At 42.5% G+C, this 144179-nt stretch overlaps 3 protein-coding genes and 2 non-coding genes across 17 annotated transcripts; 4 read left to right on the forward strand and 1 right to left on the reverse strand.

Annotated features, from left to right (window-relative positions):
* The first annotated feature begins 1970 nt into the window (after positions 1–1970).
* MOSPD1 (motile sperm domain containing 1) lies at positions 1971–37697 on the forward strand. 3 transcript variants are annotated; one of them, XR_005226826.2, is made up of 7 exons: positions 2104–2249; positions 8464–8721; positions 8915–8990; positions 14373–14596; positions 19987–20148; positions 32579–32799; positions 34634–37697. XR_005226826.2 is itself a non-coding variant. In XM_037909223.2 (6 exons), the coding sequence occupies exons 2-6, from the start codon at positions 8568–8570 to the stop codon at positions 29025–29027; spliced, it is 648 nt and encodes a 215-aa protein (XP_037765151.1). In that variant the 5' UTR covers positions 1971–2249; positions 8464–8567; the 3' UTR covers positions 29028–29395. The 3 variants fall into 3 exon arrangements, 2 of the variants coding, with proteins under 2 accessions (XP_037765151.1, XP_037765152.1); XM_037909223.2 differs by lacking the exons at positions 32579–32799; positions 34634–37697 and adding an exon at positions 28996–29395 and having other exon boundaries at positions 1971–2249; XM_037909224.2 differs by having other exon boundaries at positions 32579–37697.
* A 5381-nt stretch (positions 37698–43078) lies between these two features.
* On the reverse strand, positions 43079–71810 carry LOC102937554 (P2R1A-PPP2R2A-interacting phosphatase regulator 1). Of its 4 annotated transcripts, none has more exons than XM_037909219.2 (10): positions 71341–71810; positions 61717–61795; positions 53933–53989; positions 51587–51630; positions 51449–51503; positions 50799–50891; positions 50048–50136; positions 48670–48734; positions 46878–46974; positions 43079–45191 (listed from the first exon to the last, which is right to left on the reverse strand). In XM_037909219.2, exons 1-10 carry the CDS (start codon positions 71793–71795, stop codon positions 45032–45034), a joined length of 1194 nt encoding a protein of 397 aa, XP_037765147.1. In that variant the 5' UTR covers positions 71796–71810; the 3' UTR covers positions 43079–45031. The 4 variants fall into 4 exon arrangements, with proteins under 4 accessions (XP_037765147.1, XP_037765148.1, XP_037765150.1 ...); XM_037909220.2 differs by having other exon boundaries at positions 48670–48731; positions 71341–71800; XM_037909222.2 differs by lacking the exon at positions 50799–50891 and having other exon boundaries at positions 48670–48731; positions 71341–71798.
* A 10082-nt stretch (positions 71811–81892) lies between these two features.
* LOC102944277 (PABIR family member 2) lies at positions 81893–118032 on the forward strand. Of its 8 annotated transcripts, XR_006283916.1 has the most exons (11): positions 81894–82397; positions 83951–84029; positions 85890–85946; positions 86439–86482; positions 86563–86617; positions 86823–86924; positions 87709–87797; positions 89499–89560; positions 92799–92956; positions 94562–94658; positions 95952–95970. XR_006283916.1 is itself a non-coding variant. In XM_037908224.2 (10 exons), exons 1-9 carry the CDS (start codon positions 82282–82284, stop codon positions 117146–117148), a joined length of 765 nt encoding a protein of 254 aa, XP_037764152.1. In that variant the 5' UTR covers positions 81897–82281; the 3' UTR covers positions 117149–117153; positions 117257–118032. The 8 variants fall into 8 exon arrangements, 7 of the variants coding, with proteins under 7 accessions (XP_037764154.1, XP_037764152.1, XP_037764150.1 ...); XM_037908224.2 differs by lacking the exons at positions 92799–92956; positions 94562–94658; positions 95952–95970 and adding exons at positions 116991–117153; positions 117257–118032 and having other exon boundaries at positions 81897–82397; positions 89496–89560; XM_037908225.2 differs by lacking the exon at positions 95952–95970 and having other exon boundaries at positions 81898–82397; positions 89496–89560.
* Positions 92848–92978, forward strand: LOC114018582. Its single transcript, XR_003563874.1, has one exon. It is a non-coding gene; the product is annotated as a small nucleolar RNA U109 (small nucleolar RNA).
* Positions 95713–95861, forward strand: LOC114018581. Its single transcript, XR_003563873.2, has one exon. It is a non-coding gene; the product is annotated as a small nucleolar RNA U109 (small nucleolar RNA).
* Positions 118033–144179: the final 26147 nt, after the last annotated feature.

Raw genomic sequence — 144179 nt, forward strand, 5'->3', positions numbered from 1 at the left:
AAATCCCTTCTTAAAACTCTCCTATACCATGATGCCTACAAAATATTCGAAAATGGTTAGGCAGGTGGGGTGCTGTGACTGCTGCTTATGTAGTCTAACTAGTATCATCTCACGGTTGTCTTGTGCCTACTTTGCAGAGCATACAATTTAATTATAAGATCAGAGAGTAGCCATCTATTCTCTCTCCTTTTATTAGGCTGTAAGTTCTTTGGGGTAGATACTAGGGTCTCTTTGTTATGTTTATACAGCATGATGGGGCTGTGGTCTTTAGGTACTACCACCCTACAAATAAAAAATGAACAGTGAAGTTAGCTGTTCCAGATTTATTTTGTGAAGTTACACTAGCTAGAATAAAGATATATAAGGAGTAAAACCCCGCATCATGCTTCAAGATGTAAGCCAGTCACTAGGGTCCAGATCCGTAATGGAAGTTAGGAGCCTAAATACCTTTGCAGAACTGGGCCTAACTCCCGAGGAGAAAGTTATTGCAGAATTGTCCATTATGTGAGTTTTTTCACTTTTCTCTGAAGCTTCAGGTATTGGCCACAGTCAGAGACAGGATATCAGACTAGACAAACTAGTGGTCTCACCCAGTATGGTAATTCCTGCAACCCAATAGACTCAATACAACATCGGTAAACAAAATAACCTAGTACAAGCAAGCGTCATGGTTGGGAAGACTAGGGAGGAGATCAACACGCATTTCAAATTTGCAGCAGGTAGTCAGTGGAGCCAAATGTTATTCAGTATGTGAGGTGGCCTGGGGAAACGGAAGTTTTATCCTGAAAGAGAAATGAAAAAGAAAACGCATTCTTATAATAATCCAGGTTTTTTTTTTATAAATGAGCTGTATCAGCTTTTGAAGCATGTTCTTGACTACTGCATTAGGGATCTTCTGCTAAGACAGGTTTTCAAACAAAGAAAACATGGTACATTTGATTAGTGCATAATACAAGGGTCCTAGCTTTCCAAAAGTATTCTGACTACTTAAAGTCTGCCAGCATAAATGTTTAACAATAATTCTTCAGCTAATTTTTAACAGAATGAACATTAAACTGTTTTGGCTCACTTAAGTCTCTCAAAGAGAAATATTACGTATTACCAGAATATTTGCCACTATTATACTTTCACTGCATAAATTTTCAGAGATTCTGAAAAGATTTAAATTTGTGCATTAAGAATTAATGATAAACTGAAAAAGCAAATAATATGTGGTTCTAAGATTCCAATTCCTGGTGCAGACATTAGTGACTGTATGACACATAGGAGACATTTGTGAGAGGACGGGTGTTAGCACTATCATCTTGGCTAAGTTTCAGTATAATGCCTTTCTTCCTATTTTAAAATCCCCCTATAATTACAACTGGACAAAAAGTCACTTCCTGTCCTGAACTGTTGCATATTGTTATTGTGAAGTATTAAATGGCTGCGGTGCTCCGCATCAGAGGTGGCCGTATTTCTGTTGTCAGTAGAGTGACGGCCATCATGTAACTTATAAAAGATTCTGGAATCCTGCTGTTTGAAAGGCCAATATAAATCTAAATCATTCAACTGTTTTACTTATACTCATTGGTACTGAAAACAAACGGCCGGGTGTTCATCTGAGCGCCTGGAACGAGCCGGCAGGATTAGGCGCTCGTACGGTAGTGCGTAAGGGCCCAAATCAGACTCAAACACTTGGCGTGCTGGGTACTGCACACGCAGGAAGACGCGGTCCCACCAAAACCAGTTCCATTTGACAAAGCCAAAACACAACAAGGGAAGGCCACAATCCAGAGGGAGGGGTGGGGGAGGGCACAGGGAGGCCCAGGGTAACTGGCAGGCACACAGGTACCTAGACTGTGTGCACCATTTGTTTCCGAGTCACTGAGGTTAGCGTGGGACGAGGTGACATGCTGGCTGTGGCCCATTTATCACCACAGGTCTGTGACCCCCACAGAAAAGGGGTCAGCCCGGCACGCTGACCCGGCCCGGCCAGGGGCGAAGAGGCCCACGGGGGGGGGGAGGCGTGGCACGAGCCCTGCCAACCGCCCGGCTCCGGCCCCGGGGCAAGGCCAACGCTCAGAGACAGCGGCGCGAGCCGCAGGGCGCGCGCGCGGTGGGCGGGCCGTGATGTCACTCGGAGACGGCGAGTCAGCCACGATCCCGGCGGCCATAGCGACGACGCTCCCTGCAGTGTCGGGCGGGGGGGCTGACAAAGGGGCTCCGCACAGGCAGCCGGCGAGCCAGGACCCGGCGGGCCCCGAGGGGTGAGTGCGGGAGCCGGCAGTGGCTGGGCGCGGGAGGGGGGTCCGCGGCTCCCCCGGCCCCAGCAGGGGGGCTCCGGGGCAGGCTCGGGGTCTGAGGCGGCTGCGATCCCCGCTTCTGACAGGCCGGGCGGGGCGGCGGGAACCCCGGCACCCGTGAGTGGGGGCAGGGACGGGGGCTCCCGGCCCGAGGCAGCTCGGATGCGGGCCCATCGTGGGGAAGAGCCGGGCCCTGAGGCGTGTCCTGTTCCCCGCGGCTTGGAGCCGGGCGTAGCCGCGCTCCCGTGGGGTGGCAGCGGCAGCGTCGGGCCTCGCTGGCGGGTGCAGAGGACCGGGACCGCTGGCAGCGCGGGGTCGGGCTCCCGCCGCTCCCCCCCCCCGGCTGTTGACAGGTCCCGGCACATCAACCGTGTCCGGCCGCTGTAAACACGCTCACGTGAGCTGCGCCACGTGGTGCAGCCGCAGAGCCGCCGCGCGGGGGAGCTGCGGAGCCTGGCTGCCCCCGAGCCGGCGCAGGGACCTGCGGCCGGCCCGCCGGGAGCCGTACCCTCCCGGCCACAGGCGCCCAACGGGGTCCTGCGAGCAGCCGCCAAGCTGGGACGGGCCTCACTGCCAGCCGCCGCTTGCCTGGGGTGAAGGAGGAAAGGGCTGGGAGCTCACCCCAGCCTGCCCGCTCATCGTGCAAGGGAGAGGGGCATGGAAACCCTCCTCCTCAACTCGCCCTTCCGCCGCGTTCGCCCCTGTCTAGAAAATCAAAAGCTGCGAAGTAGGGCAGGGCTCGAACTGGGGTGGGGAGCGTCGAGGGGCGAGCTGATCATGACATAACTTTGCTGCTCACGGCTGGAAAATATTTTGAAAAAGTTAGGGTGTGTCAGTGCTTCCCCTTCTCGTGCCCCTCTGAGGCATTACAGTAAGACCAACTCCTTGTCAAGGACAGTGGTACATAAAGGGTTCGCCAAGATGGACTCTCTTTGTCTCATTAGTACATTTAGGAAAAACAGATATTTTTCCCAGCTAGCCGAACTCAAAAGTCAGTTTCCAACAGATGCTTGGATTTCTTTTTTCCTAATGGACAACTTTACCTGACCTGGAGAAAAACAACATACAGTATTAACATACCCAGTTTCCATTTAAAACTATTGTAAGCACCACAAAAATAAGGAAATCCAGATTGAGATTGATTTACATTATTGAAAATTCTGTATTACCTAGCAAACAGAATGGATCAGAAACTGTGCACGAGTGTTACTTAGAATTTCCTTGTTTTTGTCTTTGTGACCTACCTAGTTTTAGCCATGTATAATTTTTGCATTCATTATATAAAATATCTTTCAAGGGAAAGAATTCCTGCAGAAACTTATAAAATTAGACACGATAAATCATGCTTCTTGTATCTCATTAATATGATGTACTAGATAATACAGTACTTTGAAATTATCAGATCTCAAAGCACCTTGCAAGTATTACTTGCATTTCACAGTGCCATGTGAGGTAGGTAAATAGTAGTACAACCATTTTGGCTCCTCTTCTGCAAAATATGCTTCTGAGTACTCCCATAGATTTAAATGGGACAATATACACACTTCAGTACCTTGCTAAATTGAGGCCTTTATAGGCTAACAATCCGAGGCACAGAGAGGTTAACTAATTTGCTCAAGATCACACAGTGAGTCAATGAAAGCTAGAAATAGTAGAACCTAGCTGTCTTGGCTTCTGATTCTGTCTTCTAATCACTAGATAATTCTCTCTCCCAAGTAATTACAGGAAGTTTAACATGTAGATTGCGTACGTATATATTAAGGCCATCTAAAATTACCCTAATAAACAAAAAAAAATTGATTGAGCTGTTGGAATCTCATTCTAATACTTAACTTTAACATCAAACTGTATTGGATTTCTTGACAAATCTGAAGGGACAAGAATTTCTTATTGGTCTTTTAGTCTGTAATGATTCTGAAGGGGACTGTTTCTTACTGTGTGTATATACATAATGAAAACATATCAATATCCTGATCATATTTTGGAACTTGACACACTTTGAGTATACCAATGGGAAAACTTTTACAATATGCATTATTTAGCTATTACAGTGATTTTCAACCTTTTTTCATTTGTGGACTCCTAAAAAATCTTGAATGGAGGTGCGGACACTTTTGAAAATCTTAGACATAGTCTGTGGACCCCGAGGGTTGAAAAACCACTGAGCTAGTAGATGATAGCTCCAGTACAATGCCTTGTACATGTTACATTGTAACAAGACTTCTTAAATCAGAGATGTGCAGTTTAAAATCTCAGAAAAGTAATGTACATGCTAAGGTCTTTTTCAAGATTAGCTCATTGTTCTGAATAGATTGCTTACCCAGTTTCCGCCTTTTAAAAGAAGCCATTTGTAGTCCTGAATACAAAAAAGGAGTATAGACTATGCTCAGAAACCATGGTGATTAGCTGGTTATAAGAACATGAATAGAACAGAATCTTACATTTGAAAACTTCCTGATTTTATTTTCACTTTTTTATTAAACTAAAAAGTATCCCAAAATCAAAATTCTATGCTTGGAGAAATAAGTTACATTTTAGTCTAGCTTTTCTCTGCCAAGTTAAAACCTCTTGTAAAAAGGAGTTTCTAAGGGAAATGCTGGCAAACCAGTGCTATCATGACACAAGCAGCGTACTTTTAGGTACCTTATGGAGGAAGATTCCTTTATTGAGCTGAAAAATCATCACTGTAGAGTAGCTGTCCTACTGTATAGTCTGTTGGCAAAACAGCTAATACTGCTAAGATGATATGAGCTGTGTGCATGTGGATCCCTGCACTTAACAGAATCTCATTGTCATCACTGAGGCTCCATACAGGTGCAGGAGTCCACCTGTGTGGATTAGTTTGCAGGAGGCCTTAGGCCCTGATCCTGCAAAGATTTATGCCCATGCTTAGCTTTGTGTGTTGTTAATAGTCCCTTTGATTCTAATGAGCTTTCCTGTTATAGACCTCTTTTATAAAGCACTTTGAAATCTACTATGAAAAGTGCTATATAAGACATAGGTATTATAGTTACACAGCAGACCCTTCAGTATAGATGTAGTTTATAAAAAGTGCTTTTGCTAGTATAGTTTATAGTGATTCAGCAAACATAATAAGTTATACTGGCAAAAGAACTTTTATGCTGGTATAACTATCATCATAAAGGCTTTTGCCAGTAAAGCATTGTCACAAAAAAAATCACATTCCTAGCTGATGTTGCTATGATGCAAAAGAGTCTAGTGTATGCTATCCTTAGTCCTTCACGTTGGTGAAAACTTACCATTTTCCATTGATACCAGTTTGAATAATAACTTTTTACCCAGCCAATAAATGACAAGTGGAAGCAACCGCATGATACATATGTATATTTAAAAAAAACAAACCAAAAAACATGACATTTGGAGTTGAGGTAGGATCAGGGAATCTGCAATGAATCCAATGGATGTGTTAAAATAACAAGAAACAATAATAAAATGTAATATTGAAGAATAAAGAATCACATTTATTGGAACTTTAGTAATCCAATAAAATATTTCAAAATATCAAAAAATATCTTTTTTGTTAGTTATTCACTAATGTAGTAAGTATGTTTAAAACCAGGGGTGGACAAACTTTTTGGCCTGAGGGCCACATCAGGGTTCCGAAACTGTATGGAGGGCCGGGTAGGGAAGGCTGTGCTTCAAACAGCCTGGCATCCGCCCCCTCCCACTTCCCGCCCCCTGACTGCCCCCCTCTGAACCTCTGACCCGTCCAACCCCCTTACTCCTTGTCCCCTGACCGCCCCCTCCCAGGACCCACTGCCGCGCAGTCTAGAACACCAGGGCAAGCTGGCGGCTCTCGCAGCTGTGCTGCCTGGCAGGAACTCACAGCCCCGCTGCCTACAGTGCTGGTGGCACGGCGAGCTGAGGCTGCAGGGGAGGGGCCGGGGGCTAGCCTTCCCAGCCGGGAGCTCAAGGGCTGGGAAGGACGGTCCCGCAGGCTGGATGTGGCCCGCGGGCTGTAGTTTGTCCACCTCTGTTTAAAACAATCATTAGAAAAAAATCTTTTGTGCAGTTTAGCCAAATGCATATATAGAGATTTTATATTAATGAGAGCTTTTAGTATCTTATTTCTTATGTTCTTGAATTCCTTACGGTATATTGCACTATAATTAACTTTTCCTAGAATTCTCTCTTCTTCTATTGCCTGTAAGAAATAGTTTATTTAAAAACAGTTTTGTATTCCTGTGAGCTGGCATTCTTTCAAGTTAGACCCTGATACTGTTCTTGTATGTTTGAATGAAACAGTGAATATTATTTAGCAATAGCACATTAAGATGCTCAAGTCCTACTAATTAGACTTGCTGTGCAAAATAATTGCAGAGCTTATTCATCTCTTCTGAAACAAAAAGTATTTACCAAAATTCTGAGAAGTGCACAGAATCTAAATTGCCATTTGCTGATATGTAGCCTAGTTAAAAAGTGTTCTGAAAAAAAAATAGAACATCAGTCAGGAATATCATCATCAGGGATTTGTTATCAAAAGAATATAATTAACATTCTAGTCTACTGGAAAGTAATTCTGGATTCTGAAAGGAGATTGGGTTTTAGGAAAAAAGATACTGGAATAAGAATAGTTAGCCCTTGGGAAGGACAATATGCACCTACTCTTGGAGAATTTTAAAAAATAAATTAATATATATCTTTCAAAAAGTGTTTACGTACATCTTGAACCAGAACTAGATTCTGTACATCTGGTAGAGCATGGGCTAGTGGTTTTAGTCCCTTTTGGATGTTTAGGTATCAAAAGCCTAAGTTTTGTGAAAATTAGCTCTGATATAAAATATTGGCACTTTGAAATGTAATGTAATGATTTAAAACAGAAAATTAGGCATTTATTTACCATCCATAGGATTAGGGCTGTGTCTGCGCTAGGGAATTCTAGAAACAGAATTACCGCTGGTGCAACCACCAGTTAGGCTGCATATGAGTAACAGGTTTCGTTGATTTGGTGGTAAAATGCTGGAAACCACTAGGAGCCTCATCTCCGTGGGTGACAGCACAAGTGGGATTTTTTAAAATTAACATTTCCTAGTGTACACCCAGCCTAAGAGTCTCCACTCAGACTCTTGGTGTTCTCCTAGGACTATTAGCCTATAGAAAACATAGTGAAATACTATTTTAGGCCACAATCCTGCAAAGACTTAAACACCTGCATAACATCATGCACTGTGAATAGGCTTGTTCACTACAGTGGAATTACTTAGTGCATAAAGGCAAGCATCTGTATACATATTTGCAGGATTGCGGCTTTATTTTTATCTTATAAATTACATTTGGGAGTGTGATATGAACAGGTTGTGGAGTTTTGTTTTTTGTTTTATTTGGATTGAGATTCCAGAAATGAACCTGAAAAATCTCGGGGGCGGGGGGAGGGGATATTTTGGTTACACACTGGGGAAAACAATCATTCTTAACATCAACTTAAATAACTACAAATTTAGCTTCAGTAAATGTGATGGAAAAATCCAAAACCTACCCTGTACTATTGAATCATGACAAATATACATCCTACTTGATTTTTAATTCACTGCCTTTACACTGAAATCTTATTATGATCAGACTTCAGAGATGCAATTAGACAAAGAATGAAGGTCTTCCTGATTCTTTCGTTCTGAATGTTTGCACTGTGACCTGGCTCATATACAAACATGATATACATAACATATTGTACTGTACCTTGGGATGTTTCAGTTAGGCCACTGGTGTGCTGTCATGCTGACCAATATTGTCTCATTGTTTCCTTGTACCCTCCTGTCTGTCTGTCTTGATCCACCTGTTGTCTCTTATCTTATACTCAGGTTATAGGCTCTTTGCTGCAAGGACTGTCTTTTTGTTCTGTGTTTGTAGAGCTGTTAGCACAGTGGGGTCCTGGTCCATGATTGAGGCATGAGGCACTACAGCAATACAAATAATAATACTAATGAAAGGAAGACATATTCACTTACTTTATTGCAGTTTTTAAAATGAACGAAAACAAAATGTCAAAGATGAGTAAAGTTATGTTAGCTGAAACATTTTTGAAGGCGCTTAAAATAATTATAAAGAAGCTCAAAACCAAATGTCAAGTACTGTATCTATGCATCATCTGCTGTCTGATTAGGTTCTGTGGATTTGTGAAAACAAACACTATCATCATTCCATTTCCTTTCTTCTGCAGAATTGCCAAAATGCGTTGGAATTCTTAAATGACTCAAAACCAGAAATCTGTTTGGGATACAAAATCATAAGAGCAGAAGAAGCAGAAGGAAGGATTCGGTGCCAATGCAGCAACAAAAAAGACAGCCAGAGTTAGTGGAAGGAAATCTTCCTGTTTTTGTGTTTCCTACGGAGCTTATATTTTATGCAGATGACCAGTCAACACACAAACAGGTGTTGACTCTATATAACCCCTATGAGTTTGCCTTAAAATTCAAAGGTGGGTTTCTTAGGTTCAGTTTCATTTAAGGTTTCCTTTATCAGTCTACCTGTAGCTTATATAACAAACATAAGTTATGAAAACTATGGTGTTATGCAAAAATTCAGATTTGTCTTCTACCACAGTCTGTTTATTAAAATTTCTACTACTGCTGGTTTATACCATGTAACCACCAGTGTCCTTTTCATTTCAGTTCTTTGTACAACTCCAAATAAATATGTTGTTGTCGATGCTGCAGGTGCAGTGAAGCCTCAGTGTTGTGTTGATATGTAAGTAAAAATAGCTCAGTTCTCCTTAACTGTTAAAGATTTGAATAACTACATCAGCTAATTGTATGTCTAAACCTCAGCTAATATTTAAAAGGCATATTTTAAACTACACTACAGAAAATGTTAACCTCTAGTCCCACTTCATCATTCACATTTTATTGAACATTAAAATATCGTAGTGCTTACGCAAGTTGCTTAGTAATTCTGAATTAGCCAGAGAAAATTAAATACTTGAATATATAAAGTGAGTTCCTGATTTAGTCTGGTCGAACCTCAAAGTTATATTAATGAGCAGAAACACATTGTATGGTGCTAAACTTTATGAATTAGCAAGAAAAGTAAACAAACAATGAATCGAGGACAATGAATCACAAACTGTATGTTGTAAAATTATTTTGGTAAGTGTACAGTACTCATTTAACAAGATCATAGTTCTGGGTTCTACTGGCTCTTTCCCCCTCTTTTTTTGTAATTTATGGCAGGAGCATTGGATAGGTGCCCCTTTTTACTTGTGTAAATATGAATAAACAATAGTAGAGTGCTAATACATAGATCCTGTGGTATAGTTTTAAAAGTAAGTCTTTCTGATATGAACCACACTAGAATACTTTGCTGTAATATAAGGTTTTTTGCTAAAATGGGTGAGATCACCAGGCTTGGGTGAGAATTATTTGCAGATTGGCAAAGTGAGAATCTGTAAAATTCTAATATGAATGCTTTCCATGGACCATGTAACATAGCGAGTATACTTCTGCTGTCCTGTTCAGTGAAGATACTCTTGCCTACCATTTTTTAAAAAAAAATCTCTCTTCTCCTTCCTTGACCCCAACTCACTCACAGAGAAGGGCTGATGGCCAGTTAAGTGTTACCTTTGAAATCCCCAAATGTTAAATAAGGCTTCTAGTTTTTTGCTTTAACTGTGATTTATCAGTATTGTCTGCTGTAATTCAGAGCAGAACAAATTGGTAAATATTCATTTAATTCAAAATAGCATGATATGTTTCAGCTTCTGTATGTTAGCTTCATGCTGATCTACATGACTTCAAGGCTGCAGTGTGTGCTTCATGAGCATGAAGTATCCAAAATAAATAAATAAAAATAAAAAGGAAATTGGGTTTTCTGATTAAACATTTATTTACTCCAAAAAGCATTATTTATATTTTCTGGCAAATACATGCCATTAGCAAAAGACCTACTTTTAATGAACTCTTGGTTCTCTGCAAAGCAGATGACACTACTCTGTTATGAGGAGCCCATCTGGTACTGTGGCATTGGCCTCATCAGGACTGATTGGGAATTTCAAGGGCGTAACCAACTAGCACTTCCCATAAAAAGCATAAGTGGGTAGGAACAGCAATATTGTTAAAAGCACAGAAATGATCAACACATACCAGTGCACAGAAAGTTTATATTACTGTAATTCAGTGACAGGTTTCAGAGTAGCAGCCGTGTTAGTCTTATCGCAAAAAGAACAGGAGGACTTGTGGCACCTTAGAGACTAATTTCAGAGACTACGAATTTATTAGAGCATAAGCTTTCGTGGGCTACAGCCCATTTCATTGGATGCGTAGAATGGAACATATAGTAAGAAGATTATACATGCAGATAAGTTGGACGTTGCCATACAAACTGTGAGAGGCTAATTAGTTAAGATGAGCTATTATCAGCAGGAGGAAAAAAACTTTTGCAGTGATAATCAAGATGGCCCATTTAGACAGTTGACAAGAAGGTGTGAGGATACTTAACTTAGGGAAATAGATTCAATATGTGTAATGACCCAGCCATTACCAGTCTCTATTCAAACCCAGGCTAATGGTATTTAGTTTGCATATTAATTCAAGCTCAGCAGTTTCTCCTTGGAGTCTGTTTTTGAAGCTTTTCTGTTGCAAAATTGCCACCCTTAAATCTTTTACTGAATGGCCAGAGAGGTTGAAGTGTTCTCCTACCGGTTTTTGAATATTATGATTCCTGATGTCAGATTTGTGTCCATTTATTCTGTTGCATAGAAACTGTCCGGTTTGGCCAATGTACATGGCAGAGGGGCATTGCTGGCACATGATGGCATATATCACATTGGTAGATGTGCCGGGGAACGAGCCCCTGATGGCGTGGCTAATGTGATTAGGTCCTATGATTAGGTCACTTGAATAAATATGTGGACAGAGTTGGCATCAGTGAGTCATTCTGGTCTCTAGCTGATCTTTATGGAATTTTGATTGATTATCTTTGGGTCCATCTCAGAAAATATTAATTTCTTTAGTTAGGTCTTCAAGAATATTTTTTTCAGCAGCCAATACCCGACCCTGTTTTGGCGGATAGTAGTCTCAGTATGGGTAACAGATATCAGAGTAGCAGCCGTGTTAGTCTGTATTTGCAAAAAGAAAAGGAGTACTTGTGGCACCTTAGAGACTAACAAATTTATTAGAGCATAAGCTTTCATGAGCTACAGCTCACTTCATTGGATGCATTCAGTGGAAAATACAGTGGGGAGATTTATAAACATAGAGAACATGAAACAATGGGTGTTACCATACACACTGTAACGAGAGTGATCACTTAAGGTGAGCTATTACCAGCAGGAGAGCGGGGAGCTGGGGGGAAGCCTTTTGTAGTGATAATCAAGGTGGGCCATTTCCAGCAGTTGACAAGAATGTCTGAGGAATGAGGGGGAGGGGGGAGGAAATAAATATGGGGAAATAGTTTTACTTTGTGTAATGACACATCCAGTCTCTATTCAAGCCTAAGTTAATTGTATCCAGTTTGCAAATTAATTCCAATTCAGCGGTCTCTCGTTGGAGTCTGTTTTTGAAGTTTTTTTGTTGAAGAATTGCCACTTTTAGGTCTGTAATCGAGTGACCAAAGAGATTGAAGTGTTCTCCGGCTGGTTTTTGAATGTTATAATTCTTGATGTCTGATTTGTGTCCATTTATTCTTTTATGTAGAGACTGTCCAGTTTGACCAATGTACATGGCAGAGGGGCATTGCTGGCACATGATGGCATATATCACATTGGTAGATGTGCAGGTGAATGAGCCTCTGATAGTGTGGCTGATGTGATTAGGCCCTATGATGGTGTCCCCTGAGTAGATATGTGGACACAGTTGGCAACGGCCTTTGTTCCTGGGTTAGTGGTTCTGATGTGTGGTGTGTGGTTGGTGGTGAGTATTTGCTTCAGGTTGGGGGGGCTGTCTCCCAAGATCTGTGAGAGTGATGGGTTGTCCTATCCTGAAGGATAGATCCTTGATGATGTGTTGGAGAGGTTTTAGATGGAGGCTGAAGGTGATGGCTAGTGGCATTCTGTTATTTTCTTTGTTGGGCCTGTCCTGTAGTAGGTGACTTCTGGGTACTCTTCTGGCTCTGTCAATCTGTTTCTTCACTTCAGCAGGTGGGTATTGTAGTTGTAAGAATGCTTGATAGAGATCTTGTAGGTGTTTGTCTCTGTCTGAGGGGTTGGAGCAAATGTAGTTGTATTGTAGAACTTGGCTGTAGACAATGGATCAGGTGGTGTGGTCTGGATGAAAGCTGGAGGCATGTAGGTAGGCATAGCGGTCAGTAGGTTTCCAGTATAGGGTGGTGTTTATGTGACCATCGCTTATTAACACCATAGTGTCCAGGAAGTGGATCTCTTGTGTGGACTGGTCCAGGCCGAGGTTGATGGTGGGATGGAAATTGTTGAAATCATGGTGGAATTCCTCAAGGGCTTCTTTTTCCATGGGTCCAGATGATGAAGATGTCATCAATGAAGCGCAAATAGAGTAGGGGCATTAGGGGACAAGAGCTGAGGAAGCATTATTCTAAGTCAGCCATAAAAATGTTGGCATACTGTGGGGCCATGCGGGTACCCATAGCAGTGCCGCTGATTTGAAGGTATACATGGTCCCCGAATGTGAAATAGTTATGGGTGAGGACAAAGTCACAAAGTTCAGCCACCAGGTTTGCCGTGACGTTATCGGGGATACTGTTCCTGACGGCTTGTAGTCCATCTTTGTGTGGAATGTTGGTGTAGAGGGCTTCTACATCCATAGTGGCCAGGATGGTGTTTTCAGGAAGATCACCGATGGATTGTAGTATGGGTAACATTCTTGGAACTATGTTTATTGCTGTGAGGTTAGATATGAACTGTGCTGTATACGTATGGCCCTTTGCCAGATAAATCGATATTCTACAGAGCTTCTAATTATGCAGTGCTCTCCAGTAAGAAACAGGAGAATGTATCTGTTTATATGGGTCTGTAGAGAAACATCTGTTTGCTTGACAGTAACTGTGTATGCTCAGACAGAAACTTTACATAACACTGTGCTTATGCTGATGCATAGAAGCATGGTACTAACAATAGAAAAGAATTTAAAGCAACACAAGAAATCTTAACATAAAAATCAAAGGCTTGAAGCTGCAGCTCTGACATAAGCAAAAGTGCATGCCTGAGTAAAGACTTCAGGCTCAAACCTTCGTTGCTCAGTGATCTACTCAAGACAGAGCCCACTCTTCACCAAATGGTAGTTGACTTGCTATGGGTGAAATAAATTTACTTGATGAAACTCCATCATGGCCTAACTCATTTGCTTCTGAGGTTACGAAGAAGCTCCTATGTTCAATAAGCATATGGTTTACAGGCTGATGTATTTCAAACCTTTGTCATTCTCTGTTCCCTTTTGAAAGCCCTACTTAAATTACATGTTAATTTTAGGCGTACCCAGTATTTTAATAACAAGCCTTTGTGGGTATCTTAATGTGATCACAAAATCCAGTTTCTTAAAATTCAGTCCAAAATGCAGAAATCATGGGGTTTTTTTTGTGCTGAAGTGATCGGTTTAATGCTGAAGTGATCAGTTTCCTGGAACAATGTTAAAATGACACTACCCAATGCCAGTGTAGTTAGAAACCTTTATTCATAGGAGTTTGCAACTTGCTCTGGACTGAAACTTGTCAGACTACACATTTCCTGAAGCTAACTGGCTTAAATATGGATTTTCTCTTAATATCTCTCAAAAGGTTTTTATGGTCATTCAAGTAAATAATTTGCATTTTGGAAAAAAGCAGTTACAATATCCATTATGGTGGCTAAATATTGTGGGATTTTAAAACTAGGTACACATGCATTTTCATAATTATTTATAACTACAGTGAAGACCCAAGTGAACAAACTACTGTTCATAGAAGAGAGGTACGGAAGAGATTTAGTTAAGCTTTGCTATTTATGGGTCCTGTATGAGACTTGACATGAAGTACTATAGAACTGCATAATTTTGGGTGCTCAGATAGTGGTCTTGGGCATAATATAGGTATCCTGACCCCAACCCTGCAGTTGAAACCATGCAGATGAATCTCTTGAAAGGGGATCTGCATAAAAATGTTGATATATGTATTTTTTTTTATCTGCAGTGTGATTCGTCACAGAGACGTTCGGGCTTGTCACTATGGTGTGATAGACAAATTCCGTCTCCAAGTGTCTGAGCAAAGCCAGAGGAAAGCATTAGGGCGAAAAGAAGTCATTGCTACACTACTTCCATCTGCAAAAGAGCAACAGCAAAAGGAAGAAGAGGAAAAAAGAATAAAAGAACATCTGGCTGAAAGTGTCTTTTTTGAGCAGACTTTGTGTCAACCAGGTAGTTAAAGTCTTACCTAGCCCTCTTCTAGATCAAACAGTTTGGTATAGCTGAAATGACTGGAAAGAGGTTAAACTATAAGAAAGATAGTCTAAATTAACTCCATTTTTACTTTCCTGTAAGAGTACAGTGGTTATTGTTAAGAGTGGTTATGGTGCTCCAAAGCCCATGCTATTGCTGTGTTGCTTATATCCTCTTTAATCAAATGAGAGAGCTATAAACTACCATGTGCCCCTAAAGTTACATTTGCTATCCAGAGTTTTGTTCATTTGAGTAATGGGTCTTTTAAGGGGCCAATCCTTTTACACAAGCAAATTCCCACGACTTCAGCAGGAGATGTGGCTACAAAAGGATTGCAGGACCATGCCCTTGGAGACTAATTTGTTCTATCAAAGTGTGTCTCCAAGTGTATTTTTGTCTGTGTCAGAACTTTAATTCTCCACCTCCTGACCAGCAGCAGATACTTTCAAACACTTTCCACACATGGCACTTCTTTTGTGCCATGTTCCTTTACCTCTGAAATGTACAGAAAAGTGGAGTTACAAATATCTGCTATGCACATGCAGTAGTATAGAGAGTAGCTGATGTACCAACAGCCATGGCTGAAGCATGAGCTCTTGCAAATTAGGGGTGGCAGGGCGAGAAGGCTTAACTCATTAATTGTTTTGTCTTCTAAAACAAAATTCTAATCTTTACTTGCCTGGCTGGAAATGCACCTTCCTCCCCACCACCCCCAATCTCTCTGACAGCTTAATTCCAGAAAAGGCAAGGGGTGGGATACACAAGGGGGACTTAAGTGCTGAAAGTGGCAATTAGGCACCTAAGTCCAACATTTAGGCACCACTGGCTTGCACAAAAGCCCTGCACAGCTGCCACCTAACCCTATAGAGGTGCCTAGAATCCAATGGCTCCTATGTTTCCACTATTAAAGTACTGACACTGCCCAACAGCTGAGTGCCTAATTCACCTAAGTCCCAGCAGGATTCACAAAATAGGCATTCCCCTGCCTCTCTTACCTTCAGGGTCCAATCTGGTAGGTGTGCTTAGGGTAGTGGTTCTCAACCAGGGGTACACGTACTCCTGGGGGTATGCAGAGCTCTTCCAGGGGGTACATCTAGATATGTGCCTAGTTTTACAACAGAATACATAAAAAGCACTAGCGAAGACAGTACAAACTAAAATTTCATACAGACAAAATGAGACAGTAAGCAATTTTTCAGTAGCAGTGTGCTGTGACACTTTTGTATTTTGATGTCTGATTTTGTAAGCAAGTAGTTTAAGTCAGGTGAAACTTGGGGTACACAATACAAATCAGACTCCTAAAAGGGGTCTAGTAGTCTGGAAAGGTTGGGAACCACTGGCTTAGGGCATGTCTAAACCCACACAAAATGGTGAGGCAGTGTCCCCCTTATGACCTTTATCCCAGGGGTTAGAGCACGCAGGGTGTGGGAGACCTGGATTCAAGTTCTCCCCGCATATGGAGCAGGGATTTGAACTTCGGACTCCCACTTTCCAAGAGAATTCCCTAGTCACTCTGCTGTGGAGCAGATTTCTCCTATTGAAGCTGCCCACTTTGTATAAATAATTAACTATACAGTGGCCCAGAGAGAGAATGACGAAGTCCCACTTGTGAATCCCACCCTAGGTAACTTTGCATAGAATTATAGAAGAGTAGGACTGGAAGGGACCTCAACAGGTCATCTAGTCCAGTCCCCTGCACTCATGGCAGGACTAAATATTATCTAGACCATTCCTGACAGGTGTTTGTCTAACCTGTTCTTAAAAATCTCCAGTGATGGAGATTCTACAGCCTCCCGTGGCAATTGGTTCCAGGGCTTAACTTCTCTGACAGGAAGTTTTTCCTAACGTCCAACCTAAACCTCTCTTGTTTCAATTTAAGCCCATTGCTTCTCGTTCTATCTTCCAAGGTTAACGAGAACAATTTTTCACCCTCCTTCTTGCAACAACCTTTTTTGTGCTTAAAAACTATTGTCATGTCTCTCCTCTTCTCCAGACTAAACAAACCCAATTTTTTCAATCTTCTTTATAGTTCATGTTTTCTAGACCTTTAGTAATTTTTGTTGTTCTCCTCTGGATGTTCTCCAGTTTGCACACATCTTTCCTGAAATGTGATGCATGAGAGAATTCCTCTTGTTAAAACATAATAGTGACCAACTGTCTCTACATAATGTAAGTCCCAAATTGGCAGGGGAGTTGTGTTCTTCAGTGGAATGTATCTTGGAACAGTTTTAAAAAAAGATATTGTAACCATGAGTGTTCTCACTTGATAGTGTAAAAAAATATAACAGGTTTAGGGTCTGATCTCAAAACCCAGTGGTGAGTTTCCATTGACTTCAATGGGATTTGAATCAGACACATACGTGATCTCTTATGCCTCTGGTTTTAAATCAACCACTAATTGATGGAGATTGGGAAGAAACTTTGCTGTGGTCAGGCTATTTCATTACAGGGTTCCTTGTACCTTCCTCTGAAGCATCTGGTACAGGCCACTGTTTGAAACAGAATATTAGATTATATGGACCAGTGAGCTGATGCAATATGGCATGCCGGTGCATAAGAATTTAGTTTGTTACCATAGTATATTTGCTGACAAGAATGGAGCAGACAGAGCAGAGGAACAGTATAACAAGTATACAGACATGCAAACTAAGAACATCTGATTGGTAGGGTTAAAATGGGACCAGCATTGCTGGCATCCCTCTGAGAACTGCAAAATCGATTTTGAAAACAGGAGCCATTTTCATGTATGCTTTGAATTCATACTTCAAAAAACTAGGTATAAAACTTGGCTAAATGCTAATGGCTCTAAAGATTCTGTGGGAAGATCTTTCAGACTCCAACATATCAGTAACTCTCTTTTAAAAAAAATGGGGGGGCAGTAATACTAAGTGTTTCTAGAGCCTTTGAACAGTTACCTACTGTACTACAACCAGTGAGGTGTGCTAAGAATGGGGTTCTGTTCTTGTCTGCATTCTCTTTTGGCAACATTGGACCTTGTGTGTTATTAGAAAATGGGCTCTAGTGGCTGAATCACTGTCCCCTACTGGGTTAGTGGTGTTCTATAGCCGTAGTGCAGGTGCAGCTCCATCACGGGAGGAAGACAGTGCTGGGATTTTAGTTTAAAATCCAAACCTTTTATGCAGGGGAGGGGCCTCTTCTACCCTGAGCACTGAAAAGGGATAGTTGTCAGGGATCCTACCCATTTAGGGTTGGGGGGCAGAGATGGGGACGTGCCAATTCTACTTTTCTCCCTTGATTGCAATTGAGAAGGGGGGAACTTTTTTGGCCTAAGGGAGCCTGCTGCCTATCCCTGGCTGAGCTCTGTTTTGGAGCTGTAAATAAAGGGAGATTTCTTCAGGCTGTGCAGCACCTTTAAATATTCTTCCCTTGCTGACTGTCAGCCATGGAAGATCCTGTGCCCTAATAAGCCAGGGAATAGTCAGTGTGCTTGGCACATCCCCAAGCATTGCTGAAACATCCCATTGCCAGGTCGATAGTAATTAGCTGTCAGACTGCACCGCTGGAGAAGGGATGGACCTGGGCAGCTCTGTGAAGCCACATTCCAAGTGTCTGCCTCAGACCAGGGAGCAGCCTCCCCAGCTGCAGAACAGGGGGTGCTCAGGGATTTTTTGCCCTTAGGTACTGTGATGGGGCAAGGCCAGATGGCTATAGAAAAGTAGTGGGAGATAGATATATTTGGTCCAGGCTAAACAAATCCCTGGTGCCACGTTAAGTGAAATGGAAGCTGCTCCAGGTCAATTAAGACACCTGGGGCCAATTAAGAACTTTCCAGAAGGCAGGGAGAATGCTAGGTTGATTGGGACACCTGAAGCCAATCAGGGGCTGGCTGAAACTAGTTAAAAGCCTCCCAGTCAGTCAGGTGGGGGTGCATGTCAGGAGCTGTGGGAGGAAGTTGTGCTGTTGGAGAGGCTGAGTAGTACACACCATATCAGGCACAAGGAAGGAGGCCCTGAAATAAGGGTGAAGCTTGAGGAAGTGAGGGCTGCTGTGGGGGAAGTAGCCCAGGGAATTGTACATGTCATGTTTCTAAAAGGTCAGCTACCATAGCTGATACTATTAGGGTCCCTGGGCTGGAGCCCGGAGTAGAGGGTGGGCCCGGGCTCCCCCCCGCCCCCAACCTTTGCCCCCGATTAATCACTGAGACTGGGAGACAACAGAGACTGTGCAAGGAAGGATAGCTTCTCCTCACCTCCCTTGCTGGCTTATGATGAAAGTGGCTCAGTAAACTGTGACCCTTGTCTCTAGAGAGAGAAGGGTTACGTGGAGGGTCACAGTGAGCCTCTGAGGCTAGCGAAATCCGCCAGGAAACGCGGGACCCATGGAGGCAAGGACAGAGCTTTGTCACAGTACCCTCAACATAGCTGAGCAATCCGTCACAAGAGCAGCAGTAAAATTCAGTATAATCCACCAACAGCAAGCTGGGCAGCTTCCAAGCTCCAATCCTCCCCCACCCTTTTCAGCACTTTCCCACCCAGAAATGCCTGGGGAAAAGATGAGTTTGCAATGTACCCTGAAGGCATTTGATCCAGGACCAAGTGGGGGAGTGAATTCCAATGCTGCAGAGCCCTCGCTGAGAATGTTCGGCCAGCAGACCCCTTCGTTTATACCAGCATGGCTGCAGCTCAAGGGCTTCTCCTGGGGTCAGCTATAGTAGCACACAGAGGGAGGCACTTTCTCAGCTCCTAAAACATTTAGGGCTTTGTAAGTCAATATTAGCACCTTAAACTTCATCCAGAAACCAATAGGCAGCCAGTACAGATCATGGTGTGCTGGTCTAATATGTTTGAAGTAAGGTACTTCACTTACCAAGTGTCTGCTGCATTCTGCGCCAGCTTGCATTTCTGGATGGCTTTAAAGGATCATAAGCAACAACATTTTCTAAAATGTGTCCAAAACAGCTCTTCTGTAAGTCATAATGTTGTGATTACGGTTGATATCCAAATATACCAGTGCTAGAAACAAATGTCTTACATCAGTGGAATGTATGGATTCCCATCTCTCTAGCGATATCATGGGCTATTAGACCATAATCGTGCCATGGGATCAAAGATCCTGCACTTCCCACTAGTGTAACTTGAGCCCTGGAGATAGGGAAAAGAAGGAAACATATTTGTAATTGTAATCCTTTAGGAAAAAGGATGTTTGAAAGTGGGCTGGTGATTTGAAATGTTAAAATTAATCTCAGCAGAGTTGGAGAAATGGGCAGAGTGTAGATGAGGTGACCATAGGGGCATGACAGATGCAACATCTCTCACACATGCGCTATAAACATTTTCCCAGAATGCAAAACATTTACATTTGAAGCGCTGCAGACTTTCATTGCAATGAATGCCATTTTTGTTTTTCAGAAAACAGATCTGCCTCATCGGGACCTAGTTTACTAACGGTATTCCTAGGAATAGTATGCATTGGAGCACTAATGCTACCGACACTGGGGGAAGTGGAATCCGTGGTGCCTCTCTACCTCCATTTAAGTGTGAATCAAAAGCTAGTAGCTGCTTATGTTTTAGGTAAGTGTTTTGAAAAGGATTTTTTAAACAGCTTTTTTCCAGTCTCTACTGGAGTCAAAATGTCGATCAAAGGAACATCTGTAAAATACACTGCTGGCTTGATGAGAAGATATACTTTCATGTCTCAGTGCCAGGGTCAAGACTAATTTCATTCTGTTCCATCTCCACTTGTACTTAACATAGAAGGTCACAGTAGTACTTGACGGAGACGGAAGCCCTCACCATTAGAAATATAAGTGTTCTGGATAAGTGTCTTATTTGACCCTCAAAACAGGAACCTGGCATATAGGCGTCTACTCCACCTCATTTGTCAAAGAAAGCTACTGGAATACATTGCTGTTTCCTACGTATTCTAAGCCAGGACTTCTACACTGTAAAATTGTAGTTCAGTCATCTTATCTGTTGATATTGGAAATTCCTTCTCTTCATCCCCTCTAACCCAGAAGAGATCTAATGTGAAGAGCTGTCTCCTTTTACCCTAGCTTTTAGTCATGAGAAACAGAACTGCACTTAAAGGGTGAATGGACAGGGGCAATACTTGCATCTGATTCCCAAACCTGTGACTTACTCCTTAAAATGAAAGGAGTGAGAAGGCAGCCACTTATCTCATGGAGAGAGCGCCTTGTGTTACTCATGTTGCTCTCTGCTTTCCTATTGCCTGGCTGAGATCAGGACTCAGATGAGGATGAGCAGCCTGAAACTTAGGGTATGTCAACACTACGAAATTAGGTCGAATTTATAGAAGTTCTAGAATTTAGAAATTGTTTTTATATAGTCGATTGTGTGTCCCCACACAAAATGTTCTAAGTGCATTAACTTGGCAGAGTGTTTCCACAGTACCGAGGCTAGCGTCGACTTCCGGAGCGTTGCACTGTGGATAGCTATCCCATGGTTCCCGCAGGCTCCGCCGCCCATTGGAATTCTGGGTTGAGATCCCAATGCCTAATGGGGCAAAAACATTGTCGCAGGTGGTTCTGGGTACATGTCGTCAGGCCCTCCCTCCGTGAAAGCAATGGCAGACAATCGTTTCGCACCTTTTTTCCTGAGTTACCTGTGCAGACGCCATACCACGGCAAGCATGGAGCCCGCTCAGCTCACTGTCACCGTACGTCTCCTGGGTGCTGGCAGACGCAGTACTGAATTGCTACACAGCAGCAGCTCATTGCCTTTTGGCAGCAGACGGTGCAGTAGGCCTGATAACCATCGTCATCATGTCCAAGGTGCTCTTGGCTGCCTCGGTACGGTCGGTCAGGAGCGCCTGGGCAGACATGGGCGCGGGGACAAAAACAGGAGTGACTCGACCAGGTCATTCTCTTTAGTCCTGCCGGCAGTCCTATTGCACTGTCTTCTGGCAGCCAGGAGATGAGGATGGCGAGTAGTCCTATTGCACTGTCTTCTGCTGAGCAGCCAGGAGATGAGGATGGCTTGCAGTCCTACTGCACCGTCTGCTGCCAGCCAAAGATGTAAAAGATAGATGGAGTGGATCAAAACAAGAAATAGACCAGATTTGTTTTGTATTCATTTGCTCCCCCCTCCCTCCCTCCCTGAAATCAACGGCTGACAGTCGTTTCGGTGTGGTCTGTCAGGGTCACCTTGAAAAGTTTAATGGAGATTCAGTCCTGCCTGGAATACCGTGGGGAGGGATAGCTCCATGGGTTGAGCGTTGGTCTGCTAAACCCAGGGTTTTGAGTTCAATCCTTGAGGGGGCCATTCTGTGTGACAGTTGTTTTTGTTTCTCCTTGATGTAAAGCCACCTCCTTTGTTGATTTTAATTCCCTGTAAGCCAACCCTGTAAGCCATGTCGTCAGTCGCCCCTCCCTCCGTCAGAGCAACGGCAGACAATTGTTCCGTGCCTTTTTTCTGTGCAGACACCATACCACAGCAAGCATGGAGCCCGCTCAGATCACTTTGGCAATTAGGAGCACATTAAACACCACGCACATTATCCAGCAGTATATGCAGCACCAGAACCTGCCAAAGCGAAACCGGTCGAGTAGGCAATGTCAGCGCGGTGATGAGAGTGATGAGGACATGGACACAGACTTCTCTCAAACCACAGGCCCTGGCAACGTGGGCATCATGGTACTAATGGGGCAGGTTCATGCCATGGAACGCCGATTCTGGGCCCGGGAAACAAGCACAGACTGGTGGGACCGCATAGTGTTGCAGGTCTGGAATGATTCCCATTGGCTGCGAAACATTCGCATGCATAAGGGCGCTTTCGTGGAACTTTGTGACTTGCATTCCCCTGCCCTGAAGCGCCAGAATACCAAGATGAGAGCAGCCCTCAAAGTTGGGAATCGAGTGGCAATAGCCCTGTGGAAGCTTGCAACACCAGACAGCTACCGGTCAGTCGGGAATCAATTTGGAGTGGGCAAATCGACTGTGGGGGCTGCTGTGATGCAAGTAGCCAAGGCAATCAAAGATCTGCTGATATCAAGGGTAGTGAGTCTGGGAAATGTGCAGGTCATAGTGGATGGCTTTGCTGCAATGGGATTCCCTAACTGTGATGGGGCCATAGACGGAACCCATATCCCTATCTTGGCACTGGAGTACCAAGCCGGCGAGTACATAAACTGTAAGGGGTACTTTTCAATAGTCCTGCAAGCACTGGTGGATCACAAGGGACGTTCCACCAACATCAACGTGGGATGGCCAGGAAAGGTACATGATGCTTGCATCTTCAGGAACTCTGGTCTGTTTCAAAAGCTGCAGCAAGGGACTTTCTTCCCAGACCAGAAAATAACCATTGGGGATGTTGAAATGCCTATAGTTATCCTTGGGGACCCAGCTTACCCCTTAATGCCATGGCTTATGAAGCCATACAGAGGCACCCTGGACAGTAGTCAGGAGCTGTTCAACTACAGGCTGTGCAAGTGCAGAATGGTGGTAGAATGTGCATTTGGATGTTTAAAAGCGCGCAGGCGCAGTTTACTGACTCGCTTAGACCTCAGCGAAACCAATATTTCCACTGTTGTTATTGCTTGCTGTGCGCTCCACAATATCTGTGAGAGTAAGGGGGAGACGTTTATGGCGGGATGGGAGGTTGAGGCAAATCGCCTGGCTGCAGGTTACGTGTAGCCAGACACCAGGGCGGTTAGAAGAGCACAGGAGGGTGCGGTGCGCATCAGAGAAGCTTTGAAAACCAGTTTCATGACTGGCCAGGCTACAGTGTGAAACTTCTGTTTGTTTCTCCTTGATGACCCCCCTCCCCCCCTTGGTTCACTCTACTTCCCTGTAAGCTAACCACCCTCCCCTCCCCCCTTCGATCACCACTTGCAGAGGCAATAAAGTCATTGTTGCTTCACATTCATGCATTCTTTATTCATCACACAAATAGGGGGGTAACTGCCAAGGTAGCCCGGGAGGGGTGGTGGAGGGAAGCACCGGGTGGGGTGGTGGAGGAGGGAAGGACAAGGCCAACAGCACTTTAAAACTTATTGAATGCCAGCCTTCTGTTGCTTGGGCAATCCTCTGGGGTGGAGTGGCTGGGTGGCCGAAGGCCCCCCGACTGCGTTCTTGGGCGTCTGGGTGAGGAGGCTATGGAACTTGGGGAGGAGGGTGGTTGGTTACACAGGGGCTGTAGCAGTGGTCTGTGCTCCAGCTGCCTTTCCTGCAGCTCAACCATATGCTGGAGCATATCAGTTTGATCCTCCAGCAGCCTCATCATTGAATCCTGCCTTCTCTCATCACGCTGCCGTCACCTATCCGCTTCAGCCCTCTCTTCAGCCCGCCACCTCTCCTCCCGGTCATTTTGTGCTTTCCTGAACTCTGACGTCTGCCTCCACGCATTCGTCTGTGCTCTGTCAGTGTGGGAAGACAGCATGAGGTCAGAGAACATTTCATCGCAAGTGCGTTTTTTTTCGCTGTCTAATCTTCGCTAGCCTCGTGAAGGAGAAGATCCTGTGATCCTTGAAACACATGCAGCTGGTGGAGGGGAAAAAAAAGGGACAGTGGTATTTAAAAAGACACATTTCATGGTAAACCTTGCTGTTAACATTACATACATAGCACGTGCTTTCATTACAAGGTCGCATTTTGTCTCCCCCCACCGCGTGGCTAACCCTTTCCCCCTATGGCTAACAGCAGGGAACATCTGTTCAGCCATAGGCAAACAGCCCAGCAGGAACGGACACCTCTGAATGTCCCCTTCAGAAAAGCACCCTATTTCAACCAGGTGACCATGAATGATATCACTTTCCTGAGGATAACACAGAGAGATAAAGAACGGATGTTGTTTGAACGCCAGCAAACATACGCTGCCATGCTTTTTTCTGCAATGATTCCTGACTACGTGCTACTGTCTTGGCGTGGTAAAGCGTCCTATCATGGAGAACGGAATAAGGGTGCCCTCCCCAGAACCCTTTTGATAAGACTTTGGGAGTACATCCAGGAGAGCTTTATGGAGATGTCCCTGGAGGATTTACGCTCCATCCCCAGACACGCTAACAGATTTTTTTCCAGTAGCTGTACTGGCTGCGAATGCCAGGGCAAATCAATCATTAAACACATGCTTTTAAACCATGTATACTATTTAAGAAGGTACACTCACCAGAGGTCCCTTCTCCACTTCGCGGGTCAGGAGGCAGCCTTGGGTGGGTTCGGGGGGTACTGGCTCCAGGTCAAAGGTGAGAAACAGTTCCTGGCTGTCGGGAAAACCGGTTTCTCCGCTTGCTTGCTGTGAGCTATTTACAACCTCATCATCATCATCTTCCTCATCCCCAAAACCTGCTTCCATGTTGCCTTCCTCTCCATTGAAGGAGTCAAAGCACACGGTTGGCTGAACTCCCTAAAATGGCATGTAGCTCATCATAGAAGCAGCATATTTGGGGCTCTGACCCAGAGTGACTGTTTGCCTCTCTGGTTTTCTGATAGGCTTGCCTCAGCTCCTTAAGTTTCACGTGGCACTGCTTTGCGTTCCTGTTATGGCCTCTGTCCTTTATGCCCTGGGAGATTTTGACAAATGTTTTGGCATTTCGAAAACTGGAACAGAGTTCTGATAGCATGGATTCCTCTCCCCATACAGCGATCAGATCCTGTACCTGCCGTTCGGTCCATGCTGGAGCTCTTTTACGATTCTGGGACTCCACCATGGTCACCTCTGCTGATGAGCTCTGCATGGTCACCTCTGCTGATGAGCTCTGTACTCACCTGCAGCTGGCCAAACAGGAATTGAGATTCAAAAGTTCGCGGGCCTTTCCTGTCTACTGGGCCAGTGCATCTGAATTGAGAGTGCTGTCCAGAGCGGTCACAATGGAGCACTCTGGGATAGCTCCCGGAGGCCAATACTGTCGAATTGCATCCACAGTACCCCAAATTTGACCTGGCAAGGCTGATTTCAGCGCTAATCCCCTCGTAGGGGGTGGAGTAAAGAAATCTATTTTAAGAGCCCTTTAAGTTGGAAAAAAAGGGCTTTGTCGTGTGGACAAAGGGTTAAATCGATTTTACGCTGCTAAATTCGACCTCAACTCCTAGTATAGACCAGGGCTTAGGCTAGATCCAATTGAGGTGATGGTAGTGGGATGGTGGGGAACAACTCAATTGTGTGGTGGACCCTGTGCCTTCTGGAGGTGATTTATTCACCCTTTGTCCAAGTCTGTATTGTGGGTGTGCATTTTAACTCACCTGGTGTCAGTAGCCAAAAACATCTTCATATGAGGCTGTGGTGATAGTTTTTCAGATCTGCATCCAGTAATTCTTGACTTTGTAACTTCTGGATGATTGCAATATGCTCTGTTCTTGAAAACCACTCAGAAGCTATAGCAGGTGCAAAATGCAGTGCTAGAAATGGGATAATACATGATTTTTTCAGACAGCTGCATTAGCTTCCTTGCTTCTGGATACAATTTGAGGTGTTTGGTTTTTATGTGGTTTGGGTCCTGGTCTCTTCCCCTCTGTACCATTACAGCAGCTGATCAGATAAGGTGCTTGAGCTAATAATCTCAAGATTTAAAAATCCAACAACTGGGTGTTCTTCCGGGAGTGAAAAGATTCCTAGTCTGGAATGCACTTTGCTTGCTTGTCCAAAGTGCACATCTGTTGACATGGAGAGAGGATGGTGCATCTTCTCTTCTCAGGCTTATACCTGTAGTAATTAGTTGGGTTGGTGGGAAAGAGAAAAGTGTCTTTGCTTTTAGTTCATAGTCACTTTTTTATAGTTAAATGCTTTACATGGTCCCCTGACACATGGCATAAGTGGCCATTATGCACTATTTAATAAACCCAGTATTTGGTGTTGTGAAATGAGTTAGATAAGCTCAGGTTCTCTCCAGTTCTGGTAGTCATAACTTTCTATGCTAGTGCCTGCCAGAGGGTGTGTTTACACTAGAAATGTAAGTTGACCTATATTAGGTTGACTTACAGCCACTAAAGCAATTACCATGGTGGTGCATGTCGACACTATCCTCCTTGCGTCGCTGGCTCACCAGGAGCGCTTCCATGGACATAAGAGGGGCAGTGTGTGGAGCTGAGAGCCTGGTTCCTCAGTTCTGCTGGCAGCTCCTGCTGGGCTCCCGGCGGGATGCCCCCTCCCCCACTGCCCGTTCCACAGCAGGAGCAGGGCGGGAAGCCGCCTGGGGCTCCTCAGGAAGCCGTGAAATTGATAAGGCTGCCCCGCTTCTGGCAGGGAGTGGGCAGGGCATCCTGGGTTCTCGCCCCGGCTTCCAGCTGGGAGTGGGGTCCAGCCACCCAGCTCTCCAGGGGAGTGAGAGTGGAGCTGGATTCTTGTCAATTTCATAGGTCCTGCCAACAGCCTATGTAAGGAACACACAGACACTACGTTGCCATAACTACACCGACATAAGCCCAACGCCTCTCGTGGAGGTGGAGTTATTTTGTTGGTGTAGTAGACCACTTACATCGGCTGGAGCAAGACTGTAGTGTAGACACTGACATCATCAGGTCAACATAAGCTGCCTTATGTCCACCTAACCGTGTAGCGTAGACTAGACCATAGTATGAAGAACAGGTTTAGGTTTGTGAATGGTTGGAATGCTGATCAAAGGGAAAGTACTCCTGCAACTTTGCTCCATGGATTCTCTATCCTGGACCTCTTAAATAGAACCTGCAATTTAGGACATTGAATGGCAGCAGCAGGCCAACACCAGCACATTAATTTTCCATTGTGACCTACCTGCATTGAGGCTGACTTTGGATAGGCTATTACCAGCAGGAGAGTGAGTTTGTGTGTGTGGTTTTTGGAGGGGGGTGAGGGGGTGAGAGAACCTGGATTTCTGCAGGAAATGGCCCACCTTGATTATCATACACATTGTGAAGAGAGTGGTCACTTTGGATGGGCTATTACCAGCAAGAGAGTGAGTTTGTGGGGAGGCGGAGGGTGAGAAAACCTGGATTTGTGCTGGAAATGGCCCTTCTTGATGATCACTTTAGATAAGCTATTACCAGCAGGAGAGTGGGGTGGGAGGAGGTATTGTTTCATGGTGTCTGTGTATATAATAATGATATTCTGCAATTTCCACAGTATGCATCCGATGAAGTGAGCTGTAGCTCACGAAAGCTCATGCTCAAATAAATTGGTTAGTCTCTAAGGTGCCACAAGTCCTCCTTTTCTTTTTGCGAATACAGACTAACACGGCTGTTACTCTGAAACCTCTCAATGGCCAGCAGATTTTCATCTGCCCTGTACAGTAATCTCAGAGTTAACTGTGGACTTCCACTTTAAAGATGTGCTGAGGGAGAGGATATCATGAGCATTCCTGTGGAAGGATATTTTTCGGTTCAGGGAGCACTACTTTACTTGCAGCTCTGTGTTTAGCTGCCTTTGAACTCAGCTCTCTCCACCACCTCTCAGTTACTACGGAACAATTACAGGGTTCACCACAGTGCAGCATTAGGTGCTTCTGCGCTTGCAGGCCTGGACTCTAATATATTATCTGTTTCAGAATCTGGGACAGTCAGAAAATTAGGGTCAAGCAAACCAAGTCAAACACAATCAAGCACTCAATCTGCCCAACAGAGTAGGTTCATTTCAGGTTTAAGTGGAGTGTCAGCAGTTCAGTGTTAATGCTGGGGGCAGGTGAAGGTTGCATGATTAGGGCTAGAGAACTTATTTGTAAAACATCAAGTTTGACACTTCTCTTAAATCTGCTCCCCTGCTGATAGGGGAAGGCCTTTGGCAGTGGAGGCAGCAAGTGGATACAAGAGCAACAGTGCCAAACACCTGTAGGCCCCTCCCCTTTCAGTGTAGCTCTGCTGCTGGTTGCACACTTTGATGGGTGCTGGGGAAGAGTCCGAGGGACCTTCCCACGCTGCGTGAATGATGACAGGAAGTCAAGCTGCCCAACACGACTGTCTATAAATAAAGGTGCTGTTAAATGCACTGAGCTGAAATGAAAACAATGTTTCAGTTACTTAGTTTAGGTGGTGCCAGCAACATTTATATTAGAAAAGCACCTAAAGGCCTCAGCCAAGATCAGTACCTCATTGTGCTAAGTACTGCATGTGCAGAGTAAGACAGTCCCTGCCCAGACTCCAACTAGCAACAATAGGTTAATTTCCAGACAATCTGATCCATAATTGTTCACTGAATGTGCATCGCTTCTGCCACTAAAATCTCTGGATCTGTTCAGACTGGATGATCTAGACATGATTAGTTCTTTAGAACTAACATTTTAAACAATCATTGATTCTGATTAAGCCAAACTTTTGTTGAGCAATATTTGAAAGTTATTCCTATAAAATAATTTAAGTGAAATCTATGTAAATTTTCATTCTGTAAATTTATGCACTCTTATCTTGTTTTCTGGCCTGTGACAGGAAACTGTTAGACCTTTACTTTGAATGCTTTATTCAGTTAAATTAAACTGTTCTTCATTTCTCATCTTCCAGGTCTTATCACCATGGTTATCTTGAGGACATGAGTAATGATTTAATTGGATGTAAAAAAAGAACCCCAACCTTATCTTACTATATATTTACATCATGAATGTGGACTGCCTTTTACTCTCATGTGATGCATTAAGATGCTAGAAAAGCTATTCAGTGATTTAAAATACTTTCAAAAGTGTAATATATATTTTATCTATGTATAACTATAAATAAACAACAAGACTCTTAGGTGCTTCTGTTACAGCTATGGAATGTTTAGTGATATCTGTGAAATTATTTTGAAGAAACTTTTATATCTACATCTACTGTACAAAAGACATATTAAAGCAACATTTGTTATTTTAAATCCATGTTCACATCAGTGTTTGATCGCTATAAAAGCAAACTGTTCATTCTGAAAGGTTCATTTGTTTATTCCATTGCTGTAAGTACAGAGGTTACTACATAACATTTTATGTATAAATACCAGCATGATCAGAGTTTACGTAAGGCTTGTCAGTTAAGATGAAATTTGAAATTCCATCACTAAAAACTATGAAATAAATACATTAAGTTTAGATGGAGAAGTAATTAATTCTCATTTCCTGACATCATTAACAAATATGGGATATAGGGCTCTTCTTAACTGTGGAATCAGTTATAGACATTTTTTTGCATCATAACTGTAAATCATAAAACATTTTTGTAATTTTTTTATAAATACATGTAACGTACAAATGTAGCAAGATATTTAAGTATAGATACATAACATCCAGCAAGAGAAAACTCACATGTCCAGGACTCCCACTTCAAAGTAGTACGGAAATAAACCTTGCCACTACATTGGTAATGATCTGAATACGTGTAGCAACATAGCCAAGGTCCTCTATGTACACGTGTTAGACAAATATACTTGATTTTTGTTTTGTAAGAAACTGAAGTTCAGCATTGATTTTTATAGTTTGGAAGAATTTATACATTTCTGTTTTGTCTCATGCTGGAAAAGAAACAAGTTCTCTTTGACCTCCAAAGTAAGTATCTGTCTACTTTGAAAGACAAGCTGAATGTTCCCTACCTAGGGCCCAGTAAGAATGTGCTTGGTTCTTTCACAAAAATCTTACATTGCTTATTTATGAAAAGCCTATATACCATGCCTTGAGCTGGGTAAAAACATTTTGGAAATTAAACCTTCTTTCCCCTTGCATATAATTGGTTACCTCTCTGTTTATGTATAGAGGGGGCAGGAAAAGACCATGTAGAGATGAAAAGTTATTTAACAGTGATTGCACAAAAGATGGTGAAGTTGAAGTACTTAAATGAGAGCAGCCCTGGATATTAATTTACATAATGAGTCTTTGTAGGAATAGTCAATAATAATGTTATTACTTTAGCTTAACTTCAAGGGGAGCTGAGGGCATGTACCATCCTGGAATAACAGAAATGTAGGACTGGAAGGGACTGCAGTAAGTCATCTAGTCCAGTCCTCTCCACTGATGCATGACTCAATATTATCTACGTCAGTGATACTCAGTGGTTCAGGAGCCAGATTCATAGAATTGTAGAATATCAGGGTTGGAAGGGACCTCAGGAGGTCATCTAGTCCAACCCCCTGCTCAAAGCAGGACCTATCCCCAACTAAATCAGTAATCAACATCACCCGAAAGAGCTACAATAGTGTGAATTCATTGTTTCATTTACTCTAGTACTATACAGTCATACTGAAACAGTCTGACAAGGAAATATTTAGTGTGTATACATAATTCTCACAGTAAAGTGACTGACACAAGTAGTATTTTATCAACTACAATTGGTTAATAACTTAGATTAATAACTAAATCATACAGTGTCTTACTATCATGTGCTGCAAAGAGCAGCAGGAGACAAATTTGTGACTAGAGAGTTTCAGTCTGAGTATCGCTGATCTAGATCGTCTCTGACAGATGTTTGTCTAACCTGCTCTTAATGCTCTCCAATAACAGAGATTCCACAACCTCCCTAGGTAATTTATTCCTGTGCTTAACTGCCCTTACAATTAGGAAGTTTTTCCTAATGTCCAACCTAAACCTCCCTTGCTGCAAGTTAAGCCTATTGCTTCTTGTCCTTTCCTCAGTGGATAAGGAAAACAATTTATCATCTTCCGCTTTATAGCAATCTTTTACATACTTGAAAACTTATCTCTCCCCCCTCCCCCCCGTCTTCTCTCCTCACTAAACAAACCAATTTTTTTAAATCTTTCCTCATAGGTCAATAAGCGCTGGAATAAATTGCCTACGGAGGTTGTGGAATCTCCATCATTGGAGATTTTTAAGAGGTTAGATAAACACCTGTCAGGGATGGTCTAGATACTTAGTCCGCCCACGAGTGCAGGGAACTGGACTAGATGACCTCTTGAGGTCCCTTCCAGTCCTGTGATTCTGTGCTTTCTAGACCTTTAATAATTTTTGTTACTCTCTTCTGGACTCTCTCTCCAATTTGTTCATGTCTTTCCCTAAGTGTGGTACCCAGAACTGGACACAGTATTCCCTTTGACGCCTTCTTACTGCTGAGTCTAGTGGAAGAATTAATTCTCACATCTTGCTTACAACACCACTGCTAATATATCTCAGAATGATCACTCTTTTTTGCACCAGTATTACATTGTTGACCCATATTTATTTTGTGATCCACTACAACTCCCAGACCTTTTTCTACAGTACTCCTTCCTAGACAGTTATTTCCCATGTTGTATTTGTACTCCTAACTGGAGTACTTATCATTTGTCCTTATTTTCATCCTGTTTAATTCAGACCGTTTCTCCAGTTTGTCAAGATCATTTTTAATCCTGTCCTCCAAAGCGCTTACAACCCCTCCTTCCTGTAGCCTTCTTCCTGCCCTTATTCTACATGTCATCCTTTTATTACCAAGCAGCACAAGTTTGGCTCCTTTTTTAATCTACTGCTGTAGTCACCCTTCTTCAGACTCAACATTAACCTCTTCTCAAATCACTTCACTTCTTTCTTCTGATTCTTCTCTGTAACAGAAGGTAGACATGAATAGAGGAGAAAAACAGCACACATACTGTTGTGTATTACCCTGTCCATTTTTATTGTGTGTGAAGACAATCTGTTAAGTTTTGCTACTGTGTGCGTAACCATGGCAGCTCTGACATCAAAGGTGAGATGGTTAATCTTAACACAATCACTGAACTGTACCTTTAATATGATATGTTCATCATTATTTGTACTGCAGTAGCTTCAGAGCTCAAGTCATGGACCAGGAGGATCCCACTGTGCTAAGCATCGTACAAACACAGAACAAAGACTGTCCCTACCCCAAGGAGCTTACCATCATAGAAACCAAGTCTCAGCCCTATCTAATGTTCTCAGTTGTGCATAATTAGTGTATTAACATCTCCAGGATTAGAAATTAACTGAAAATGCAGGACAACAGGAAATTCCAAGGCTCTGAAAAGGAATGTTGGCAGTACAGGTTTCTTCATCAAGGAAATTATAGAGGTGCAATTGTTTTACAAAAATAGGTTGACTCAGAACGAAGCACTGACAAAGGAGGTAATGTTATAGTAATTGACTCTCAGAAATAATAAAGAAAGCATTTCTCTTTCCAGGAGTCACAAGAGAAGGAGCCAGCTAGTACACCGATAAATGGCAAGGTTAAACCGTGTATGCAAGTCCAACATGAAGTGCAGGTGACACACCCTGACTTAAAAGAAATGAGCAGAAAATAAGTGAATCTTTAACTTCATTATATTCAAGAGAGATTCCTGAGGGTTGTACAGTCCACATATATAACTCCAATATTGAAAACAAGACATCAGGAAATTAGCAGGTACTTTGGCATTAGTTGAGGGGAGATTTACAGAAACCGTTTGAAGGGAATGTGGTGGCAGCAAGAGATAAGCAGGATTTTATGTGAGCAGATGGATAGATTCAGAAAGGCAATATAGTATTAGAAGTACCCGAGAAGCCCATCTGGAATAGTGTGTATAGGGCACAAGGGATCCTTCCTGGCTGGCAGAGAGATCTGGACCTTCCCTTTGTTTTAGTGTGCTATGTTCTAGTAATCCAGGCTCAGTGAAGAGCCAAGAAAAACAGAGAATCAAACCCTGCTTGATGTAATTTAACTTCAAAACAGGACAACTGGGCCCGTAAACTTCGTTTCATGAGGAGTGAATCAGAGCATGTAGACTCATCCCTGCCATTTAGAATCTCTAACAGTTGAGTAGCGGTCACTGCATCAGAGCACCTTTGAGTAGCAGGGTCACAGTTCTGGAGGGAATTGTAGGAGACAATGTATTGGTAGCAATCAGTGTAGAATCACAGTGGGAGTCACCCCATAGTTCACTTTAATCACATTTCAGTTAGTCACCAACCCTGTGTGAAATCACTTTATTTAAGAAAATGGGGGCGTGCATTTCCTGATGCAGAGTAGGTGGAAACGAGCTTTTCAATTCAAAATGGAGCTGAGAAAAGAAGGGAATATGTAGGGCATTTAACACCCAGAAATGCAACTTGAGAAAGTGAATACACCCCCCGAAAAAGTGTTTGTGCCATTTCCCATTCCTAGTTCCTGACGCAAACCAGACAGCCTTCTCTTCTGGAAACAGATAAATGCTTTGATCACAGAGCTAGAACTGCTTTAAATGTTTATTAGTAGAGACTGAATCACCCTGTTCTTTCAGCACCTGCTATACGAATATAACTCTCTCACACAATTGTAAGTGAACAATCTTATTGGGTACTAAGTGATGAAATACCTTTATCAATGTTGTCATCACTTAATACCTGATATGGTTGTTAATTTACCACTGGCTGTAAGATCTGCATTACGTGCTTGTGTCTAATCTGGATCAGTGCTCTGGATCAGGAAATGCTTGCAAGCCCCCATTTTCTCTAAAAGTGAATCATAAAATGCGTACGCCTACAATAGAGAAAGTGTAGATACAGTCAGTTAACCAATGTTCCACCCTCAGTAAATCAATGTAAGTTCCACAGTTTGCCTATTGAACACTTAGAACACAACTTGTGATACTGGAACAGATTGCCAGGCCATCTTAGCCCTGTATCCTGCCTCTAGAAATAGCTCATCCCTTGTGTTTCAGAAAAAAACTTCCCACTTGCTCCATATACTAACCCCATGAATCTGTTTATTCAGCAAGAACATTTATTATGTACAATGAACTAAATAATAATAATAAATAAAACAAAAAGCTACCAGGAATCCCAAGAGCATCAAAATGATGCTATCTTGACATTAGCTGCTGGCATGAGTTAGTGTATGATTGTAGATATTTAGTAACAGCTCTCCAGAAACAAATGCAATTTATCTGAGTTGGTGGGTGAGAAGGCCCAAATTTTATAACAGCTGTTCACAATACACACACACAACCTACAGGTTCATAAAAAAACTCAACAGCTCTAATGTAGTTCAACAGTTCTTATCCTCGACTGTGCATTTAGAAATGAATTAGGAGGACAAAATATCCAAAAAATGGAAGAGATGTACCCAAACACCAACTACTAAACACACTGCATTGCCCATGTTAATGGCTTCCTACCTGCCAGTCATCCCGCCATTCAGGATGGTAACTGCTTAGCTTAGAATTTGGTAGCAGAAGTTTTACATACCTAAAAAACCTTTGAAATAATTGACTTACTTCCAGAAGTCCTCTCTGTCTCTGGATTCCCAGCCAGAACATCAGCCACCTGGTATTCAGCAACAGGTAACTGCCATACATTAACTACGCAAACACCAGCACATCATTCACTAAAACGTTATCACAGAACAGGTCCCAGGGAAAATGACCTTCGCATAACATGTGTGACCATCCTTCTGAAAGGGAAGAACAAAGCCATCTCTTGCTCAGAAAGGTACTTAAAGGTCATATTTGTTTCCTCAACTAAATCAAGAGTTAGTCTAGGTGCAGTCTACATTTCAGCGCACAGCTTTCTGGCTTGTTACATGTAACCTAATGAGAAATGCAGAGTGGCATCATTGTGAAGGCCGTAGTGTTGAATGAGGCAAAGTCCTTTTACTTGCTCTCTGTAGTAAGGACATTTTACACCTTTGGGGGTTTAGTGCCTTAAGCTGTAGTTTTATCTCTTTCATGCCAATTCCCATCTCCCCCCACCTTTGAACCCTCTCCAGAAATAAAGGCTTTAAAGAAGAACATCTATATATGGCCTTAGTAATAAGAAACTTATCCACAAACAAAGGTAGCTTAGCTGAAAGCATATCCAGTGTCCAGCTAACACCCCTCACCCCCCCAAACCCCAAAAACCCACACACCACACTGGCACAAATCTAAGACAAAAATGTAACAAGTCTGGAGATCAATGGTTAAAGAATGCAGCCAGTTCCCCACTGTCATCTAATGACCCTTTACCATGCACTCGCACCTCATCCAGTATGCACCTAGGCCCCTTGTTTTGTTCTGTAATGGAAGTGTGCTGCTGGAGGTATACTGCTGACCTGAATATATTGCTTATTAAGTGCACAGTAGACATTTTAAAAGGAGCAGAGTTTCCAGGGGGCATTAAGGTATGTCAGAGTTCTGTAAGTTCTAGTGTGAAGTGTGGACTCAAGTATTTGTATGACTAGAAATGGGACAAACGATCTATCTGGGGTTATAAAATGTGTTGATTATATGGTGGTGTAGGGCATGTGGCACTAGGCCTTCCCTGTATGTATTTTAATGACATTTTTTCACAAATATCAGTTTTTGGTAGTAATTCATGTTGTAACATGTTAGTGTATTGACATGGCTCCCTGGAATAGGAAATGCCTGTATCATCTCCAAGGCTGAACACTCAGTGTCTCCAGGAAGCATGTTTGTCTGGTTCTCCAGAGTGAGCAGTTCAGACCCCATTAACTGAGCAAACAGAGCACTTGAACCATGGACCCAGTGTATAAAAGACCTCTTGTCCCAGTCCAAAACAAATCAGGGAAGTTGTACCACAAAGGAGACAGGTTAAGTTTCTTAGGGCTTTTGTGATGCATCATAAACAATGGAATTGCTGAACAGACATGGAGTTGAGGCATGTGGTACAGAAGTCTGTGCCAAATGTGACTACTGACAACACTGGCAGTGATGTTGCACACTCTTTGGGGATTAGTAAAGAAAGATTTTCTAGTTCTATACACACACACACACACACACACACAATGGGGGCACAGAGAAAATCCATCAGAGGGTCACAAGCATACAAGATAGGACATGAACATGGATGCTGAAGTTGCATATAGGTAGCACTTGTGATGGGAATAACTATGGCCAAGAAGGGAAAGTATCAAGGAAATTCCATAGGAATTACTAGTCTGTCTTTTCTAAACCATAACACCATATCCTGAACAGAGCCCCCTGCTGTTAACTCATTTGCTGCTGACTCAAAACAAGAAATTGTAATTAATGAAAACCATGACTTTAGAAGTACTATCAGGTACTGATGACCTCTTTCATATGGAAGGGAAAAGGCTAACCGAATAGCAGGACTGCTTTGCTGTGCTACGGTAATGGACTATAAATACAGAAATAATAAGTAACTGCAGTCATTCTGAGTGACATTGCTCTTATGCTTAAGAGGGAGGAGATAGAGGCAGAAGCAAACAAGACCAGTGCTTCAGAAATGCTGTTGCAGAAGAAATGTAATCAAAGGCATCTTAAATTGTCAGTGTTTCCCGTTTTACACAAACGATTAGACAAAGAAGTAACAAATAGAGAATTAACATACTGTACTTGGGTGCATTTTTTCCACTCAGGGAACTATAGATACAGCCAGTAGCTTATCAGGCAAAATTAAGGCATCAGCACTGGGTGTCATTCAAGAAACAAGTAAACAGCATCCTTTGGAAAGCCAAATTCTACAGTGGGGCACTAGAATCTCAAGAGTCCATCCTCACAAAACAAATTAACTCCTTCACCTCAGGAACCTGCCAATGGTCCACAGTACAACCTCCACTGCTGGCACTTGGAACCATTCAAATGAAAGGATTCTTGTCATTAAAATAAATTACAATGGAAACTGCAGTGATGACAAGTGTTAGAGCCTGGATGGGCTCAGTTACCCTTACTGATTCTCCCAGCATGGTGCATGGTTCCTGGTACTATTTATAATGCAAAAAAGCCACACAAGCACTGGTATTACCTGAGTATAGATGCTATGTGAGGCTTGCGTATGTAAAGTTACACCAGGTGACAATTTCAGGATTAGCATAATATTTTTCAAGGACCATAATGAACACATTTCAATAAACTTAAGCAACTGAAAGTTCAGACAGGTTCAGAGATCACAGATCAAAATAATACATAGGTTTCATAATACAAGAGGCTGATTCTATGTATAATGTGTGAAGAGACATCAAATCCACAAGGGGAGAGAGTAATAATTAATCAGGGCCTACATTACATACAATGGATTTTTTTTTTTTTAATTTAACACAGCCTTGTGAGAGAGAAGCTTATATGATGTCAACCAGGAAAATACTCAGCAACTTTTATAGTACTATGCATCTTTGAAGTAAATATTAGCTAATGAATCCTCATAATACGGTTATGAGGCAGTTAAATATCATCCACATTTTATGGAGGCACAGAAAGGGGATGCTAACTCAGGCATGCCAGGCTCCCAGCTCAATACTCAGGAATTCCATGCTGCACAGAAGCAGATCAGTCTGATAGGCCCCTTGATAGGCACAGGTGATTACTGTGGAGATGATTTTTTTTTAAATGTGCACAAAAAATTAAGCACAATCAATCAATAAGCCCATCACCTAGCTAGCTATTCATGCACAAACAAGGTCATCCTCCTTAACCGTCCCATATTCTCTGATTCATCTATCACAAATACCTGTGGCCACAGGGAGCATAAGCCCTTCCCATCCTTACAAACAACTTGCCCATTTTATGGGTCTGCATCTTCTGATACTGGAGGTATTTGACCTTATTTGCCTCATGATGTGAATGCGGGGTTGGGGGGGGACTCACATGGGATGGGGGCTACCTACCTGGCCCAGAAGTAATCTTGGCTGCCTGCATTTGTAACCCTGTCCTGTTTGATGATTTTGCTGCCAGGGAATCTGTGTTCACCCACACACAAGCCTGCAGGTGGGCCCCAATTCAATCAGGATTGGAGCAGAACCATGCTGCCATTCTCACCTCTACAGTCAAATGTTAAGGGTTCTTGTAAAGCATTAGTTAGGCTTCCAGCTCAGTTACTGTATATCGAAATTCATGAAATTATCTTTTCCAATAACTAAAATTAGAGTAAATAGGAAAAAAATGCACCAACTGGAATTCATACTGCCACCTGGTGGCCAGAAAGGGATCTTCTGAAAACAGGATATGTTTAAGGTAATTATGATTCCACCACCATAAGACAGTGGATGCAGGGATACAAAAACAAAGAGCATGAAAAGCACAACATTTCAGGAGTGACCACTGCCAAATGGTGCATGAGCGGTAACTGAGTGTGAAGATAGAGTTGTAACAGAATAGGGGGCTGCTCCTGCCCTCATTTACGTCAATAGCAACTGGCTTCATGGCAGCAGGTTTAGACTCAAATGCAGAATTCATTTTTCCGAAATGTTACAAATACTTACAAATCAAAGTACTGCATCATTCAAACAGTGATGCATCTATAGTTAAAGTTATGGATGGAGGTGAGCAACAAAGGAACACCTGCACAGATGTCGAGTTGATCTTTTCACCAGTCTGGGGAATTCCTCACTTGTACAGAAACCATCATCTGTCTGTCCAAGGTGCATTTGACTGTAGAATAGGTCATTCTGAGCCAGCCCTGGAAGCCGTGGAGGCACAGCCTTGCGTGATCAGTCACAAAGGTGCAAACTGATGTGTGTTCCAGGAACTGAAGACAGTTCCTTGTTGTGGTCCGAGAGCTCCCCTGAATTACCCATACCACACTTGACAAAGTTAGGAATCTAAGAGAAAGTGGGCCCTGGCTGTCAACGAGTCCGAAGACATGCCTATAAACTGTATCTTCTGTACAGGGGTTAAATTGGATTTTTGACCCAATTCCTGAAACAGAGCAAGAGCTATCTGGATGGAAGATAGTGCTGCTTCATAGGAACGGCCTTGAGTACCAGTCATTGATGTATCGGAAGACCAGAATTGGAAAGGACTGAGTGACATAAAATGGACAATACAGCCCGATTTCATGACCCCTTGATCCACATGTCTGTAGCGATCCACCTCCAATCCTGTTGGAAATGGGAAAGGTGATCTCCAAAGGGGGGCAGGGGAGCAAATGGACACAGCTGTAAAACCAGAAGTACAGGACTTGAACCTTAACCAGCCTGTCAAAACTTGAAAGCTTTGAAGATGACTGGGTGGTTGTACAGGGCGGGTAAGCAGCCCTCTTTCTCTGAAATTTGTGTCATTTCCTCGGGGCGTCCAGTGGATCTATAGAATCCAGAGAACTGAGCAGGACACGCTCTCTGGGTAGTCTGTGACCGACAAACTCTCTCATTTGTAGGTGGCTAGGGATCATAAAGTAGCCCTACAGTCCTTCAGCATGTACACAGACGCATCCGTGGTCTCCGAGAAAAGCTTACAACCATTGATAGGGAGGTCCTCAACACAGTGTTCTGTACATCTCTTGGAAACCCCAAAAGTTGGAGCCTTGATGTCCTGCGCACAACCACCACTGTGACAGTGTCCCCGGCCGTAGTGTCCGCAGCATCCAAGGACATTTGAAGAGCAGAGTTGTGGCCAATAATTGGCACTCAGATGATGGACTGGAATGGCTCTCTATGTTCCTGCACCAGATGTTTAATCAATGCTGTAAATCTAATATTGTTTGTAAAACTGTATTTGGTCATGACTCCTTGATAGTTTGTGATCCTGAATTGTAGGGTTGCTGACCAGTAGGACTTCCATCCAAAGAGATCCAGTCTTTTTTGGTCTTTGTCATACTGAGTTCACTTGCCACACAGTCTTAGCTGGATCCAAGAGCACCTCATTAATGGGTAATGCCACCCTGGAGGGTATCGCTGTCTGCAGAATATCCAAACAGTTTATGCTGCGAGTCCTTGACTTCAAGTGCAATTTGAAGAGTGTCAGCTACCCTCTTTCTGAGGTCTTGAAATTGCCAAAAATCATTAGCCATAGATGGTGGCAGAGGCATAATTACCTTGTCTGGAGACAAGGATAATATAGGTGTTTGAGGGGTGCCCTGGCCTCCTGTTCCTCAGACGTCTCTCATGTGGGGGGTGGGGAGGAAGATGGCTGGTTGGAGAAGATAGGACTGTTCAAGTCTAGGCTCCCTATGAGATGGTACCATTGGGCTGGTGAATTGTTGTCAATAGGCAGCCCAGAGGTCCCAGTATGGCCAGTGGTGAGAGAGGGGCATATGGGAATGGGGATAGCAAGCAGGGTTGATTCCACCACCCTTACTGATGAGCGTAATCTTCCCTATGACTGTCAAAGAATGCGTTCCTGAAAGGATAAGTTGGAGAATCCTGAACCTAATCAGAAGAGACGAACTGGAAGTCTCATTCATCCTCCTCAATATCATCCAATGCAGAAGCACCTGCAGAAAAGGGTGGCAAGTTCTGTGGTACTGGAGGAAGTTGGCAGTCTGGAGATCAGTCTCAGGAATGAGAGATGCTTGGATACCCAGGAGGAGTGGGGAGTCTGGTTCGTCCATTACAGACAGATCCTTAGTATAGCAGAATTCTTGTGGTATCATGTAGGGGATCAGTACTGATGCGGGAGCCAAGGATGCAGCAGACAACATTAATATTACTGTAATGGGGGGTGTACGGATGCATGCACCAATGGTGTCTGGTACCACTGAGTGCTTCGGAGAGCCCTGCAAATCTGCGGATATCCACTTTATATCCATGGATATCTGCATCCACAGACCATTTTTGTGGATCAGCTGCTGACACAGTATTTCTAGAGCCCTGCAAATCTGCAGAAACCTGCTTTATATTCACGGACCATTTTTGTGAATCCTGGATCAGATGTGGATACAAATTCTGTATCTATGTAGAATTCTCATGCTTATGCTTGCCATCTTTGTCCCTGGTAGAAGGTACTGAGGCCCTTTTGGAGCTGTTCATTTTGGGACTTTCTGGCCCTGCTAGTACTGGAGGAGGAGTCATTCAACTCAACAGTACCAAGCCAAGAGGTTGAGGCTTCAGAGACCATAGTTATCACAGGGGAACTGGGTTTTTTTGGTGCTGGCTCCTTAAGATGAGTCTACACTCTCCTCTTTTTGGATGTCTTCTCTGAAGCCTCCAAGGTCTTCCCTTTCTTAGAGGAAGCCTCCTCCAAGGTTGAAGGGGTGCTGTATATGTCGAGACAGATGTACGGGGGGCCTCCTGACCTGACTCAGAAGCTGGTCAAAGGAAGCATTCCATCATCAATAGTCTTGAGTTTCATATTCCTGTTTTTCCTCGCCCTGGATTTGATGGCCAGGTAGAAGTGGCACTTTTGGGAGACGTGAGGCTCCCGCAAAGCAATGGACACACTTGGAGTGGCCATTGCCTACAGGTATAACCTCTAGGCAGGGGAGGAGCAGTGTTTAAAACCTGGTGAGCCAGGCATGCCTGGCCAGGAAAATAAGGCTCCCTAAGGGGAGAAAGGAACAAAACAATCCTCTTACTACTTACCTCTAACTATAACTATCACTAACCACTTACTGTACTACCTGATCCTAATCAACAACTATAGAGATGCAGAATAAAAGATAGCTGAGGCACACTCAAGGCGGACATGTTAAGGCTCCATCTCAGGCAGAGATTGAGAAGGAATTGAGGGCAGTTTGCCCCCCTCATCCTTATATAGCCTTGGTGTCCAATATGAGGAGACATAGGGAACATATGCAGGCCAAACGGACACTAAAGGAAAATCTCTGATCAAGGTCTTGAGAGGTGCATGTGCACCTGAAGTAGGAGCACCCATAGGGACACTATTCAAAGAAACTTTGTTCCTATTGCTAAAAACAACATTTTGTTTTAAGAAGGCTGTCTAATTAGAGTTTATCACTGGTCACAGACTTCTGAAAGTTGGAACTCCAGTGTCCAAATTCAGTTGGACCTGCAGAATACTATAGTCCTGGCCCAGACTATGAGTGGGAGAATTACAGAATTACACTCTAGGATAAGTAAAGGCATGAGGCCTGACACCTGAGGAAGTGCATTCAGAGACCAGAAATGGGAGAGAGGTGAAGCTAGCCCTATACCAATGAGATTAGTCAAATCAAGCTTTAAAATTCACAACGTTCATCTGTTTTGGTATTTACATGGAGAATTAGTAAAAGGTAACTAACACTATATGGGTTAACATGACTATTAACCATTGACTAAAGCCGTGTATGTAAACACAATTATGTGGCCATGCAAATCAGCACAATCTGCTTATTCTCTGATCTTGCAGCCTGGTTGCTTTCCAGATTTTAATCTTTCATTTAAAGGGAAAAAAATTCTCCTCCCAGTGTTTCCAAGGTGTGTTGCAGCTAGCTGATAGCATGGACAATGAGGAATCCAAGCACCTCTTTCCTCACAAATTGGAAGTGATTTCTGCTTTTGTACAAAGTGGGATGGAGGGGGAGCACACAGAGATGGGGAGATTTCTCTTTTCCTCAGTACCAAAAGTATTAACTGCCTTCTGAATGCCAAATCACAAAGACTTCCCCACTCCTTCCTGTGAGCCAAAAGCCCCAGTGTCTATTACCTAGCTGTTGAAACTTCTAGAATGAGCTATGCATTTTCAGGACAAACATCTCCAGCACACTGAACATGGATAATTCTGGGGCAGCATCACATGCATTTTACTTAATATCTAAATACGTAAAAGGAAGAGACTGTGCTTTTATATCTCTTCAAATCACTAGAACCTAGTTTGTTTTTAAATATACTTAATTCTGTCGAGAACTTCCAATCTGCTGTGTGGGAACATTGCAGAAACTAGGAGAAAGTGTTGTATAATTTAGGTCCAGGTTGCCAAGAAGAGGATGAAGCATTGACTGAAATAAGCACTTTGATTGAAGGAAACAAAAACACCAATGCTCCCCAGGTGAAAGTAACAAAAATATCGTTAAAATCCTGGACACAGTGCACGTTCCAGAAGAAACAACAGCTTTACTTATTTTTTCAGTTCTCTTTATTGGCACTTATTTGGAAAACCAGCATAAATATTTAATAGAGAAGAGACATGTTGACCCACACACAATATAACTACCGTAATTACCTTTCTGTTCATGCATCTTTTAAAAGGATTGGCAATCAGATATTGAGGCCCATTCATGAAAAATGAGATAAGCAAGATAAAAATCTATAATTTTGCCTTTATCACAGAAGAATGAATGCACAGTAAGTCTTTGGCATATGGCTGAGATTATAAAATAAAGCCATGCTGTATTAAAGCAAGCAAGCAGATGTTATACACAATTTTGTCTGTCTGCCATTGGGAAAGGTAAGCATGAGTCTCAGAACTTTATGAAAACTGATCTGTGGAGTAAGGAAGCTCAGTTGACAGTTGCAATAATTTAGATAAACATGGAGAGTCAACAATAAACCATGTTCACAGTGTTTGAGCTAAGAGTGAGACCACCACATAGATTCCATATCTCCATATTATACAGGAGAAATAAATCCTTAGTCCTCACTCATCCCAGATTCTTCACATCTTCTGTTTCCTAACCTTGTATGCTGCTGCCCTGTCAAAGTTCTTCTCTGTGAAATAGCCATATGACAGGGTAGAGAACTACCACCATATCTTGTTTTAGGAAAGGCTCACTACATTCAGTGCCCACCTTTAGCCCTGCATTACAGTTTTACTGTTTAGGAAGGAAAAGCTTTGCTTCATTATTAAGCCCTTGGGGGCTGGCAGACTCTTGCTTCTGTCTTGGGAGTCTTCTAGGTTTGCTATCATGGTGCTTCTGGACATACTAGCTTCTTTCAAATCCATTATAGGAATTCTCCAACATATCTAAATTGATCGATTCTACACTTGTGATCAATAATTTTTCACTTTATAACATCAGAAATCTCTTTATGCTATGATACTGAGGAATTGGAGGCTGCTTCTACTGAGTTGCTATTACTCTACAGAAGAGATTAAAACACGGTATGTGGTCACATAGCAGAGTTAAATGTTCATGGATTATCACTTCAGTCTGGACATACTCACTCAGGGTCCCTCCTTATGGCTTCCTTCCTCTCCAACTAAAACCCATTGTTAAGACTCTACCGCCTCTAATTTTCTTATCTGAAGCATTTAATTTAGGGATTTTAGCATTTCATGCACTGTCCCAACACACTATTAAAGTTCCTTCTGTGGGAAAACAGTGCTAGGAGAATGCCTATCACTCTAGATAGTCACACAGGGGGGAAAAAAGGAAGCTGGTGATTTTGGCAGGCAATTTTTTCCATGTTAAGTCTGTATTTAGTCACACCAGCAATTATGATTACAAATAAAATGTAACATATGGACAATTCATCCATTCTGGTTCTTTTCATCCAATCAGAACATAACATTGATTAACAGCCAAACAAATTAGGACTTAGGCACCAATTATATGTTGATACCCACATTTACCTTTTAAAAACAGCAAATGAAATACCCAAAGCTTGTGGAGTAAAATTAATATTAATCAACTGATCCATTGATTAGCTTGACAAAAAATGACAGAATCCGATCCAATAAAGGCTGTTACCTAGATCAGCAACATTACAAACTAGTGACAACTGAAAAGATGTAGTTTAAAATGCCTTGTTTCCTCTTGTAGAATAATATATGTATTTGCAATTTATTATGCCAATCAAGATCTATTGTAAGTCAAAACATGTATGCAGATATTCACATATTAAAGAGAACGTTTGGAGTTTAAACACGAACTGTATTTAGTAAAATGTCATACAAATCACTATAAACTTCCTCAAGGAACTACTATGGAAGTTTTCTAGAAATAAAGACATTTCTGGAAGTTCCTATGAGGAACAGGATCAGATAAGAAACTCAGTCACACATTGTAGAACGTTGTCTTTTTGCTCTCCAGCTTGGCTGTTTACCCTCCAGCAGAGGAGTAATAAAGTCTCAATTTGTGGGTAATTTAGCTGAAAAATCTATGGGCTTAAATGGAGATCTGGAATTGGAAAGTGAGGCTGGAGAATCTCTGGTGGTGACAACTTCAGCTGGTGAATCACGGGAAGAGCCAGCACTGCTTTGATTGCCGTCAAGAGTACCTGAAGTCAGACTGAAAAAAAGGGGAATGTAACAGGAGGATATGGAAAATACAAGAGCAGCATTTTTGGGGCAATGCATTAATTTAAATAGGTTTATTATTCAACATCTTTAACATATATATGTGAAACAACTAGCTTTAAACATGCACTTAACTGTCTTTTAAAGTGACCTAACTATAGACTCTAATTTTACCTGATTGTCACTAAATAGGGTTTCATGGGACTTACTGCAGCTTGAATTCCAGGAAGGAATTTTACATTTTAAATGATATTAAACAGGTCCTATGGAAAAATAACTGAAATATTGATTGCTTTAAGATATTAGGAGCAGGTATATTGCTAATGCAAAGCAGTCTAATTTCCACAAAGCAATCATCTGCATTTTAATTAACCAAAATGAGATATTCTAATTCTTACTAAATTTCAGATGTTTAAAATTCTGGTTTTGATTAGCTATTAAGTCGCTTTAAAAGCAAGTATTAGTCATCTTCAAAAACAGTTTTATATTTCATATAAAAATACAAAGAAGTCTACAATAATTTTGCTCTCCAGTCAAACCATAATATTTTATCAAGTAGTTAATTCATTCAGCTGGCTCAAAGAATTGCTTATACATTAAAAACTGTCAGACAATGGAACATATACAAATAAAGAAATGACACTCATTCAGCCAACTCTATCATCATTTTATCTTCTATTACAGGAATTCTCCAACTGGGTGCCCTGACAACACAACTGCCAGCAGGCTCAGTGGCAATGGCAACTTATACCGCACAATATGTTGTATTATTAAGGCCCTACTTAACTTCCAATATTGCGGAAATTGCAGATTCCGCAATATTAGGCTTCTACCACAAATTTGACAGCTGGAGCTCAGTCCCAGGCGGCCAACAGGGAGCCCCCTGGTGGCTGATAGCGAAAAATCATGGAAAAGTAATAATGGTCTTTATTATTGTAAATAATAAGGTCCATTATTATTTTTCCTCAATTTTCTATGGCCTGTTCGCAACTCGGGCACAGTTTTTTTACAACCATCCCACAATTCAAGTAGGTGCTTAAGTATTAGGGAAAAAGTGCATTAACACGTATCTACCGATTACGTTTTACAGTATCTATCATAGCAAAATTATAACTATGTAGGGTTATTACTATTATTTTCTCCTCTAAAAAACATTCAAAAAAACAACTTCACTCTTTTCTTTAAACCAGATGTTCACTATAATTTGCTGCATAGTTCATTTTCTCTATCTTAGCACAGTCACAGTGCATATGCAGAGAGATCAGACGAGCATTCCCCAAACGTAACTAAGAGCAAGAGTATAAAGAAGTGACAATTTGCATTAATCTGCAAAATTAAAAGGCAAATGATCTTAAGATCTGAAGCTATTTGCTCCAAAATAGCCAGTCATTGGGGGGTCTAGTTACGAAACATGCTTAACTCCCATAAATGCTAAGCATACCAATAGGAGAACAGAAATCATTTATCTGTTTTTGAAGTCCTTAAATTATAGGCACTGGTACCCAAATATCCAGTTTTTTTGCAATACTTACCTGGATATGCTGCAAAAATCCAAGGCTTATTATATATAACACTGTTTGACTTCAAGCATGCCCACCCATGCCTGATGTCTAGAAAAAGAGACTGAAAACATTTGAGCAGTTTCTGATGAAAGTTACAAGGCATCAGTAATGCTTACCATGCACCAAGGTCTGTCAGATGTGAAACTTCAGGAGAAAGCATGCTAGTAGTTCCTTGAAAAAATCTCTTTGGCTCATCTTCAGTATCCATTTCACCTTTAACAAAACCATGCAATCAGATTCATATTATGCATTAACACTTAAAATACAACTCTGTCCAGATTTAGAGGGATCATTAGCATAGCCACTTTAGATAAACTTCTATCTTAGATCTGGCGCAGATGAAAATAGATTGTGACACATTCATACACATTCTTAACATTCAGGTGTTTTCCCCCTTCTCTAAAATACATATTAATTTGAATTTTCCAAATACACCTCAAGAATGGGTGGGATAGAGGTGCTTTACTATGCCACAGTAAAGATATTAACCTAAATATAATTAAACACTAACCTCAAAGGATAACATTAACAAAGAGACACAGACAATGACAATTTGAAATGCCCAGTGGATTAAAACTGTCAACCCCATTAACAATTATTAATTTGAACGTGTAACTACTACAAACACAAATATTAAAATATTTACCTACTTCTTAGTTTCATTAATTGAGTAAGCAAGCGCTTTGAAAGTCAGTGAAAAAGCATCCTCCATTCAAATAATTCTTAAATTATGGTACTGAGATCCTCTCCTCAACACCCCCCAATGTAATTTGTAAAACTCCATCAATAACAATAATTTATTTTCTCATTGAAGTCCATTTTGAAATACGTGCAGTTCAAAGGGGCTGGGATAAATGAGAAGGGAAGGTCTCCCAGCAGCAACTTCCAATTCACAGATTCTCTCATAGAGAGAGAGATGCATCTCAAGAGTGTTTCACACACAACCTGGCCCACCACATTCCCTTCCTTCTATGGAACAGTACAGCTTGGTTATCAGTACTTGAAACATCACTTAATGAGCCAAAACGTTACTGTTATGAAAGTGAAGGGTGAGAAAGCTTTTAAAAACAGATGCAATACAATGACTGTTGAAATGGAGGCTAAGAGAAGCAAGTGTAGGTGTACAGACTGAGGCACACCTTCCAAAACTTAAACAACTTTTAAATAAAATTACAAGATGAGATGGCTATGTTTTTTCTGGGCATCTAGATGTTGAATTTTGAGGCCTGTAGTGAATGAGAATGCAGAGGTTTGTATACCTATAACAGGGCTCAAAAAAGAACTAGATAAGTTAATGAAGGATAGGCCCATCAGTGGCTATTAGCCAGGATGTGCAGGGATGCAAAACCATGCTCTAAACTAAAGTTTCCCTAGCCTGTTTGCCAGAAGCTGGGAATGGGTGACGGAATGAATCATTTGATGATTACCTGTTCTGTTCATTCCCTCTGAAGCACCTGGCATTGGCCACTGTGGGAAGACAGGATACTGGCCTAGATGGACCCAGTATGGCCATTTCTGTATGGTTACCAAGAAAACCGTATGCTTGTGATTTTAACTCAACAGCATCTCTGTGCTTCAATTAACTGGGACCTTTCTATAAATGAATGGAATTGTACCAAGAATTCCTTAATATCTTTATATTAGAGATTCCATTGGTTCTTTACCAAATGTGTAATCTTGCATCAGTGGATGGGTAGTAGGACAGAGTGACCATTTTAATTATAGATTTATTGAACAGTTAATTTTTCAAATATTATACTTCAACAGTCCAAACTCCTGGCCATTTCTTTATAGCATATCTTTTGCTAAAACTCAATTGTTTCCTAGCAAGTATCAGTCCAAAAACAGGACGATCAAGAAAGCTATTTGAACGATTTAAAAGTTAACAATTAGAAACACATGGTGTACCTTTTCTTTTCATTGGCCCAAGAACACTTGGGCGAATGCAGTGAATAGGACTCTGACTTCTCCTGCTAAAAGAGTATAAACAGTATATTGGTACATGATAACTGGCATAAATAACATGAAAAACAACTAAAAGTGCAGAACAAGCATGTTCAGTGCAAGCTGCTCTGTTTAAGGCCAAACACCAACATAAAGGGAAGTAGACAATAGGGATAGCCCCAACAAGAAAATATTTTAAAAAACAAACACAAGACATGACTGACCCTTAAAAGTTTAACCACAAAATACTTTTCCAGAAAGCCTGGTTTACAGACTGAAATCTTCAAAAAGCATTCCCAACATTTCCTCTAATACAGACATCTATGTGAGCCAGCAAGTTTCTCTACAATGTACTTTTAGTGCTTGCATCCAACTAAACCCATGAGCACACAAACCTGGTCAGGTTCTCCGACTCCTACTAAAGGTGGGTCCATGAGTAACTGAAAGTAAGCCACCCCTCTAAACACAAACCTAGCAGAGTGCTGTCCTTTGTGAGGCTGTAGATTAGTAGCAGGACTAGTTACTTTCATCATCTGTTTGCATTATGTTGCGGACAAAGCACGGAGAGCCAAAATATTTGGTCTTGCACAGACTGGTGAAGACTGTGAATGACCCAGGAATTTCAGGACAGAGAAGCAGCCCTGGCCACTGGTAAAGAAAATTAAAAATGCCCAAGGTCCCTGCAGTAACAGTCATTTCTGCCAGAAATACAAGGTCACTTACAGCAACAGATCTGGCAGTTAAGTTCCTTTTCACCTGCACTCAGAACCATACTCTCCACAGCCCAAATAGCGTCTTCCAACAGCCTGACCACCCAAAAAAGTTATCCTATTTCTGGCAACATTAAATTAAGGTGTGAGAAAGACAGTAATAATAAGCCTCTCTGACAGGCAACCCACAACACCATGAGGCCATGATCTCTAATTGGGTCCTATAGATGCTATTATAATTTAAAAATTTAAATGTTTCCTCTTAATACTTTTTCTAATCTACACAGGCTGGTATTGTCCCAGTTTCAAAACCTGGGAATTAATTCATCATCATCTTTTAATAGAAGTTCATTCTACTCTGTATGTGATTATGTGCTAAACAAAACCTACTGAAAAAATCTGATACAGGCTGCATTGTAACCCAGCTTCCTGATGTCAGGAATATATATTTTGGTACTTTATAAACTCTAGAATTTAAGTTGTATGGATTTACTATGCGAGTTGGAGATCTGAATCACCAAAAACATGGTTTAGATTGACTATGTATCAGTTAAGTCCTGATATTTCAGATGCCTCAAGTGAACAATCCGTATTAACAGTATGCAGAGTCAGTTTTACAGACTTGTACGTACTTTAAGAATCGTCTTGTTGGACTGGGACTAGGGCTTGGAGGTAATCCACTGCTACTCACCAAACTTTGCAAAGACGGTGAGAAACATTGCTGAAAACAAAATATATTGCAATATTTAAATATAAACATCATGCTTCATTCCCATTGCATCAAACTAATAATTCTTGACATACAGAGAACTAGAGGGACTTGAGGAACACAAGTAGGGCCTTAATGAGAGAATTTTACCATTTTAAAACAAGCACCTCATCATTCATCTAAAATGACTACTTGAGCTATTTGACTGGGAAGGTATCACTTTTGGTTAAGTCTTGAAGAAAGTTCTAGAACAATTTAGACTGATTTCTCATGTACATACAGAGTGCATGCAAGTTGGTAGTATTATATTGATCAGAATATGTATGTATCTCTTTACCTTGGAACAAACCAACTGATTTAGTTCCTAAAAACCCCACTTTCCCCCAAAGAAAGGCAGACAAAGAATATGGCTTTTATTTATCACCAATGTACCAACAATTTATCAATAAATATACCTACTAGGTATTGACATTTATGAGATGTTCTGTAGATAAATTCATGGGATGTACAGCTGTTAGCGTGCCTTTTTAATATTTTAGTTTTCTGTCTGCAGTGAATGCCCATGTAGAAGTCAGGGATATGGGAAGTTTCATCCTTTGCTAATGTTAGTGCTAAACAAAATCCTAACTATCAGTACTCATGAAGGAAGACCTCTACCACTTTATTTTTCTTACCTTCCCTATTCCTTTGGTGGGTGAAGGAGCTGGAGAAACTGGGACAAAGTCTATTTGCTTGGGAGAGGATGATTTCTCAAAATCATTGTCACTCTATAAGTATAACAGATCATGTAATTACAGCCAATTGCTTTAATGCAATATTTTCAAGGGCCAGGATATACATTAAATATTATACAAAGCATTGCTTTGTTGTGGAATGGAACCACATGATGCAAGTCAGCCTCACAAATGGCTACATGTAAGAATTTGTTACTATGACTACGTAGAAGACAAATTTCATACTTTTGACAAAAAAAATAATGTTAAGCATTATGTGCGATATTGAAGTATCTATAAAACAGAAAGATATAGAAGTGAATAGAACTACCTTTTGACACATCAGGAAAAACTATGTCCAATAGCTGTAGTGACAGCCATGTGTCATTGAGCTACTGGTGATTTCATACCTTATTAGTACAAAACTTGTTATAAAGGCAGCAATAAAAAGTGTGTTACTAGACAGAAACAATTTGATGCTGAACAGCAAGCCTAATCTGTTTGATTTTCCTCTAAAAGAAATTTAAGATACTATGGACAACAAAATGCAGCAATATGAAATGTCAGAATACTGAAGACAGAAACTCAAATCTAAAGCATAAACACATTACCAGGCTCAAGCTTTCCTCCCATGACTGGCTGATCTGCATTGCTGTTTGCACTTCCCTGTAAAGAAGAAAAAAAAAATCCATCATCACTGGCCTAGAGACACAGAGTTTAGGTATTCTCATTTGCATACTAACACTCACCGTTCATGTACTGTTTCTCTGTTCATCAAATCCATTCCTTCTTCCTGAAAAATATTAATATAACAGAGAAACAGTTAAGAGTTGTTTTATAGAGCTTTCTTTTGCTAAAACGATTCAGACAAACTCTTCCTCTTCAGGTCACAATCTGGATGGGCATCTCATCTCATTCCATACACCATTAGCATACCCAGTGAGTGTGCAACTTGTGCAGAACAGAGCATTTTACTGATGGTTAGCAAATTGTTCCACATTATGGAATTTTTTATTGTTTCTTCTAAAAAAACTAAGAAATTCTACAAAAAAAAAACTTGTTAAAATGTATTAAGATAGCAAAACAAAGCATTTTTTTTAAAAGAAAAATAAATTGCATGCACAAACTTAATTCACTCCTTGTATGTATGCATGCATTACAATACTGTTTTTAAATACACAAGCATGTACCATTCCTCAGAACTCATTCAATGCATAGATTGGACAGTGTGCAGTGAAACATGGTAGGGATCCACTTATTGAACAGAGGAGGAATAAATATATGTTAGATGATTCATCCACTGCTTGCTGGCGTCCTAGGCATTGAATGATGCAGTCTATGTAATTGAAGACTCTGAAGAAGGTTTTTTTTTAAAAGGCACAAACGGATGCTAAGTGCCTAACACCCATTAATGGGTTTGTCAAGCTCCTCCTATCGTAATACATATTTTCAAGGAGTGCAGCTTTAACTCTGACATCTCCTGATTTAACTTTAGCCTTCAGTGATTCACAAACTATTTTAATGGAGTTTTTATATGGAATAATTACTATGACTATGCAAAAATGTAGGACTCAAATTCCCCAAAATCTGAAAGTTAGCAAACAATTACTATACTATTTTATAGCTTGAAGTTTTAATAGAAATACAGTGTCAAATATGAAGTAACATATATTGTGCCATCCCTGCACCTCCCTTCCACCCCATTTGTGTGTACATATTAACATTAGTCCTTTCCTATATTAAGAATAAAAGGAACTCTCTGATGACTCCTTGTCCTTGTTAATGCTAGTAAATGAATAAATTACACAATAAAAATGAAACAGGCAGTACATTTCTTCAGGATTACTATGTGCCTCAAGTGTTTGAGGAGGCAGGAAGCTGGAGACCAAGTACCTTCAACCACTTGCAACACGTACCCTGGAAATATAATGCCTGGAGAGTTAAATTACTTTTACAAAGTGAGAAAAATAAAAGTCACAAGATTTACAAGCATTTGGAAATCACGTGTTTTCCAAAATGAGACTTTAAAAGGGAGCCTTTCATATGGCACAGCTTTAACTAAACATTTATTTTAACAGCTTAAATCCCTATAACAGAGTTTGTACTATTAGAGGTTTCCTTCTGGAAATTTACATTTTATGATTCTTCCTCTTCTTCCAAAAGAAAACCAAGATAACTGTTTTTGTATTAAATCTAACTGTACTTTGAGAAACAGGCTTGTATTCAAAACAGAAGTGCATTCTTACTTCACCATTTTAATGCACTTACTGCATTAATACATTTGGGGAAGGTATGGTAACTGGGGTTTTTTGTTTTTTTGTTTTTTTAACAAAAAGTGGACAACTCAGCACCATCAATGTTTCACAAGAAGGAAGATTAGGTGGTTCAGAAAGTGTGAAGTTGTGGGACTGTATACCATTATCCTGATATCCCTCAACTTCACATTAGCTTGTCAGCTTTGAGAGTCTCCAAGCTTAACATGCAGCAATCAGCAGCAACTTTCTTACCCTGATGGGCGCTGCACCCAACTGCTTCTGTGCTGAACATTGGTATATCTCCTGTCAGTTTCTCTGACTGATTAAATACAGTGTGCCATGCTGCACTACACAAAACTTTTAGGTTTGCCCGATCATGGAGACTGAGATTAGAACACCACAGACTCCAATGAATATCATTTATGGTTATGCACAATTCAGTTGGGAGGAAGGCAGACAGTATATCTGAGCCCAGAAAAATGCAGCTGACTAAGTTCTAGATTGGAAATGGGGCTGCAAGAGATAGGGACGACCAGCTTTCTTTGTGGGGAGAAAGATGTCTGATGGCTAACCACTTTTATAAACAGAACAAAATCCTGGTTTCAGTATAATATATTAGGACACATTCTATATTTTCTGTAAACTTTTGTATCTCTGGAAACTGATTCAAACTGCACCTTGAATTGACACATTTTTGCTGAACACTCTTTACAAATCAGCTATTACTTCCAAGTGAAGTCATCAGTGATCATTAGTAGGATACACCAGCTTATGTAAAGCCAATAAAGCAATCTTTCTATGTCTTATTATTTACAAAACACAGCTAGAATAATCTCTTACCTGTTTGATTTGATGAAGGCGGCTGCTAGGAATACGAACAGGAGATGATGGCACCAACTGCAAAACAAACACCATACAGCTGAAACATTTTTAAAAACTGCAAAATCAGGAAGGTTAGACACTATTTTTTTTTCTAATATGTTATTTCATTCTCAAAAAGATAACAGCCACTTCAATATCACCAAAATAGCATCTAACACACTTTGCATATGTTAAATGCAATACATTTTGCATACAATTATAAGTGTATATTAGTTTTATAAGTGAGAGCACTAGACTATTTCATTATGAAATTGCTCAGCTTAGAAATTACTCCTAATTATTGCGTGCCAACCTCCATCCCACTTCAGTCTCACACTACTAAAAACCCTCACCTTCCACAAACTGTATTGGCAATACTGGCCACCCATCGTGGTTGCAGCAGCACAATAGGTAAAGTAGCATAAGCACTTCCATCTTAAAGCTGTTGTACGTTGCTCATAATGCTAAAAATAAAAATCTATTGAGCAGGAGTTTTCCAGGGCTGGTCTCTGCCTGCAGATGAATATTTTTGACATGGAAGAGCAAGAGAGATTCGGCCACTGAAGTGTAAGGAGAGTGAAAATATTTCTCCAGCTCTTCTGCCCTCAACAGCTTAAAATGACAAAGTTAAAATAGGAGAGTGAAACGGCTTCTCTGAGTAGGAGTGCCTTTGAGCACTCTGTTACCATTTTCTCCCTTGCTGCTGCATAGGACAAATAAAAAACAAAACCCATAAACATTTTCTATTAACAAGGAAAAATCTGAAGGATCAAGTACAAAGTCAATCTGGCAGAGACATAAACCACACTCTAGGGACTCTAGATTCTTTAGTTTTATACTTGAGTTGACTGCTAGTTTGATAAAAATGATAAACGTATTAACTCCTAGGTATTGAGCCAACAACTTACTGTAGTTCATCAAAGAAAGCAAAACTTTCATGATGATTCTCAGCATAGACATTCTCAAGTTGTGGGACAGGTCTTACTTATTAAATCTTTTTATTGGAATTTCTTAATCCACCACTACACACTACAATTAGTTACAAGCAAATTTATGTTGAATCAATTATTGAGTCATTCTCTTTCCCTTACCATTACACATTTGAGTAATTTATGGTGCTCATGACCATCAGGGACCAGAAGGCTTAGGCATGAATCACACAGTTCTGCTAATGACCTATTTCTTTTGAACAAAGATCAACCTTGCCACGTTGTATTGTGGCTTTGTAATGAGGATGAGAGTTACAGGGGTGAGGGCTTCATTCTTTCAGACTGCATAGAAACTGCCAGGTGAAAAGTAAAGGGAATCACATAGTATAAATTACATGCACTTTCTAGTAATTAAACTCCACCCTGCAGATAGTGGGCTTCCTCAGTTTCACACAAAACATTCCTTAAGTTTTCTACAAGTCCAAAGCTACAGGATGTGGATCAGCATTCAATCACCAGCTAGCTGTATCCTACTTCAATTAGTGCCATGGAGAATGCAAATTGATCCTCCTAGAAAGACAAGGTGAGTGAGGTCATAATATCTTTTATTAGATAAACTTCTGTTGGTCAGAGAGACAAGCTTTTGAGCCAGACACAGCTCTTCTTCGGAGATCCTCCTGTTTTTAGAAAAGTCACACAGAGAATAGAACTTTTACTGTTTGCTTTATAAACTTGGACTCCATACACTCAATCCAAGCAGCATGCACTACTTGCTTGGGGAATGAGCATATTTAAGAGATGGTCTCTCAAGACAATAAGCTGAACACAAGACCAACAAAACAGCCTGCTCACAACTAGTCCTGGAAGCAGGACTCAATCAACAAAGAATTAAAGGAAGGTAGCGTAATAAATGCCAACAAACATTTCCACAAAAGCATTAATGGTAATCTGGGTTACCACTTTCAACTCTGAAGCTCCTGGCTGGTGAAAGATGCAAAATCCTGCTACTAACCTAGAACTTAAAACCACTGCTCAGTGCAACTGACTTCACAAATTACTGCCCAGCATCTAATTTTCATTTTCAAGTTAGCTGGTCACAGAGTTCACAGAGAAAAGTCTCCAGTTTCAACTGTCAACTCAGTGCTCTGAACCACTCACTCTCAATCATCACATTTTAGGCCAGAGAACAGACCAGAGAGTTATGAGGAACACCAAGGTGAGGGCTCCAGAGGTGGAGGAACCAGTTTCCCATTATAATCCTTTGGGCTGGGTTTGAGAGGAATTAATGGATTCATGTCAGGGTGTCCTATCCACCCTGTGACCTTTTGATGTTCAGACAGCAATAGTATCAAATGTTAAAGCTGAATTCAAGCATTATGTAAACGTCTTGGTCTTCTCTTTTCGGATGTATAGTGCTGGTTTAGTTGTTTTATACACTGGAACTTAGAATTTATTTGGTTTGTTATAAGAAAAAATGATTGAAAGAGTTTAATAATAAATAAGAGCTCCTTTTGGACTTCAATACCACTGAATTTTCAAATAGCTACAACTGTGAAAGATTTTCTTCCATCTGCAGAGAACCGCAAGACAACAGCTCATTTATCAAATTTGGACCTGGATAAGTGGAATACATTTTTGTGACCTCACAGCTTGAAACTCCTATGTAGAAATGTAGCTACTTGCCCTGAAAAAGTTTCAACTGGTACAGAATACAGAAGCCCACCTGCTGAGCAACATAGGATGCCACGAGCATATCGGCTCAGTGCTCTATTTCACTGTCTCCTAATGACCACTCCAGACTGAATTAATGAACTTGCAATTTATTATTTACAGTTAAAAACTATGAACAAAACTCTGGTCCTAATAATCTGGACGAGCCCACTGAACATAACTCAGGGCTGCCGATGTAGTCCTGGTTAGTATCTGGGAACTGCAGCCCAATATGCCTGGTCTAAGAGTGTGTTCCACCCTCAGAGAGACGATGGCTTGAGGTCTGAGAGCTGGAGGTGGGTGCAGGCAAAGAGATCAGGAGAGGTCAGAGGGTGTTGCAGTTAGCCTCCTAGCTGTGGTATCTCCACACCCACAGAGATGGGACTGGAATTTTGTATGGAAGCACAATCAAAGCATGAGAAGCCCTGATTATAATTCTAGACATACTCCGAACTGTTTCTTTAACAGCACACTAACACAAACTAGGCAGACAGTGTTACTGACTGCACCTCAATCAGAAGGAACTTAAATCTTCTTAATATGCCAAAAGTGTTAATATAGTATTAAAAACACATTGACTACATGATTAAAATTAAAATACAGTCACATTCTCAGACCCACTTTTCCCTCACTACTAAAATTTAATTTGCATGAAAACTTGGATGAACTTTTCTGAATTCCAAAGGTTAATTTTATGAAAGGAAGAAAGTACTTTTAAAAAAATCATTAAACACCCCATTAAAGTTAACCCTGTTTAGTATTTTTAAAAAAACATTTCCCCATGCAACCTAAGACTATACCTACATCACCTACTATTCTCAACCACTGTAATAAGCCACCATATGATGCAAGTTTCTACATTACTGGTTCTGCCTTAGAAAAGTACATTAGTAGTGCTTTAATGCACACCCTGGCTGGTTTATTAATAGAATATAGCTCCTTCATGTTACGCTTCTTTTTCAAATCTTTTTAAAAACACAAGTTTTAGGGTTTTATGCAATGTCCGCTGAAAAAGATTACTTCATAACAGAACAATAAGAGTGCTAGAAAAAAGGATGAACACTACTCTTAATAACTTGCTTTTTTTCCTTTAAAGTATTCTGGATTAGTTGAGTCCCATCTTTATAGACCTGAGATCCAACGACATTTCAGTAGCAACATTGATTAGCTACTGATCTGATTTTTGTCCTAGAAAAGGGGAGTTTAATCAGCAGTTTCTGGCCACCTATTGTCATCTGGAATCCTCTGGTAGGGGCAATTTAAAACTGCAATTGCCCCCCACTCCCTCCTTTGCTTCTCCCATCTCTTACTTTGCCAGCAATGATGCTTCTCTTGGGAGCTTTAAAATGTTAATTTTACTTAAAAGCCAAATTGGTAGCCCTAAACCATACCCCAATTCAGCCTACTTCATATCAAAACAGGCTGACCCACTTAATCAGAGCTGTGGACCTTCACAGCCACACTGTTTCTAAGGGCATGTCTACACTACAAACTTAAGTCGACTTAACTCCACATACAGCCACCACAGTAATTACTGTGGTTTTTCAGGTCAACACTACGCTCCTTCTGTCAGTAGTACAGTGGTACACTACCCTCCATCTGTCAGTAGCACCAGAAGTGCTTGCACTGACTAAAGAGGGGCATCATTGAGGTCTGAGAGCTCGGGCTTGCAGCTCCCCACTGAGCTCCCTGCTGGGAGCTTGGCTGTCTCAAGGTGACAGTCTGAGCTGTGAGCCCCATGTAGGGTTCACAGCAGGGAGACAACCAGCCTTTCTTGACAATTTCACGGCTGCCTCAGGCTCAGAGAGAGGGGCTCACAGCTGAAGCTGTGAAATCAACATGAAAAGCTGGTAGGCTCCTGCTGTGAAATTGAACATGACAGCTAACAGCACGCAGTGTCTACACAAACACTGTGTCACCCTAATTACACCGACATAAGCACTATGCTTCTCATCGAGATGGAGTTAATATGTTGGTGTAGTAGGGCACTTATATCGGTGGGTGCAAGGCTGTAGTGTAGATACTGACATAGTTAGGTCAAGCTGCCTTATGTTGAACTAACTCTGTAGTGTAGACCAGGCCTAAGACGATATATACACAAGAAGAAAGCTGGGAATAGTTATTCTGCACTGGTTTCTTAGGGCAGTAGCGCCTCTGGTGAAGATGCTCTATGCCGACGGGAGAGCACTCTCCCGTCAGCATAATTACTCCACTTCTGCAAGAGGTGGAAGCTATTTTGGCAGGAGAGCATATAACTTGCATTACTCGGGGGTGGGGGGTGTGTGTGTCTTTTTCACACCTCGAGCAATGTAAATTACATTGACTCAAGCGGTAGCGTAGACGTGCCCTTAATGCAAAATAAGAGTGTCCACATAGGAAAATGGTGTAGAATAGCTGTTCTGCTCTAAATTTAAACCCTAGCTAATTTCCTGAACAGAAAAGTCCTAAAGTGAACAAGGAGTTGCTTTAGGGTTCCCACCTCAACCTTTTAAGTAAGATTAACACTTTAAGATTATCAGTTTATGACAAAAGGCAGGTTGAGGGGAGGGGTGAAGGAAAGAGGAAACTTTATCGAATGGGATTTATAGATTTTAGATTCCTTTTAAACTAATACCTTTAAAATAAAGGGTAATATTAAAGATGTATCTCCACTGAAACAAATTAAATGCTGATAGTATGAATTTTTTTTTCTGATGAGCAGAATCAGCTGTGCATTACTGACAGCTAGTGAATTGTTCTAACATCAAAAAGGCCCAGTTAGCTGATCTGAATGGGGCTTGGAAAGACAGCATATAGCGTCATACTGTACACTCAAGTGTGCTCCACCATACACTACAAGGACTGCATACATCTTAACCAACTCCCGTGATTTCTGAGCTAGATTCCACCCAATTCCTACTGTGCATGGCCAGACTGGTAGAGCATAATAAATGGGGGTGAGACACTCCTAGTGTATGGCACTCTGAAGGTGTAAGGAAGGATGTGAGATCCCCAGCAATACCAGATGTGCATGACTGGAGAGAGGATTCTTCAGCTGAATTGGTGACCTGCTTTAGACCTCTTCTCTGGCCATGATGTAGGGCTATTGGCCTTAATAAGGAGTACATTATGCCCTTTTCCTGCAAGGCTACTCTGCTCCCAGCCAGGGAAATGGGCTCTCAATCCAAAAAACAATTACGTGTTTCCTTGCCTTTCACAGTTCTTTCTTGCTTCTTGCATATACTCTCAATTATCATCTCTCCCTTTCCTGGGAAATATCTGTCTTTTACTAAGTAAGCAGATACCTCATTCTCTGGAATATTTTTACTACTGCTGTTGGTGTGACGGTCCATTGCTAACAGTCACTTTTCTTCACTCCCCAACCTTGTTTATATTGCCTGCTTCATCTTCATGTTTTGGGTCACTTCTGAGGGCAACAATACCCTTTTCTAAACCACTGTAGATCTTATTAAAAAAAAAAAAGTAACAAAATCAAAAAGGTTAACTTCTATGAAGTACATGAAATATCTTTAGTTCAGTTAATCTTCAGGACAGACTAAGGAACTAGATCACCCCACTTGCGCCTCTTTGGCTTTGTATCCAGGTCAACCGAAAAAGAACCTTAGTGTTTCAAAACTGTTTTTCTTAAAGGGCTACTGCCCTCTTTGTAAGTGCTGACTCTTGCTAACCACTGGTTAAGTGAATCTCTTCAATACCGAAGTAAAACCAAGTGAACTGCTGGAAAGGAAAGCAATTTATTTTTGGTCTGAAAGCAAGGATAGAAATTTCAGCCTAAAATTTAACTTCAAACAAATGCCTGAATAGAAAAGGCTTCTGACTAAATGTTTCCTCAACCATAATTACAGTGTTACTGGCACTACATCATGTTTTGTTTCTTAAGCGGCAGGCACATTGCTTTTATGTTATGCTCATCTGTTGAGGCCTTTAAATAAAGGATCTCAAGACTACTACAAAAACAAATCCTCTCCAAACCAGTTGTTTGGCCTAGTTTTGAAATGGAATTTTAGTTTTTTTGTGGGCGGAGAGGCTGTATGGAAGGGGTGGACAGGAATTAAAAGTTATCTCCACTTAAAGTAACCCAAATAGCAACAAACAATCATCAAGTTAGCATATGTGTGAGCATCTTGTATACTGTATGTAAGAAAAAGAGAAACTGACATTAACACAAGACACTCCATCCGTCCAGTACATTAGTTGTGAACCGTATGCAATCAACATATAACTACATTTACGCCAGTTTCTTAAAGTTAGAACACATTTCAGGAGAAATGTAACAGTTTTCGGTTAAATTTTTTAAATCTAGGCAAAAATTCCTCTTGGTTAAAAAAGATGAGAACTGTTTTTCCTTCCCATGCCCCCGAGAAATGCATCAATTTATGTATCTGTGGTTCTTTCAATATGGTCAAGAAAGCCTTTAATATGCCAGCACTGACTCCAAAATACTACTGGATCAGTCCAAACCACCTTTTGACCATAACTCAGACTATAATGATTTACTTAAAAGAAACACTATTTTAAAATAGAAGTTGCATCTTCTTTGGGTTCATAAATAAGTATTGTACTAAATTTTGAGGCAGACATTTACTAACAAAGTCATTTAAGTTTACAAAATTGTGATAGTGGAAATTTGTTAATTAAGACTGGATGGTTTTCTAAGATATATACTCTAGTTCAAACAGGCATTAATTCAGTGAAGTCCTATGGCCTATGTTTTACTGGAGGTCAAGGACAAAAATATTTCAGATAAATTATCATAACAGTCCTTTCTGGTTTATAATCTACGATGCAATATAAATGTAAAGTCAGTGGATTTATTTAAAAACAAACATTCAAAGCAGAGATTATTGAGACCTAAGAATAACTGACTGATACTTCTGAATATACCAATTCTCTTTCCAAATTGGTCTTCTTATCCAATCTTAGAACATCTGCTTAAATAAGTTATGAACTACGTTGTCTTCAGAATGACACAAATGTGTTTTGTAAAGCTAGCTGATCTTTAAAAAGAATTTCACTACAGCTGCAAAATATGTAGTGTTAATTTTCAATTTACACTCCTATCTTTAATCCTGTTTAGACCCAAAGAACAAGCGGGCAACATGTTTGCGCTAAGCATTTTCTTACCAGACTATGACGATTCATCACTGTTGTACTGTTTCTGCGGGTTCGCAAAATGTTGGCCTGGAACACCTGTGAATTATCACTGTGAAAAGAAACACTTGTCAAATTTAAGAGCCATTTCCCTCTCCTTCACCTCCTAAAAAAACACACCTCAATATAAGCTATGTAAGTGTGTGCTTTCATCCTCTCTTAACCCAAAGTCTCTCTCCCCAAAACAAGTTCCAACTACCACAGTTAATGACATTAATCATGCTGAGTCCTCACTAGAGTGGCTGCAAATTTTGTATGGATATGTGTCTTCTGTGGAAATGTATGAGTTTAGAGTGTGGCTCTCTATATGCAGCACCAAACACAATTCATTCACTAGAATTTGAGACTACGCATAATCAATAGATGGACTGACGCAAGCCTCAATACCAGTGGTATCAAAGACAAATCACACTGCAGGTCAGAAGTTTTGTCACTGGGAGCACATTATAAGTTACAACCCCTCTTCACCAAGGTGCTGATACAGCACTCAAAATGTTAAATTAAGCACTCAGTATATCCATTTAGAAAGTCCTAATTATTTTTTGAAGTGGTATCTCGGTAAAGATGAAGAGGAGGTTACTTACCTGTACTGGAGATTCTTCGATATGTGTGGTCCCCATCTGTATTTCAGTGTGGGTTATGCGTGCGCACCATGTGCTTGGAGCCGGACAATCTGAAAGTAGTGTCCACTGATCCACGATCACACCCTGGATCACCTCATGCCTCTGACCAAGGGATAAAGAGAGGGCCCTTTCCAATTCCCTCTCTATTGTGAATCAGAGGCAATCCAAAGCAGAGGAGGAGGGCAAGTAGTGGAATACAGATAGGGACCACATATCTCAAAGAACATCCAGTTACACGCAAGAAACCTCTTCTTCAAGTGATGGTCCCTATTGTTTTCCACAGTGAGTGATTAACAAGCAGTAAATAAGAAGCGAGGATGTAGACCACGGGTTCTCAAACTTTTTTTGCTGGGCCCCCACTTTGAAAATATTGCAGTTAAAGGCACCGAAGCCTTTCAAAAAGCGTTAAGTAGGGTGACCTTTGGAGCAGGGCACCCGGCCAGCAGTCACCACTCTCTGGCCAGCCAGCTCTGAAGGCAGCACCTCTGCCAGCACTAGTGCAGAAGTAAGGGTGACAACACCATACCATCTTGTGACACCTCCACAATAGTCTGGAGACCCCTTTTTGGGTCAGGACCCCCAGTTTGAGAAACACTGATGTAGACAGTAAGGTTGAGCAAAGGAGTCATCAGCAGAGGAGTCCTGGACTAAGGCACAGTATGTCTCACAAAAGTGTGAATGGAGCCCCCACCTGGCTGCTTTATAAAAAGGGATACCTCCTGAAGCAATGCAGTAGTTGCTGCTTGTGCTCTCATTGAATGAGTTCTTATTCAGTGGGGAGCAGGGAAGGTTTGATAGTTAATAGAGTAGAATGTAGACAGAGATCCATTTGGATATCCTCTGAGTGGAGATTGCTTGTCCCGATTCTTTCTGCTATAGTGATGAATAGTCTCTGGGACTTCCTGATTAGGCTTGTTTTGTGTAGGTAAAAGGCAAAAGGCCCACTAGACATCAAGAGCATGGAGTCTCTGTTCCTCTAAGGAAGCATGCAGTTTAGGGAAGAACACAGGTATGTGGATTGATCGGTTCAATGAAATTCAGAAACAATTCTGGGCTGAATGTGGGGTGTAAACATAACAAAACCTTATCTTTATGGAACACGGTGTCAACAGATTCCACCATCATCACTCCAAGCTCATCAACCCTTCTGGCTGAGGTGATGGCTAAAAGGAATGCAACCTTGATGGAGAGAAGGGACATGGAGCAGGAAGATAGGGGCTCAAAAGGGTGGCCTTGTGAGTCCTGAGAGAACAAGATTCAAATCCCATTGAGGAACAGGCTTGTGAACAGGTGAAAAGGTTCTGATTAGGCCTTTTCAAAATCTGGTGGTCAGAGGGTGAGTGAAGACAGAGTAACCCTGAGAAGGAAGATGGTATACATTAATCACTGTCAGGAGGACTCAGAAGGAGCTAAGGGATAGGCCTGATGCCTTTAGAGAAAGCATACAGACTAAAATGAGAGGAGTATCTGCATTTTCTGGAAGAATGTTCCTTTGATGTGCCCAAGAAGAAAAACATCTCCACTAAGTCCAGGTCTACACTACAGACCTATATCGGTATAACTGCATCGTTCAGGGATGTGAAAAATCCACACCACAATGATATAGTTATACCGACCTAACCCCCCATGTAGCTAGCACATCGACAAGAGAGCTTCTCCCACTGACATAATCTACCTCCCCAAGGGGCAGTAGCTACATCGAGGGGAGAAGCTCTCTTAAAACTGCCTAGTGGACTCCTTCCTACTATTAGAAAGTATGTCTCATATGGCTGTGGGACATGACCATTCTAAGGAGGATCATCCAAAAACCAAGGCCTGAGGTAAAGTGAACATGGATTGGGGTGCTTGATCTTGCCATTCCTCTGGGTCAGTAGCTTGGGAAATGTTGGGAGATCATCAGTGCTCAGAATGACACGCGCAGGAGATCTGAAAAATAAAACTGTCTGAGCAATAGGGGGAGATCAGGATAACCCATGTCCTGTCCTGATGGTAGGAGCAGTAGCAGAGGGAATGCATAGTTCAGGTGATCTGACCAAGGAAAAAGTAGAATATTGCCTGGAGAGTTGTGACCTAGGGCTCGTCTGGAGCAGTATGTGACACATTTTCTGTTTGTTACGAAGGTGAACAGATCCCTGGATGGGATTCCCCATAGATCAAAGACTTTGTGCAGTACCAAGTTGTGGAGTTCCCACTCATGGTTGACTGCAGAATGTCTGCTGAGAGTGTCTGCGAGCATATTTCATTTTCTGGGAAGGGAGGCTGCTGATAGGGTGATTTTGTTGCCAATGAAAGACAATGAGACCAAAGCATCTGGCGTGATCGGTCACTACTGTGAATACTTTGGTGAAGACTCGGGGGATGAGGGGGAGGAGGAGGGGTGTCTCTATGCTGAAAGAGAGCACTCTGTACTGAAAATGGTCGAAGCCCATCATGAATATGAGAAAGCATCTGTGAGTGGCATGAATATCTACATGAAAGTAGACATCCTTGATATCGAAAGCTGTAAACCACATGTCCTTTTCTAGGACTGGTATTATAGAGCCCTACATGACCATACAAAACCTGAGTGAACTTGAATGAAGTGAATGGGGTAGCAGAGGTTGAGAATCGGTCTTCATCCATCCTTCTTTTTGGGTATAAGGAAAGAGTAAAAGCTGCTCTCTTGCTATTGAGGAGGGACACGTTCTATCACTCCTTGCTCTAATAGGGAGTCCAATCTCTTGCTTGAGAATAGTTTCCTGAGAGTGTTCCTTGAAAGGTGGAGGAGGCAGGGATGCAAACTTGATCATATAGCCAGAGTGGATGAAGTTCAGTACCCACTGGTCTGTTGTCATTGTACTCCAGGTGTTGAGAAAGAGTGCTAGACGACCGCCAAATGGTGTGTAAAGATGGGGCAATGTTGGGCTTAATGCCTCACAACTCTTGAGATCCTATCAAAAATAGTGCCTTGCCAGTGGGGTTGTGATTGGGATGCTGAGCCAGTTGCAAAAGATGTGGGGAAGAAGGTCCTTTGAACACTTTGCGTTTTGTGTGGTGGTTCATAGGTCCTCTGATAAAAAACTTGTTGAACCCATGGGTCCAGGTCTAGATGACTGTCGATGGAATTTCTTCACAGGGACAGGTGTATATAACCCTAGAGAGCGGAGGGTAGCTCTAGCATCCTTCAAGATGACTCATCTGATTGAATAACTGTAATTCATTGAAGGGAAGGTCCTCCATGGTATTCTGGACCTCATGAGAGAACCCTGACACAGGGAGCCATGACCTTCTGTACATAACAATGGCTCTGGAGGATGTATTAGTGGCATCGACTGCAGATTGGAGAGAAGTCTTTGTTACTAGTTTGCTTTAGTCTATCAAAGCCTGGAAACAAGCTCTGTCCTGTTGTGGAAGTCTGTCAGTTAATTCTGCAAACTTGGGTAGTTCAGAAAGTCATACCTGGCCATTAGTGCCTGGTAGTTGTCTATCCTGAACTGGAGGCCAGATGATGAGAAGACCGTTCTGCCTAGTAGGTCTAGGTGCTTACCCTCCTTGTCCACAGTGGTAACCCTCCTTGTCCACAGGGGTGTTGCTGTCTAGCCCTTTCAGAAGCTGCTTGAACCACCAAAGAATTGGCAGAGGGGTGAGAAAACAAGAAATTAGCCCCTTTGGCTGGCACATAAGAGTTTTTCTGCCCTTTGGGGGGTGGGAGCACAATGGCTAGGGTGTGCCAGATCTTGCTGACTCCATTACAGCTTCATTAACAGGGAGTGCTATTTTGTCGGATCCAGATGGGTGGAGGATGTCAAGGAGCTTGTGTTTGGATTCCTGAATATCCTCAAGAGGAATCCGTAGTTCACCCTCAACTCTACAAAGATGATCCTGGAACTGCCTGAATTCTTCTGGGGGGAGGGAAAGAAGACATAGGGGTTACTGCTTTGTCTGGACACAAAAATAGTAATCTTGCTGGTTCCAGTGGAACTGCCAGATCCAGTGCATATTGTTTTTTCTCCTCTGAAGGATCCTGGGGTGATCTGACCGCCTCCTTCAAGGGGAAGCAAGAAGAGACTCCTTATCGACTCTGCAGGGTGGGTGTTAGTTCCAGGACCCACAATGTGGCCAGCAGGAAGTCTCGAAAGGGAGAAATGGTGGCCCCCACGACATGAGGTGCCAGCAGCGCCAAGCTAAACGTAGAGTTTGGTCCCAAGTTGGTGTAAGTCTTTTGGGAAATGGAAGATATATAGGGTAAGGAAACGAAGGCTCCTTGGGCGGATCAGTCTCCTGATGAGGAGAAAGCTGAGTTCTGTTCCATAGGTGATACTGTTGGTGCTACTGAAGGAAAGCTGTACCTCGGGGAAGGAGCGGGTGATAAACTTCTCCGAGTGATCGACTCCCCAGGTGGTGTTATGACATCTCTGGAACGAAACGGACCCAATGGAGGGGATTCCAGATCAGGGGGAAGCGAAGATGTTCTGCGGAGCAGCATGGGACCCAGGTCTCTCCAGTGTGAGAGGAGTTGTCTTTGCCCAGATCATTGTAGCTGGAGAGGGTGCTATCAAAGATGGTGCCAGGGGTAGGCAGTGAGCGGTCTATGTCGGTGCCAATGGAGCCTGAGGTTTGGGAGGTGCCAAGAATGATGGTACCTACAGATCCCATTTTGGTACTGATGGAGCCCATATTTATGGGCTTTCTTTTCAAGCCTCTGGGACTTAGGACATGCTAAGTCCTCTTGGGATGAGGTGCCAGGCTTGCTCAGAGCTGAATCCAACTTCTTCTAAATGGATTTCGAGGAAGACTTAATCTCATGCATATGAGAGTCCTTCCTGGGTTCCTGAGAAGATCTCGCCAGTGGTTCTGTAGAGGTAGATTATCTGGCACCAGTGTTGGAGACTCACTCCTTGCTGAGTTAGGCCAATGCAAATGTTGGTGGGTGGGAAGTCCCAGCCTGGGTCCGATTGAGACCTCAGGCCCTTTTCCATGAAGTGTTTTTGAATGGAGAGTTCCTACCCTTGTCAAATATGGCTGGGGAATGAGTGGCAGATACTGCACCTCACTACGATGTGTGCTTCCCCGGGGCAGTACACAGTGCTGGTGGTCATCACTGACTGAGAAGGATCATGGGCAGGAAGTGCAGAGTTTGAAGCCAGAGTCCTGGGCATAGTCTAGTACCAGCACGGGGCAGGGGGATGTGAGGGGAGGGAGTGTTCCCCCAACAATTAATCTAGCACAAAAAACTATGAAAACACTAAAACTATAAACTGTACAAGATGCTAAAAACTATTTACAAATCTAAATCTTATCTTAAGGGATGAAGACGAAGCTAAGGACACAGAGAAGTTCCAACCTGGACCATGCAGCAGTAAGAAGGAACTGGAGAGGCGGTCAGTCTGCCTCACCTTTTATCACCTCGGTCAGAGTCATGAGGTGAGCCAGGGCACATGCACAGACCAACGGACATTACTTTTAAATTCTCCAGTTCCGGGTGCATGGAACACATGCATAACCCACAGTGGAATACAACAGGGACCATCACTTGAAGAAAGGGCAGATTAATTTAAGATTAGTGGACTGGATTATTTAATGCAAAATGCTCTCTTTTTAAATATACTCTAGTAGCAAGTTTTTCTGCCATTCCCTACATTCCTGATAGCCAAAACGTTGCACTTTATGAATAATCAGACTGTATGAACTGAACACATTTTTACAGTAATTAATACTATAGTTTAAAGCCCAGTCCTACAATCTGGTCCACATGCCCACACACAGCCCCACTGACTTCTGAATGTGTCAACCTGATTGCGAGATTTGTATCAAAGTGCAAAAAGCCACCTACTTTATCTTTTGCTATCTTAACTAATTTCTGATCTCAAATGGATGGACACAACTACCACCTTATAAGAAGCTTTTCGTCTTTAAAAATACAAGCTGGACAGTGGCATTAGCTTGTTCTCCAAGGTGGGAACTGAGCTGTAGTTCAGTAGAGAAATTTTCAGAAGCTGAAACTCTCATAGTTCAAAATGCTTGTTGTATCTGTTAGACAAAAACAACTTTAGAATATTTTTAGTTTGTTCAGTCATACGATCAGTTGTCCTTTAAAAAATTGTAAAGATTTAAGATTCAAACAGGGGTCGTTCCATATTGATAAATTTAATAATCTAAATGTTTGATGATGACAACTATTCCAACTGTAGTAAACAACATACAAAACAAGAATTTTACAGCATTACAATTTATACACCCATTTGTCTTCCAATAACTTTCAATGACATTATGTTGGAAATTAATATAAAATAAAGCTACTAAATAAGGCTTTACATTCTGCAGGAAAAAGCTAGTATCAACTTGTTCACAGAAGCTATTTCAGAAACTTTCCATTCTTCATTAGGAATCCAGTGCAGGCCTTTTCACCAAAATTATACCCCATCTTTATTTGCCCATATTTGGCAATCGCAGTTCTTGAGGAAATCATGAAGAAAATCCTCTCACCGGTTTCTCTTGCATGTGCTAATTATTTATCATCTGATATAGGAAGTGGGTCAGGGAGAAGTTGAAAGGGGCTATGACCCAAAATTTAGAGATGAGCTTTTTCCTCAGTTGAGATTAGTAGGGAAGAATTATCTATGGCATCTAATTTATAGGTAGACAGACAGCGGTGTTAAAGAATACATCCTAGATTTAGGAATGGAACCAAAACCCAGAGAAAAACAGTTAAGGGGCCATGGAGAGCTCGAAGAGTGGCCACGGTTGGACAATTCCAACTACTTCTCTTTTACTGACTTTGTTTCTTTAACATTTAAATGCTAAACAGAAGACTAGACACAAAGGCCCTGATCTGCAAACTCTTTCTGCACAAGCAGCAGTGCTGGTCAAAACTCAGAATTTCCCTTTCATGGGAAACATTTTAGAAACTAGTAAGAGGAAACATTTTAGAAACTAGTAAGAGTCAAACACTTATAAGATGATATTCACTTAACATTAATGATGACTGGGGATAAAAAAATATGAGCACAAAATTCTTTACTGTTCTTTTTAAACCAGTTATAGTAACTTTTGTCCTTAAGAGTAGAAAGATTTACACCATTCTAGGAGCTAGCCATCTACTAATAGCTTCTTATAAATCTCATGTTTATAATCTACAAAATGAATTTAGAAAAAATACTAAAGATACATGTACAAGGCTGCATTTTAAGTAGTCTAATGTCTACAATATAGTTCCTGAATCTCTCACTATAGTGTTCCATTTGCCAACACAAGCTACAATTGTCCAAAGTAAAATTAACAGGCCTGTTACCACACACAACTGTCCTCATCTTTAATGCAGAAGTGAAACCCCTAGAGGTTAAAGGGCCCAGTAAGTAATGTTCCTTCATGATTTGACTAAGCTCTTCTCAGATAATTTATTATTCTAACGTTTGTATAGTGCCTTGCATCATGAAGGATCTTAAGAGCGCTTACAGTCTTAAACTGAAACACAGAGTGATTACTGTTCCATCCACCGCTGCCACCACTGCCACAAGTGAACGCAACAGCTGTTTTAACTCCACGTATCACCACTACAAAATAGTTTAGAATAAGAAGTAAAAAATACAGTGTCTAACTGAAACATCAGGGAAAATCTAGTCAGGCAAATTCTAACTAGCTACCTACATATTTCCACACATAAAAGGGCCAAAATAGTGGACAAGGTCTCAGTTTTACATCTTATCCAAAAGAGAACAGAGCACCAGATACCACTCTGAAGCATTACTAGTAGATCTACAGTTTCATATGGAAAAACATACCAAATCATAATATCATAATACCACTTTCTGCAGCATCAGCATATCTCATCCAAATATTAATTAACTCTGCTTAGCTACTGAGATGCAACTGGATACAAAACATGCTTCTGTTTTAAGTATGAGAAAGGCTGTATTCCACTACATTTTATAGAAACTCAAGCTGCTGTTGCCTCAGAAACAACAAAATCGAAGTATGGCAGTGGGCAGATACCTTGACATAAGGGCCCAGTTACATCAGCTAAGGTGGAAAACTGCATATTAAATCCAGTCCAGGAATCCACTGAGGATAGGTCAGCCAGTTGGCTCTTTCCACCTCTGGCTCTCACAGAAAAACTAATTTGGTGATGATGCAGTGGGCATATGCTCCTGATCCCTGGTGAATGGTTATGTATTTGACAACATATGTGTCAGTGAGAAGTGCATTAAAGCACATTCCAAGGGGACAGAGTGTTTTAAACTTTCATCAGGAAAATCAAACCCTGCATTTAACCTGAACAATTATGATCAAATATCAAAAGCGAGCTTGCTCCCAACAGCCACTTTAGGGAGGCAAGGTGAAGATGGAGACCAGCCTGGGCACTTCCTCACTGCATTAGCTCCTGGGGAAGGGACTGGAAAGCATGCATGGACCAAAACCTACGTCTCCTGCTCTGCCATGCAAAAAGGAGGCAAGAAATCTGTGTCCAGAGAATAGGCCTCTTCATTTCACCCTGGAATATGACAGGAGGAGTCTGTGGATGAGCTGAGGAACTCTCACCACAGTCCAGGCCTGGGGTTGGGGGGGTGGAGGGGTGCCAGGCCCGGGTCTGGCTCGCCCCTCAGCCCGGGGGACGAAGGGACGGGGGGAGCCCGGGTCTGGCTCGCCCCTCAGCCCGGGGGACGAAGGGACGGGGGGAGCCCGGGTCTGGCTCGCCCCTCAGCCCGGGGGACGAAGGGACGGGGGGAGCCCGGGTCTGGCTCGCCCCTCAGCCCGGGGGACGAAGGGACGGGGGGAGCCCGGGTCTGGCTCGCCCCTCAGCCCGGGGGACGAAGGGACGGGGGGAGCCCGGGTCTGGCTCGCCCCTCAGCCCGGGGGACGAAGGGACGGGGGGAGCCCGGGTCTCGCTCGCCCCTCAGCCCGGGGGACGAAGGGAGAGGGGCGGGCCCGGGTCTCGCTCGCCCCTCAGCCCGGGGATGCGGGAATGGGGGGAGGGGCGGGCCCGGGTCTCGCTCACCTCAGCCCGTGGATGAGGGGGGCGCTGTTCGATCTCCTCAAGCTCCCCCCGTCGCTCGGGGCCGGCGCGCTCCCCGCCGGCAGCTCCAGGTCCAGCTCCATTTTCTCTTGAGCCATCGCGGCGGCTCCGGCTGCTCCCGCTCCGCCGCGAGGCCCATTCACTGGGGGCGGCCGCAGCGGCTCCTCATGCCGCCCCCCGCCCCGATCCGGCCCGGCCGCCCCTACAGGCCCCGCAGAGGCCGCTGCAGGCAGAGCCCGGGGGCGCTGCGAGCCGGGCGAGGGGGGCGGCACCAGCAGCGCCCCATGCTGGGGAGACGAGAGGGGGCGGCCCCTTCTCCCCTCCGCCGCCGCCGCTTCCTCGGCTCCTCTCGGCTCCCTGCGCGCCGCGCCGGCCTTGCCGCCTCCTCGGGGAAACAAGCGACCGGGCCCAGGGAATCGCTGGGAAGCAGTACGCATGCGCCATAGCGACCCAAAATGACAGACGCAGCAGAGTCAAGAGGTGTCAGCACATGCGCAGTGTAACCGTAGTGAGGCGCTCGGCGTTTGCGTTGCCATTGCGCCTGCGCAGTACATCAACGCCCGGAGAAAGTGGTTAAGAACATCGGGACCGCCATTGTGGGTCACATCAATGGTCCAGGCAGCCGAGTATCCTGTCTTCTGCTCGCGGCCGGGGCCAGAGGGCATGAACGGAATAGCACAGGTTTCAGATCAGCGGCACTGCTATGGGTACCCGCATGGCCCCACAGTATGCCAACATTTCTATGGCTGACTTAGAACAACGCTTCCTCAGCTCTCGTCCCCTAACGCCTCTACTCTACTTGCGCTATATTGATGACATCATCATCTGGCCCCGTGGAAAAGAAGCCCTTGAGGAATTCCACCATGATTTCAACAATTTCCATCCCACCATCAACCTCGGCCTGGACCAGTCCACACAAGAGATCCACTTCCTGGACACTACGGTGCTAATAAGTGATGGTCACATAAACATCACCCTGTACCGGAAACCTACTGACTGCTATTCCTACCTACATGCCTCCAGCTTTCATCCAGACCACACCATGATCCATTGTCTACAGCCAAGCTCTACAATACAACCGCATTTGCTCCAACCCCTCAGACACAGAGAAACACTTACAAGATCTCTATCAAGCATTCTTACTGCTGAACTGAAGAAACAGATTGACAGAGCCAGAAGAGTACCCAGAAGTCACCTACTACAGGACAGACCCAACAAAGAAAATAACAGAACGCCACTAGCCATCACCTTCAGCCCCCAACTAAAACCTCTCCAACGCGTTATCAAGGATCTACAACCTATCCTGAAGGATGACCCATCACTCTCACAGATCTTGGGAGACAGGCCAGTCCTTGCTTACAGACAGCCCCCCAACCTGAAGCAAATACTCACCAGCAACCACACACCACATAGCAGAACCACTAACCCAGGAACCTATCCTTGCAACAAAGCCCGTTGCCAACCGTGTCCACATATCTATTCAGAGGACACCATCATAGGCCTAATCACATCAGCCACACTATCAGAGGCTCGTTCACCTGCACATCTACCAATGGGATATATGCCATCATGTGCCAGCAATGCCCTTCTGCCATGTACATTGGCCAAACTGGACAGTCTCTACGTAAAAGAATAAATGGACACAAATCAGACGTCAAGAATTATAACATTCAAAAACCAGTCGGAGAACACTTCAATCTCTTTGGTCGCTCGACTACAGACCTAAAAGTGGCAATTCATCAACAAAAAAACTTCAAAAACAGGCTCCAACGAGAGACTGCTGAATTGGAATTAATTTGCAAACTGGATACAATTAACTTAGGTTTGAATAAAGACTGGGAGTGGATGTGTCATTACACAAAATAAAACTATTTCCCCATGTTTATTCCTCCCCCCCCCCCCCCCCCACTGTTCCTCACACGTTCTTGTCAACTGCTGGAAATGGCCCACCTTGATTATCACTACAAAAGGTTTCCCCCGCCCCACCCCCCTCGCCTGCTGGTAATAGCTCACCTTACCTGATCTCTCTTGTTACAGTGGGTATGGTAACACCCATTGTTTCATATTCTCTGTGTATATAAAATCTCCCCACTGTATTTTCCACTAAATGTATCTGATGAAGTGAGCTGTAGCTCACGAAAGCTTATGCTCAGATAAATTTGTTTGTCTCTAAGGTGCCACAAGTACTCCTTTTCTTTTTGCGGCATAGCACAAGTATCAAGTGGTCTACTGTGCGGGGGACTGCTGCTGCTGCTGCTGTGTGCACATGTCCTCCTTCCCATTATTGATGGGCTATGCTTGACCCATGCAGTTCCAGCGAGCTCCTGCTCCCTGCCTGTAACTTCAGAAGGTTGGATCCTTGGGGACTTTGTTGTGGATTGTTAGCTGAGAGCCCTGGGCTGGAGGCAGGAACTCAGTGGCCTGGGAGCTGCTGTCTCACGAATACTCTTTAATTGAATTAAATTAAAGAGTGGGAAATTCAGCACCTGTAATGGAAATACTTTTATATGCAATATGTAATTAAGCAATAAGTAATTAAACACAGGGCATCAAGGACTGAGGCTACAACAGAGACACACAGCAGTGCCACGTGAAAGTCAAGGAGCTCAGGCAAGCCTACCAAAAGACAAAGGAGACAAATGGTCACTCCGGGTCAGAGCCCCATACATGCCGCTTCTATGATCAGCTGAATGGCATTCTAGGGGGGGACCCTACCACTACCCCACCACTGTCCGTGGACACCTGAAAGGGGGGAGTCTCACGCAACACAGAGGAGGATTTTGTGGATGAGGAAGAGGAGGAGGAGGAGAATGCGCAGCAGGCAAGCGGTGAATGTGTTCTCCCCGGCAGCCAGGATCTTTTCATCACCCTGGAGCCAATACCCTCCCGAGGCAGGATCCCTGACCCTGAAGGCAGAGAAGGCACCTCTGGTGAGTGCACATTTGTAATTAAGGTACAGGGTTTAAAAGCAACAGTGTTTAATGTGTGATTTGCCCTGAAGACTTGGGATGCATTCGCAGCCAGTACAGCTACTGGAAAAGTCTGTTAATGTGTCTGGGGATGGAGCTGGAATCCTCCAGGGACATCTCCATGAAGCTCTCCTGGAGGTACTCTGAAAGCCTTTGCAGAAGGTTTCTGGGGAGGGCTGCCTTATTTCGTCCTCCACGGTAAGATACGTTACTATGCCAAGCCAGTAGCAAGTAGTCTGGAATCACTGCAGCACAAAGCATGGCATCGAATGGTCCTGGGTTTTAGTCACATTCGAGCAACGTTCAGGCATATCATTCTGTGTTAGCCTCAGGAGAGTGATATCATGCACGGTCACCTGGTTGAAATAGGAGGCTATTTGTAAGGGAACAGTAAAAGGACCCCATTCATGCTGGGCTGTTTGTGTTTGCCTAAAAGGGATCATCCCTGAGAATAGCCACGCAGCGGGGGGAGGGGTGAAGGGATCATGCCAAATAGCCACGCAGAGGGGTGGGGGAGATGTGTGCTGCACATCCACCCAAAAACCGCAGTCCCTCCTTTTAAATGGCAAACCCAACCAGCATTGCTTGCTATGGGAAAGGAGGGCGCTGCAGTTTGAAAACCTTCCCACATGTTATGAAGGCGTTAGAAGCCAAACCCGCATACCTTTTGGCTTACCATGGCTGCCTGGAAACCGAATTCTGTTGCCCAGCAATGTGTGATGTGTCACCATACTGGCAGGCACTCAATATAAAAGGGAAAATACAACCTTGTACCTAAAGCACATGTGCTGTCTGCTGTGAATTGCTTGATTCACTGTGAAAGAGTCTCCCTTTTGTTCTCAGAAATGTATCATCTTAAATTTTACTCTCTCTTTTTATCCCTCCACAGGTGCAAATGTTTCTATCCTCCCCCGATCATCTCCGTCCCTGAGGTTATCGCAGATTAGAAGAAGAAAAAAACACACTCGCAATGACATGTTTTCCGAGCTCATGCAGTCCTCCTGCACTGATAGGGCACAGCTGAATGCATGGAGGCATTCGGTGGCAGAGTCCAGGAAAGCATTAAGTGAGTGCGATGAGAAGAGGCAGGATGCAATGCTGAGGCAAATGGGGGGAGCAAACGGACATGATGAAGCGTCTGTTGGAGCTGCAGGAAAGCCAACAAGAGCACAGACCACCGCTGCATCCACTGTACAACCGCCTGCCCTCCTCCCCAAGTTCCATATCCTCCTCACCCAGATGCCCAAGAACGCGGGGGGGAAGCTCCAGGTACCCAGCCACTCCACTCCAGAGGATGGCCCAAGCAACAGAAGGCTGTCATTCAAACAGTTTTGATTGATTGAAATAAATTTGTTTGATTTGTAGTGTGGCTACAATAAGCAATGTGGCCTTGTCCTTCCCTCCTCTCCTCCTCCCTCACCCCACCTGGGCTACCTTATCAGTTATCTCCCCTTTTTTTAATTAATAAAAAAAGAAGGCATGGTTTCAAAACAATAGTGACTTTATTTCCTTTGCCAGCTGTGATTGAAGAGGGGAGGGTGGTTGGCTTACAGGGAATTAAAATCAACAAAGGGGGTGGGTTTGGAGCAAGGAGAAACACACACAACTGTCACACCGTAGCCTGGCCAGTCATGAAACTGGTTTTCAAAGCCTCTCTGATGCACAGTGCGCCTACCTGTGCTCTTCTAATCGCCCTGGTGTCTGGCTGTTCAAAATTGGCAGCCAGGTGATTTGCCTCAACCTCCCACCCCACCATAAACGTCTCCCCCTTACTCTCACAGATATTATGGAGCACACAGCAAGCAGTAATAACAATGGATATATTGGTTGTGCTGAGGTCTAACCTAGTCAGCAAACAGCGCCAGCGAGCTTTTAAACGTCCAAATGCACATTCTACCACCATTCTGCACTTGCTCAGCCTATTGTTGAACTGCTTCTTACTACTGTCCAGGCTGCCTGTGTATGGCTTCATGAGCCATGGGAGGAAGGGGTAGGCTGGGTCTCCAAGGATAACTATTGACATTTCAACATCCCCAACAGTAATTTTCTGCTCTGGGAAGTAAGTCCCTTCCTGCAGCTGCTCAAAGAGCCCAGAGTTCCTAAAGATGCGAGTGTCATGCACCTTTCCCGGCCATCCCACGTTGATGCTGGTGAAACATCTCTTGTGATCCACCAGTGCTTGCAGCACCATTGAGAAGTACCCCTTAGGGAACCCCAGCGCATTAAAGCCATCCACGAAGGTCTGCACGTTTCCCAGAGTCACTACCCTTGATAGCAGAACGTCAGTGATTGCATTGGCTACCTGAATCACAGCAGTCCCCACAGTAGGTTTGCCCACTCCAAATTGATTCCCGACTGAATGGTAGCAGTCAGGCGTTGCAAGCTTCCACAGGGCTATTGCCACTCAACTACTGCATCTCAACTGTCAGGGCAGCTCTCATCTTGGTATTCCTGCATTTCAGGGCAGGGGAAAGCAACTCACAGAGTTCCAGGAAAGTGGCCTTACGCATGAGAAAGTTTCACAGCCACTGGGAATCATCCCATACTTGCAACACTATGCGGTCCCACCAGCCTGTGCTTGTTTGCCGGGCCCAGAATCGGCGTTCCACTGTGTCAACCAGCCCCACTGCCGCCATGATGTCCCAATTGCCAGTCGCGTGCTTTCAGGAACATGTGTCCATATCCTCCTCACAATTGTCCTCGTGCTGCTCTCTCTTAGCCAGGTTCTGCACATCCTGCAGTATAATGTGCGAGGTGTTTACAATGCTCGCAACAGCAGCGGTGCGCTGAGCGGGCTCCATCCTTGCCGTGCTATGGCGTCTGCATGGGTAACCCAGGAAAAAAGGCGCAAAATGATTGTCTGCAGTTGCTTTCACAGAGGGAAGGAGGGAGGGGAGACTGAAGACATGTACTCAGAACCACCCATGACAATGTTTTTGCCCCATCAGGCATTGGGAGCTTAACCCGGAATTCCAATGTGCAGCGGAGACTGCAGGAACTGTGGGATAGCTTCCCACAGTGCACCGCTCCGTGAGTTGATGCTAGCCATGGTAGTAAGGACGCACTCCGCTGACTTAATGCACTTAGTGGGGCCATACACAATCAACTATATAAAATTGATTTATAAAAATCGACTTCTATAAAATTGACCTAATTTCATAGTGTAGACATACAGCTGTGAAGCTATCTTCCAGAGATTAGACAAATCCTGACTCTTTTATTAAATGCTCAAAACTTTTCTGTTTAATAAACCTCTTCCACCATAAACAAAACAACACTCACATCAACCACCTACCTACCCCTAATGCAGCTACCTAAATAGATCTTCCTATAATCTGATAAGGAAAAAGAAGTAGAGACTCCATTAAGTCCATTAGGAACTTCATCATTGATAATCTATTTCATATGGAGGATACTCAGATACTACAGTGATGTTTGGCAGTACAAACCCCTTTAAAATATGTATTTATGCCAAACTTATTTTTCTATATATTGTGATACCTACTCCTGTATCTATATGTACCTATCATCTTAAATATCCTTACAGCTATTTATCTTCTTATTACCATAAATATATACTCATCCATGTATCTATGGTCATACATAACCGTCTATGTATCTGTCTATGAATCCTCATACCATATTATTCATATTCATATGACACATATTCCTTTTTGTATATAGCTATTTGTTGGATCATATTAAAGAAGTTCTGTATTAAAATCACGAATGAGTTTGATTCCCCATAGTTTAAATTCCAGAGTATTACTAATTAAGAGGTCTCTTGGGTTTTGGTACTGTTTCTCTCCCTCTCTATGTGAAACTTGCAAGCTGCTAATTGTGTTAGTACATTCTAAGACAGCATCTGTTCTCAAAGCAATTCTTTGTAAGAACAACTACTCACACAGAGAGCGACTCAAAGCAATATTCTATAACAACAGAAACAGCACCCAGAGACTCCCTGCCCTTTTGTTGTACTCATCTCGCTTTGTTAATAATTGTGATTAAAATAGAGATAGAGGATGTATGTGGATGGATGCTTGGTGTGGATAATAACTGAATGATCAGGGAGGTGCCAGCCTAAGAATCCAGTGTCCATCAGCTGAAGAAGGCGTCAAGTGGAAATAACCAGAGGACCCCCGGAGGGCAGACTGGAATCCACCCAACAGCCTCAAGAATGGGAGAACCAAAGAACAAGATAACATCTGGCAGCATGGAGCCATCAGGAATGTGCCATCTGCTGATTGATTCAGCAACAGCATGATGAAGCAATTCCCACAGACTGGCATAGGAAGAAATTCCTATAAAAAAGGACTCTCAAAAGTGACAACTTTGGGATCTGATTCTGCAAACCAACTTCCAGGAGCATCAGATGTACATCTGACAAGGCCCTGCTCCCTCCTCATGTCCAGGCCACCTGGCCAGTGGCTTGGCATGAGCAGCTCTAAGCCTGGTGACTATGATAACAACCTTGCAGAACCTGTGTGAGTGTGTTGTGTGTGTGTGTGTGTATGAATGAATGTGTGAATAAATATGAAATTGAATAGAATGTTATAGCTATAACTAACTGCTCACTATGATTCTTTCTGTATTCACAATAAATGTGGCATTTTGCCTTTTCCCTTTTAATAAGATCCTGCTGATTTTTATTTTATTGGTATAATATATTGTCATGGTTACTTTATCTATATATTTAATACAATAGACATGCATAGAATCATAGAAATATAGGGTGCACCTATTTCAATACATTCCTGTCTGTAATCATACATACTTATCTCTCTCTCTCTCTCTCTCTTTATCTAGTGCCACAGTTTTCCATCTGTCTTTTTAAAAATCCTGACCCATGTCAGAAGACAAATATTTTTACCAGCATTTCTATGTATCACTTCCTTATTATAAGCTATCTCAAGTATATATATTTGTCATAAATATAAAGGGAAGGCTAACCACCTTTAAATTCCTCCTGGCCAGAGGAAAAAACCCTTTCACCTGTAAAGGGTTAAGAAGCTAAAGATAACCTCGCTGGCACCTGACCAAAATGACCAATGAGGAGACAAGATACTTTCAAAGCTGGAGGGGGGAAAACAAAGGGTTCTCTCTGTCTGTGTGATGCTTTTGCTGGGAACAGAAAAGGAATGGAGTCTTAGAACTCAGTAAGTAATCTAGCTCGATATGCATTAGATTCTGTTTTGTTTAAATGGGCTGATAAAATAAGCTGTGCTGAATGGAATGTATATTCCTGTTTTTGTGTCTTTTTGTAACTTAAGTTTTTGCCTAGAGTGATTCTCTATGTTTTGAATCTGATTACCCTGTAAGGTATTTACCATCCTGATTTTACAGAGGTGATTCTTTTACTTTTTCTTCTATTAAAATTCTTCTTTTAAGAACCTGATTGTTTTTTCATTGTTCTTAAGATCCAAGGGTTTGGGTCTGTGTTCACCTATGCAAATTGGTGAGGATTTTTATCAAGCCTTCCCCAGGAAAGGGGGTGTAGGCTTTGGGAGCATTTTGGGGGAAAAGACGTTTCCAAGTGGGCTCTTTCCCTGTTATATATTCGTTAGACGCTTGGTGGTGGCAGCAATAAAGTCCAAGGGCAAAAGGTAAAATAGTTTGTACCTTGGGGAAGTTTTAACCTAAGCTGGTAAAAATAAGCTTAGGGGGTTTTCATGCAGGTCCCCACATCTGTACCCTAGAATTCAGAGTGGGGAAGGAACCTTGCCAATATCCCTTATAACGATACCAGCAAACCCTTTTTACTGTAGACCAGTGATTTTCAACCTTTTTTTCATTTGCGGACCCCTCAAAAATTTCAAATGGAGGTGCAGAACCCTTTGGAAATCTAAGACATAGTCTGTGGACCCCCAGGTGTCCACACACCACAGGTAGAAAACCACAGTTGTATGACAACCTTTTATAGACACCTTATTAGATATAGTCTGCAGACCAGCAGGGGTCTGCAGACCACAGGTTGAAAACCACTGCTGGAGATAAGGCCTGAGTTACACCTCACTGAAATAAATGGGACAGTTCACACCTAGGGTTGCGAATACTAACCCTCCCGGTTTCGCAGGGAGTCTCCTGGAATCGGGCTCTATCTCCCAGAGGTTACTGAAGCCAAACCAGGAGATTTTAGGCACTAAAAGTCTGGCGGCGCAGCGGGGCTAAGGCAGGTTCCATGCCTGCCCTGGCTCCGTGCCGCTCCTGGAAGTGGCCGGCACATCCCCGCTGCCCATGGGGGAGGGCAGCGGGTCTCTGTGGGCTGCCCCCGCCCTCGTTTCGCAGCTCCATATTGGCTGGGAACTGTGGCTAATGGGAGCTGTGGGTGCATGCAGAGCACTCCCAGAGCTTGCACCCCACACCCTTTTCCCCAGCCTCAGCCAGGAGCCCCCTCCTACACTCCAAACCCCTTGGCCCCAGCCCAGAGCCCGCACCCCAAACCCCTGCCCCAGCTTGGTGAAAGTGAGTGAGTAGGGTAGCCAGTTTTGGTTGGATGTATCCCTGGAGATTTCATCACATGACATAATCTTTCATTAAAGATTAATCTTTAATTCCTGGATACTCCAGATCAATCCTGGAGGGTTGGCAAGCCTAAGTGAGGGTGGGGAAGAGCCCACGACACAGGGAGGGGGGATGGAGTGAGAGGGTCAAGGCCTGGGAGAAGGAAAGAGTAGGGCAAAAGTGTTTGGGTTTGTGTGATTAGACAGTTTGCAACCCTACCAGAACTATTGTTCCAGGCTTCCTGCAGATTCAGAAAAAAACCCCAAACCTGAGATTCTGGAGAAAAAGACAGCATCTTCATAAAGGTGCTGGTAAACCATACTGTTGTATACTAGTGGATGTGACGTTTCTCACTTACTATGTTACAGGGCAGGCAGACAAAGACAGAAATGCAATCAAGTGGAGCGTTTGACCTTGCTTTGCTTGGCCAGCAAAGGATAAGATCACATACAGCCAAACGCTACATGAGAAATCCTTGCAGGAATCGTATTGTACAGATTTGGGCAAATTTTTGTAGCAAATTCCTGAAGATAAGGGTGTAAATTGTGCACCGATGGTGCCCCAAATCCCAGATGATTTCCTTTGTCTTTGGCAATCATATAAACACCTAACAGATTGGATGGATACACAAAGGTGCCCCACCAGACTATGTGATGTGGTTTTGGTCATATTCTAGTGTACTAGAGCAAACCATAGGAAAGCGGCTATGATGTGTTGCCATCATGGATAATATAGTAAAAATATAGCACAAGCAGAACCCGTAATTAACACGTTCCAAGAAAATTCCACAAGGCGCTAGTGGTTAACAGGGGGCCTCGAACCCTGAGTCCCTACATCCAAAATTCAAAAACTCCGGCTCCAACCATTGCATGCAACGTCAAATTTCTTACTGCCTATTGGGCCATTTCAAATACACGCCCTCCCGGTTCAGCCAATCAGCGTACCCGCCCTTCCCCGGCGCCTGGGCTTCTCCTTGAAATCAAAGCTCTCCCGATAAGGCTCTTCCACGCATGCGTATTGGTATGATGCGGCTACAGAGCCCATGCGCGTTTCTAGCACACCAGTTTCCCCCACCCCGCCGGCTGCGTGTGGCGCATGCGCAGTGCTTCCAGTAGCGGCGCGTTCTGTGTGGTGCTTCTCTAGGCCCGGTCGCTCGTTTCCCCGAGGAGGCGGCAAGGCCGGCGCGGCGCGCAGGGAGCCGAGAGGAGCCGAGGAAGCGGCGGCGGCGGAGGGGAGAAGGGGCCGCCCCCTCTCGTCTCCCCAGCATGGGGCGCTGCTGGTGCCGCCCCCCTCGCCCGGCTCGCAGCGCCCCCGGGCTCTGCCTGCAGCGGCCTCTGCGGGGCCTGTAGGGGCGGCCGGGCCGGATCGGGGCGGGGGGCGGCATGAGGAGCCGCTGCGGCCGCCCCCAGTGAATGGGCCTCGCGGCGGAGCAGGAGCAGCCGGAGCCGCCGCGATGGCTCAAGAGAAAATGGAGCTGGACCTGGAGCTGCCGGCGGGGAGCGCGCCGGCGCCGAGCGACGGGGGGAGCTTGAGGAGATCGAACAGCGCCCCCCTCATCCACGGGCTGAGGTGAGCGAGACCCGGGCCCGCCCCTCCCCCCTCATCCCCGGGCCCGCCCCTCCCCCCATTCCCGCATCCCCGGGCTGAGGGGCGAGCGAGACCCGGGCCCGCCCCTCTCCCTTCATCCCCCGGGCTGAGGGGCGAGCGAGACCTGGGCCCGCCCCTCCCCCCACCCCATAGCAAGGGCACTGGAACAATTCCTGCAGTGGAGGTGCTGAGAGCCATTGAAGCAAACCCTGCATATGATGGAAACGACTTCAGCCCTGGGAGTGCGGTAGCCGCCAGTCCCCCCCCTGGTCCATAGGCTCGGGTTGAGGGACTTGGGCCTGGGGTGTGCCCATTCCTGGGCTCACGTGGGATGGGGGCCCGGCTGTGGCATCCTCCTGCCATCCTGTGGCTCCTCTTCCCCATGTCTGAGAGGAAGCTGTGGGTTTTGATGGTTGCTGCCTCCTGCTAGGTGAGGGGATAGACGTAGAAGGTCCATCAGCCCTTCTTTCCCCATAGAATCATAGAATATCAGGGTTGGAAGGGACCTCAGGAGGTCGTCTGATGCTTATCCAACTGATCCCTATTCCATCTTCCGTACAGTCTCCAGCTGGGAGAATGCCCACAAGTGGCTGCTCCCCGACCATGATGCAGTGCATTGTGCAATCAGGAGTTCCATAATCCATTGGGCTGGCCCTGAAATGGGTCTGTTATACAGTGTTTTTGTCGGGTGTACGAAGTCTTTGAGCAAGCAAGACAGGCACTCCCCTTCCATCCAGTCAGTAGTTGCTTCGCTTCTTGTTGATGTTTATGGACAACTAATTCCATATAATTCTGCAGGTTCTCCATGTAGGTTAGGCTCAGTTTAACTGTCACCTCTTCAAACCTTTTGTGGTTCTTTGCAATGCTAGAATTGTGTTAATGGTATAAACCCTAGTTGGGGGAAGCAAGAGTGTGGGTGCCAGCCTACTGTCTGCTTGCTAATCTCAGTCCAAGGGACTAGTCTGCTGAATACCACACACTAATTAGAACTGTGCAACCAAACCTTTTCTGAAGATCATATCTGTAGCTGGTTTTAAAACAAATTTTTTTTTTTTAGACTTAAGGAAGATGGCTGTCTACAAAAGGCCCCTGAGCAATTTATCAAAAAACACTAGCATTTCAGATACTGAAAAGTAGAATGAGACCATTAATTTCACTCAGCTAGAGAGAAACTTGAGTCAAGCTCTTCAAAAAACAACACTGAGTCTGGTGGCACCTTAAAGACTAACAGGTTTTTTTGAGCATAAGAAATGGGGTTTTTTTACCTACAAAAGCTTATGCCCAAATAAATCTTAATCTTTAAGGTGCCACCGGACTCCTTGTTTTTGTGGATACAGACTAACACGGCTACTCCCTGATACTTAGCTATTCAAAGGTGACAAGCTAGTATCCTCCATGCCCTTACCTTCTTTAGTTTTTTGAAGTAATATGCCAAATAGAATGGGAACATGTCAGTGTCTTGAAAAATGTAATACAAAAAGATTGTATAACTGATGTGTGCCTTAAATTAAAGTAACTGTTGTAATCTCTTTCAGTGATAATTCACAGGTTTTTCAGCCTTATGTGTTGCGAACCCGCAGGAACAGTACAACAGTTATGAACCGTCACAGTATGGTAAGTAATCTTAAACGCAGTGTTCACACCTCAACAATGTGTAATTGAGTGAGGGGAAATAAAAAGTTTAAACTTCATTTAAAGCTGTACTGAAATATCCTTACAGACCTCTTGGCTGCAAAATGGATTTCTTTAAATTACTTGAAAATTTCCTCTGAAAAATCAAGAAATTTTGTAGATGTAAGCAGGATACTCCACAAAGCATATTACTGATTACTACCCTGCCTTTTTGTTTTGGTTAACATTGCCTGTAGTTGGGATACCAAGCAGAGTGGAATCCAGCATCTTTTCTGGTCTCAAAGCTCAATGCATGGAATTTGCCTGAGGGAAAGAGTAATTGCAGTCTCATTTTAAAATAACCCTGCACAGTTGAACTGCCTTAAAAAAAAAAACAAAACAAAAAAAAACACCACAAACCTACTTACTTGACTCTCTGATAGGGTGATGAGAGCTAGAGGTGGACAGCAGGCTTCACAGGAACAGATTAAGAGAAGTTAATTTTAAAATAATTCATATGCTGAATGTTACTCTACTCGTTACTGTTTAGGGTTTTCAGCATACAGTCCTGTAATTATTTCACTTTTCAAAGATGTTTGACTCTTTAAGTGTTTCCCCATCAGTTGTTAACTTGGACAAATCATGGGAAATAGCATTACTGTTTTTCAGCTAAAATAATTTTATTCCTGTTTTTATAGGAAGTAAAGAGTAGGTCTTGGCTCTTTAAAGAGGTTATGGGACTTGAACGGTCCTAAAATCAACAAAATATCTATTGCCTCTGTCTTACATAGCAAAAGAATGACAGAATTCTGGGTCTAAACTTTTTGTTATGGAGCTGTCACTTCACTGTCTGCCCCATGCCTAATATTGTTGTTATAGTAAACGCTTATTTTATGGTAGCGCCCAAAGCCCTAAATTAGATATATGTGCTGTACAGACCTAGCTATGAGACAATCTTTGCCCCAAAGGGGTTAAGTTTATTGCAAAGGGCTATTTCCAATATTTAAATTCCCTACAACTTTTCCTGCTGGCACTTCTGAAAATTTGATACCATTATAGCTTATCTGAGAGAAATTGTGTTTAAGGTATGTGAATAATATCTTACCACTTAAGTACAAAGTTAGACTTTTGTAATGTTCTAACTAAATGGCTCTCAACCTTTTCAGAGTACTATACCCTTTTCAGAAGTCTGATTTGTCTTGCATGCTCCCAAGTTTCACCTCACCTAAACTTCTTGCTTACAAAATCATACATAAAAATATAAACGTCACACCACACTATTACTGAAAAATTGCTTTTTCATTTTTACCATATTATAGAATAAATAGTTTGGAATATAAATATTGTACTCATATTTCAGTGTATATGGTACATAGAGCCATATAAACAAGTCATTGTCTGTTTGAAACTTTAGTTTGTACTAACTTGGCTAGTGCTTTCTATGTAACCTGTTGTAAAACTAGGCAACTACCTAGATGAGTTGATGTACCCCCTGAAAGACATCTGCGTACCCCCAGGGATATGCGTACCCCTGGTTGAGAACCACTGTTCTAACTCATGCTCACATTCTTATTACAGTACCCTACCTTAATTGTTGCTACTACATTTGTGGGCAGTAGCCAGTGGCTTCCTACAGTTCTGAGAACTGTGCCATCCACTGATTAATGGAATGAACTTCGTAAGAAGAGAGCACTAGCTATACTAAGGTCAACTATCATCTTACTACAATGTGGTCTGAGTTCTGAGCACTTATTGACACCTGGCTATCTTAATTCTAATTTAAAGAGAACATAGGTAACTGAGAATAAGTTGTATGCAGACTACTGATTTATGATTGAGAAGTGGATGTTTACTCTTTTCTAGTTGCTGTCATCATCTCCCATTCGAATTCCTAGCAGCAGACTTCATCAAATCAGAAGGGTAAATTGCATTATTCTACTCCACATGTGATATTTTATCAAAATATTTCACTTTCCTTCTCTTCGTGAAGTATTTGATATGGAAATGATACTGCTGGCATTTCTTCTCCATTAAATCATTTAGCTCTGTTTCATCCCCTAACCTAGAGTGTTAGTCTCTTAGGTGCCACTAGTACTCCTTTTCTTTTTGCGAATACAGACTAACAAGGCTGCTGCTCTGAAGTCTGGAGTGGTGTCCTCATAGGGCTTGTTCTTTCTTCATATTGAAGTGCTTCAGCACTTTTAAAGCTACTATTATGATCTACATATCGGGCTCTGGGATGAACAGGGAGACATGGTGAGTTGGGATGGATGACAGGCCTTTCCTTCTGGAGTGTTACTCTGGCTTGTTTAAATTCTAAAGGCAGATGACTGAACTAGGAAGAGTTCATTCAGCTTTGAGTACCATGATGAACTAAATATTATGAAAGCTTATAGCGCTTATCTTCTGCAGGAGGAAGGAGTGGATTTAATGAACAGAGAAACAGCACATGAAAGGTGAGTGTGACTGAAATAAAATAAGAAAGTATCCAGACTTTTCATCTTTGTAGCCACTGATGGGATTTTTTGTGTTTTAGGGAAGTGCAAACAGCAATGCAGATAAGCCAGTCATGGGAGGAAAGCTTGAGCCTGGTAATCTCTTTACAGATGTTTAAATTTTTAATTCTACGCTTAACCATTGGCTTTAAGGAAAAAGTGGAAATGACTTTGGAAATAATTTTAGAAAGTATAAGTTTGGTGTTCGAGTTGTTCCACTGATTTGGCCATTGAAGTGTTGTGGCTCGGGTTCTAAAGATATGTACTATATCAGCGTAAGGGCAACATTTTGTATTTACAGAGTGACAATGACTTGGACAAGTCCGAGAAATCTTCCTCTCCAAAGAGAATAGACTTCATCCCAGTTTCCCCAGCACCTTCACCCACCCGAGGAATAGGGAAGGTAGGATAAATGAAAAACAAGAAAGAAAACACAAATTTCAGATTAAGATGAACTGCAAAGGATTTTTTTTAAACTCCCAAATAATTTACTGTTTTTAGAGAAGAAAGTCTATAACCATTGTTAAATCTAACTACTGTTGACTTTTCTCAATATCTAAAACTTACTACCTAAGCCTGCCAAATCTGACCTGCTGACTTCCTGGTTCCTTCACCACATTGAGTGACTTCAGCAGCTGCATTTGTGTGCTTTAGGGAGGGGAGGTGCTAGGGAGGCGGCTGTGGTAATCAAATTGAAAGATGAAGGCCTGGATGAGATTTTAAGCTGCCTAAAAAGAAAGAAAAGGATGGATCTTAGAAATACTATGGAGGAAGCAGCAAGATTTGGATACAAGCTGTATATGTGTGGAGGAAGAGAGGGAGGAGTGCAAGACCACAGTGAACAGGTCTGAGTGCTGGGAAAGATGGTGTCAGCAGTGATAGCTTGGGGTCATTGGAGCCCTTTTGGGAGGAAAGATTAGGAGTTCAACTGTGGCCATGTTAAGTTTACATAGATGGCCCTTTTCCTTTATTCTGTGTTGCTCCTGGGTCTCTTCATTGCAAACCCGGGAAGGGTGCAGTGGAGACAAAGACCCTCCCCCAGCACCACTTCTTCCCCTCTTACCAAGCTTCCAGTAGGTGGTTGTTGGCCTTGTTACTTTCACTGGGGATTTTGGTTGGGGTGGGAAAAATATTGGTTATTTAAAAGGAAGTTGCAGAAGTATTTTATTGTTTAATTCTTTTCCCAGCAATGTTTTTCACCATCCTTACAAATGTTTGTGAGTAGTAATGGATTACCTCCAAGTCCTATTCCTAGTCCAACAAGGCGATTCTCAAAGTAAGTCAATTTGTCTCAGTAACAAATGCATACTGACTTAGTTTCAATAATAATCTGGCAGTTTAAGACAGTTCAGTATCAAAATTCAGGCCTGGAAATTGATTTGAAGCAATTTTCATTTGTAATCTCAACTGGAATCCATTTATAAAGTGACTTCTGGATGGTTCTAGTTTTGTCCTGCTTTAAAAGGTGGCTGAAGTTTCCTTTAAAAATGACCTGTTGACAAAATATTGAAAGCTTTTTTTCTTTTTAAACTGCCCTGATGTTGAAATTAGAGACCCCACCATTGCCCCACATCCCCAAAAATTTTGAATGTTCAACTTTGCAAGAGGAAGTTGAATGCTAGCATTCTTTGAATTCTCTTTAAATTTAGATTAGACTGGGTCCTTCATAGAGAATCTCCTAATGCTTACCAGGCAAACTTTTTAAATTGCTCAGATGTATACAAGCAGTATACCTAACTTACAAATGGATAAAATGAGACTGACATTCCATAAGTAAAGAGAAATTAAATGATCTACCAAAGATCATATGGTAGATATCCTTGTTAGGGGGCTTATTCCTTCACCCACTTCCTTCCCTGGTCCTTCTTGCATGAACAGAGAGCAACAGTACCCGAAGTCCAAAGGTGCAAACAATTCGATGTTTATTGGGGTGAACTTCCAGCAAGCATGATTCCAGTTTCCTTCCTTAGTGTCCCCCTTCCCAGCTCTGACACCACAGAGCCTTACACCTGTGTCCTTGTTCCCATTCCTGCCCTTAGCCAAACATGATTCCAATTTCTCCACCCCCATTCCCTGTTCCCATTTCTGCCCTCCCCATACCCACCCACTCACTTCCTGATTGACTGCAGACTATATAGTAAAACTTAACCAATCATTTTCCTGAAATTTAACTAACCAATCCGAACATATTGTAACATGATTATTTAACCAATTATATCCCACCACCTTAATTAGTTTACACCCAGCAAAATTAATTATACAGCAGACAAACAATCACAGAACCAGACAGAGACAGACAAACAATGGCAAAGTGGGAACTATAATGACAAAACAATAGAGAAGTGAGGATTTCACATCCCAGCTATTGATAAGTGAGTTCTTGCCAGACAGGATGCTCTCAAACTAAGTTTCCTTTTACATCTTCTAGGCACTTCCCTTTCTCTGGAGGTGACAGGCATTATCAGGACAGGAGTGTATTCCTAACAGCCCAATAGCACCTTATTTCAATGTGACTAGTTTGGAATGTGAGGATGTGACCGGTCCCTTCCCAGCTTATGGCTGCCTCTGCTGCTTAGCCAAAGGCTTTAGCCTAAGAACAGGGCCTCAGACTGTCACAGTAAGAGAAGGACCTTACACCGGCAGACAGTGATTTTGATTCTTTCTTTTATACCTCTATAACTAGCCAAGTGATAAGAATACACCTAAATTCTTAGAGTACAGGCCTTTACTGACAGGCCTGAATATCTATATCCTAACAATCCTTCTCTAACGAGACAACACCATTCAAAACCCAACTTTTCTGTTTAACTACAGTATCAGACTCCCAATTGCCTACGTATTTGAACTGTACAGAACTGTTTTAAAACAGGAATTCACTTTTTAAAATGTGGTTGCATATTGATGTAGTATATAAAACATCTAGTTCAAGCTTAAACTTTTTAGAATTTATTGATACCAGTATTGGCTCTTTTAGCAGGAGGAGTCAGAGTCCAATCAACTGTATCAGGCCCAGTGTTCTTGGTCCGATTAAAAGGAAAGGTATGTTTAAATACTTCCGATATTGTAGAGATGATAGACTTTCTGCCTTTAAATCCTAATGCTAAGCTAAGCAGTAGCCTTTCCTCAAAATATAGTGCGTGGTCCTCCATGATGTATTGGAATTTGCCAATCCAAACTTCCAGCTGTAAAATAAAACAAAAGGGCTTGCCTAAAATACTATAAATTTATAAATCTGACTTCTACTAAACTTTACACTTTTAAAATAGTCACTTGTATTTACTGTTTAAAACTTGGAATGTTTTTCACCTTTGACTATTAGTAAACATGGGCTGGAGACTGGAAAGATTGACTTGCTAAAAATCAGATGTACATAAAAATCTGTGCTAGATGGGCAATCATTTTTAGCTGCAGGAAGCTGTAAATTAAGACTAAAGAAGGTGAAGCATATTTATCTTAGAATTAAAGTTTTTTTAGATTCTCTGGCAAGGTGGATCAAAACATAGTTTAAAAAAAATCAAAATTGGATTTTGATTTAAATTAAATAAAGGTTTGTCTTTAAAGTAAACCTATTTAAAATTAAACTTGAAATTGACAACCCTGTGTTTTACTAGGCTACTTTAAACGCTAACGTCATTTAAACTAAATACAAAAATTATTAAGCAGTACATGTTTGCTGCCACGTTTTAAAGACAGTTATACCACTGAACTGGTGGAAGTCAGGTTAAGCACCTGGAGCCAGAGTCTAAATATTTAAACTAGGTTTTGACTCGCTCTTCTGAGGGTATAGAGAAAATATTTTCTTCTTTTCAGTTTATGCATCCAGTTCAGTTATTATTACTTCATTCAAAGTTAAGAAACCCGTTGGGAGTTGAAAAAGCAGGAAAGCTTGTTTCTCTCTTCCACTCTATGAACAAAATATGTGAGAGAGCATTAGGTCTGCTAGTTCTAAAACCTTGAAGGACATGGTGACCAAAACCAATCAGTTCAATTCACTAACTAGAGATAATACTTCCTTTGTTTTAATAAATCAGTTAGTGTTAAATACAAAACATGTTTTGATTTCTCTTATATAGCCAACATTTTAAGGTAGTTTTATTTTTTAAAATACTGTATTTATGCATTTAATTGAATTTGAATTTCTAGCCAAATAGATCTTGACACAACCCACAAGTAAAAAGTTAATCTGGTAAATAGAAATTTATGAATTATGCATTTTTAGCATAAAATGTAATCTGAATAAATAAATTCAGCTATATAATTGCTTAAATATAGAGTATCCTTCTGGTTAGCAAAAAGAAATTTAATATAAAAAGCTTTATTTAGTTGCATATCACCATGGTTCAATGGATACCAACTAATGAGAACTGGCCTGTCCTTAAGAAGATAACAAGTACAAACGCAAAACATAATTAAAATCAGTGATTTAAATCAAGGTTTCCGGCTTGAGTTTAAGGTTGAGGGTTGTGAGTTCAATCCTTGAGGGGGCCATTTAGGGATCTGGGGCAAAAATTGGGGATTGGTCCTGCCTTGAGCAGGGGGTTGGACTAGATGACCTCCTGAGGTCCCTTCCAACCCTGATGTTCTATGATTAAAATTGGTGTCTGCCTTGTATTCTGGGATTACTATAGTACTGTGGCTCCCTCTGTATTTAACCATTTTTGTTACATTAGAAATATATCTGGCTTCCATAAATGATGTTCTGAAGGAAATAGATTGTATAGTGGTACATTTCAAAAGTTTATTCTAATTATGGAAGTATTCCCTTTTATATGTTTACTGAATATCTTTGAAATTTTATACCCAGTGTTTGTTTTATACTATGGAAGTTCAAAAGATGGATATTTTGAGAATTAGAGGGATGGAAGTAGCATAGAGTACATGATAGTGTTTTTCCTTTGAAAAATCTGCTTTTCTTAACAAGAAATATGGTGGTGGTATGGTGTTTGAAGTAAAATTTATATAAATTCTCCATGTTATTATTAATGGACACTGCATTAAACTGAGAGATTAAAAAAACTATTTACCAATGCTTATGCGGCAAGTACTTCTCCACCTATCCCCATCCAATTCTGTTGATCTTTCCTTACTCAACCACACCAGTGACATCTCCTTTTATTCTCCCTAAGTGTGTATTTATGAAATTGTGAAGTTGTTTGCTTTAAAAAAAAAGTGGCAAAATAAATTGACCTACTTCTAATCTGTCAAATCTAGTCTAATTTATTTCAAATTTGATTTTAAAAAACTCCTGCCTTTGCTGCAGATGCCACTTATTTAGTTTTGAGGGGATTCCTTTGTGGATTTTGGAGAGAGCACATGCAAAAAAAATAAAATAAATCAGATTTCTAATAGAAACTGAGTTGCAATATTAAATGTGAAGCAGCTTTTAGCACCCATAGTGAAACTCACTGAATGTAAGATGCCAAAGTACATTAAAGTGCACCACTTAAAGCAAAAGCACAGTACAAGTAAAGTCCAAACTGGAGCCTGCTTTCCCATTCCCCACTCCACTTTGGTGCTTTTTGGAGCAGTTCTCACAGATAAAGTAGAAATGAGAGTTTGCTCTTCTACTGGAAACACAAACTAGTTTTAATTATGAATAAGGCTATGATTTGGTCGCCAAAGTCACGGAATCCGAGACTTCCAGTGACCTCCGTGACTTCAGCCTGCAGTGGTTGGGAGCTGCAGGGTCCCCCGCAGGGGCAGGGAGCTGTTGGGTACCCTTGTGGCCTCTGGCAGCTGCCACAGGGGACCCTAGCCACCACCCAGCTACCCCACTTTAGACGGTGTGGGGACCTACAGATGCAGATCCCCATTTTGTCACGGATATTTTTAGTAAAAGTCAGGGACAGGTCATGGGTGCAAAAAAAAAAAAAAATTCACAAAAGCCATGACCTGTCCCTGACTTTTACTAAAATATCCGTGACAAAATCTTAGCCTTAATTATGAATAGTCCTTAATCATAAATGTCATTCTAAGTACACCTAATTCCTTCATATCCTCCTGAAATACATAGTTCTGGTTGCTTTAATTTTAAACTCTTGAATTGCTTAGTGGTCCTTAGTCTGCATTTATTACATGGTAACATGTATAGACATAGCCATAAACTGAAACAATCCCTAATAGGAAAGTCTCGGCATATCAAAGTGTTATATTGTACAACTGTGAAATGCTAGCTGTTAAAATATCTTCTAGTGGTAAAAATGATGCATGTTACTATGCAGCCTTCCTGTAGAATTTCACATTTCTTGAAAGAGTTGTCTGACCTTTTTCTTCTCAGTTTGTGTGAGGATCCAGAGTATTTTACATCTATGTTCTTTAGCTTCAGTCTGCATGATGGAAGCCATCATTATTTCATCAAAGGAGAATGAACATATTCCTTGCATGCTACAGAAAATGAGTTTTCAGGGCTGCCAGTCTTGGAGTAAAGGCTGAGTGGTAGTGTATTTCTCCTACATTATGTACACAAAGTTCATTTATAGTATGTTTTTAATGTGAAACCTTTCAGTTAGTTCCCCAAGATGACACTAGAACTGCTGTAAGTTAACTGGAAGCTGAAAAAGTAGTGCCCAGATTTCAAATACACTTTTGCTGGTAGACTGTGAATTAAACTACATCTGAAAACTCTCATGAACCTGGCAATAAAAACGAAACTGAAAAATACTGAAGTATCAGATAACTGAACTTTATATAAGAAACTGATAAATGAACTGGGTATCGTCCCACAGTATAAGACAGTGGTGGGCAACCTGCAGCCCGTCAGGATAACCCGCGCTGTTTCCTGCAGTTCCCATTGGCCGGGAACAGCGAACTGCAGCCATTGGGAGCTGCAGGCAGCTGTGCAAATGTAAATGAAGGGTCTGACAGCCTGCCAGTGGATTACCCTGATGGGCCATAGGTTGCCCACCACTGGTATAATATACTAAACATATGGGACCCAATTCTGCCTTTCACATTACAATCCCAAAGAAGTCAATAGGTTTACATGGGGGGGGGGGGGGGTGAGGAAGTAATCTGTCTCACAATGAGGAAGCAGAAGTGATTAAATGTTGTGCCTAATGTTTTTTGTGTAAGGCTTTGTGAGTGTGCTTTCATGTTTGTCAATATTGGCATAAATATCCAAAAGGGCATCTTTGGGTCCATTCTGGACCCATGCTGTTTAAATTTCTCAAGGTTACTGATATTGTGACAATAGAATTTTTTTTTTTAGTGAACAAAATGGGAGTGATTGCCTGCTCTTAAATATTAAGAGAACGATATGCGGATGGCCAGAAAATGGTCCATATAGCAGCCCAGTTTTAAACAAGTTATACAGTTGGCTGTAAAAATGAGTCCTTTTAAAACCACTTACATTTGACATTTATATTGCTTTTAAAAACATATGTTTAAAGCATGTACAAGCTATATAATTCTAAATATATAACAATTTAAGCTTAACATCTCTGAGAAATAACCTTTTAAAATATTGAATATGAGGCACTGCACAAGACAAACTGCTATTCAGCATTTCAACAAACACTGCAGAGTGCTCACTTCTGGGTTGGAACCCAGCATCTATTTAATAGCACAGAGCAACACTACACATTACTTCAGGACAGGGAATGAAGAATACAGTATGCAAATGAAACTGCAAAAGGAGTTGATATAGGCAGAATGAAATCAGGGTTAGAATTTGGCAAGACACTGGGTCTAGATCCCAACTCCTATGAAAAGTGCTGTGAGATCTTAGACAGAGTGACCAGAACCTTTGTTTTACTGCACTTTCGGTAGCATCGTGTCCCTTAAACAATGTTGAAGCATTAGTTCAGTACATACTCAAAGGTTGGACTGAATAATCAAATCACTTCCTATAGCTTTAGGGGTGTTAGGGCTCTTACCAAGCTTAATGAGAGATCTGACCAGATCACAGTGCAAGATGTTATGCATGTAATTACTTACTATATGAGACACCCAAAATAGTCTTGGATAGAAAGAACTTTGAAGTTACTCTGCTGAGATATTTCACAGAACCAAACAAGTTTGACTGTTAATTACTTTTCTCAGGTGAAATGGAAACTGAAAGTCAGCCAAAGAGACTTTTCCAAGGAACTACCAACATGCTTTCTCCTGATGTTACACATCTGACAGATTTCAGTTCATGGTAAAATATTGTATTATAAACACAAACACCAAAGCAGAGGTCCTTTAGATATCTTCAGCACCTTGGTTTTTCAGAGAAGTTTTAACTTGTGCTAAATAATTTGCATTTGCAGACTAGTAGAAACTATACTTGGTATTTCATCACAGCAATAATAAAGGTTCCCCAACTCTCTGGAATTAAAAGTTTTCTTGCTTGCTGTTTGGCTGATTTGACGAGCTGCCCATAAAGTGGTTCACTTTTCTTGGTCACATCTAAACATCTCACAAGAATCCTTTTTGATATCTGGAATAGGCAGGGAATCCTTGCTGCTCACATGTCAGATGCTTCATAGTAAATGAAATTATTGTGTGGTGTCCTTACTTTCCCTCAAAGCAGAAATCACTCAATATTGACTATAATTTGCTGTCTGCAGCACCTGCTAGGTGCCCTTCTGTTTCAGAATGGTATAGTGAGCAGAATGATATTTTTGGAATTATAGTATCACATATCTCCTGTGCATTCCCATAGGCTAATAGTTGATATGAAGCCAAATTCTTATTATGATATTCCACAGTTAAGATTATATTGATGTGTCACTCACATCTTAATTTGATGTATCTCTGTCTGTTTCATAGAAACAGGAAGGTGACTTGTCTGGCTTGAATCTTGTCTCTTTCCAAGGAGACACATCAGATAGATTAAGTGGTTCTAAAATAACAAACTTCTTCCTGAGTTTTGTAGAATTGGAAAGCCACCTACAATCAGTGAGAATTGTCATTTTTTTTCAACTCTTACGAAGTTCCAGTTTGCAAATAAAAATCTGGAATCATGATAGCCTTTAAAATCCAAGTGTGGGAGAATTTTCTTAAGGAAAAAAACCTATTTTGCAAGATCCTGCTTTGAAAGATGATTTATTTGAGAGCAAACTGGCTAATCAGTGGCATCAGAATAGCTATGTCATTGGAATCTTCATCAGAAAAAAAAATTCCTTATTTCCCTTGTAATTGTTAAAGGCACTACTTCTATTAACTGACTTTTCTATTCTACAGCTGGTTGAAGTTTGTATCAATTTATAATGCATGTTTTTTTTTAAAAAAAAAATTCTGCTCCTCTTTCCCTTAAGGAGCATGAATGTATCCATAACATGCTAGAGGAAAATAAGGAGTCTTCAGGGCTGCCAGTCTTGCAGTAAAGGCTGAGTGGTAGTATGTCTCTCCTACATTTTTTTTTTTAAATTTTTTTCCAAGTGCATTAACTTGGTATGCCAATTCATAGTTCACATGTTCTTAAGTAACCATTTTCCTGTGTCTCCAGTTTGTCTTCAGATATTCTCGATAGGAGTAGCAGCAGTATTGGTTCTTCCTCTGATTCACTGGCTAAAGGCAGCATTACCACAGAATCTCCAGTAACATGCTCAAACTCATGCTCTTCATTCATTTTGATGGATGATCTCTCACCTAAGTGACTTAATCTGTTCTGACTCAGTGTTTAGCTGTACTGTACATTTGTACAGAGAAATGAAGAACTCCAATCCTTGAGAATCACTAACATGAGGATTAAAATACTAATGGAAAAATTAATGTAATCTTATTTCTTGACAACTCTTCCCAGTGGTTTTGATTTAGCCTTAATGGACACTTTAGACCATATTAATGTCTGGTTTTGATTATTTTACAAGCAAGAAGTCTGTTCAGGAATCAAAAGGTTTTTTCTTTAAAACAAACAAGAGTTAGTATAAACTGAACAGACATCTTTTTACAATATTAGTGTTGTTATTTCTAGGACAATACTGGGTACTGTTACTGCCATGGTCACTTTGTCTGGAGAAACAGGCGGTGGTTGCAGAGATGTTTGGAAATGCTCATTTATTCGTTGACAGATTCTTTTTAGTAAATTAGATTTTGCTAGATTTTTATTTCATAAACACAATTTCTGGTTGGGGTAAATATCTAATTTCTCCCATTAACCCAAAGTAAAATTATTCCCCCAACTCTGTAGTTGGGAAGAAATGCTTGGCTGTCTGTAGTGCTACTGGTAATTGCTTCATTGCAGTTGAACACTATGGTTCTAGAAGTTGGTTGTGTTTAAAACAAAATGCAGACACTTCTAGGGTGACTAGCATATTTATCAATAGGGGAAATACAAATACCCTGTGAAACATGGTTAACATAGCTGCATAGTTCTGTCCCCACACCCTTCATCCAGTAGATTCTATGGAATATGGTAAATATTCATAGTTATTTGGCCAACGAGAAATAATCCCTGCTTTGATCTAAAATGTATGGTGCAAGTAACTAAGTTACTTAAACTACTGAGTAAAGAAGAATGTGTATGGCGCCATCAATGTCTCCTGTGGCATTGAGGCCATAGGTATTTTTGTGCCTTAGGGGACATTGTTAAAATTAAGGAATGTAAAACTGGTGGGTGGGCAAAGGACGTTGTTTGTAGAGTGCTTACCAGATGCTGTCTTCAGTGCTGCTTTCTCTTAGTGCTTGCTATTTTTCAAGGTGTTTCTTCCATTGGGAGGTGCTATGGAGAATCCCAATTATTTTGTAAGATAGCAGTGTGTGTGTTCCCGTCACAGCTGCTGTATAGCTTTATGCCTTTGTCTGCCTTACAGAGGGCAGGCCACTAAATTAACTTTAATTTCTAGGGAAAGGCTTTAAGGTTGGATTGGATACTAGCTCTGCATATCATTTAAGGAGTTACATTTGAGTAGTAGTCTTGATACAATACCTTGGTCAGTCTAAGGTAATACAGTAGTATACTTTTTAAGAAGACCTAACTGGGCTAAAGTAAATCCATTTGTAATCTACTGTTATTTATTATTTATAAACTATGTAAAAAAGTCTGTGGTGGTGAATTATAGTATTTTTTTATGATTGAATAAGGTTTTTTTATGTTCAGTAACAATTGCTAGTTGGTTTCTATTTAATATGCAACATTGTCTGCCAGAATCCTAAGCTTCCAGTTTGAATGTTTGTAAGGTAACACAAATGCTTTTGTCATCTAAAAGTACAACTTCTGATTTCTGAAAGAAAATAGCACTGACTTTAAAGTAAGTGTGCTTTAAAGATGAGCACAGTCTCTGGCAATACTGTCTGGCTAAGAATGGGGAGGGAGCACCATATTTTTTCCACTCTAAGATGTTTAGTTTCCAATAGCCCTGTCCTACATAGCATTTTACTTTTCAAGTGTTTGTTTTAAATTGTACTAAGTACCATAAATGGCCAATCGAGGCACTTATCTGTATTATCACTTCACTTGTGGAGCATTAGTTTCCCTGCCTCAAATAAATGTGCATATTGTAAAATATTGTCCAGTGGTGCCATTTTTAAATGAGCTCTGCAGTATTCCATGTTTGTATATACACAGTGCTATTTCTTGCATTTTGGCTGTATCTTGGATTGCTTTAACTTAATGAATTTTTATCCATGTTAATACTTTGCAAAGCTGTTCTGACATTTTGCAAAGTATTGATCAATGGTCTCTGAAAGTACAACTTATCATTGCCCCAATTTCATTATACCATGCGTTTATTGGTACTATGACTTACAAATCTGCACAAGGGGTAGCAAAACAATAAAGCTTCTGCATGCTTTCTTATAGCTGAGAACACAGCTATTGCTTTTGGGGTCGGGGGGGGGGGGGGGAGCTGACTAATCTATCTGTACAAGTGATTGTATTCAAGATTTCTGTTTTTGTTAGTAGTGGGGAGTCATAAAATGCTGGCCTTTGTAGAATGTAATCTTCATAAAACAAATGCACAACTATTCCATTTTGTTACAGCATTTTTTTAAAAATGGTATGGCTGTTCTCCACTCTTTTTGGAGGTCTCTACTGCTCACTAAAACTGTTAAGATACTGTCTGCTTGTTCGATGATGAATGTTATCCTGTGGTCCTGACAGGCCTAGTCTCAGATACTCGATTTGTTTCACACAACTAGCTATATGTAAAACCACTTCCTTTTAAAACTAGACATGTCAATCTTCCTTTGAAATACACTTTAGAATAAACTGCATCTGAGCGACCAGCATATACACATCCAGTTATGAACCAATTTTGAATCATATGTACTCTAAAGCTATTAAGGAAAAGACACCCCAAACTGTTAACCCAGCCCCAACTATAGAAATCCAAAAGGTGTACGGAAAACAAATATAGTGTATTACTTATGCAGAGTACCTTATTTTCTGTATTCTCATCCATACTTCTCAGAATGGTCAGGGTTAGCTGTAGTAGTTGAAAGAAAGTTCACTAATCAAAATACCTGAAAATGTCAAGGTAGGTCTGATTTAAGCAGCCTTCTGGATACTCTGTCTCAGAATATATAGTTATACACAGGCCAATCCAGATGTGGCTGGTTGGTGGTTATTCTTAACTGGATGCTGCCCTAAGAACTATCAAGTAGACTAAGCCCCACTCTAAGAAGTGGATCATCTTTATTCTGTTACCCTTTTCTGATTTGGTGACTTGTGTGTGTAGGTACCTCACTGTTTCTCATGCTAATACTGATTTTAAATGTGGGATCATGGACGAAAGCCTGTGCTTAAATGTCTTTTCCTGTCTGCATTCTGTATGTTTAAACAAGCTTTCCTACACTATTTGTATGTAAGATAGTTGGATGTGAAAATGTCAATAGTTGGTACAGACTTCACTAGGGAAATCTAGTCTTACCATGCATAAGACAAATGAATCCTCCTGCTGAGTGGTGTAGAAACACTGAAGGGAGAAAAGTTTGGTCACTGACTAAACTGAAATGTGTTTGTAAGCACTAACCAGCATATTTCACATTTAAATATTTTTCAGAAAGTCTAAGGTCTCAGTCCCCCAGTGAGAGCTGTGTGGGCAGACTCCTTTGCCCTCAGAGCCTTAATTAAGTGTATGGGGCTCTGTGTAGGCTTATTTGAGCAAATCTCACTGCAGGATTGGGACAAAAGATTTTTTTTGTTGTGTCTGTAGATAAGATGGAATCATCTGCTTCATGTTCACTAGTTTGCAGATGCAAATTGTGAACATTCTTGTAGAGCCAAACACCAATCCATTTATCATTCAAAGGCAGAGATGAGGGATCCTCTTTTCCCTGAAGGAATATCATCCACCTACACTCTTCCTGGCAACTCCATAAAGAAGTAATTTTGTATTATAGTTGCATAATCCTTTTATGAAGTTACTATCTGAAGTGGATAGTACAGCTGAATTTTTTTCTCTTAACTAAGCTTTTGCAGCCTTTGATTACTTTGCCTTTAGAGTACAAGCTAAACAATATTGCTTTAGAGCTGTTTGGTAAGGTTATTGTAAGAAAAGCTTGGTTTACAGGATCATTATACAGCCAATGTCAGTAGTAGTGTTGCATTTCTCATTTATCTTAAAAATAAATATTCCACCTGTGTCTTGAGAAAGGCCTTTTAGACTGGGAGGATATTCACTTTTATGCCACTTAATCTCTGGCAACCATCAAAAAAGCCCTTTTTTCTGTCTGTAACAGAGTACATACTTCTGTAACAGGGTGCCTCTTCTGGCAAATAGCATTTTCCAGGTCCAAAGTCCCCTTCTGTCACTCGTTTGCACACCTACAGTTTCTTTCTCTCTGCAGTTTGGGGTTCTCCTGCTTCATGACTTGGCCCTTTGGCCAAGTCACTGTGTGCTTTTCTCCTTTCCAGGGTATCAAAGTTTCTCCATGTAAACTAAGTCAGGCAGCCTCCTCATGCTCTGGCTGGGCAGTGAACACTTCCCCAATGCTGGTAGGGGAACCCAGGCCTACCCTCTACTCCAAGTTCCAGCTCGGGGATCCTCTAATCAGTGGCCAAGGTCTGCACCATCTTAAACCTTACTGCTATTCCCCTGAGCCTTTTCCTATACCCTTTCCTTGTTAATTAATTTCCTTCCTTCCTTCCCTCTCTAATGTCCAGAGAGGGGCTGCAGCCCTCTGCTTCTCACTTTATCCTAGCCATGCCTGTTCCTTCTCAGCTGGGCTCCATCAGTCAGGGGTTACTTAGGCCACAGCTGAGGGGAATTAAGTGGTCTATCTGATTAACTGTCCCATATTTAGCCTCATTAACACCTTCTAGGCTAGTGTGGGGAGAACGCCCCATCACATTTGTTTAGCAGTGTAATGTTTCAAGGAGACAGGGTGCTTTTGCCTTGAATTTTTGAGGTCCTCACCTTGGAGTCTCTAAAGAATGGTTTAAAATGATCTATTCTAACTCAGTGTTAATAGCATATCTCAACTGGGGAGACTTTAACCCCCACCCCCCAAATGTCAAGGGTTCTCCCTCCAAACCAGGTGGTAGGCCTGCAGCAAAATGGTGTTTGACCTCCCAGTGTGTAGTTCAGAAGTAGCATGTGATGTAGGGTGTTGCTGTAGGGCACTATTCAAAAGTCCTGCTCACTTGTAGGATTTTGATATTCTCTCCCCACCCCCCTTAAAAACAGAAACCTCACACCATCTGAAATTACCTTCTCCAAACCTACATTTTTATCTTGTCGTTGATGGTGGCGATATCTCAGGGTCGAGGATATCTTTCACAGGTTTTATTTTTTATAGGTCCTTTAGTTGCAGAGGAGTCCAATCCTTGAGCTGCAAATTCGTTGCCACATGTTGCAGGTGATGTTAGAAGGCAGGGTTGGGCCACAGTTGCTGCATGAGAGTCATCTATCCTTTCTTTTCTGGCATGTTTCTGCAAGCAGAGCAAAGCAATTTTCCTCAAAAGTAGTAGTTTCTTCTCTGACAAGTCTTCACCAGTTAGCCCTGTCCTGGGCTACTGTCTCCCAGTGCGTAGTATCGATGCCACATCTCTTGATGTTTGTCTTGAGGGTGTCTTAGAAGTGTTTCTTTCCTTTCTCCTTTAGTGAGTTGGGTGTACAGCAAGTGTTGTGGTAGGTATGCATCAGGCATGCACACACAGTGCCTGCTCCACCTCGGCTGGTGCAGGATAATCAGGGCCCCAACAGTGACGGTGTTGGCCTTCTGACGACAGCATGGTGATCCTCCCACTTTGTTGACGATCTTCCAGAGAAAGTGCTGGTGTTTCAGGTTTGTCAGGTATTTTCTGTAGGTCACCCAAATATTGCAGCTGTAGAGGACAGTTAAGATTACCACCGCTTTGTAAATAGGGTTGGTTCCCAGAATTGGCCTCCGTCTCCCAGCAGCTAATGAAAGCCAGCCGAGCGATCTTAATAGGCCGCTAAAAGTCCGGTGGGCAGCACAGTGGGGCTAAGGCAGGCTCCCTACCTACCCTGGCTCTGCACGGCTCCCGGAAGCGAACGGCACATCTCTGTGGCTCCTAGGTGCAGAGGTGGCCAGGGAGTCTCTGTACGCTACCCCCACCCCAAGTGCGGACTCCACAACTCACATTGGCTGGGAACCCCGGCTAATGGAAGTGGCAGGGGCAGCGTGCAGAGCTGCCTCGGAGCCGGACATGCTGGTTGCTTGTGGGAGCCACCTGAAGTAAGCGCTGCCTTGCAGGAGCCTGCACCCCCTCATGCATCCCAATTGCCTGCTCCAGCCCTGAGCCCCATCCCCTCCTGCACCCTCACACTCTGAACCCCTTGGCCCCAGCCCAGAGCCTGCACTCCTGCCCCAACCTGGTGAAAGTGAGTGAGGGTGGGGGGATGGAGTGAGCAGGGGCAGGGCTTCAGGAAACGGGCAGAGAAGGGGCTGGGGCAAGGTGTGGGTGTTTGTGCAATGAGACAGTTGGCAACCCTATTTGTAAATTAAAAGTCTAGTGTGTGTTCTGATGTTGTGGTTGTTGAACACCCAGCAGGACACTTTTATCTTGTACGCAGCAGCTCAGACACCACAACGGAAGTAAATTGACTCCTGCCAACTGGACTGATTTTGCTGATAAAGGACTTTTCAAGGGCAAGTGCAAAACTTGCAAGGCCCTGTACTATCCACCTCTGCAGGAAAGAGCTACATGGGCTAATCCCAGGCTCTCCATAACTTTTCAATGAATCTAACAATCTCCTGCAAACATGCAGAAAGGGACCCCTTTTTCAAAGGCCCTAAACCAGTAGTCCCCAAATAGGGGCACACCCCCATGGGGGGTGGGGAGAGAGTGCCATTGGCTGGAAATGGCAAACCGTAGCCACTGGGAGCTGTGGGCAGCCATGCAAATGTAAACGAACGGTCTGGTGGCCCACCAGCAGATTACCCTGACGGGCCGCAGGTTGCCCACCACTGCTCTAGGAGAAAAGAAATTACACTCGATGTAGCCAGGACTTTGCTTTATTATGTTAACAGAACGAAACCATTCAAACTACTACTCCATCTCTTTGGCTATAGTTTGGCCTTTAATGCCCTGATGTCGCCCCACACAATCTCAAAATGGATCACGCAGTGCATCTTTGTACCTTCCCACCAAACATCAAGGCTCACCCCACCACAGTGCAAGCAACTTCTTCCGCCTACTTCAATAGCTGCCAATATCGGAGATCTGCCATGTGATGTGGTGGACTAATCCACTGTCCTTTGCCAAATGCTATGCTTTGGACTTAGCTACAAGGCCAGATACTAAGTTTGGGGGAGCAGTACTGCAGTCACATTTGGACTGTTGCAAATGAAACTCAGCATCTCCTCAGGATGGTGGGAATGAGATCTGCCAGTCACCTACAATGGGATCCACACTGACGCAGTCCTGAAGAAAGAATGGTTAACTCCAGTTACCGTAGGGTGGTTCTTTGAGATGATGTAGTCAGTGCGAGTCCCATGACCTACTCTCCATTCCTACTTTTTGGAGTCTTTACCTACCTTGGATTTCTAATTGCAAAGGAACTAAGGGAGGGCCACGGCAGCTCCACCCTCTATGCCCTTGGCCCTCACATGGTGCACCAAGAGGCACAGGCTGCATGTGTGGCTCCAACAACCAAGGTTATTTTAAAAAAAAAAAAAAAATCTCACTTACATGAGGCACATGCCCACCTACAGTGAGATCCATACTAACTACAACCTCTTGAGGAACCACAGTTACTGTAGTCTGAGCAACTGCTTTAACCAACTGAGGGAGTTAGGGTCCATTTGTTTTTCATTACTGTGTTGCTCTTTGGAATAATCTTACATGATGCAGTTATAAAAGGATGGAAGTAAAAGAGGTGATGGGGAAAAGAGGACAAACATCTGCTTTTAGAAATACAGACTGGTTTATTCTTTGCTATCAGGCTCCTATTTATCTAAGATGTAGGAAATAGTTTTTTCAGCGCATTCTTAGCATCCCAGGAACAACATCCATTATGATCCCCCTTATTGTAAGGTAGCAGATAAGAACTTCTTTGGTCACTACAGGGCCACAACAGTTTCATTTAGAACAAAAAGAGGATGTAGTCAGTCTCAGGTCACTGAGTAATACTTTGAAGTAGCAATCCCCTATGATTCAATAAGTCTGGTAATTATGCCAAGCTGTCTCAGACTTCCTCTCCTTGTGTTTTCTGTGGTTCTCTTGGACGCAATGGCAATACAAGAAAATAGTCTCATCTGTTTTCTCGTGGTGGTTAACAATTTAGCCCCCCTTCAAAGCCGCTTGGTTCTGACTTTGGGGAAAGGTGTTTTTCTGATTTTTAATGTAAAATCTATCTACGGATTTTATACTGGTGCCCATCACTGTAGTATTGAGCTGCCTTCCATATAAAACTAATAGCAAGGTCCCTAGTGAACTCCATGGATTCTGACACTTCTCCCTTTTGGGGTAGGGTTTTTGGTATTGATTGTTTTTGAAGACAATATGATGGCTTTGCTCTAAAAGAGAAGGTTAAAAAAAAATTCTCCACTGTGTACTATGCAGTGTGAAGTTTAATTCTGTAAAGTATTTGTACGTATGGCTTGTGCCGAATGCTATATGAAATCAAGGTGTGCTGTATTTATCAAACAATGTGAGTTAAATGAACTTTGGCAGCAATGACTTGACCTTTTTTCTACATCTGAATCTGGTACTGAATGTTACCCTTTATGTTCCTCCCAAACCAGCCCTACTGGCTCCATCACTGACTAATTTGCCCTAAAACTAGTTGAATGAGTAGAAGTGCCAGAGTACTACTGGAATTGCCATAATCTAGTGAGTTGGGACAAATGTATTTCAATAAGAACTAAGGATGTTCTGGGTGTGGTGTGTGCCATGGTTTTCATGTGAAAACAGACTAGGAAAGAAACAGCTTTGTGCATGAGAAGCAACAGCAAAGAGCTAAAAGGAACTGGAATCATACTGAAAACCAGCTGCTTTTAAAAAGTGTTACTGCTACTGGTCACTCAATTTACTGTTTTCAAAAATATATACATTGTCCTCAGAGGCAGTGATCCTGGCAGTGGGCCTGGGAAGAGAATAGGGGGACAGATAGCTAGGGAAAAGCAGGAGAGTTGTCATTGTTACAAACAAACAGCAATCTAATCATGCAATAACCAAATTCACCTGCTTATCAGGATTCCCCAATTACTCTAGATGTTTGGAGACATTTTCAAACATTTTCACTAAATGGTACTATGACACTGTCTTCTTATTTCATTACAGTTGGCTCCTTTGATTGGAGCAAGTAGTTAATCATGTTGTTTATGTGACCACATGGGGGCGTACCACAGTTTGCAAAGCACACAGTAGCATCTTAAAATAATGTCAATAGCAGTGTCCAAAAGGTACAGCTAAGAGTTGTGTTCATTTTACTGTTGTGGGATTGTCTTAGGCCATTTTGATTCTCTCTCATTCAGAATTTTAGCTGCTTCTTTCTAGAAAAAATGACAATTTCAATAGCTTGGGATGGATTTACTTACAGTGAAGGGATTCAAACTGATCAAAATTAAAGGGTAGAAGTTCTCTGTACTAAAAATAACAGTTTGGTTCCAGTGGAGATTACACTCAAATTTACTAGTGATTGAATTAATTGGAAGGCTATTAATTAAAAGGCTCTATTCTGAGACTGTGAGCCTGGCTGTGAATGTGCTGTATATTTGTTCTCCTTGAACATGTTTAAAGCACTGTGAATAGTTTTTTAGGAGTCCACTCATATACTTCTACGGTTAGCCCGTTGGTATATCAATACAAACTTTTTTTGATGTGTGTTGGAGGGTAAGTACAAGCTTAGATTTTATCACAAGTGCTGTTGCTCCATAGCCTCTGTTTGCCTGAAGCTGGGAATGGGCGACAGGGGACGGATCACTTGGTGATTACCTGTTCTGTTCATTCCCTCTGTGGTACCTGGCATTGGCCACTGTCGGAAGATATGGGGCTAGATCGACCTTTGGTGCGACTCAGTATGGCCAGTCTTATGTTCTTACGCTGCTGTTTTCCTACCTTGGGCGTGTGACCCCCTTCTGCTCCCGGCTCTTTCCCTAGATGCATACAACACCATATCATTCCTCCTACTTTTTAGGCTAACTGCACTGGGTGGGTGTCCGGTTACAGGTGTGCACTGACCACCGGTCCAAGTCTGGCTGCCCCTGCCTGGAACATGAGCTGAGTGCTACTATTTGTGATGCCAAGATTTTTGTTGTTGCAAGTTTAGGTGCAAAAGGAGCTAAACTCTTACCCGCCATCCTGTGCTCACCAGCCCAGCAGGCCTGGCTAAAGTACAGGTTCAGGCTATATCTAAAAGGGTCCCAGTCCCAATTATTAATAGTCAGACCGCTTCCCTTCCCTTTTACTTTCTCCATTCCAAGCAAGTCTCCTTTTCACGTTGGTGGGTGATGGGGGACCGCAAATGTGGGATTTGGGCTTGCGGCCCAAGTCAAGGAACAGTCCTGTTGGCCCTCAGTGCAGCTTTAGCTTGGGAGTGGCTCCTCTACTCTTTCACAGCATACCTTGTCCTTTGCACGTCTATGCCAGGAAGTGCAGATTCAGCAGGCATTGTACACTGCAGCAGGCTGCCAGCTGCCTCACCAAAGTTAATTCACAATTCAAGTCACTCCTGGTAAGTTTGAAAATAATGCAAAAAGATTTCTGAACTAGAGAGTGACTGAGCTGAGCTCTCTGTTTCCAATTCACCAGCCAAATGAACCTAAATGTTTACCCCTGAGAGCTCACAGCTATAACTCTTTGTCCTTCTCTAGCACCTTTTGTACACAATCAATCTTCACAAAAGTCAGTATTTTTACTTTATAGAGAAGTAAATGGAGCACAAGGAGGGTAAGTGGACGAGAGGCCTAGGAATTGAACTCAGGAGTCCTGACACCCAGTCTGTTGCTCTGATCAGTACACACCACTCTGCATTTAAACTCTTCCCCTTTCAAGGTAACTGTACATGGTAACTACTGAAAGGGAGTACATAAGGAGCGGGCCAGGGCTGACGGCATCCTCAGGTTGCGGGATCATGAGCAGGGTTAGACAAGCAGATCCACTTCAGAAGCAGTTTAAAAGTTGGTGTATGTCTGGTCCAGCGTGGTTTCTGAATTTGTTTTAGGATGATCTCAGAGTCAGATGGAAGGGATGTGTGAGATTTTTAGCTCCTCTTTTGACATGCAACTAGCTTTCCTTAGAATAAGGGATCTATGTAAAATCCAAACTGGGTTTACCTGCCGTACGTAACCTGTGTTTGATATTACAGGCCCAGCCGATAGGTTAGTTTTGTTCAGAACTTGTAGATTTATAAGGGCAAACAAATCTCTAGGGTAAAACCACAGAGCCAATAGAATCACACAGATGAATTAGGCCATTCCACGCTAAAACAAACTATATTAGGTATTTCCACTTCTGGCAGTGTGACTGATTTTGCTGCCTGGTGGAAGCAGTATCCTACTGGCTTACACTTACAATCTCTGTATATTGTACGTTTATAGAAGTGCAACCTTCGCTGTTGTCAGGCCCTCCAAATAGCATACATTGATAGTAGAACTCGTAGTTTCATTGTGGAGCATCCATATTCCTTTCATTCCATAGAATTTCTTTCCTACTTCCTTGACTGATAGTTCAGCACAGGTGGGTGCATATTAAAAATGGAAATTAAAGAGGAAAAATGTAAAGGCAATCAGCCAAATCCATCCTTGTTGTAGCCCCTCTGTATTTGATGGAGTTGCTCTAGGGATGAATTCAGCACCTTATAGCCAACTTGCCCCAAAGTTAAAACTGGCTAAAGTTTTACAGATGATCACAACTTTCCAAGCCTCCTCCCTAATCAGCTAAAACTTTCTAGCAGAGGAAATGTCCTTGTTCTGTGGAGACTGAGTTATTGAATCCAGAGCAGTGTTCCTGTGTTCTGAACCATTTAAATTTTATCAATTATTATATCTATTAGAACAACCTGAATGGAACTCAACTGCTGCCTCATTCTGGTTGGAGTGAGAAACCCCATAAGGTCATTCATTGGCGATTCAAATCTGCACTGGCCTATCCTCTGAGATGCGAATGTCAGGCTGCCGGGAGCAGCTCACGAGCGTGAATACCAACTCCAGGGCAGACTGTCAAGAAGCAGGGCCCAAAGCCCCAACTGGTTGTGAGTTCTATACTTAGATTTCACCAACCTAGTTTCAAGTGTGAACTCCTCAAGCACTATAACAGCCTAACCACAGAGTCACAGACAGGCCCCTGGGGTACTCCAGTCTCTCTTGCCACGCAGGCAAATTTGCCTTTGAGATAGATGGTCGCTTACACCCAAAATCACAATAATATTCAGGTTACTCCCAGTCCCAAAGGATCGGTGCACGCATGCAAGGGAAGGAGAGGGTGCAGTTGGCCTCCCTATGTCCCCCTTTGTGTTCCTGCAAAGACCAAGACAGAAAGGGCAAAGGTGGGGCCTCAGCAGTGCAGAGCTGGTGTGCAGAGGGGCGGTGAGTTACATGGGCCCGTGGTGCCCGTGCTCCAGCAATTTCATTCATCCCCCAGAAAGTACGTGCTAATACAGCTGTTTCTGCTGGGCCATCATCAGCTGTTGATACTTTGATTATTGGCTGAAAAGGGGGAGAGAGGCACTGTCTATATCATAATTTGCATGCTTATGGAATGGTCAGGAGTGCTTACAGCAGGGAACATGTGCTCTCTTTTATTGCATCGTGTGTATAAATCAAAATTGAATGGAATGCAAGGGGCTCATGCGAGGAAAATTGCAGGCAGGCACTATTACTGTTGTTTTTGAATGGACTACTATTGTTCATCAATACAAGTTATCTATGCACCATGGGGGCACTTGACCAAAGGCTGAGTATTTCCACTGATCGGCAGCTGAAAATGGACCTCTGCTTCCACACAGCAACCCCCCTGGACGCTAAGGTCTCATTCTTTACTGCAAGGAACTTTTCACTAATAATTGTCAGAGCTTCTCAGACCTTTACAAAACTGCTGGAGCGGAGGGCACCTTACGCCAATAGAATGAGTGGTATATAGCCACAGGAGCAATGAAGGAACAGACTAGGAAACACAGCAATTGAGAGAAAGAAGTTAAGGGGATGATGGATGGTCTTCTGGTCTAAACACAGGATGGGGGGTAAGGAGATCTGGGTTTATTCTTGTGTGACCTTGTGCACAGCTCTTAGTTACCCTGTGTTTTAGTTTTTTATTATTACTATACATGACTTAAATGAAGGTGGAGTTTAGCCACTGGACATCAGATTAAGAGTGTTTAAGAACATTAGTTCTCTCTCTTCATTACTTCATAACATGAAGCAACAGTGTCCCAGATCTTCCCCATTTTCCATTACCTCCGCATAGCAACAATGCCTAACAAACACTTATAATGTGCACCAATCTAACAACATCCCAAGTCCCTATATTTTGAGACCACTAGGGCGCTTGCTAGGACTTACCCCCTTCCCCCCCATCACAGTTTTAAGTATAAAGGCAGCGTGGCATGCACTAGTGTGTGGAAGGCTCTCTGGTCATAGGTTTATAGTCGTTAGAGATGAGAGAGATCCAGATTTACTAGAGTTAGTTCCTATGCAGTCTGTCCCCCAATGGAGACTGTGAATGATTATATTTGCTCTTACACAAAAGGCTGAGAAGACAGGCTGCGAGTCCTCCCATCTCTGTGATGCGATGCCCCTGTGTACACCACCCGAAAAATCACGTGGGCAATGGCAGCAAGAAAAGCCAGACTCATGTTGCATTTGCTGTAAGCAAGTCTCTTTCAGAGCAACTGCTGGAAATGGCCCACCTTGATTATCACTACAAAAGGTCCTTCTCCCCTCCCTCCCCCCCCCCCCCCCCGCGCTCTCCTGGTAATAGCTCACCTTACCTGATCACTCTCCTTACAGTGTGTATGGTAACACCCATTGTTTTATGTTCTCTGTGTATATAAATCTCCCCACTGTATTTTCCACTGCATGCATCTGATGAAGTGAGCTGTAGCTCACGAAAGCTTATGCTCTAATAAATTTGTTAGTCTCTAAGGTGCCACAAGTACTCCTTTTCTTTTTTCAGAGCAAAAGGAGCACAGATGCTCACTGTGACCCAGCTGTAAAGGGATAATCAGCCTTATTACATTTTCATTTGTGAATAATTGCAAGTTGGCCATCTACCTGTGTTTGGGGGGGGCTGAGTCACTATTGCATGCCAGCTCCTTTACACTGCTCCTGTGGTTTAAGGGGCACAGAAGTGGCTCCTGGAAAACAGCACAGAGCTGCCACAACGGCTCCATGCTGCTCCCCACGTAGAGGGCATGCCAAGAACATGGAGGGCTGGGGCATGGCTGGAGCACTCTGCACGCTGGCTATTCCAGGCTCATGGATGGTCCATAAGGTGCCCTTGAAGCTAGAAGTTAAGTTAGAGCAGTCCTAGGAACTTGTCCTATGTATCCATACCACTAACCAGAAATGTTCAAAAATCCTGGGCTCCCTAGAATCAGCAGGTTGGCTTAACACTCATGGGGATTTAAAAACAATTGGGGTTTCATTTTATTATCATTAATAATTATTATTTGTATTATTGTAGCACCAAGGAGACATAGTCATGGATCAGGACCACATTTCTTTGCCTGCTGGTTTCTGAGCCTTCTGTGCACTTGGGTCACATAGTCAAACTTTTCTCTGCTACCCTGAGGGCTAGAAACTTGCTTCAAAAAAAAAAAAAAGCAAAAAAAAAAGCTGATAGTCTCAAGTAATCACTTGTTGGACTACAAGTAAAAACATCGAATATTGCAAGACACACGATAAAATCAAGAGAGTTGGCAAACTATGGAATGCTGTGTTTTCCTCCAACAGGCCAAATCCTGAGTCAGTGGCAAAACTCCCAGTGGCTTCCATGGGATCAGGATTTGGCCTAATAAACAAAAAACACCTGGGTCTATGTGTTAGCAAAACCCTGGCAATATCTTTTCAAGCATTTTCCTCTTTTCTGTCATGGTGCTAAAGCCAGCTTGACATCACAACAGCTGAGGGGCTGTTTAATGCAAAGAAAACAATGCCTAGACTCCCTGGGCCTGCTCTCATCATTGCTAGTGCCTAGAGAGGGCCATGGCAGTAGAGGAGACAGAAAGGGTTAATATAGGTGGAAGTCAAAGTGGAAAGCCAGAAGCAGTGTCCTGCAAGCTCTGTAAGCTTAACAACAGCTACTGAATTAAGATAGGTTTCAGAGTAGCAGCCGTGTTAGTCTGTATTCGCAAAAAGAAAACGAGGACTTGTGGCACCTTAGAGACTAACAAATTTATTTGAGCATAAGTTTTCGTGAGCTACAGCTCACTTCATCGGATGCATTCAGTGGAAAATACAGTGGGGAGATTTATATACATAGAGAACATGAAACAATGCGTGTTACTGTAAAGGATTCTGGGTGGACTCCTCCTGAAGGTCGAAACAACACACTGGACTTCTACATAGAGTGCTTCCGCCGACGTGCACGGGCTGAAATTATGGAAAAGCAGCATCACTTGCCCCATAACCTCAGCCATGCAGAACACAATGCTATCCACAGCCTCAGAAACAACTCTGACATCATAATCAAAAAGGCTGACAAAGGAGGTGCTGTCGTCATCATGAATAGGTCGGAATATGAACAAGAGGCTGCTCGGCAGCTCTCCAACACCACTTTCTACAAGCTATTACCCTCTGATCCCACTGAGGGTTACCAAAAGAAACTACAGCATTTGCTCAAGAAACTCCCTGAAAAAGCATAAGAACAAATCCGCACAGACACACCCCTGGATCCCCGACCTGGGGTATTCTATCTGCTACCCAAGATCCATAAACCTGGAAATCCTGGATGCCCCATCATCTCAGGCATTGGCACCCTGACAGCAGGATTGTCTGGCTATGTAGACTCCCTCCTCAGGCCATGCGCTACCAGCACCCCCAGCTATCTTCAAGACACCACCGACTTCCTGAGAAAACTACAATCCATCGGTGATCTTCCTGAAAACATCATCCTGGCCACTATGGATGTGGAAGCCCTCTACACCAACATTCCACACAAAGATGGACTACAAGCCGTCAGGAACAGTATCCCCGATAACGTCACGGCAAACCTGGTGGCTGAACTTTGTGACTTTGTCCTCACCCATAACTATTTCACATTTGGGGACCATGTATACCTTCAAATCAGCGGCACTGCTATGGGTACCCGCATGGCCCCATAGTATGCCAACATTTTTATGGCTGACTGAGAACAACGCTTCCTCAGCTCTCGTCCTCTAATGCCCCTACTCTACTTGCGCTATATTGAGGACATCTTCATCATCTGGACCCATGGAAAAGAAGCCCTTGAGGAACTCCACCATGATTTCAACAATTTCCATCCCACCATCAACCTCGGCCTGGACCGGTACACACAAGAGATCCACTTCCTGGACACTACGGTGCTAATAAGCGATGGTCACATAAACACCACCCCATACCGGAAACCTACTGACCTCTATTCCTACCTACATGCCTCCAGCTTTCATCCAGACCACACCACATGATCCATTGTCCACAGCCAAGCTCTACAATACAACCGCATTTGCTCTAACCCCTCAGACAGAGACAAACACCTACAAGATCTCTATCAAGCATTCTTACAACTACAATACCCACCTGCTGAAGTGAAGAAACAGACTGACAGAGCCAGAAGAGTACCCAGAAGTCACCTACTACAGGACAGACCCAACAAAGAAAATAACAGAACGCCACTAGCCATCACCTTCAGCCCCCAACTAAAACCTCTCCTACGCATCATCAAGGATCTACAACCTACCCTGAAGGACGACCCATCACTCTCACAGATCTTGGGACACAGGCCAGTCCTTGCTTACAGACAGCCCCCCAACCTGAAGCAAATACTCACCAGCAACCACACACCACACAACAGAACCACTAACCCAGGAACCTATCCTTGCAACAAAGCCCGTTGCCAACTGTGTCCACATATCTATTCAGGGGATAGCATCATAGGGCCTAATCACATCAGCCACACTATCAGAGGCTCGTTCACCTGCATATCTACCAATGGGATATATGCCATCATGTGCCAGCAATGCTCCTCTGCCGTGTACATTGGTCAAACTGGACAGTCTCTATGTAAAAGAATAAATGGACACAAATCAGACGTTAAGAATTATAACATTCAAAAACCAGTCGGAGAACACTTCAATCTCTCTGGTCACTCGATTACAGACCTAAAAGTGGCAGTTCTTCAACAACAAAATTTCAGAAACAGACTCCAACGAGAAACTGCTGAATTGGAATTAATTTGCAAACTGGATACAATTAACTTAGACTTGAATAGAGACTGGGAGTGGATGGGTCATTACACAAAGTAAAACTATTTCCCCATGTTTATCTCCCCCACCCACTCCCCACTGTTCCTCAGATATTCTTGTCAACTGCTGGAAATGGCCCACCTTGATTATCACTACAAAAGGTTTCCCCACCCACCTGCTCTCCTGCTGGTAATAGCTCACCTTAAGTGATCACTCTGGTTACAGTGTGTATGGTAACACCCATTGTTTCATGTTCTCTGTGTATATAAATCTCCCCCTGTACTTTCCACTGCATGCATCCGATGAAGTGAGCTGTAGCTCACGAAAGCTTATGCTCAAATAAATTTGTTAATCTCTAAGGTGCCACAAGTCCTCCTTTTCTTTTTGTATCAGATTGTGCATTATATTACCTTGGACCAACTGCTTTTTAACCTGCTTTCGAGACTAACAAATTTATTTGTTAGTCTCTAAGGTGCCACAAGTCCTCCTCTTTTTTTTTTTTTTTTGTGGATACAGACTAACACGGCTGCTACTCTGAAACTTAACCTGCTTTGAGATACACAGTGGGTTCAGGTCAGAGCCTAAAGAAGCTAAGGGAAGTTTTGCCATTAGATTCAATAGGAGAAGGAGAAGCATGACATGTAGGACATTAAACCAAAATTTAATTCTATGCTGTCAACAAAGATGGAAATAAAGGTGTAGAAATGTGTAAAACCAATTCATAAGGGTTTCCTATATGCTAAAATACCTGTTCCATAATGTCTGCCATTTATTGTATGAACATATTGCCTAACAGCATTGGCAGTATTTAATTTTTTATAAAGTACGTAAAACAATAGATTAACAAAACAGTCACTGCTTAATTAATCCTGAAGCAAATAAAACACCCACGGAGAATAGACTGACTTGTAGAAATGTTACTGCCAGTTGAGACAAGCATCAGCGATTTATTACAAAATGTGCAGTTTGTACATACAAATTTACTGATAGTTTAATCTGTTTAAAAAAAAATAAAACCCTGTATTTGTCAAGCCCACATTATGTCTGCAAACAGCACTGATAGTTACCAATCCAAGGAACTATGCACTACAGTAATTTCTGATTTCAGAGTAACAGCCATGTTAGTCTGTATTCGCAAAAAGAAAAGGAGTACTAGTGGCACCTTAGAGACTAACCAATTTATCTGAGCATAAGCTTTCGTGAGCTGCAGCTCACTTCATCGGATGCATACTGTGGAAACTATCTGCTACTTAGATTTTTTTACTTGGCTGATTATATCAAATAGCCTATACAGAATTATGGTTAGAAGGTTAACTTCTATAAGACATTTTTGGTATTATAAGAGTACAGCAACAGCAATGATGTTTTTCCTCTATGACACCTTCCATCCAAAGATCTCATAGTTTAACTTCGCATCACCTCACAATACCCCTGTGAGGGAGGTATTCATTACACCTATTGTATAGATAGGGAACTGAGGCAGAGAGAAGGTAAGTGACTTTTTCTAGGTCATGCAGTAAGTCTGTGACATAGCTGGAAAAAGAACCCAGGAGCTTTGGTTCCCATTCCTGGGCCCTAATCACTGCCTCCCTTTTAGATTAAATATCAAACATGCTCCTCGGGGAAGCAATGCTTATACCGGTGATTGTAGCACGTTATGCTGCTACCACTGGTGTGAAAACTATGTTGTATTTTCACCTCAGTGGAATTGAATTTGGTTATCAAAAAGTACATTCTGCCATTCTGGAAATACATGTGTTTGGGGGGAGTCGTGTGGTACGGAGCCATTCTGTGCACTAATGTGTTAGGAGAAGAGATGTGAAATGGTGCCTGAAACTTATAAGCACTTACAAAAGATGCAATAAGTTCTTACATATCTGGAGTTGCCAACTTTACATGGGGTGCCCTTAGCTCATAAGGGTGCTGTGGAGAGGTCCTCAGAACGTTTGGATTCGAGGAGTGCATGTTCAATTGGGGATGTGCTGTTTGCAGTTATTAGTTGGTATTGCCTTTTGCCTGTGTAGATTTTGTCGTCTCTGTCTTTTTTACTTGCCTCCCTCAATAAATCTTTCAATTTTGCTTCTATTTGTGTGGTACTCTTGACTCCCTGGAGCCATTAACAGCCATTCATGGCTCTTTAATTCCTCATGCCCTGCAGGGTGAATGCCACAGAATAACATTGAGTTCCTGTGGAGAGAAAGGGAAAAAAAAAAAAACCACCAAAAACAAAACAACCCCCCCCCCCCAACTTCCTTCCTGTAGGACAAGAAGATATTTTAAAGGGTTGGGATGTATCTGTGCACTTATACTGGATCTGGTGCTCGTGTGTTTGCGCACACTGTGGCTTTCTGAGGAGGGACCATTCCTGAAAGAACCAGGACAAGAATTTCAGCTGTGCTTCAAAAGGAATGCCCCATACATCTCTCCTCCACCCACTACAAATAAATCTAGGATCCCTGATTCAGAGAAGAGATTCAGTGTCACAGCAGAGACGGCTCCCAACAAACATTGAGCTACCTGGGGCTACCCTTATAACTGAGAGGACTTCACTGAAAAAAGCAGAGCTAGGAGATGTAACAGCAAATTTGATCAATTATTAGCTGGAGGGAAAAGAATGATCTTTTGGACTGGAACGCAGGAGACCGAGGTTCCATTCCCAGCTCGGCCACAAACTCCCTCTGCAGTTTCCACGATATGCTATGCATCCGATGAAGTGAGCTGTAGCTCACGAAAGCTCATGCTCAAATAAACTGGTTAGTCTCTAAGGTGCCACAAGTACTCCTTTTCTTTTTACGAATACAGACTAACACGGCTGTTACTCTGAAAACTCCCTCTGTGATCCTGAGCAAGTCACTTAGCCTCACCTTGCCTCAGTTCCCCAGCCATTCAATGGGGATAATAATATTTCCACTCTCACACCCTTCATGGCAGGTACTGTCTCTTACAGTGTCCAGCACAATGGGGCCATGATCTCAGCTGAAACTTCTAGGCACTACAGTAATACAAATAAATAATAATACTATATTAAAATATACTGATTATTGTGTGGATGTCTAGAACCATCTTAAGATATGATAATATTTACTGAACATAAGATGGATCCTTTTTTGAACTTGAAAGCTGATTTCAGGTTGTTGCTGGCACTTTTTATTTTAATCTATATCTTGCCTTTATCATTGTCCAAACTTTAGTGCGATGGCTGACAACAGAAGAGGCAATGCCTTTGTGACTGTGAAATGATGTAACTGAAAAGCATCTCCTCATTGCCATTATTTCTGTTCAAAACAAACTCCAAGATGTCAATTAACTTTGTTTTCCTTAAAAAGAAAAAAAATCGGTGTTTAGCATAGAGCTGTGGGAGGAAAGCAGATGAACTTCTTCTACAGGAATCAGGAAACAGACACAAAAATGGGTGGAAATGCCCAAAGCGAGAAACTTACATAGATTTCCTCTTCCAGAAAGTGAACAAACAGGAAAAAAAAATTCTGGTGCATGATTTAAAGCTGCCCTTTGCCAGATTTAACTTCTCTGAATGGTTAGCTCTGAACTCACACGTGTCCACCAAAGGGTCCCCACCAGTAGCCTCCCCTCTACTGCATGTGTGGCCATCAAAGGATATTTCAGAGTTATTCATCTTAAATACAAATGCTCTGCAATGAGTGCATTATTATGGCCACAGAGAGGATTCATTCCAGGGTACCACACAGTGCCACTTAAATGAATAAAGTAAAAATGTAGTGGTTGACAACACTTATTATTTTGTCTGTTGCTAGGACATACGATTTCTGCAGACGGAAGGCTGCGCCCCACTGAAGCATGGCTAATACAACTTTCAACTCCTGGCAAATGCCACGCTGCTGGAGGACAGAATATTTATCCCATGCGCGTTAACAGAAATCTGACTGTGTGTGCATTCCTTTGGTCTCAGTAAGCTAGGTATGTGGCCAGCTTTGGATCAAAGGAAGATTCTTTACGCTGGCACCTGGTCACATGTTTCTAATCCTGATGCTGGAAAATTGATGCCTGCTCTTATTTCTAGCTTGTTCTCTGAACAATATTGGGAAAACTTTCAATTTCTGGAGAGGAGCCCACTGGAACCGCACATACAGCACCAGACCAGCAGAGAGCAAGAGAATGGGGAGAAGAGCTGGAGATTTAAAAACGACCCAGCAGAACAGTGACGTAGAATGCCTTCACCTCCCTGGTCTGGTTTGTTGCTGGCCATTTTATTGTTTGGTGTAGCTGGATACAAAGAGCTTGGGCTCTGCTGTGCAAACAGATTGTTACATAATATATCAAATGGCAAATAAAGGGCGGCCTTGTTTACACAGGAAGTTTTACCAGTTATACCAGTGTAATTAAACTGCAAGAGTTAAACCAGTATAACTCCCTGTGCGGACACTCTTCTTCTGGAATAAGAGTGGCTTTTTTTGGTTTAGCTTAAACCCCTTCCCAAGTGACACACAAGAAACTGAAATAACCCACTCATTCCAGAATAAGTTTCTGCACAGTGGAGCGGATAACCGTAACAGTTTAAATTCACATTGTAGCTTATACCGGTAGAACATTCCCATGTAAACGAGCCCATAGGCTGACTAAAGTCTAGCTACAGCAGTTGCCTTTAAAAAGCCAGTTTATGCCAACATTTGCCCTGAGTGGCATTTGAGATACCACAGGTCTCCATTATACTAAAACAACGAGGAGTCCTTGTGGCACCTTAGAGACTAACAAATGTATTTGGGCATAAGCTTTTGTGGGTTAAAACCCACTTCATCAGATGCATGGAGTGAAAATACAGGAGCAGGTATAAATACATGAAAGGATGGGGATTGCTTTACCAAGTGTGAGGTTAGTCTAATGAGATAAATTAAATCTGATGGTATCCAGTTTGCCATCAGATTAGGCCTGAATAGAGACTGGGAGTGGTTGGGTCATTACAAAACCTAAATTTAATTTCCCCAATACTAAATTTCTCCCTACTGTTACTCACACCTTCTTGTCAACTGTCTGTAATGGGCCACTCTCTTACCACTTCAAAAGTTATTTCTCCTCCCTTGGTATCATGCTGTTAATTGATTTATCTCATTAGACTGACCCCACACTTGGTAAAGCAATCCCCACCCTTTCATGTATTTATACCTGCTCCTGTATTTTCACTCCATGCATCTGATGAAGTGGGTTTTAATCCATGAAAGCTTATGCCCAAATACATTTGTTAGTCTCTAAAGTGCCACAAGGACTCCTCGTTATTTTTGCTGATACAGACTAACGCCGCTACCACTCTGAAACCTGTCTCTATACTAAAACAGGAAGACCTTGTGTGGGAACAGCTGTTAAATAGTGAACTTTTTAAAGAGGAGATATATTGAACCCTTTTACCTTAATGCAATACAATATTGTCTGCTATTACAATAACATTCTCCACCCCACTGTGGTGATAAGAGAGGCAATGACTGAATTTCTTTGTTACTTTCACCAGCAGTCATCTTTCTGGTTGCATGCATGGGACCAGCAAAGTAAGATGACCTCATCGCTTGCTAATTAATCAGGGTTAAGCGTTCATTAAGGCATGGTCAAAAGATGAAGTAATTCAGAAGCCATGATGACATTCATGAGAAGAAACATCACAAACACATGACAGCAGAGTTTCTTGATTTTATATATTGTGATTCTACAAGTGTCTTTCAGAAACGTAGGTGCTGGAACTAGGGGTTCTGGGGGTGCTGCCACACCCCCTGGCTTGAAGTGGTTTCCATCATATATAGGGTTTCCAGTTTGGTTCAATGGCTCTCAGCACCCCCAGTGTACAAATTGTTCCAGCACCGCTGTTCAGAAATAAACTTTATTTGATTTTTCAGACATGTAGACTGGAACCTTGGGTCCTGGTATCTTGTTCTGAATCATGGCTCAACATTAGTTTTTACTTTTTTTCACTGCATGCATTTCACTCTAATATCTATTTAACTCTACAGAAGTATTATAGATGGTGGGAAAGTTTTGCAAACTGTTCTTAGAGTAGACCCTACCCAGTGTCTCTTCTTTTCTATTTGTGCATCATATAATGAGCATTAGAAACATAAAGATGGTCATTTACATTAAATATGAGCACCGTATGCCTTGCTATAGCACTAACTCCACCTCTGACTTCAATCCACTTTTAGCCACGCACAGCTGTAGGCTACTTCGGAAATGACCAACTTCCATCCATCTCAAAAAAGGAAGAGTTTCTAAGATTTTAAAAGTAATAAATGAAATTTTCTTAATGATGAATAAGATTATAAAATATGCTCAATTCTCACTGTGCTTAAAACATTAGTGAGTATTAGTATGTTTTTCCATTCAAGTCTCAGTCCAAAGAAAAATCACTAACATCTATTCCATTCATCACTTTAAAAACACACACATACAAACTGCATTTCATGAGGCTCACGTTTTAGCTGTCGCAAACAGTGCATCACCACCCTGGCTCGCCTGCCAGTATTTTAATGCAGGGGCTATTGTTCTAAATGCTAATCCTAGCAATTAGAGAAAGGCAAGTTTAAGAAAGGAAACAGCTGTGATTCCTTTGCTGAGCGCTCACTCATATTCATCCCTCAGCTGTATCCTAATATAAATAACCTTTTAATATCACCACACAAAGTCTCTGTTAAGACTGGGGGTTGTATAAATGTAATACTTTATCTGCATGTTTGTTTTTTTCCTTCTGCATCGGTCACTATTTTACTGCTTAGGAAAGGAAATCAGATGGCTGTTAATTAGAAAGCATTTATGATGGTGATGGCACAATAGATTCGAAAGTACATCAGATTTTCAGCTTTCTGGCATTTACTAGCATGTTTTTAATAACTGAAAGCCTTCTGTAATGGATTCCGGTTTACTGTGAACCACCCACAGCACCATGGGAGAGAAGTTTTCCTGTGATTTGTATCTCAATCGTAAGAAAACAGAACAGACTCACGGTGCATTGTACAAAGAGAATAACCAGGCATGTTGATGAATCATCCTTTACAGGAAAAAGTCCTAGAGAATTTAATAAAATGTGTGTTTTATTAAAGGGTGAGTTGTTTTTTGGGACCATCCTATATAATTTAAAAGAATAATACAATTCTATCAGATGGCTCAGAAAACCTACAGAAAAATTATTATTCTCTATCATATTCTATAGGACTATTATACTTCTATAGAATCCTATTTTGTATATTTTTATCTAACAGCTTTGGAGCCAAAGGGTACCAAATACATTTAAATAAGGGAGAGATTCTGACACCAAAGGATTATTTTCCTTCAGTTCATTCATTAGAATTTAGACACAGAATGAAAGAAAATGTTTTGTTAAAGGGCAACCAATCTCTCTCTTAGTTGTTCAGGTAAGGTTTATCCTACGGTGAGGTTAGGGAGAGCTGCAAACACTGAAACTGAGAAGAAGATACCACAGTGATGTGTCAGGTCCACAAAGTGCAATGGGAATGAACTTGAACCCATGAGCGGGGAAAATAGAGCAAGCAGTTTGAAATCAAGCAGGGAACCAGGTTATATGCAATTTTGGAAAAGCTCCTACACATAAAAGGTTTTTCACATATGGAATTAAACAGCCCAAAAGAAAACAAACAAGTGGAATGAATCATTTCAAGAGCATTTATTGAGCTTGCCAGATTTCTGGAGGGGTTTTTCTAGGGCTTTTTTATGGATGAAGCACCTGACCTTCGGATCTGTTTGTCTCACTCTCTCTCTCTCATACACATAAGTACAGAACACAGCTAGGTTTAGCTTCTTGAGTTACACAGGGCGCGATATATGAAGACATGACAAATCACATTACACTGTGCCTGGAGCGCAGTGGATGAGTGCAACTGCTGAGGACAAGTTGGTGTAACTTACACTGAAGGGACAAGAGCGGGGTTGTAACAGGAAGAACATGAAGGTGTTAGAGTAGGAGAAAGAATGCTCCCACTGCTTTCATTGGTCTATTAATTTTTTACACCCTTCCATATCCCTGGCCTGGAACTTACACTAACTTGGCGGCATAAGACTTACACCACTATTTATCATGGGCCAAACTGGACAGTCCCTTCGTAAAAGGATAAATGGACACAAATCAGATATTAAGAACGACAATATACAAAAACCTGTATGAGAACACTTCAATCTCCCTGGACACACAATAGCAGATTTAAAGGTAGCCATCCTGCAGCCAAAAATCTTCAGGACCAGACTTCAAAGAGAAACTGCTGAGCTTCAGTTCATTTGCAAATTTGATATCATCAGCTCAGGATTAAACAAAGACTGTGACTGGCTCACCAACTACAAAAGCCATTTCTCCTCCCGTGGTGTTCACACCTCAACTGCTAGAAGAGGGCCTCATCCTCCCTGATTGAACTAACCTCGTTATCCCTAGCTTGATTCTTGCTTGCATATTTATACCTGCCTCTGGAAATTTCCACTACATGCATCCGACGAAGTGGGTATTCACCCACGAAAGCTTATGCTCCAATACGTCTGTTACTCTGTAAGGTGCCACAGGACTCTTTGCCACTTTTACAGATACAGATTAACACGGCTACCCCTCTGATACTTACCACTATTTATGTCACTTCTAAATTTGACTCAGTGTTTCAGATTCTCTCTGAGGGAACAAATCAGTTACATTTCTGTACATCAGCCTAACCCTAATGATTTATAAATCCTAGGCAAACCAGAAGAGTTCATTTGTCACCTGTTCTCTTTCTGCCATGTCAACCAAAAGGAAGATCCACTTAGCAGTGATCCAGTCCAGCTTACTTCACACAGCCACTTAGGAAATTAGGGCTGGAGTTTCAAAAGTATCTGAGATGCTCGGGAGCTTGAAAAAAAAATCAGTGGGATTTGTGCTCCTAAATCTTTTCAAATCTCAGCCTTACTCTCTAACGATTCTACCACCAATTATGGTAAATGCCGGAAAATCCGGAAAGGTTCATAGGAAACCCCAGTTTGTTTTTTGTGTATTTATTACTACTCATTTTATCTTTGTAATGGCTTCCAACATAGCCCTAGTAGTGACTGTGACAAGGAAATCTACTGGGTTGCCTTTTAAAGGACTTAATTCAAAACAGAGCTATTGCCATCAGATCAACTCGCATTTTTCGTGTAAACCAGAGTCAGGGCTAAAGATCCTCTTCCCTCTAAGATATTTGGCAGTGTATTTTGGAGGTGTACAGTTTAGGCCTTTTCTATGCTGGGGGATTTTGTACATCAGTGTAGAGGTTATATCTAGCCAACTAACACCTTGTCAGATGAAAGGAGACGGAACAAAGTTGGTCCACCTTTCCACAGTGGCTACAGGTCCACTCACCAGATGGAAGTTGAAGCATACTCCGCTTCCTGGCTTGCCTGCAGGCCTCAGCCTGGGCTCTCTGATGGCTCTCTGCCATGACAGCACCAGTCCTAATCTGGCTTCTCCAGACTCAATGATTTTGGACAGAATTTTCCCAGTTGTCAATGGGAATGCTGAATTTTTTGAGGCCTTGCTTGACTTTGTCACTGTATGGGAGCTTTGGCCTTCCTTGGTGCTGCGGGCGGTTCTTAAGTTGCCCATAGAACACAGCCTTTGGCAGATGATCTGGAGGCATGTGCTCCACGTGTCCCAACCAGCGACATCCAGTGTAGTCTGCATAGACTGTAGGCCAGTTCTCAATTATGCAAGCATTTTTCTAACACAGGGGAGGTGGAAATGGTTCAATCTCTGCTCCTGCTTGGAGAATGTAACCAAGCTTTCACAACCGTAAAGGAGGTAGTAAGGACAGAAGCCTGAACACAAAGGTCTCTGTTTGTCATGGTTAGCAACTTGTTGTTCCAGACACGTGAGGTAAGTTTGCCAAAGGTAACAGAAACTTTGCTGATTCTAACATCAGGTTCCCTATCAAGGTTAAGTGAACCGGTAAGAATTGAGCCGAGATAGCAGAAATGATCCACGTTGGCCAGAGCTTCATAATTGACACACCACACAACAGAACCACTAACCTAGGAACCTATCCTTGCAACAAAGCCCATTGCCAACTGTGTCCACATATCTATTCAGGGGACACCATCATAGGGCCTAATCACATCAGCCACACTATCAGAGGCTCTACCAATGTGATATATGCCATCATGTGCCAGCAATGCCCCTCTGACATGTACATTGGCCAAACTGGACAGTCTCCACGGAGAAGAATAAATGGACACAAATCAGATGTCAAGAATTATAACATTCAGAAACCAGTCGGAGAACACTTCAATCTCTCTGGTCACTCGATTACAGACCTAAAGGTCGCAATATTACAACAAAAAAACTTCAGAAACAGACTCCAAGGAGAGACTGCTGAATTGGAATTAATTTGCAAACTGGATACAATTAACTTAGGCTTGAATAGAGACTGGGAGTGGATGTCTCATTACACAAAGTAAAACTATTTCCCCATATTTATTTCCCCCACCCCACCACTGCTCCTCAGACGTTCCTGTTAACTGCTGGAAATGGCCCACCTTGATTATCACTACAAAAGGTTCCCCCCCCCCGCCCCCGCTCTCCTGCTGGTAATAGCTCATCTTAAGTGATCACTCTCCTTACAGTAAAAAGAAAAGGAGTACTTGTGGCACCTTAGAGACTAACCAATTTATTTGAGCATAAGCTTTCGTGAGCTACAGCTCACTTCAAGTACTCCTTTTCTTTTTGCGAATACAGACTAACACGGCTGTTACTCTGAAACCTCTCCTTACAGTGTGTATGATAACACCCATTTTTTCATGTTCTGTGTGTATATAAATCTCCTCCCTGTATTTTCCACTGAATGCATCCAATGAAGTGAGCTGTAGCTCACGAAAGCTTATGCTCAAATAAATTGGTTAGTCTCTAAGGTGCCACTAGTACTCCTTTTCTTTTTGTTGGTACCTTGTGACATGACAACTGTTGCTTAATACTGATTACCAGGCCGAACTTGGTGCATGCATCAGAGAACTTATTCATCATGATCTACAGTTCATCAGGTGAGTTAGAGACGAATGCAGCGTCACCTGTGAAAAGTAGATCCTGAATAGTAGCCTGGGTGACATGCCTTCTGCTCTGGAATTGTCTGATGTTAAACATGCTGCCATCCATCCTCGATTTAATTAATATGCTAGATCCATCATTTCCAAAGGTGTACTTAAGGAGAATAGAGAAGATGTCAAAGCCAGTGAGCGCTAAGTTGCAGTCTTGCTTCATACCAGTATCAATACTAAACTTGGATAATGTTTCATTTTCATAGTGGATGGTTGCTTTCATTCCCTTGTGGAATTCCTTGAATAGGGAGAGCACCTTTTGTGGACAGCCAATTTTCAACAGGATCTTATAGATGCCATTCCTGCTAACCGTGTTGAAGTGTAGAGGTGCTGTACAGGAAAATCTCATTGTAAAGCTCTCTCTTGCATTGGTGCTGCATGCCTGCATTAGGGGTTTGCACTGGTGCAACATAGTCTATGTCAAGTGCAAATTTCCCTGTCAGGGCAGGCCCCGTGATTTTCCCCTTTCCCAATTACTGTTTCAAAGACTGAAGACAGCAACCACTTATGAGTAAGGGAGGAGGAAAAGTCAGTAAAGGTATTTACAAGGCAAAGAAAAAACTGTGGACTAAGTATCTGCCCACATAGGAAAGTGAAAGAATAGTGAATGGTTTTCAGAAATAACTCTGAAACCTGACAGTCCCAATCCACAAGCACTAACTTATCAGTACCATACAAAAGCTTATCTCCTCAACAGGATTCCTGTGCTAAGTGTTACACAGCTCACAACCCCTTTCTCTAGGAGCTGACAGTCTGCTACCCCTGTAGCTTTCCAGCGCCAAGACTCTTAACTTTCTTGGTTAGGACAACTGAGTCTTCCATCACTATATCCAGCTGATCAGCCCCATCCCTGGGCAACCCATATCCAGCCTCAAAATGACTTTACCACGGGGAGTATCCCAATAATGAGACTCGTTCCATGCCTCGTTGCCTGGTTGTCATGCCAAGTCCAGGAGATCAAACAAAGAGTCCACTGCATCTGCCCAAGATAATATTGGTGATCAGAAGCTAGTGAGTCAGCATCATTAAATGTCCAACCGGACATGCCTCCTGGCTAAAAATAAGGCACAGTCTTTTCTGCAAGAGGTTGTGACTCCTAGTTTTTGAAGGAAAGCCCTAGCTGCTCACCACGTTGTGCTTGGCCAGTGTATGCTCAGCACACCTATATGCTTTACATAAACCACTTTTCCTGTACATTTAAAACACGGCACCTGATTCTCTTTTCACGGTGCACTATTTTGCTTTTTAAATCTTTAAGTACGAGTCACTCAAGTGATGGTACGCACTAGACAAGAGCTGCAACATTCAGAATGTTCGTGGTGGGCTGAGACATTGGGGCTGGAAGAAGTCACATGGCAAGGCAATGTTCATTTTGTAGCTGCTACACACAGAGATTGTTTTTAATGTGAATGTTATTGTCTCAGGCAGACTTTGCCTCACCAGTGTGTAGGATTTCAGAATGCTTTAAATAAGTTCTGGAGGCTAAAAGTGTGTTAGTCATTGTCCACATTACTTGGGGGTGGGGGTGGGGGCAGACTCTGCATTTATTGCTAGTATCCAGCAGCTGTTTTGTGTTTATAAATACTTATTCAATGACAGGAGGCAGGTAAGGAACCATAGAGGAAGACAATCTAGACCAGAGCAGGGTTTTCAGAGCTCTGGCAACCATTGTTAAATCAAAAGTTAACTACCTTAAAAAAAGGAATCTATAACACAAATAGGTTTTTAAACAATGCACAGTTCTCACATGCTTGGCAGATAATATTATTCCATTTAAGGTAACTCAGAACTAATTGAAGTGTTACACTTAGCAAATGCCTATTTTAGAGATGCTAGGCCAATGCTATTCTTTAAAGAATGCCTGATGCCTCCTGGAAAACATTACAAAAACACATTACAAAAATCCTCACCCTGGTTCTGGGCATTGTACACCGTGTAAAAGGGCCAGAGCTATGTAAAAGGGCCCTAAAAGCCTCACATTTGGCCACGGCAGGATTCCACCGGCGCAGGTGTGGCAGAAAATAGCTACAAGGCTGATTTCTGAAGACCCCTTCATAAGTCCCAGTGTAGAGGATGTGCTGAGGCAGGGCAGTTGCTGTAGCGCACAGTGCTGTGAAAACAGCACTGCAGACCTTAGGGACTCTGGGTCGAGTGCTGTAATAGACTGGCCCCCCAGAGCTCTCTAAATCATGCTGTGGTCTCGTCAGCCCCTAGAATAGCCTTGGATTGTGCAGCTGCAAAGCTGGTTTAAGTCTTTCCTCCTCTGGGCTATGAGTTCTGTGCTGCACCCTCATGTTAGAAACAACTGTAATACGTTCTGTATTTCTCTTCTCATCTTATATATCATTAGGGGCATCTGCATAAAAAGAGAAACCCTGATTTTTTAAGAGTTGGTTTGTTCTGGTGCTTGTTCCCCTCCTGAATCTGTAATCCTCTGACATAAAGATGAGCAGCTCTGGAGATCATCATAATATTGCAAGGATCTTCTATGACTCTATGTCTGTGAGAAAGAGCTGATGAATTCCCAAGGGATCTTTGCTTGGTTTTCCTCTAAATACAGAGAGTCATTAAAAAAAAATCCATAAATTATGACAACTTGGCAGAATAATTTCTAAATAAATTCTCCATTGGTGCCTACATTGGTACAGAGATGGCTGTACAAATACCTCTGACAGACAACTAATCCAGGAGGTGTCAGCAGCGTGAAACACTTTTCAGGAGCTGAAGATGCCAACAGTCCATATCCACCTCACATCAAACAGGAATGACCCAAGTACTGAAATTCCATCCTGAGCACCAGTCAGATTCAGGTCTTTAGCACGCACAACTACACACTCATTTGTGACTCTGAAGGGCTGCGAAGGGACTAGGAGGACTGTGTGGTGGTGCTGTAATACTTAGTCAGTGGAAGGTGTTGCAAAGCTTGTGTATCATTCTGCAGTCTGTTGAGGTCATTGCACAAATGGTGAGCAATGACAATGAGGGTCTAGCTACACCATCACATGTATTTTCCTGTTGAAGAAGATACATGATGTCTCTAAAACCACTTTGAAACAAATGATGATCCAACGGTTGTGTATGTGGTGGAGAATATATTAACCATGGTGAGTCCCCTTGCGCAGAGTAAAAGGAGGAGTTCAGGAGACTGCTTCCTTATGGCATTTTTAGCATCTCAGCTGAGAGACAACATGCTCATGTTTCTCCCATGAGGCAAGGTCAACAAATTGTCAGAGATAAGCAGCTTAGCCAAATTACAGAGGTGTCTCTAATCAATCAACGACCTCATTTCTTATTAGGGACACAGGGATTGTCAGACTGGATCAAAGCCAAGGTCCATCTAGTGTGGTAGCCTATCTCTAACAGTGCTCAGAACCAGCTACTTCAGAGGAGGGTGAAAGAACCTCATGATTATGGGATAACCTGCCCACAGGGAAAGTTTCTTCTTAATCCCCCTGTGACCGGGTGCCGAAGAGCCACATTGAGAATGCCACACTCAGGTCATACTGCAAGAAATAGGGCAGATGATCCTCAAAAACCAGTGGTTTATTCCAACAGTTCTCAACCAGGATTCCGGGGCCCCCTGTGGGGCCGTGAGCAGGCTTCAGGGGATCCACCAAAATAAACCACAGAGCAGGGCCAGTGTTAGATTTGCTAGAACCCAGGGCAGAAAGCTGAATCCTGAGCCTTGCTGCCTGCGGCTGAAGCCGAAGCCCGAGCAACTGAGCTTCATGGGGCCCTGTGCAGCATGGGGCCCTGGGCAACTGCTCTGCCGGATACTCCCTAACTCCAGCCCGGGCTATTAATCTATTGAAAAACAGTTGTGGCAATAGTGGGCCATGGAATTTTTATAGCATGTTGGAGGGAGTCTCAGAAGGAAAAGGGTTGAGAACCCCTGATTTATTCTCTAATTAGATTCACCAAGCCAGTAGCAAAAGAGCTTCTGCAGTACCACACTGGTTAAGCAGAAGCCAAACAAACAGAGTCCCCTTTAGGCATTCCAGCCCTTGGCTCCCATCTAGATAAACAGGTCTAATACAGTGAGAGGTTATTGAAAACCCATTTCACCATGTGTGAGGTTCTTTCTAATCCCAAAGAATCAGACACATACCCCGGGTCAATACAAACCACAGATATTATCCAAATATCATACAGTCAGCAAATCCTTAGTAAACCAACTAAAGATTTAATAATAAAAGAAAAGAAGAGAGTTATAAATGGTTAATAGCTCATATACATAAAAATGATCACAAAATCCTTATATCAGGTTTGTAGCAGTGATGGAATCAACTGCTGGCTCATACAGTCTCTTTGGTAACTTCCAAAAGACTGGAAGGTCCTCAGTCCTTAGTTCAAGATGCTGCTTTTTGGTTGTAAATCCACTGTCCAGAGAATCTGAGCAGAAAAGAGGCAAAATGGAGATATCTCAGGGGTCTTTTATATCCTCTGCCATGTGCTTGGAATTTTACAGCCCCTGTACACAGAAAGTTACTGGCCCAAGATGGAGTCCAGGGTCACATGAGCAAATCACATGTCCATACATATTTTGCTGAATCACAGGGGGTGGTCATTGGTTCCTCACTGTCTGAGGCATCCTCAGAAAGAGCTATCTGGACAGGATGAGTTTCTTCAATGGCCCATTGTGAGAGCTGAGTGTCCTTAATGGGCCATCCACACGTAACTGTCTAGCCCTCATGTACATTCTATCTGCTGGATCTCACCCAGGAACAAAATGCACGTTGGAGATACCAATACACAGCCAATATTCATAACTTCAGATACAAAGATGTCACATGGATTTAATCAGGATGATCACACTTGATAAACTGTAACTTTTCCATTGACACCTTACATGATATATTGTCATGTACATTGGCCAAACAGGACAGTCTCTAAGCAAAAGAATAAATGGACACAAATCTGACATCAGGAATCATAACATTCAAAAACCAATAGGAGAACATGTCAATCTCTCTGGTCACTCAATAACAGACCCCACAGTGGCAATTCTTCAACAAAAAAACTTCAAAAACAGACTCCAATGTGAAGCTGCAGAACTGGAATTAATTTGCAAACTAGATACCATCAGATTAGGCTTGAATAAAGACTGGGAGTGGTTGGGTCATTACAAAACCTAAATTTAATTTCCCCAATACTAATTTCTTCCTACTGTTACTCACACCTTCTTGTCAACTGTCTGTAATAGGCCACGCTCTTACCACTTCAAAAGTTATTTCTCCACCCTTGGTATCCTGCTGTTAATTGATTTATCTCATTAGACTGACCTCACACTTGGTAAAGCAATCCCCATCCTTTCATGTATTTATACCTGCTCCTGTATCTTTTACTTCATACATCTGATTAAGTGGGTTCTAGCCCATCAAAGCTTATGCCCAAATAAATCTGTTAGCCTCTAAGGTGCCACAAGGACTCCTCGTTTTTTGTGTGTGTGCAAGATTTGTTGCAATAGTCTAACAGTGGTAACGTCAATGATATAAAATAGTCATCTTTAACCACACATCATCACTCCCACCCCAGTTAGAGGCAGGTTTATGCCCTGAAGCAAGAGGGTTTATCCTTTCCAGAACTCTTGGGTAGTGTTTTACATCATTACTATTACTAAATGCAGGGTCTGACTTCAGTGGGAGTTACAGGTGCTCAGTAGCTGCTCACTTTCTCTCTTGACTAAGACCAGGTAAAGGAGAATGTAACAAAAATCCCAAGCAGCAATTCTGACTCAGGAAGTGCTGACCTTCCACAACTGCACAATTGTCTACCCCACACATCCAACACATTCTGCTGAAATGCAAGAACGGTCACATGGAACAGGCTCCCTCCTTTTCATCTAGTGATGGTGACAGAATAAGGCAAAGATGGCTGAGGAAGCTACCATCCCAGCACCCCAAATACTGGGGCCCTACATTCAGGAATAGTGTAATTCTTCACTATGTCAAGACTCTTCTTTCTTGGCATGCCAAAAAATATAATGGGCCAAATCCTCACATCTTTAATCAGTCTTTATCCAGGCAAAGCTACCATTGAGGGATTGAATTAACACTAACTGAGGACCTCAGACTTTGGCTGTACGTTTCAGTTGTACTAGGAGATCCTAAAGTGCTTCTTTCGGTTGAGTCTTGAGGATCTAGATTTCCAGAACAATTGCTTATTCATCTTGTTTACCTTTTCATCAAAAATGCCCTCTTGGCTGCAACGGTAGTACCCTGTAGGCCTGATTACAGGGAATGGAAACCCAAAGTTCTTCTCCACATGCTTCCTAAATTTCTCCCTACAGTATAAAACAGATAAGATATTCTGCCTTATTTCCTCTGTCCTCAGGACAACTGCTGTTTAGTTTTGCTGCATACTGTTAATCAGGTGCCTCAGAGATGGCAGGTGAAGTAACACCTGTATATATACAGACAGTGAGATTCACCAGCGTGCTTCAGCTGCCAGTTAAGTTTGAGGCTACTTTGCATCACTGGAGCACCACAAAACAGCCAGAGCATAGCAATAAATGTTGTTCACTGTTTGGGAAGCACTCTAGAATCCTGCGGGACGAAAGACTCTACATAAATGGAATTATGTAGGATCATTTTATTATTTAATTTGTTTTGTTTTCCAAACCGATCCCAGAATCAAGGGGATGACCCAGCCACAGTCCAACACTATCCAGAAGAAGAAATTTAGATCAATTCTGCTTTTGGGACCAAGGTTTTAAATGTACATTTTAAACTATCAGAGTTTGCGAGGCAACCAAAGTCTAAGGAGTCCACAGACAGCTTCTTCAAGGCTCTGTTACAGATGTAATGCAATTTTTAGCATGTCTGTAATTTTGAGTATGTGCAAAAATAAATGTATATATCACACAGTTCAAAGACCATTTTTCGTAGAACTGTCTCCTGCCATATCTGATGGTAGGTAGTGGTAACTGGAGATAGTTCTCATAGGCCTTATCTATGTAATTTGCTCCAATTCCAATAATCAATGGCCAGACACCAATGTAGCTGCATGCGGCAAGTGCCCAGTGTAGACAAGAAAATCCATGATTTGCACTGGTGTAGTTTACCAACTCCACTGATACTTTTGCACCTTTGCTGTCCATATCAGTGATTCAGCTAAACCAACAAATTCAACGGGGACTAATTCACATTGCAGATGAGGCCTGAGAAGAATTTAAAAAAAAAAAAAAAAAAGTATGAACAACTAGTTCAGAGGTTAGTAGAAGCTGAAAGACTCCAAGTGACGTGCATGAGTGTGATGCTTACAGTGAAAGGAACAAGCAAACTCACAGTGTGGGACGTTGTAAAGATCCTGAAGCTGTTGGAAAGTAGCCAGAAATCCATGTCTGCTCAACTCAGAAAAGTGTACCAGACCTAGATCCACCCACCTAGACAAGAACGGAGCTGTCTGGCCAGACGACATGCCTGGATTACTATCCAAGGTGGCCAAGTGCCAAAGAGGATTTTTAATCTCCAGATGCTTTTAAAATAAAAATAAAGACCGTGCAATAAGTTGCCCTTGAATGGACAAGCCAAACAGCTGGCTGATATGGGCTAGATGGCTGGGCAATAAAATTTTTAATTTCAATCTGGTTCATTGTAAACCCCGGCAAGCTCTCTTCTAGCCAAGTGTATAGCTCACTGTTCAGAATGCAGTCATGCCCTCCTCTGCTGCGAGGCAGGCAAGGTCTGCTGAATCCTAGCCAAGAATTTCCTTTTTTCCATATCAAATTGTCTCACCATTTTTGTATGCTTTGGGCAAATGAGCTGGCAACTACCCAGATAGAGTCAAAGGGTTTGGGGGGAAATGTCATCTACATCACATTGACTATGCTTATAAATGCATTCCACTTTGATAAGGAGGAGAATAATGCACTGCACTTGGATCTGAATACTGTGCATTCAAAGTAAATTCATTGTAATTACACTGTTAGATAAGACTTATTTCATTAAAATGCTTTGGAGATACCACACACTCCCAAATGCCAGGAACGTTTGGGGTCCACACTGTAGCAGTGCCTACAGAGTTTGCCTTTCCCTCACCAAACACATCAGCCTTTGTGATAAATGAGCGGGGGGGGGGGGGGGGGGGGAGCTCCCTTTTATGGACACTCAGCCAGCCAGTAGCTATAAAATCCCTCTTAGTAACTGTTCTCCAATTGCTCTACCTGTAAAGGGTTAAAAAGTCTCACTGCTATGCATAGGTAAAAGGAAATGAGTGGGCACCTGGCCAAAAGAGCCAATGGGAAGGCCAGAACTTTTTAAAATTGAAGGAAGACTCCCCTTTTGTCTGTCTGTTGTCGTTCTCCCGGGGAGAGGCAGACAGGGCAACAGCTATGCTGTAAGAAGCTTGGGCCAGGTATGAAAAAATCATCATCAATATCATACCTAGAATGTACTCATTTAAAACCCCAGATATGTAAGTAGATCAGGAAATGTCTAGGATTACGCAATTAGGTTTATCCCTTTTATTTTGTTATGGCTTGCGGATTCCCCTGTGCTACTCACAGGTGCTTTTGTTTTGCTTGTAACCTTTAAGTTGGACCTCAAGAAAGTGATTCTTGGTGCTTAATTCTTGTAGTTCCTCTTTTAAAATCTAGCAATAGCCTGAGTTCCCAGATGTATTTTCTTTCTGTTTTTTTAATTAATAAAATTTACCTTTTTTAAGAACAGAATTGTATTGTTTGATTAGCTAGTGGCAACAGCTGATTTCCTTCCCCCTCCTTCTCAGCTCTTCCCCGGGGCGTGGGTGGTGAAAGAGCTTGAGGGTACCCCACAGGAAGGAATTCTCAAGTGCACCTTCCTGGACTCTAAAAGGGGTTCTGCACTTGGGTGGTGGCAGCATCTACCAATCCAAGGTCAGAGAAAAGCTGTAACCTTGGGAGTTTAATACAAGCCTGGAGTGGCCAGTATTAATTTTTAGAATCCTTGTGGGCCCCCACCTTCTGCACTTGAAGTGCCAGAGTGGGGAATTAGCCTTGACAGCCTTAAACACACTGATCCTATGAAAATTTATTTCAAAATTAGGAAAGTTGGGTCTTTTTTCCTTTTCAAAATTGTGCTGGTTTAACTAGAGGAGTGTTTCTAAATCAATGTAGTTAAGGTAGTACTTAACCTAGTGTGGACTCTCTTCGTTCAATTTAAACCTGATTTATACCAGTTAAACTTAATTCAGCTACGGAGTGGCCACACTGGGTTTTGCGCCACTTTAACTAAACTGATTTAAACACACATCTTTAGTTAAGCTGATGCATCTTTGAATAGAGATGAGGCCTCAGCCAATTCTCTGCTCTCTGTACTAGGTGTGAATTAGAGGGACCCGACTGCAACTCCTATTGTTGAGAAGTAACAAGTTCATTTTTCTAAACTGGCAGTTTTGGTTGTGTAATTCAGGGACCTCAAAACTCTAATGTGTGTATGCAAATCGGGTTCTGCATTTAACTTCCTGATCTGCCTACACAAACGCTGTTTGCATGAGCAAATCAGAGGTGTGGGGCAGCCAGAATATTTGGTTGCCCAAAACTGCAAACCCAGGCATATTGTGCGCATACAGATTTAGAGACCAGGCCGAGGTCACATTGAAAATATATTCCATATTACCTAAGCTGAGAGATAAGGTCTCTGGACAGAAGGGAGAAAGTACACCAGCTTTCCTAACTGAACCAACCCCTGTCCTACCTTCCCTAACTGAACCGCCCCCTGCCCCACAAGAGCAAGTGCTCTGAAATGTGGGAGGGAAAATGGACTCAAGCCCATCTGCACTGGTAAAGAATATCTGAGTTTGTTACAGACAGAGACTGTCAGTACCTCTCTGGGAAGAAGCTGCTACTGGCAAAGACATCCTCAAAAGACAACACTATTGGCCTTGTCCATGACAAAATAAAGATGCATGTAAACTTCACCCAGAAACTAGGAGGAGTGACCTTGGGAGCCAATGCAAAAATACTACAGGCCTCTTCATTAGCCCTGTTTATTCTGTCACAGAGCATTGCTCTCTTGTCCGGACATACAGCTCCCACACATCACTCATCAATTCTCAGCTTAACACCACCATATGGATCATTATGTGCACAGAAAAATCAATGCCACAACTATGGCTTTCTGTACTGGTGCACATCTGCCAATCCCAACTTCATTGTTACCTGAGACTCCTTTGAGAGTTCCATTGTATTCAAGGGAACAAATATTTCCCAATACATGAAGACCTAAATAATGTACCAAGATTCCATCTCAAATATAGAAAACCTTTTTGGCTTTCAGTGCAAGAGCTTGAAGACTCAGGGTCCATCCCACCTGCCCAAAGATCAATGGCGAGCAACCTGAAAGGATGACAACATCTCAAACAAATATTTCATCAACCAGAGAACCCAATTGCCTTTCCCTCCTGTGGAAAATATGGTGCACTTTGAACCACATCTGCACATCACATGGCAGATGCACCTACCTCCTCCATAAATGGGGACTGAGACACAATCCTATTTGCGACTGCAGAAATGGACTTCAAACTACAGAACGTGTTGTCAATCAATGTTGCAAATAATCATATCCTGGTGGTATCTTTGTCATCCACTCTGTGACACCTGAAGCAATCTAGCTTGAACATCGAATGTTGCTGGGTTTAAGTGATACAAAAGAAGTGCCTTGCAAATTACTACCCACTCTTTAACCTCCCTTTCTTTGATAGAGTAACAACAAAAGTGGTAGGAGATAAACTGCAGTCACTATCTGTTTTAGCTTTTTTATAAATATAAAAATTTCACTCCAGCACTTCACTTCCACAGTGAACTGATTACTTCATCTAAACGGATCTTTTTAATTGCTTCATTCTCTGTGGAAATTATTGCCTCCTACTCACTCTTTGCAGACTAGTTGTATTTCTGTAGTAGATTTTTATTCTTTAAAAGGCATGGTATAATCCTTCATGGAAAGGTGACTGTTATGAGGAGTGTCATTACCTGATGGCTACTGAGATTCCAGTTAACAAAGGATTCAGATTATAGGAACTACAAGGGAGAGGGAGAGAGAGAGAGAGAGAGAGAGAGAGAGAGAAGGCCTTTGATCTAGTCTAGTGAGGTCATTTTCTCTGTACATGCAGAGGAATATACAATGCTAACCTGGATGCCAGGTGATCAGTGCATTAGATATGCCTAAAATAGAAAGGCTGATTTACCTGCCTGCCAGGTTAAAGGAAGGAAAATACAATCCTTCCTAACCTCAAAGACTTGGATTACAGGGAAGCTGAAAAGAAGGTTTATCATGTGGTTTAGTCTTTAAAATCTAAAATTCCAGATGCCAGGCTAAGACAGGTAGGATACGTTACCTCTACATATCTTTTGAAACTAAGTTTTCTGTCAGATTACCAACATTTCAGTAGTTTACAATCATGCATTTTTTCCTGTATTCACTTATTCGGCACGTTCCCTGTATTGATTTTCACCATGTACCTAGTGTGCCATACACTGTTTGAGGAAACACACTTAGGTCCTTCTGTTGGTCAGTTTTCTTCCTCACTAGCCTAAGGACTCCCAGTATTTTACACACATTACAAGCCAAGGAGTTTGTGTTGCTGTGGTATGATCTTGCATAGCCATTAAAGGTTTCTGATTGTATCATACAGGCATGATTGGGGGACTGGGAGAGATGTTTGGAAGGGATTAATGAAATTATCTTGTGCAGGCAAATTGTGAGGCACTGCCGCACAACCTCCCCCATGCAGTTTGGCCTTAATTCTGCCTGGAAACATCCCTGCTATTTTAACTTTAGGCCTCTCACAAGCAGGAACTACTAAATCATGCAGAACTGCGTGGTTCCATGAGGAAACTACACGGTTACTCTGATGAGCTCATCAATCTCATTTTCACCTGTGACCAAAGAAAGGATTTGAACACAGGACTCCCCAGGTGGAAAGGCTAGTTCATTAACTTTCTGCAGAGAAAATTATTTCCTTCTTGCCAGCCTTGCCTTCCAATATCCTCCATATATCATTGGTCTGTATCACTGACCCTGTAGGGGTTTCTAATCCCTGTTTCTTTTTGAATTTCTTTCAGTTCCTCAGGGCATGTTAAAAAGAATGAATGGACAGCATGCATAAAACCAAGCTAGGCGTACTTTGGGAAGACTAAGCTGACCTGACTCCACAGTCATCTGCCTGGGCAGAAGATACCACCTGTCTCTCATATATGTCAAAGGATTTTAAAATGTGAGACAAGGAATTGCCTAAATCTTTTTCCTCCTGCTCAGAAACTCTGAAGCACTGAACACCCATCTGTACTGCTCTGCATTACTCATTTATTCCTGACTTGACATGTCTTCAGAGTCAAAACCACAATGAATCTTCCTTTTTTGTGTGTGTGTTTAGCTTGTTAATTACATGGCCTGTACCCTATACACTGGCCTCAATGAATCCATTTGTGATGCAGCTGAGACATACATACTGTAGCATTAGATAGCAGCATATAATTATTTACATATGAATGCTGTCAAACAGTTTAATCAGACACAAAGCTGCCTGGTTTTGTGCTCTGTCCTACCTCATTGCGATCTCAGAAAGTAAGCCCAGCTTTCCTGAACAAAGAATGATTCCGGCGAGTCTCTGTGTGTACTCTCTTTGCATAATTTCTTGGACCTTGCCCTGTTCCACCTGCTTAATAATGTTAAGCTTATTTATGGATAATTTATATGCAGCCCACTCTGCAACTGCATTCTGGCAGGAGGTATTTCAGAACTTTGGGAACAACCTTCTTCTGCAGCTTTCTGCCCCCAGTTTGTATGACCCGCTAAGTGCGAATGTTTCATCAGCACTTCCTTGGACCCTGCATGAAACATCAACATGCAAAACAGTAAGCACTCTGTCTGTTCCTCACAGCTGTATTCTATCCTGTATTCTATCCACCTCCTAAAAAACCCTCTTTCCACTGAGGTGGATTAGAAACTCTTTGTGTTTGCCACAAATCTGGTTGTTGTTTTTTTGGTAAATAAAATTGGAATGATAGCTGAGATAAACACTCACCCTTCTAGCTCCTCCTTTATTAAAAGAGCAGAGTATTTCTGTAGTGCCCAGGGGCCCTGGAAGCTCTCGACGGAAGTGAACTGTTATTGGAAAGCATTGTTCATTCCATTTGTTTGTTCCACATCTTCCTAGAAGCACCATCTAGCAAGAAAATGAAGAGTGGGGAGTGTAAAGGGAGTTCTGTATGTGGCTCAGTTGGAAGCATTCCAGTTGGGGAAAAATACACTTATCTGTCACAAATCATTTTCTTGTGTATATATTAAGACATACACACAGAGAGAGCCCTGAATGGCCTTGATAAACATACTTACCTTATGATACAGTTCTCCTGTGCGTAACTGTGATACAAGATGTTACAGGTACTGAAGTTTATGGACCAGATCCTCAGTCTCACTGAACCTGATTTAAATGATCTGTTGGGGGATCCACAGTGGCTCCGACACCACTCCATCCCTGGCCTTTTGTGACCAAGAAAAGTAGGTGTGGCCAGAGTGCACATGTGTTCAGACACTCCCTGAAGAGCCGCGAAGGGTGACTGAGGAGCCCGCAGAATTGCTCCACGATCACAGAGAGTTCCGCTGAGGATCTGGACCTTTGGCTGTAACTCAAAGGGCAGCTAACACCATCCGAGGACCAGAGGAGAAGGCTATGCAGAAAGAATAAATGATCTCTATCTATCCTGTCTATGAGAGAGAACACGAGAAGGAATTTGCTACTGCTGTGGAAATGCCTTCTTGGAAATAATATCAGCGAACGGAGGGGATTTTCACGTTACTGGCAAATAGTTAAACAAGCTGCAATGCCCCTAAGCTCAAAATGAAATCACTGAGGCTAGACACGAGGTAAGCAATAACACATGGCAGTGACATTCCACTGTCAATAGACGCACAACTGGTTGTGGCAAGGAGAATCAAATCATGTCCCTCGTCCCACTACCTCTGCACGAGGCTTGTCCCTCCCAAGGTGGAGCCACAGTGGACTTACTAATGGTTCACATTGGTGCAAGGGATGTGGTGCAAAAAGAGGCACAGACTGTGTCCTGGGTCACTGGTTGGTTTGTTCTTCTTTGTTTCCCGGAAGCAAACATAAAGCAATATGAAACAGTTCAGTGACATTGCAAAAGCCAGTGCTTTACCAAGAGAATCAACTGGCCCCAGCCAGACTGAACAGGGACTAGTTTACATAGTCCATAAAGCGTATGCCCTCCCTGCTGTTGTGCTTGTCTCACTTAGTTTTATTTTAGACTGATGTGATAAATTTACAAGGCCTTTTGAGTGCCTGGTAAGCATGGGACTGGGTGGAAGAGTCATATCTATACAGTTAACACATTGAGTTAGATCTCTGGCTGGTGTGAATTAATGTAACCCTGCTGACTTCAGTGGAGCCAGGCTAACTTTGGCCCAGTATAATCCACCCTCTGCCCCACCAGAGTGCTAAACACCCACACATGGTGTGTCTAAAATTGGCTCACAAATCTGGCTCCAGCTAGAAAAATTACTAATTCCCAGTCATTCAAGCCCTGCTGTTATGAGCTGGGTTAAACCTTGTCATGGGCCGACTTAAAACCTCATTGAAACTGACGTGTGAACATGTCCTACACTTAAGATCGCTGTAACAGACAGTAAAGGGGCCACACCTGAAATGAGGCCTCATAGGGTATGTCCACACCGCATTTTGGAGCAAGGTAGAGCAAGCCTCCAGCCCGGGTTCACAGACTTGGTGTAGCAGGACTCATGCTGAAGCTTGGGTCTGAAGCCAAGGGAGAGGTGGTGAGCTTCAAAGCCTGACCTGCAACTTCCAAGGGCTGTTCACACAGCTATTTTAGAGCACTAGCTCGAGCCCTGCTAGCTTGAGTCTGTGACCTGGGCTGGGAGGCTTGTTCCAAAATGCTGTGTAGACATACAAAGAAAGTCTGCCCAGAAACTAACACCATGTGTGCGGAGGGTTCAATGAGGCATTATTCTGCCCAGTGGGTGGCTGTGTCTGCAGGTGTGGAGAACGTCTACCTGGGCAAGCAGAGAAGGATCTGAGAGGAGAGAAGCTAAGAAACTCTCCTTAAGCTTTTGGTTCCTCCTGTGTTCACAGACGCAGGACTCTGCACATTCCTTGTAAATAAACAAGATTGTATTAAAAAAAACACTAGACTCCATCATCAATTAGTATTCCCAGCTGAAACATTCCCAGGGCCTTGAGCTTTGACTAACTGCCTGGGTCAAGAAGAGTTGACATCTCCCATCCCTCTGTCTCTCTCTTCACCTGTTGAAACTCCCTGTTAGCGGCCCCTGGTCGCAAAGTTCCCCAGTCACTTGCTCACTGGTTTATAACGCCCTGGCCTCTTTTATAGCCCCGCCCCCTGCCTAAGGCTCAGCCAAGGAACAGAGGCTTCTAGACTTCAAACCTTGTTTAGAAGCTCACAGCTTCCAACTGCCAGCCACAATACATGGTCCTTCAAACAAACAGACAGACAAACACAAGCTCAGCACACAGCACATAATCCCCAAACACAAACACACACTACAGACAGTCACTTACCCCAAGAGTCCCGTATTTGCTCCTCCTTCATCTGGAGAACTCCCTCTCGAAACGCCCTGTTAGTGGCCCCTGTTCGCAAAGCTCCCTGGTTGCTTGCTCACTGCTTTATAAATGGGGAGTGGGAAGGCGAAAAGGTACACTTGCCATTCTTTAAAACCTTTGCACTAAACTATTATCAAAACTTCTTGATTGAATCAAAAACCCTATCATTAACCTAGGTAACCGTAGGAGAAAATGCAGACAGAAGCCCAGCAGCAGAATGGGGGCTATCTTGTTTATTGCACTCAGTGTAGCATGTATGATTATGTGCCCTGTGGGCGGGTGGCATATGTGTGCATTTGGTGCAAGGAGCTCCTGGCCCTCAGAGACCGTGTACGGGCTTTGGAGGCCAGGATGGCAGAACTGGAGGAGCTAAGGGAGGCAGAGAGGTATGTTGATGAGGCTTTCCGGGACACTTGTAGATTTGTCCCACCTCCGGTCAGACAGCCCCTGCGCTGTTAAGGAGGGTGAAAGGCCCAGAGAAGGAGAGCAGTCAACGGGAACAGAGAGAAACCTTCCCATAGTTGACAGGTTTCAGAGTAACAGCCGTGTTAGTCTGTATTCGCAAAAAGAAAAGGAGTACTTGTGGCACCTTAGAGACTAACCAATTTATTTGAGCACGAGCTTTCGTGAGCTACAGCTCACTTCATCGGATGCAACCGATGAAGTGAGCTGTAGCTCACGAAAGCTCATGCTCAAATAAATTGGTTAGTCTCTAAGGTGCCACAAGTACTCCTTTTCTTCTTCCCATAGTTGGGACCCTCCTTCCAGATGATGTCGGGGTATCCTCTCGCACTGATGTTACCTCTCCAGGGGAGAGAACTCCAGTCATTAGGAAAAGGCAGGTGTTAGTAGTGGGAGATTGGATCATTAGAAACATAGATAGCTGGCTTTGTGATGACCGGGAGAACCGTATGGTGACTTGCCTGCCCGGTGCAAAGGTTGCGGATCTCTCGAGGCATCTAGATAGACTTATGTGTAGTGCTGGGGGGAGGAGCCGTAGGTACCAATGACGTAGGGAAGGGGAGGAGAGATGTCCTGGAGGAACAAATTTAGGCTGCTAGGAAAGAAACTGAAATCCAGGACCTCTATGGTGACATTCTCAGAAATGCTTCCAGTTCCAGGCGCAGGGCCAGGTGGGCAGGCAGAGCTTCAGAGTCTCAATGTGTGGATGAGATGATGGTGTAGAGAGGAGGGATTTAGATTTATTAGGAACTGGGAAACTTTTGGGATGGGGGAGCCTATACAGGAAGGATGGGCTCCACCTAAACCAGAGTGGATCCAGGCTGCTGGCACTTCACATTAAAAAGGTTGCAGAGCAGTTTTTAAACTAAGAGATGGGGGCAGGGGGAAAGCCGATTGCTGCAGAGGTGCACGTGGATCGGACGGAGACTTCTCTTAGAGGAGAGTCTATTGATAGAGATTCTCTAGGTTTTAGTCAGGAGGAGGGGATGAAAGAGGACAAAGTATGGGCCAGATCAGACAAGAAACATTCACATAAAGAATCTGACACATCAGAAAAGGGCAGACAAATAAACAGTGACAAGTTTTTAAAGTGCTTATACACATGCTGTAAGTCTAAATAATAAGATGGGTGAACTAGAGTGCCTCGTGTTAAAGGAGGATATTGATATAATAGGCATCACAGAAACCTGGTGGAGTGAGGACAATCAATGGGAAACAATCATTCCGGGGTACAAAATATATCGGAAGGACAGAACAGGTCGTGCCAGGGGGTGGGAGGGAGGGGCACCATATGTGAAAGAAAATGTAGAATCAAATGAAATAAAAATCTTAAATGAATCCACATGTTCCATAGAATTTCTATGGATAGTAATTCCATGCTCTAATAAGAATATAACAGTAGGGATCTATTATCAACCACCTGACCAGTGATACTGATAGCGACAACGAAATGCTAAGGGAGATTAGAGAGGCTATCAAAATAAAAAAACTCAATAATAGTGGGGGATTTCAATTATCCCCAAATTGACTGGGTACATGTCACCTCAGGACAAAATGCAGAGACAAAATTTCTCGATACTTTAAATGACTGCTTCTTGGAGCAGCTGGTACAGGAACCCACAAGGGGAGAGGCAACTCTTGACCTAGTCCTGAGTGGAGCGCAGGATTTGGTCCAAGAGGTAACTGTAACAGGACCACTTGGAAATAGTGACCATAATATAATAACATTTAACATTCCTGTGGTGGGAAGAACACCTCAACAGCCCAACACTGTGGCATTTCAGAAAGGGGAACTATGCAAAAATGAGGAGGTTAGTTAAACAGAAATTAAAAGGTACAGTGACTAGAGTAAAATCCCTGCAAGCTGCATGGACACTTTTCAAAGACACCATAATAGAGGCTCAACTTAAATGTATACCCCAAATTAAAAAACACAATAAAAGAACTAAAGAAGAGCCACCGTGGCTTAATAACCATGTAAAAGAAGCAGTGAGAGATAAAAAGGCATCTTTTAAAAAGTGGAAGTCAAATCCTAGTGAGGTAAATAGAAAGGAACATAAACACTGCCAAATTAAATGTAAAAACGTAATAAGAAAAGCCAAAAAGGAGTGTGAACAGCAGCTAGCGAAAAACTCAAAAGGTAATAACAAAATGTTTTTTAAGTACATTAGAAGCAGGAAGCCTGCTAAACAACCAGTTGGGCCCCTGGATGATGGAGATACAGTGATCATAACCAGGCCAATGGAGCCAAAGGAAAAGAGTAAAGGGGTTTCTTCTGGCAAGAAATCTCTCTGTGCTTGTACTGTTCCTGCTAACTGCCAGCTCACTCCATGCCAGGTCTGGAGCTGAAAGACACTCTGCCAACTTGGCACCTTACCACCATTCTCCAGATTGCCTGTCACTTCTGCACTGACCTACAGGGCAAGTGCCAAACCTCTAACCCCTCAAATGAGTGACCAGCACGCCCACTTCCTCTTGTTCCCATAGCTCTGCTGGCTATCTCCCAGGGACGCCCAAGGCTCATGTCTTCCATCTTCCCTCTCTGGGGAGGGGCTGCTATGTCTCGTAACGTACAGCCAGTCAGTTATGTCTCTCACTTTGATTACAATAGCGCCACCAACCAGAAAGCACAGTGGATCACCAGGTAGCCAAAGTAGCCCAGCAAGAGGGCCCTGGTTACAAGTTACTTTGCACTTAGGTTCAATCTTCAATCAACCCATCTGCCACTCTGATAAATCCGTGGAACTTGGCCACCCAGAAAGATCCAGAGGCTAAAGGTGTAACATCCGCAACTCCAAACAGCAAAGGGGTACTAGGCAGCCCCGCCCCCACCTCCCCATGTTCCAAACACTGAAGTGACACTATCCTAAACTGTTGGGTAGTGAGATGCAGCAGTAGAGCTGGAAACAGTCCCTCCTGCTCTGCTATCAGCTCTGTACTGTGCCTGGGATCTGAGACACCCCAGAGTCTCTTCCATTGGGTAGCTAGGAAAAACAATACTGACCTTTCTTTAGTGATATCTTAAGTCCAGTGTAGTAACGATCCTTTCCCTAGGCCAGGGAAGCGCCTTCACTGTAGGTTTTCAAAAGGAGGCTGGACAGCCATCTGTCTTGGACGGTTTAGATACAACAAATCCTGCATCTTGGCAGAGGTTTAGACCAGATGACCCTGGCAGTCCCTTCTCACCCTATGGTTCTATGATTCTGTGACCTCCCACTCCCTTCCTCCCCTACAGAGTTCCTGATCTTTTCCCCACACCTGCCTTCTTGAGACACCTGTTACTTTCAAACTCCCAGATCAAATCCAGATTCCTTTTGCAGCAAATTTCTTCACTATCCCAGAGTAATTTTTTTTAGGTGGAGTGCTGTCTGTTACAGAAGTAGTAGAGGAACACCACCAAACACCATGTGTAGGTCACAATATACTGCTGGGAGAACAACAAAACTCTGCTGTCCTATGGAACTGCAGAGTCAAAAATGTCAGCATATCTTGGCGTATGTAACAATGCACTGTACCAAAACCAGAACTCCCTATTGTAATATTATGAAAACATGTTCCATATCTAAATCAAACTCTATGGGTCCAGCCAGGCCAGCCTACTATCACTTCTGTCATTATTGCAGTAAGTGCTTCTGTAGATGGTCCTGTGGCAAATAGTTACATGACACCTATATAAAATCAGTTCTGGGACTTCTTGTGCCTAGTTACTGAAACACAGGATTTGCCATACCGGAATGTACCAATAATCCGTCAAGCCTGGGTCTGTGACTCAGCTGTTAAGACTATGCCAGAAGAAGGCAACCCACCTCTGCTCTACAGAATGCACCTGGCCTACTGAGGCGTGTTACATGGGAGGGCAGGACCCT

Source organism: Chelonia mydas, chromosome 9, assembly GCF_015237465.2.
Source record: "Chelonia mydas isolate rCheMyd1 chromosome 9, rCheMyd1.pri.v2, whole genome shotgun sequence".
NCBI lineage: Eukaryota > Metazoa > Chordata > Testudines > Cheloniidae > Chelonia > Chelonia mydas.

What these genes read in the sequence shown, in the direction of transcription:
- MOSPD1 (XM_037909223.2), top strand. Translation starts at nt 8,568, where the DNA reads ATGCAGCAACAAAAAAGACAGCCAGAGTTAGTGGAAGGAAATCTTCCT. An exon ending in CCTCAGTGTTGTGTTGATAT is followed by an intron (nt 8,991 to 14,372) that starts GTAAGTAAAAAT and finishes TTTTATCTGCAG; the next exon opens with TGTGATTCGTCACAGAGACG. An exon ending in GCAGACTTTGTGTCAACCAG is followed by an intron (nt 14,597 to 19,986) that starts GTAGTTAAAGTC and finishes TTTGTTTTTCAG; the next exon opens with AAAACAGATCTGCCTCATCG.
- LOC102937554 (XM_037909219.2), bottom strand. Translation starts at nt 71,795, where the DNA reads ATGCGTACTGCTTCCCAGCGATTCCCTGGGCCCGGTCGCTTGTTTCCC. An exon ending in CCCCTCATCCACGGGCTGAG is followed by an intron (nt 61,796 to 71,340) that starts GTGAGCGAGACC and finishes TTCTTTTCACAG; the next exon opens with TGATAATTCACAGGTGTTCC. An exon ending in TGATGAATCGTCATAGTCTG is followed by an intron (nt 53,990 to 61,716) that starts GTAAGAAAATGC and finishes TTTGTTTTGCAG; the next exon opens with TTGGTGCCATCATCTCCTGT.
- LOC102944277 (XM_037908220.2), top strand. Translation starts at nt 82,282, where the DNA reads ATGGCTCAAGAGAAAATGGAGCTGGACCTGGAGCTGCCGGCGGGGAGC. An exon ending in CCCCTCATCCACGGGCTGAG is followed by an intron (nt 82,398 to 83,950) that starts GTGAGCGAGACC and finishes AATCTCTTTCAG; the next exon opens with TGATAATTCACAGGTTTTTC. An exon ending in TGGTCCGATTAAAAGGAAAG is followed by an intron (nt 89,561 to 94,561) that starts GTATGTTTAAAT and finishes TACTTTTCTCAG; the next exon opens with GTGAAATGGAAACTGAAAGT.